We start from the raw sequence: 137,314 nt of genomic DNA, 5'->3' as shown, positions 1-137,314 counted from the left end.
TGATTTTGCCCCAAGCAAAATTAGGGTCACAGCCCCTCAGTTCTTGCTGCAGCTGTGTTGTCTGTGTAACCAATGCAGGCAGCAAGGATGGGCTTGGGAAAGTAAACACCACAGCAGACCAAAGTTTTAAGCTCAGATATTTAACTTTCATGAAACTTTCAGCAGAAGTGTCAGATATGATCAAATTGCTGTTTAAAATACCTCTAAACACTTGACTGACTTTCAAGATGAATGGCACTTTCAGGGATGTATTTTGAAAGGTAGCAAATACTTGGATTTCAGAGCGTAACTTGCCACCCAGTACTTACCTTAAAGCTTTAACACAAATACTTGGCAAACTGCTATCTTGAGTGGTTCTACTGTTTATGTTCCTAATTTAATGGTATTTATTATAGCCTCTGGCACTCTTGGTTGTCTAGGGCCTTTTTTATTATGTTTTACTTCTTGTCTGTAAGGGTCTTTTTCATTACATTGTTTTACTACTTGTCTGAATCCCAATTGTAATATGCTATCACAAATTGCCAAGGTTGTTCTTCCTCTGCTTTCCAACTGTGCTACTGCAGTTCCTGTGTCTGTACCAAAACCTGTTGAGAAACTCCCATGGATTTAATTCCATCAAGATTCTCACTTGTTATGAGTGAAATAAGTCTGATTTTGTAAAGTTATAGCTATTTAGATGTGCTGCTGTAAACTGTTCTAGTCTCATCATAACCTATTTTGCTATTCAGTTCTAATTTCTAGGAGCATTCCCATGTATAGGAACCTCTGCATAGTTTGACATGTTGAGATGGTGCTATTTCAAGCTTTCCTGGGGACTCCTATTTGTCCCTACCCATGGCAGGGAGGTTGGAACTACATGATCTTTACCATTCCTTCCAACCCAGCCCTTTCTGTGGTTGTCCTGCCTCTGTGTTGACCATGGCTCTACTATGAACTTTGGATGTGAAAGCTGGCAAAGCGTTTTAAGGTAAAATACCCTTTTCACCACCTAGCTCTTTGCTTTGATATCTACAGCTCATTGCTGTAATTTTCCACGCTTGCTGTAATTTAGGGAGAATACTTTGAACAATCTGCAATTGGTCTTTATATATTAGGTCCTATACTACCAAAATCTGTGACTGCTGAGAGCCATGTACTCTTGAAAGATGAAAGGCAGAGCAAACAGAAAATTGAGGAAAAGGCACCACTTAAGGTTGCCTCTGGATTTCTGGTCAAATCTAGCTATATAGAGCTCTCTACTATCACTTGCTTTCAAATGTAAAGCAGCTCTTAGCTATCAATTTGGTATAGGCTATAGGATGTTTATGAGCCTTTTCCCCACAAGATGAGTGGTTATGCCATGCAGCAGTGATGCTATGAAGTGTATGGAGGAGAACAATAGAGAGGGCACCTGGGAAACAGTATTGCAGCAGGACGGAGAGCAGTGAGTGCTGAGACCTGAGTGCCATAAAATCAGTTTTGGATGGGGAAGCTGGGCAGAGTATCAAGCCTGGAGAACAAAGATGTCACAGTCATCTGTGGTGGTGCTGTGGAATAGAGGGCCTGAAAGTTCCCTCTCTGATGGTGGGACGTGCTGCGCATGGCATCCCAGAAGCAAGAAGCCAGTTTGCACTGCATGAGCATCTCCTTTTAGATACTTACTGCTTTTTTACTGTTACTCTGTGGCCTGTCAGAGGACCACTGTGGGGAATGTGTCAGCAGGATGTTGTATTTGTTTTTCATTTCTAAGCAGCTGTGGCAACTTTTGAAGGCAAGGGTTCCTCCCCTTAAGGCATGGCAGACTACAGGTGTGGAAAACCAAATGCATTTGGCATAATTAATAATGAATATACATCCACAGCAAAGTCTCGTCTTTTAGACAAATCTTTTCAGATAACCTACTAATCATAACAACACAAGAGCATAGCTAAGAATATATTAATGATATAGTTTAGGCATATTTTTTCTCAATAATCCATATGTAGACAAATAACTTAGCAAAGTACTTTATGTCTGCAGATATGGATATGGATATATTTTTTTTTCTACTTGAATTATTTCTCCTTAATGGAACTTTTAAGCTGCAGATAACTATTTCTTAGGGATCCTCTGCACTGTAGTTTAATCATTATTCCAGCTTATCAAAAAAGGTCACAATGACCTTTTGTTGCTGCATTTTGTACCTCTGTTAGCTAAATTAATGTCTGCTTGGAACATAGAGTAAGATCAGAGAATTCGGGAAAGAATAACCTCTGTGTGTGGATTAATAAAGGACTACACTTGCAGTAAAATGAACAATTGTGTTCTTTCTGAGAATCACCCACTCAGTGGAGGCACTAAGGAAAAGGCAGTCCTCACAGCAGACCCAGGTGGTGTTTTGAAAGCTTCATGTCTTCAAAGTTACCCTCCAACAGGAACATTATCGACTTCCCAGAAGCATTTGTAGCATTTGAGGAAAAGTTCAAGTGATAAAGGCACTCAGCACAGACGTTGTCTTGCTCTTGTCAAAGCGACACTGCCCTACCCAAGGGCATGACATCTGCTCTGCTGTGCATCAAGTGACAGGTGGGGGCTCCTTGAGAAATGCCTTTTCTTTCTAGATTTCACAAATGGCTGCATCTTAGCTCACCATCCCCATTTCCAGCACCCAGCTCTTGCAGCTCAGTGGCTGGGATGACTGTGGGGCAGAAAATGTGATCGTTTGCTGATAACTTGTGTAAAACCTCTGAGTTCAGGAGAAATGGGGACTATTACTCAGAGATAGATAATTGAAAAAAATTAGAATAAAATAGAAATCAATATAAAAGATGAATTTTTGAGATTCTATTATTTTTTGAAACAAGATATTATAATAGAGATGCTGGTGCTTTTTCAGATCCAAAGCTCTGCCCACAGCTATGTGGTGACACCAGGCTCAGCCTTTGCTGAGTTTTTTTAGCCCTTACAATTTTGGAGGTACATTGAAAAAAGCAAACTGTATTTCAAAATCTGGGGGAACTAATAAATAGAGCTCTAAGCTTACTGATTTTAAGGCTCTCATACCCCTCCTCAATCAGTCTGACATAGCAAGGGAAGTGACTTAAAGGAGCAATTTTTGTTTGCTTTGTATTTATTTGAAGACTGTGACAGGCATTTAGACCTCTTCTTGGCTCACAAATGCTGTGTGATTGGGTTTTTCTTATGTTTTTTTTTGACATTGCTGCTGGAGCAGAAGATGACAACTGCTTCCTCCATGTCCTTTGACATTCATTCCTTGCTGTGCTGTTGCACATCTGCTCTCTTTTGGGAGAATTACTTAGTTCCAGTTCACCTTTGCATAGTGAGCCATTTATTTTAAATACATGGTGTGTTGTGAGGAAAAAAAAGTGGTTGCTCTTTTCCCAGCATCCTACCATAGCCTTTTGAACAAAAATGGCTGATTATTCAAAGTTAGCTTTAATATATGCTAGGCTGCAGTATGTGGTTGCTTACTGCTCTTTCTTGTGCAGAGGAAAGATTCAAAAAGTCTTGTAAGTAAACTGCAAACTCAGTGCTCTGCTTCCTCCTGGGCAGCTGAGGGGTTGGGGGTTGTGCTCTGCCAAATCAGCCTCTTTTTGACATCACTATTTCTCTGCAGGCTTGACTTGAACCCAAGTATAGGAGTGGGAGCCACTAACCCCAGGAAACTTGCAGGAAAATAAATCCAAGACAGCTCTTCCAAATGTCTTGCTGAAATGTGTGCAAAATTATTTCTGGTTTTTACTGTATTTTGCAGTATTGTACTGTTGCGTTTTTTACTTTGAAGATCCATTTTATGGCATGGCAGTCACATTTATGTTTAGACTGGAGCTCTCCCAGAGATAGGGAATTAAACTTCAGCTGTTAGGGGGTGACTTGTCACAAGCCCACCAAATGTCAGCTCAACCCTGCTGAAAAGTCTCCATGCAGAAGGGAAGTGGTTATATATTATGTCCTCTTTCTCTGCACTGAACACTTCTGAGCAACATCTCACTAAATCAAGCTTGAAAAGCAGCAAGTCCTTGGACTGCTTCCTCTTTCTCATTCTAGCAGGAGCCAAGCTCACCCCATGAATTGTATTTTTGTAAAAGACATTAAGGACTGTTAGTTAAGTGTCTGTTTGGTCTAGACTGTGCCCTGGTTATCTGTGCCTGAGTAGCTCCACTGGACACCACTATTTGCACAAACCAGCGGTTAGTCTGAGAGTAAATTAATCAGTTTTCTGCCAAAGCACTGACCTCCTGCCATTGATTGACCTGGCGAGCAGCCCTCAGCTGACAACAGGCCATAAAAAAGGGACTTCTGAGCAAAGGAGTGTCATTAGACTCTGAACCTCTTGGAGCCATGAGGGCAATACTGTTGGCTGTGGTTTACATCCCACTCATCGTGGCTGTGGAACGGTAAGAAAACATGTCTGGCTTCACTGGCACACATCTCAGCTGGCTTCATGGGGTGACCTGTGCTTGTTGCTACTTGAGGTCTCAAAAAAGAAACCCTTTTTTTAAAAAACAGAGTATATGACCGTTCTAGGAAGGACAATCAGGGTTTTTTTTGTGTGTTTATTTTATTTGCATAGAATCCCCTTGATTCGATTCAAATCTATCAAGAAACAGCTGAAGGAAAAGGGAGAATTAGAGGAATTTTGGAGGAATCACCACCCTGATGTTTTTGCCCGGAGGTATCTACATTGTTTCCCTGCAGATATTGCTTTATCAGTAGGAGCTGCTTCAGAAAGGCTGTATGATTACATGAATGTAAGTACAGTTTTGGTAATGCAATCATTAGGACTCACTAGTCATTAGGACTATTGAAGGCCAGTTTTTTTCCCAGCACATTTCAAATCGAGTCTGTCAATGAAATTATAGGGCTTATGGTGTCTTGTTGCTTTATGCTATAAATATTAGATCATAAAAAAACAGGTTGCAATCTGCAAAATAAAGCATGTCTAGATCTAGGATAATATGAGACCTGAGTAGAAAGCTGATGTAGAGCAGCAGTTTTACTTTTGTATAGATCTGTGTTGGACTCGGTTGGGTCCCCAAAGAAATATGGGAGGTTTGCCTGTATCAGTCTTGGCGAACTACAGGGTTTTTCACAGCAGAATCTGATTGCTTCATTTAGTCATATTCTATTTACCAGACACTTGGATGCTTCTGTGTCATAAAAAAATCCTCCAAATCTCATTTATTTAATCAGATGGAATCACAAATCAGTGATGATAAAGACTTAAGTAGAGTTTTTTTTATTTTTCTGCTTTTATCTCCGGAGTTTAATATGTATTAAATATTGGAGACTGACCTGGGAGGATTTACCATCTAAACTGAAAAAGGAAAAAATATTAATTTCTGTGGATCTCAGACAGGCAAGTCACCAAGTCTACCATTTTGTAATCTGTCTTTCCTGGTTTTAGAATTTTGTCCGGTTTTTTTGGTCTCTGTTTTCTGTTTTATTTGGTTTTTCTGCTATGCTTATCTCAAGGGAAACTAAGCTGCAGAAATGTTGTGAAGTCTTCACCTGAACAGGGAATGGAATCAAAGGAAAGGCCAAATTCATTCAGCAAGAACTTATTGACACTTGAGGGCCATAAATAAATAAGTATGTGAAGAAGAACAAAGGACACTAAAACACTTCAACCTGCTTTAAAGCTTATTTCAAAGAAGGATAAATGAAATTCTCAAAACAACAAAGCAAAACCCACTTCCCCAGCATATTCAGGTAGCATCAGGAACGGTTTTATTGCAGTGTGTATGTGGGTTCTCTGGTTGTATGTTTTTGTTTTTGTTTGATTTGTTTGTTTGTTTTTTAATGAAAATCCCTTAAGTTTGTTTAATGCAGGAAGAAATAGAATCCTACTGCATGGTTGGATATTCTCTTAAATGCATGCTTGCTTGCCTTTTCAAGATTATCTCATTCAGGCTGTATATTCTGGGGTCAGAAACGTCAGTTTATTAATTAACAAGTATGCACTTGAATGTACATATTCAAATACTTGTATTGCTGAAAAAGGTTTGGCACTAGCTATTGCTTTTCTATCTGTGATTGAATTCCAGAAATGCCTCTCCTAAAAATAGGTCTCTTAATGCTGAAGTGCTCTTCCAGGGCCAGATAGGAGCACTTAGAGACTTGTATACGGGATGTGGATAAGCACTTCAGTCCAGCATTCACGTGTTCACAGATTATCTCAGTCTCAATTGGTATCCAGGGATGGTCAGTGGTTTCTTCATCTGCTGGATGAACTTTGTCCAGTACATCAGAAACAGTTTGTGCAACACAATACTTTTTGACTTGCTATAGTAGCTGCTAATTACAAAGGAAAAAGGGCGGCCACATAAGACAGTGTTTGTGCCACTGGTCGGAGCCCTCTGAAGCTGGCAGAGGAAGGTCATCCTGACTTTCCTAATTGACATCAGTAAGGAACAGCCTGAAAGTCTGTGTGGTCATGTGAGAGTTTCATCTTGAGGATGACCTTACCACCCCTGAAGCCAGTGCAAGAGGGTTTGTTGACTCCATAGGGAACCCAACTGAATGTTTGCTTAAAAGGCTTTAAAAATGCCACACCATTGTTCATTCATCTGGAGTAAAACCTGCTGCTTGAAGCCACTTGTGGAACCAGACGCGTTTCGTGTGGAGTGCTTTCACGTTTAAATGGAATTGCACAGAAGCCCCTGAGGGAGCGCTGTGGGATGCTCCCAATCAGGGCTCTTCCCCAGAGCAGCTGCCTGGAGGCTGCCGGGGCTGAGCGGGTTGCTCTCCCGCAGGCGCAGTACTACGGGGTTGTGAGCGTGGGGACACCGCCCCAGAGGTTCACCGTCGTGTTTGACACCGGCTCCTCCAACTTCTGGGTCCCGTCCGCTTACTGCATCAGCGAGGCCTGCAGTAAGAAATGTTGTTCTCCTCGATGCTTCTCTTGTCTTGGGTCCAGAGACCTTGCCCAGTTCTCCTTTCCCGAGAAGCTTGCCTGCAGCAGGGATCTGCAGTGGGGGGGTTTTGGAGCATCCCTTACTCTCCTCTCCCCAGTTTGCTCCTCTCTCCCTCATGTCACTCTGCAGCCAGGGCAGGCACCGGCTGCAACTGTCCAGAGACCCTCTGCACCATGAGGTAAAGGCATGAAAATAGACCTGGAAGACCTACCAACAGAGGTGGAAATGCCCATTTCTGTTCTAATTTTTCTTCTAAAATGCAAAATTACCACTCTGTATCTCTGGTACAGAAAAACTGGGGTCTCCAGGGGAACTGAGGTGCCTGCAGTACTTCTTCAACACTTTTCTCCTGAGAAAAAATCTGGTTCTCCTACATCTCATCTCGTTCTGCATTGGGGAGTGGGTGGGTTGCCAGGACCTCCCCTCAGTGTAGAGATGTAATTTTTTTTGTGTAGGGGTGCACCAGAAATTTAAGTCCTTCAAGTCAGATTCATATGAGCACGGAGGGGAAGCCTTCTCCCTGCAGTACGGCTCAGGACAGCTTCTGGGCATTGCTGGCAAAGACACACTGCAGGTGAGTGTCCATCTTAAATGGCTGTCAGCCTCCACACCAACTGTTTGCAGGGCAGCTCAGATACTGGCCTTGCCCTGGAAAACTTTGTCTGGATTAGGAAAGGGCAGAGTGAGGTCCCACCAAGCTGAGTGCTGAGAGGTGTGGGTTCTGCCCCAGCTTTGTGCTACCAACACAAAAGCCTCACACTTTTTTTTTCATTTCTGCTTGTCTTCTTGGATCCTCTTATGGGCTTATGAAGAAGCAGCCATATAATTAAGGCATTCTAAGGAATCACTGCTGCCTACGTGCCAAATGGGCATGTGCTATGTTGATACAAGTGACACAAAGATAGCCAGGCTTTATAAACTGAATGAATCTACTGATATGGATCAGAAATATGGCTAATTTCTTGTTAGTGGTGGTGTCATTATTTCCAGTTGTGGTTATTCTTTGCTTGGTTTTTTGTTGCCTTTTTTTTTTTTACCAAACAGATAAGTAACATCTCCATCAAGGGACAGGACTTCGGCGAGTCAGTGTTTGAGCCAGGAACAACTTTTGTTCTTGCCCACTTTGATGGTGTACTGGGCTTAGGCTACCCCTCCTTAGCAGTGGGCAATGCTCTGCCTGTGTTTGACAGCATCATGAACCAGCACCTGGTAGAGGAGCCAATCTTCTCTTTCTATTTGAAAAGGTCTGTCTTTAAAATTGACACTGCTAAAACAGAAGTAAATCTATTTTAACTGTTGATAGAAACAACTGTGCATCTGTATAAAGCCAACCCAAGAAAGACATTTCCCCCATTTTTTGAGTCTTTGTGGGTGTTTTTTTGTGTTTTTTTTTTTTTTTTTTTTTTTCTTTTTGTTTTGTTTTGTTTTTTGTTTCTTTTTTCAATTTGACATTGAAGATTATGGCATGAAAAAAAAAATGTTATGGGGAGGACCATGGCTTTTTGAACAGAGATTTATTCTTGTTGGAGCTGGTCATAAATAAAAGTTCCCAGCTCAGACTTACCATGTCAGTCGCCAGAGGTTTCCCGCTGGCCCATGCAGATGAACAGAAGTGCTGTGCTACACCCAAATAGCCACATTTCAGAAAAATACTGTTCCCTAATCTGGACCTAGCTGCAACTCCACCTATTTCTCTAGTGTTTCTTCTGAGCTGAGAGTAGCAACTGGCTCGGCCTGCTCCCCATGCCTACCTTGGTGCCAACAGTAAGTCTTCTCAGAGCTTGTTTGGAGGGTCTGAGTTGGAACACATACAGTGATAGTTTAGTAATAATCCCTTTCAGCCATCCATATCTGAATTTAGAAAGGGCTGTGATTTGACTTTTGCTTTTTAAGTGTAATCTCATTGGTGCATACTGGCACACTCCCATGTCTGTGTTAAACTGTTTTCTGTTTTCAGAGGAGATGACACCGAGAATGGCGGTGAGTTGATTCTGGGGGGAATAGACCATTCTCTCTACAAAGGTTCAATCCACTGGGTCCCAGTCACTGAGAAAAGCTACTGGCAAATACACATGAACAAGTATGTATGTATGTATGTATAAAAACCCTGGTGAAATTCACCTCCCTAGGTAAACCCCCAGTGACAGAAACACCTGGTGACATGGTGCAGGAGGGCTCAGCTGCAGTGTTTTAGCCCTGTGCCCCTCAAAGAGGGGCTCACCAGGATGAGATCAGAGTTTGTTAGGTCTCTAAATCTGGTGTGATGTGGGCAGCTGGTGTCTGGAAGAGCATGTTGTATATTTTAATATGATACACCAGAGGTCAAGATGAGTCTTGGTGGACTGTTCAGTTAAGAGGTTAAGGCACCCAGGAATAGAATCTAGCTCTGGGTCCTGCTTTCATCTGACCTGCTAACTTTGGTCGAAATAGCCAGTGTTTCTTTGTCCCACCTCTAGCACACTGCCTAAATTGATGAGAGCAGATACCTGGGGGTGAGGATAAATTCATCAGCAGGAAGCACATGATTGGAGTTGTAGGAGTCTCGAGAGAGAAAAGTGGGTCCACAGACATTCTTGTCTTTAGCAAAGCTTGGCAGCTAGTTTTAATCATAGAAACACAGAATCATTAGGGTTGGAAAAGATCTTTAAGATCATTGAGTACAACTGTCAATCCAGCACCACTACCAAGTACACTAAACCATGTCTTCAAGAGCCACATTCACACATCTTTTGAACACTTCCAAGGAAGATGACCCTACCACTTCCTGGACAGCCTGTTCCAATGCTTTACAATACTTTCTGTGAAGAAATTTTTCCCAATATCCAATCAAAATCTACCCTGGTACAACTTGAGGCCGTTTCCTCTTGTCCTGTCACTTGTTGTCTGGAATTGACTTCAGTCAGTACTCTGGTACTTTAGCTAGCAATAATATAGTATATCAGTCACAGTGTATATGCCATTTGCTTAAAGCTGCATTTTTTTTTTTTTTTTTTTTTTTTTCATTTGCAGTATAAAGATCCAGGGCCGGGTGGCATTTTGCTCCCACGGCTGCGAAGCCATCGTTGACTCAGGCACTTCTCTTATCACCGGCCCCTCTTCACAAATCAGGCGATTGCAGGCATATATTGGGGCAAGTCCATCAAATACTGGAGAGGTAAAAACTGTACAGCCAGAAAACCGCTAGAGAGAAACTGGTATATGATGCAAAGAGTTGGAAAATAACAGAACTGATGGCTTAGACAGGTGCCAGTGATAAGCCTTGTCTCCAGGACAGCACTGAGCTCTGAACCAAACCGCTTTTGACCTATATGTCTTGTCTTAGTCTTTTTCCCAAATGTTCACTTCATCTTCTATACTGGTGTGTAAGGAAATAATGGGGACATCTATTTGAGGAATTGATCTGTACTCTGCATGAGAGATAATTTTCTTTTGGAAGCTCAGAGGGTATTCAAGGTCCCCAGCTCTAGCTGTTGGCTCTCCCAAGCCAGGAGGGATTTGGTACTGATGGCCAGCTATGTCAGCATCAGATGGAAAGGGAATGGTATTTTAATGGCAGCCCCACAGTGATTTCACTGACAGAGCCTCTCACTGTCATCTTGCAGTGGAGCAGTTGGTATGTCATGCCAGAGCTCCTGGGAGGGATGCATATCAGTGTCACTCACAATGCTGGCTCTTCGCAGGGCACAGGACAAGGCTTGCTGGCTCTTACGCTTCCTCCTGAACTTTACTCCACTGACCCTTTCCTGGTTTTCCTTTCTTCCCTGCTGCTGTCTCCTTCATCTCCCTTGCCGACACTCCTCACCACCCCTTTCTGTCCTGCCTCCAGGGAAAGAGCAGTTTATTTTACCATGCCTATTGCTGGCCCTTGGCTGACTCCCATAGGTCACCAGCACGTTGCCAAAGCTCAGTGCTCAAGCAAAGCTGCAGTGTGTTGCTTTTTTTAACATTGAATTTCACAGAATATTCTGAATTGGAAGGGACCCACAAGGATCACCAAGTCCAAATCTCAGGCAAATGGCCTATACAGGGATCAAACTCACAGCCTTGGTGTTACTAGCACCATGTTCTAACCAACTGAGCTAATCTCAATTTGTCTTGATCCTGACCCAAAGCTACTCTTGGAAGAAAATTAAGAGTATTGCAATTGTCCAGTGCACTGGACAAAGAGCAAAGACAAAAGTGGACTCTTCATTTACTGTCATTTGTAAGAGGAGGACTTGCAGTGACCTCTGTATAACTCCTGAGGCTCCTGATTCTTTTTCAATCAAACCTTTAATCTTGATTTTGTTCAAATTTTTAGATACATGCCAAAGAGTGCGCTCTGATAACAAGTTGATTTTATAATGGATTATGCTAATGAACATAGATAAAATACCTATTTCCAATGTACTTATACTAGCCTAATGTAAACAAGGAATGGGTCATTGCTGTGTAGGTTCGTATATACACCAGTATTGACTTAATAACATTCATCTGGCATCTCAGATTTCACAAAAAAAGCATCCTGGAAATAAGAGTTTCTGTGACTCATTTTTAGCAATCATAGACAGACTGCACATATTGGCTCAAATTTATCCCAGTAAAAATGAATGTATCCATCCCAGATTTTACCAGAACTTTCATCTCTTTTCAGCAAGGATTGATTTGTTCTGGATGTACTATTCTGTAATAGCTATGTAAAAGAATTATGTCTTGCTTCTAGTATCCTACAAATCATTTTACTGGCTTTTTGTGTCCTTTTCCTCTCTGTCCCATGATTTGTTTTGTTCTAATGGTATGACAGTTGGTAAGTGTACACGAGATGTAGGGTTATGTTTTCATAAAATAGATTGAAAAACAGCAAAAAGCAGATTTTTCTTTCTAGGAAGCCTCTAAAAAATGACTTAAAACACCACCATTTACAGCAAAGATTCCTCTGAGACTTGGAGCATTCTGCAGTTCTGTTTCCCACACTAGCTGTTTCATGAAATAACTAGAAAGGCCAGGAAATTACTGTAACTGAATATGTTATGTATGTACATTAATGATCATGCCAGAGTTTAGTCCTTCAACTCTTTAAATCCCATTCCAGGGCAAAGTTTAAGCATAAAGTGCTGTGTTCCTCACTAGCTTTTTTTTTTTTTCCCCTAAAGTGATGGTATTATGGGAGGACCTGGGGTGAACTGCAGCCATAGGGTGCTGCCTCTGTGGCTGGAGCAGCTCCCTCTGCCCTGTCAAGGCCAGAGCATTGGAGAACTTTTGCTCAGCAGACCTTGCTGATGTAGGCTGGCTGGGGCTAACATGCTTAGTTTTGCCTTTGAGTTGCACAGGGAGGATATCAGAGCCCCTTCACCTCCTTTCTTTTGGGACTTGCAAGGATTTTGATCAGCTCAGGGTCCCTAGGGTGCAGTGGTCTGGGCTGCTGGGCTGGTTTCACCGAGTACAGGAAAGCTGGAGGGCAGTATTAGGCTGTAAGTCAGCCTGATGCTGTTTCTCTGTAGTAAATTCACTATTAGCTACTCCAAAAGCCTTGAATTCAAAGAGCAGTACTTGAAGAAAGACAAAGAGATCTCAGTCAGTGCATTGTGTCCAGTTTCTTGTAGACTGCAGAAGACTGTCGAGCTTGCCTCACGTAAGCTTCACGATCGGACACCATGAATACAAGCTGGCAGCAGAGCAGTACATCATAAAGGTGAGTATCAGCAGCTTCCCTGCTCCCTGCTCCTCACTCCCTGACCTGGGGATGGAGCAGGCTGCTGCAAGGACACGTGATTTCCCTTCCAGGAGTCTATTGATGACCAAACCTTCTGCATGAGTGGCTTTCAGTCTCTCGACATCCCCACTCGCACTGGCTCGCTCTGGATTTTAGGAGATGTCTTCATGTCTGCATTTTACTGTATTTTTGATCGTGGGAATGACAGAGTGGGATTTGCAAAAGCTGTTCACAGAAAGGATTACTACTGAGTCATAATAGCATTTATTCTGTCTTAAGTTAATGTAATGATCTTCAACACATGTGTGAAGAAGAGCTTTTACGGAAACTCTGGACATAAATGCACATTGTGTTGTTCCTGTCCAAGTTTTAAGGACTTCGCAGTGATCCTTGTCCCAGATGATATAATTTGGTTAATTATCTATATGTTTACAATGAAGAAACAATTTTTCCTGAGTAACTCATGGACACTACAGCTCTCATGATAAAGCAGCAGAGCATCTCTGCATTGAGATTTGCAAAAGATCAGGAAGAATAAAAATGCTGAACTGTGCCAGGCTGAAAAGATAGCAGATGTGTATGGGGAAAACAAATTCTAATCCTGCCTGGTCTGGCTATCCTTTTTTTCTTCTTGTGTGTGTGTTCCCACCTAATTTCCTACAGCTTTCCTTTCCTTAATTATTTTCCATGTTTTGGGTTTTGTTCAACTTTATTTCCTGAGTGCCATGGAAATTATCTTTAAATTAGCTTGCTCCAAACAGCTTATATAAAAGGGAATTTGACTAATGCCTGTGTAGCCACTAATTTCAACTCCTTGCACGATTTCCTGCTCCTTACGCTACCTATCAAACCTGCTTTTTCCTTGGGATTCATTATACCTTGCTAATTCTCCTTTTTTGGGTCTTGACATTTGATGTCTGTGCCTTAGGTCAGATGCTGCTTTTCTGACTCCTCTCCCCCTCAGCAGTGTGAGCAGCTGGAGCAGCATCTATTCATGTTAGAAACCCAGACTGCAGCCCGTGTAAAGGGATACCAGTGTTCCTCCACCTCAGATGAGTTATGGGACCCATGCGCCAGCACTACACATCTATTGTCCCTTGCTCAGCCCCTTCTTGTCAGCAGCGGCAGGAGTTCCAGATGAAACAGCCGCAGGCAGCTGTGCTGATTTGGCAAAAGATTCACCTAAATTCTACCCATTGGATTATTTGTTTGGATTGCTAAAGCTCATACTGCTCCCATACACATGAATAAAACTTAACCAAATAAAATCTGCTTTATCTCAGTGCTGTTTCAGTTACATTTTATGTTTCTTTCCAGTGGTTCCAGTGCTGGGATGAAGGGGAGTTGAGGGTGGAACAACAATTAAAAATTCAGGTTGCTCTCTGTCCTGGAGGAAAAAAAAATGTCATGTGTTGGCATGTTGGGGCTGCTTGTATACTTCCTAAAGCCTGCAAATGTCTGCATTCCCAGCCATGTGCACTGGGCACCTCCTCAGCAGGGCAGAGCCATGGGGAGATGGAGACTGGCCCCATGGTGGCATTGCTGGAACAGAGGTTGGTGGCCCCCAGGCACTTGCTGCTACTGTCTGTCTGGATGTGCCTGACACAGACCAAAGGCAATGTCCATTGCTGGCCTTGGTGGTATCACAATCACAGCCCCTTAGATTTTAAGTTTTTTGTTGTAAGACTCAATATGTATTACAAAAACAGAGTGGTTTTCCTGTAGGTATCTCTAAATACTGATCTTGCCTTCCAATATGAAATAATCTTTCTCCCTGGTGCCTGTTTTCATGAGTCTCTATTTGTAGCCACATTGTGTTGCATGTTTGGCATCCAGGATATCAACCTCTAGCAAAAGAGACTCTGCTGCCAGCTGTCTCTTTCTGCAGATGAGACTGAGCTGTGTGAAGTTACTGTGTATTTCAGGCCAGTCTTGCCTTGATTCCTTTTTGTCCATGTCACTCTTAAAGAATGGATTGACCATGAGCTAACTTATTTGTCTAGAAAATGTCATATGTTTGGTCATGAGCCAAGACAAACAAACATCTATAAAGCTCCATCCCTCATTTAACAGCAGCAGGGTATTTTTGCTTTCTCTGCTATGCAGCATACTTAACACTCTGGTACATTTTCATTATATATACAATATGTGTATGTTCCTCAAATATGAGTTTGCAGTCAGAGATCTGTTATTTACAACAGTAGATTTTAAGGATGTTGGGACATGTCCCCACAGCACTGACATCTTGGCTCTATGAATTCCAGTGCAGAGTGTGAACACATCCTAGAAACAGGAGAAAAGTCAGGCAGCATGCACAGGGGCTAGCCTTCTCTTTTTTCTGATATATCTGATCTTGCTCAAGATTAACACCATCTGATGGGAGCAAACTGCTGCTCTGACCAACTTGTCTATCCTGGCCTTGTTCTATCCTTGTCCAACTTTGCTAACTTCTGTAAGTGCCTTGCTGTTCCTGGTGGACATCAAGTTGATTTGCATGATAGGTCAAACCCTTACCAGAAGTGCTTCTTGAGAGTTCAGTAAAACCAGGACGATGGTGTTTCTCAAAGTGCCTTTATTCATGCAATAATTCAACATTGCTTATACCTATGAACATGAATTGTAGACTGTTGGCTTTGCTAAAATACTCTATGGCAAATAGTTTACTGAGAGAAGTGCATCAGAGAGCACATAATCCCAAAAGATAATTTAATACAAATCAGACTACACTGTTGTTTGCCAAAGTGAGATAACAGGCTAAATGATGAAAGGAAATTTTTCTGGTAACTCATCCCAGCACTAGCTTCTTCAGAAGCAATGAACAGACTACTGTTGCTAACCTGGAGCTGGCCCACTGTGTGAAATGCTGGTTGTGTATTACAGATTGCACTGTGTGACTTCAGAGCTGTAATTCCTAATTTAGCATGCATCTACATGTGTAATAGACACCTCTGTGGGGCTTAACTGAAGCTCTTACTTGCCTAATGGCTGCTCTGTGGCCACCCTTAGCCTCCATCAAATAAGGAACACTGTTGCAGGGCCAGGGAGTGCTGGCTGAGTGAGCGGGAGAGGTAGCGATTAGATGTATAATGTCCTGGTGGAAAGCAGCAGTGTGCATCCTAGGCAGCAGCCAGGCTGAGAAGAAGATGAGCAGAGCTCAATGATGAGAAGCTGGGAAGGCTTTTTACACTTAGCAGTGCTGGGATGAAACAAGCTGATGTCTGGGTTGTGGACAAAGAGCATTTTGGTCCAATACCTTAAGCCCTGGTGGAAGCTGTGTGAAGGATTAGAGGGAGGAGGTATGGTGGGACAGGTCTCTCAGTGCAGATTTGTGGTGGACACTTGAGAGTCATCTCTAATTTCTGGTTTAAGTTCCCTTACAGCGTGAAGCACAGCTCCTCAAGCTGTGCTTATGTACTGTGAGGAGAGAGCTAGATTGTGGGCCAGGCTTCCTTCACAGCGCTGGAAACCCTTCCTATCACATGCCTACCTGGGAGGAGTATGGCCAAACTCCCCAGAAACTTGTACTGCTCTCCTGACAAAAGTGCTATAGAGGAGAGCAGAAATTACTTTTACTTTGTTTCTAGCTGTGTGACTGGAGCTGTCCTTAAAAGGTATTGCTTGTACTTAAAATTAGCCATTTATTTAAGTTAAGCGCATTGATAAATTAAGTTCCTTGACAGTTGCAGATGCAATTAGATTGAGAAACACTGAATTGAAGAGTGTGACTTCAGCTACAAGAAAGAGGGAATCAGGAGGAAAAAGGGAATGCTTCCAGAAGTTGCACAAGGACCATTCAGAAAACTGGACCTCTAGGCTAAGGCGCTGTTTATTTCTGTATAATTTCACTCCACAGAGTTTCTCATTTTGTTGGTCAAACCTAAACAGAGCAACCTGAATTGCCTGAAGACTTGCTGTGGAGTGGCAAGTGTGAGGTTGCACCAGAATGCCTGACTCCAAACTGTGATCAGATTTCAATAAGCTGCTGTCAGACACCAGTGTCACCTCATCTCATGATGTGAAGAAGTCCTTCCATAGGTGCCTGGCAAATTCATGCTTGGCTTTCCTGCATAATTGGAATTCACATAATATGAGTTTAAACAGTGCTTCCTTGGGCCAAGTGTCCTCTGCTTCCTAAAGTGACAGGATACGTGTTGTTGTCTAGTGTCTTTGGAGGATTTGAGAGCGTGGCTCTGCTCAGACCATGCCTAATATACAGCAGCAGGAGCCAGTTTCCAGGCTGAAATGAAGCTGGAAGAAGTACAAGTGGGGAGGGCAGTTGATTTTTGTACAAAGCCTACCCAGATGAGATAGGGTCCTGCTGTATGTGACACCAACCAGAAGGGCTCCTCACCTAAGTTGTTGGCTGTAGGACCAGGAGCAGGCAGGTCTGTTCATTCCCTTCCCAGGTTCAGGGAGTCCTAAATTCTCTCAGGAGCCACTGGTGTTACCAGTTACTATGGCAGAGAGGCTGGTTTGTTTTTTGAAGTCCAACCTTCTGAGCAAGAGAGCTGGGTGGACTTGCTGTCCATGCAGTCCATACAGTTTTTACTGGCTGTTGCAAACTCCTAACTTTCGGTCCCACCCCTCCCCCTGTTCTTTCAGTCCCTGAGCTACCTTGTCTCTCCCTTGTCTGTCTTCTACTTGGATACTCATAGATGGGAGAATGCTGGCAACATGCTCCAGACTGCACTTTTGTAAATGTGGGTGAGAGCTAAACCCCAGGAACTGTGGCTGCTTTCCTGGCCTACTTTGAGATTTCTTTTGCAGGAGTGATAGCTGAAAGGCCAGGCCACTATAAGCAGGTTTAGGGAGTTGGCTTGGTCATCCCTGGAGCAGCAGGAGCCACCTAATGCTGACTCAGGTTTGGGTTAATTAAGAATGTATGTGGTATATCTGGGAAGCATGGGAATGGGGGAGAAGTTTAGGAAGTGGAGAACAGTTTTGGTAGGAGTCATGGGCCACTTCGTTGTCTGCCTGGGATGACTACAGCCTGTGCTCTTCCAGCTGAAGGTCTCCACAAGAGCGGAACCCTAGGCTTAGTTGCACCTGCAGTTCCATCACCTCTTGAGAGAGTGCTGCAGTCCTGTCATCCCTAGGGAGGCCACCTGGGAGCCTCATTTTACAATAAACTGTCACTGGGTATGCCACATATGTGCTCCAAGGCTCAGACATACCATGCCCAGCTCATCAGCTGTTTTGCACCTTCCATTATTTAAAACAGAATTAAACATTTAATCCTTTTATTTTTTTCTACTCTTTAGTGGCATAGCCTCATCAGGAGTGGGGCAGAATACTGTCCTACACAAATGACAGGCCTGATTTTTCAAGTGTTCCTCCAGGCAGTGAGAGATGGTGGGCTGAATCTCTCCAGACTGAGAAAGGAATTGAGCCCACATCTTGCCTTTGAGCCACCTGAGTAGAAACCACAACTGTTGGTAGGTCTTACAGGAATGTCATGGACCTTAAGCTGATGGAGCAGACAAAGGCAGCAGAGTTCAGTGTATATCCAAAGTAGAGAGAATCATACCCACTCTTCTGATAACCTTAGTGTTTCCTCTAGTTATGTCTACACAGCTCACTGCCATACACATCCTGAGGCTCCTAGTACGCCCTGTAAATGTTTTTCCCACAGGGTCACACATTTCAAGCCAGTGACCAAGTGGCTTAAAATATGTCACCACAGTGCCTCCTATTTAGGTGCCCAAATCCTCTATTGGATATTGTTCATGACTTGTCTGAGTACTGAGTCTGCCCTTCTGCACTTTCAGCAAATTTGTGTTAGAACCACGTTCAAGAGAAGACAAGAAGTTCAGTCAAACCCAGAGGAAGAATGTTCAAAGTTTTCTTTCACTCTCCTCATTAGAAAATTCTACTATGGCTGTTTCTTGACTGTCCAGGTTTTCCCATAAGTCCTGCATCTCAAATGTTTGTGGAGCACAAGCAGAAGTACCATTTTTTCCATCACTTAATGTCCTTTGCTCTGAAGTAGTCCCAGAACCTGTTGAAGGTGGTGCAGCATCAGCATTTGATGCTGTGCTAGGACTATGGAAGCTCGGTAAACTCCATCGCTGAAGGTTTCTCTCATGATCTGTTATGAGACCAGCTATGTTACTAACCTGGGGCTCATGTTTGGGCTCTCCTATGACACTAGGAAGTGACTGATGCACCTCTGAACTTGAGAGGTATGGAGTAATTTCTGGGGGGAAAAAGTGTTGGTTCAGAAGAGCCACATTTGCCTCAGCTAGGATCCTTTGGAGCTTCTCTTCTGGCACGCTTGTGGAGCGTTCTGTTGGCAGGTCTGGTTTGTCCAGCACATCAGGTTCAATCTCCTGGGCTTCAGAAACGATGACCTCAGGAACTGGCCTAGTTGTCTCAGATGAGGTGTCACTGTCACCAAACTGTGCCTCGTTCCTTGAGGTTTCTGTTATGGGTCCTAGCTCTCGGCTACCATGAAGTCTGTTACTTCTGGTAACTCCTTCATGTTTCTTCTTGAAGCTTAAGGTAGAGTGCCTCCCTCTTGTGTGCATTTCCTGCAGCCGTCTGATGTGCCCCTTTTCATCTGCTGGGAAAAAGACTGAATTCTCACTTGTCTGCCGACTGTAGCGCTGGTGAGTTGGGTATGAAGGACCCTCATGGACACTGAGAAACCTCTTGACTCTTCTCAACACTGAATACTGTCTCTGGTGTTTCTCCTCTTCCCAAGGCCACTCTTCCCCATAGAGAAATTCAGTATCAGCCAGCCTGCCAAGTAAAGCCAGGTAGCAGATGTCACTTAAATATAGGAAACATCTATGCACATTTATCCCTCTGTCTCAGACACAGGACCCAAGACATAGGAACCAAAGCCCTAGTGTGTCCCTAAAGAGAAGGAAGCAAAGGATAAGGGTGCCAGGAAAGAGTGTCTGTGCCTTTGAATCAGCCAGATCACACAAACTCTCCACATCCAGAAGTCTCTTTTCCTATGGACCAGGCTTGGAGGGCATCCAGTCAGGCATCTGGCACCTTTTCATATTTGAGCTGCAGCCTTCTGAGGCAACTCCACATGGTCAGGCTTGTGCTCAGGGTGAGGGAAAGGGGAGAAAGGAACCCTAGTCAGTGCTGTAGTTACTTTTTCAGGAAAATCCTTCAGGCAAAAATAGCAACAGTGAAAAAGCTACTGCGGGAAATAGAAGACAACAGTTTCAAAAAATGTTGAAATTTCTCATATGGCCAAATCTCACTTACTTCTGGGGCATGACAGTGTGTCTGAAGGTCTCACCTGAACCTAGTACTCTTCTCCTGCAGCACAGCCTTGTTGCTTCATGAGAACAACTATTGCGACACATGCCAGTGAATTCAGTACACATCACTGACTCAGTGCAGTCTGGACAAGCCAAACTGGCCCAGTTACCTGTCCTAAGGATAAGAATGGCAAAAGGGGCTTGGGCCAAATCTGAGGCAAGGAGCACAGGTAGGCAAGACTAACATGGAGGGACAGAGGAACTTCATCCAACATTTATGAAGATCATAGAATAGTTTATGTTGGAAGGAACCTTTAAAGGCATCTAATCAAACCTCCCTGTGATGAGCAGGGACACCTTCAACTAGATCAGGTTGCTCAGTGCCCCATCCAATCTGGCCTTGAATATTTACAGGGATGGGACACCTAACACCTCTTTAGGCAACTTGTTCCAGATATTAGCTTGAGGAGACTGGAGAAGACTTTGGGTTTGGGCTCAAGTTTTATATATTTGCTCTGGACTTGGGAGAATTTTAGAACTTGTTTTTGAAGTTTGCGTAAGAGCTATCCATAATTTTTAGAGATATGAACAGAGAAACATTTCACATGAGAAGATAATTAATAAAAAGTCAACACATAAGAGTTGTTTGCATTCCACAGGAGCTATCAGGGAGCTACTTCTCAATCTCTCCTTCCTTAATTTTTTTTGTGAAGTACTTTTTATTAAAAAATTGTTTGCAGACTTAATGATGTTTCTTCTTTGCCACCTTTCCCCCCTAGAAATTACCTTAAAATAAATTATGTTCTATGAATTTTTCTTCTTTACTTTTTTGACTTCCTTCTTTACTTTTCTTTTTGCCATTTTATAGTTTTTTCCAGAAGGAAAAAAAAACCTTCTGAAAAGGCTGTGTGTGATAAACCATTGTCCTTTGTAGTAGAATGAAAAATGAAAATGAAAAAATAAGAGGAACAAAAATGAGAAAGCCACAATTTTGAGGCCAAATGAAACAAAAAATTAAAGACACTTTATTTTGATAAAGGTGGGAAATGATGGGAAAATTGTAAATATCTTGAGATAATTTTTAAAGTTAAAAAAATATCTTCTGTAAAGTTTTTGAAAAGGTTTTCAGATGAGAACATCTACTTGTCTGGTATTTTCTCAGACATGATGGTATTTACACTTATTGATCTGTCTGTATTACAGCATGTCACAAGTATGTAAACTAGCATCTTCTAAGCTAGCTGGCCTGTCACTGATTCCTCATATAGATCCTGACAACAGGGATACCCTCTATCCCATACCCTCTATTCTTTGTAACCATTGTTCTTTGCTCATCTCTGCAAATAAGTCCTCTTCATACCTTCACAAAATCTAGCCATTTCAACTTCCATGCCAGGATTATTAGTCAATGAAAAGTCATAAAACATTTAAGATGATTCCTTGTTGAGCTTCACAAAAATCTGGACTGATTTCAACTGTCATCTGCTAACTAAATGAACAAAGGAATAGCTGTTTTGCTAATTGGGGATGCATGAAGAAGCTGTAGCAAAGCAAGTATCATTAAGATAAGTCAGTCACTGTCTTCAGGTATCATCCTGTGCTCAGAGACTACCAACAAATGTGTTCAGAGACTATCAACAAACCCTCCCTGCAAACATGCTCTATTTATTCATTATACAATTTAAGATCTGCATGCACAACTTGGATGAACACATGGACCACTGGAGACATCCTCCCACCAACATCAGCCTGTCCATTCCCTCCTAATTTCTTTTCCCATTTCCATCTTCTCCACTTGAAGTATTGTCAGAGCCCGCATCCCTGCGCTGTCTGCCAATCAGTGCAGACTGTCGGGGTGGTGACCTTTCTGATAGCATTGAGGACCCTTAGTGTCACTCACCCCATTTCAATAGTCGATCCAAGAAAGGAAGGAATACAGTAATCAGCAGCTGCTTTTGTGTAGGGTGGGCGGGCAGAGGTATCATTCCAGTAAATATCTTTCTCCATCCTTGGCAAGTTCATGTGCATCTCATCCACAGCCAGAAGTGAAACCTTAATTTTTTTTTGCATAAATCATGTCACTTTCAACATAGTGGAGTATATGAAATAGTCTACTTTATACTCCCTGGGTCAACATTTCTTTCACAAACCCTTTAATGTAAGCCGTGTATGATGGCCTGGGCATTAGGAAGAGACTCAGTATTACAAAATAAACCTCCTATATCTGCCTGTACTCATGAAAGCATACATTTGATCATAACTTGAATCTTCTGTACTGCAAAGGTATTTGTGCCAGATTGAAGTCCTTCCCACACATAAACAAATTAAATGTGATCCTTCATGTGCTATGGAAAATCTGTATAAAGTATTACACATGTGCTCCTTAAAATGTGTAGAGGTCAAGAATCTTTCTGATAGGCTTCATTGCCATTTTGACATTCTGAATCAAGTATGTAAACATCCTTCTAATAAATTTTATGCAAGGAGCTCTAAGGCACAGTAGCATAAGTATCCTGACATGGTGCTAAGCCAGAGAGCATCTTTGTCCATGTGAAGTCCTTTCCCATTCTTGCACATACCTACGAGGCTTACTCTGGTTACTTTGCTTAATTTGGTGGTTTATTTGCTTCCCCTAACTCCTGAGCTCTGCTTTCCTGCAGTGAAGTCTGACAACAGCTCAGCCAGCCCTGTGCTTGGCTCTATGCAAGGAGAGCAGCAGGTGTCTCTGAGCTCCTTGACAGCACAACAGTTAGGGCTCTTTGGGAATCAGGGGTAACTGGAATAAAACTGTACCCTTGCCATCTCACAGCCCATGTGACTGGGGACATTGGCTCCTGGGCTGGCCACAGATACTGCCATGGGTGACAGCATCCCGACATGAGTCAGGGTGCTGGCCCTGCTTATTAGTTCAGGGCCCTGTGTAGTGTTTTTACTGGTTTTGCTGCCTTTCTTTTTAAAGGAATGTTCATATGCAATATTTTAATCTCGAGACATCCAAATTAGCAAAATGTGTTCTTATTTATGTGGGAATGATTTTTGGATTTTGCAGGATTGACCTACATTACATGTTTTTCCAGGCATAGAGTGGTTTTATAATTTAAGGTCAGCTGTTTGCACATTTAGTCAGGCATTGTAAATGCCAAATACCAAAATCAAGATGAATTAGCTTGTAAAAACAAACTCTGTGGATCACAGCCACAGGTTTTCCTTCAGGGAAAGAATATGTTTTGCTAGCACTTGTTGCCCTGATTTATTCTTCAATTTAAGACATAGTATTAGATGTAATGATAATCTATGGTAGAGTAAAGCTGGAAGTAGAAATAACAACAGCAACCTGTAAATTTCTATCGATGCACCAGTTAGTTTCAAAATCATCATCATCTTCTCCAAACGGATTAATGAGTTGTTCAGCGACCTGGAAAGAAAATGAGACAGTGAAGAGATGTTGGCATGCCATGTCAGGACTAGTGCTGCAGAGAAAGTAGGATTGGATTTTTCTCTGTCTCCCTGCCTGTCACTTACAATCATAACTTGAGCTCCTGTGTGATTGTTCTGCCAGCCTAGCGAAGGAACAGCTTGCTTTCACTATAGATTCATATCTTTGTGCCTCACTGGTGCTGTCAATCATAATTGTCAGTGCTGGCCTACTGGGAACTGTGACATGTCTGGGCCAAGGTAATTGTCACATCCAATAGTCATTACCTTTCCTTACTGTTGTCTTTGGCTCATTTCAATCAATGGTTTAGCAGCTAGAGGCTCTGTTATTGCACTGTCTGCAATAGTCCATCAGCCCATGGGGTCAGTATTCTCAAGCCTTGCAGCTGGAGTCTGCTGGAGGGAGTAGAGCTCATCTCTCCACTTCAGCCCCCAGCCCCTACTTCTTCATCAGCATTAACCCCAATGGCAACCTTGCAAGGTTTCTGAGGAAAAGCAGCGTACAAAAAAAAAAAAAACTTGACTTGAGTCAACTCTGCATCATGCTAGCCAAATCCCAGAGATAGAACTGGAGTCTGGTTCTTTAATTCGGCCTGCTGGCTTGGGTTTCTGTACTTAAACTGGCTGAAACTGTAAGGCAGAAGCTCATCCTGTGGAGGACACAATCAAACAGTGAGCTCAGACACATTTGTGGTGAGGTACCTTAGTCTGGGAACTAGTCTGGAAAGGTACCCTCTCTGGGTCCCCATATCCAGTGAAAAAACCCACAGAGACTGCCCCCCACCCCCGTGATCACTAAAGTACATTGTGTGGAGAGTAAACACATAGCTGCTGATGGAGTAAAAAAAAAAAAAAAATTAAAAGATTAAATAGAAAAAAAAAATTAGGAAATTTCAGACTGCTTATCTATTTCCTAGTTTCTTGGTATGCTGACATTAAATTTCCTCTCCCCTACATTATTTTCTCCTTCTGTTTATCTTTTTAAGCCCTGTTTTTGAAGGTGATCATATTCTTGATAACCCTTCCAAACCTTCCTTGTGATTACCAGGGCCATACACAGGAGCAGCAGTCAGGTCCTTCATTTATTGTGGATATGGGTAAAGCAACTGTATGATTAAACAATCCTGTTTATTAACATCACTATGACAGCTATGATCTAAATAACTTATAGCTGCAAGGCGGTTGCTCCCTGGATATTTTTCCTATGTGCCTCTAGGTTGTACCTGTGGATAACTTGCTGACTCTCTGAGGCCATCACCTCCCAGGTCAGCATTGGCACAGAGCAAAAGAAGTGCTGAGTAGATTAACACTACAGAAACCCCTGTAAGGTGGGAGCAATGAAAGGAGACAGGGTCACCTCTGCTCACAGTCATTCACATGGTATTAAATTCTGAGTACAGCTACGAAAGTGCTGCAAAAGGGAGGAACCAGAACACAGTCTGTGTTGTGGCTCTCCAGGGAAGACATGGATCAGCTTCATGTAAGCCAGCAGACCACCACCCAAAAGTCCACCATAAAACCTGTCACATATGCTTAAAAAAGTCAGGACTGGGACAGAGCAAACAGTGGTGATGGCTTTTTTTTGGCTGACCTGGTCCTTGCATGTGAGACATGACTTTATTCTCCAGAAAGGAATGTAGTGCTGGACAACTAAACTCTCTATTTGGACAGTTCATCTGTCCCTGTAAGGAAAATGGGGATTTAGAAGTGTCTCATGTAATGGGAAATTTTGGCCCTGTATTATAGGTATAACAGACCAGGCTTGAGGCCAAGGAATGAGCTCAGTTTATCCATTATTTCTGAGGAATTGCCAAGTTACTGGAAGTCAATACCTAGGGCCCTTTTTGCTGCCTGGCAGCCAAAGTCCAACACACTCAGCAGGAAACTGGCTGTAACCTTCAAGACAAAAATATCCCAACTCGGGGCACTGAAGGTTCGGATGAACCCCCAGTCTGAGGAAACTCTGCTGATATAAAATTAACTTTTAAAAACTTCTTCTCTTTTTCATTTCCTTATGCAGAAGATTTTTCAGTAACAATGGCATCTCATACCTGCCACAGCCAGTAGTTGGCTGGAAGCTCTGAGCTTAACTATAGGAGGAGATGCTATAAACATCCTTGGGTGCTGAAGAAGGAAAACCCATTTTCCCTCAGGGGCACCAGCAGGGTGGTCAAGAGGAACAACTTACAATTTTTTAACCCTCTAGTATAATGGGAAGACACTGCCTACAGATAAAGCCTCACTTTTCTCCAGAATTTGCTACCTTCACTGTACTCCCATCTCCCTACCTTCTCCCACTCCCATCCAGATCCCTATGCAGCAAAATCCTTTCCCCCCTCATTTCTTAGGACACAACACTAGAGGAGCTTGTCCTGCACGCATTTTACTTTTCTTCACAATCTGCCAGCTTGGTGTGCTGCCTTCTTTACTCTGCCCTTCAGAGTTGGCTGTGGAAAGGCATGTCTACAGCCAACCACGTTCAATTTATATTCTAACAGAAAAGTTATATTCTAACAGAAAAGTTAGCTCTATATTTCCATCCATGATTAATAAACACAAAAGGAAATCTAATGTACATGGACCCCTATGAAACTTTTTTCCAGCAAGTCTGTTGCAGAGGAGAGAACCACCTTGAGGTATGTGGCATAATTACTCAACTATCAGATTGATTGTGATACGTTAGCCAGCAGTCATCAACAGGCGGATGGGCAGCATCCAATTCCTCTACAACTCTTTAATGAACACTTTTATGCAATGGAGTTCTAGCCAATATTGTCTGTCACTCTTTCATAGCCCTCTAGAACTGGGGACCTTTAATTGCCTGCATCTGATGCGGTTAACAGCAGATACCTCTAGCTTTGATCATAAGAAGAAAGTATAATTTGGTCCCTTTCAGCTGATGCCAGGTCTGCAGCCATAGCTCCCTGTTGTAGAATGGAGTGGGAGAACGGTTTTTTTAATCCCTTTTCTGTCACTCTATAGTTGAAGTCCTGAGAACTTGTGGGAGTAATACTCCCTTGGGGAGTTGTCCTGCATTGGTGCTACTAAAATTGGCTCTTTCAGATTCACGACCATTTCTTACCATACGGTCTGTCATGTGGAAGTAAAAATGTATTGCCTGATATTTCTATATGAGCACAGAACACTTCAGTCTGAATTCACCTCTGGTATAACTTCAGTATTCATTGGAGATTTTACATGTGTGTCACAGATCTGACACCTTGACCAGCCCCCCAGGGAGGGTTCCCCCATCACCTATCCAGAAAGCCAGTTTACCTTGAGCCATCCTGCATAGAAGAAGAACTGCAGCAGTGTGAAGATTGGAATGTAAATATCTAAGTCATGTCCCTGATACCCTTGGTCAGTATCCAAAAATTGACGCCCTATCAGGCAGGCAAAGAAAAAGGTATAGACTGCAAGAGTAACAACCTGCAAAGAACAGAACTTCATTGAAATAATGAACCAAGATAATGTTATGCATAAGGCAACCCATACCCAAAGGCCTTTGTCTGCCTTTTGCCATACAATTCATAAATCTGCAGGAGTTATTGCAAATACAGAGGCCACAGGAATAATTACGGCCAGGAAGAACACTCAGGAAACAGAAAAACATTTCAGTGCTTCCCTCCCCTCTTCCAAATTAGGCAAGATATTCAAAATATCTCTGCATTAAATATGCCTTAAGTAGTTAGCCAGGCCTCCATGATCTGGTGCAAGTGAACCAGTGTTCAGTATCTCAGAGACTCAGATTAGGACTATGAATGTTTTATACCATGAATGTTGGGTACCAACCCCCCTTTTATGGAAATTGTGTTTTGAACTTTCTACAGGATAATAGCTCAGTACCTGGGTATAGACCAGTGGAATTCCAACCCAGTCATAACCAAACAAAAGGCTACACCAAGACCGGTACTTATTCATCTCCTAAAAGGGGAATAAAAACACCAGCCAGCAAGAAACCACAACAAAATAAACTTACATGGGATACAATTCTGAATCATAAATATTTTGTTGCAGTTCATTTTTGCACATATAAAAGGACAGGGAGAAAAGAAAGCATAGTATATATAAATTGATACTATAGCTGTACCCAGCACCCCATTTGAATATTGACTTGGTTTATGGAGTTGGAGTACTTAGCAAACTTTGTATTTCTTCACAATTCATCTTCTGTTTCTATCTTATTCACAGTCTAGTGATACATGAAAGAGAATATATTACATTGTAAAAAGGATGTTATACCACTTGATGAAATATTCTCGGAGATTATCTTCTCTGAAGCTGATAATAAAATCTTCAAAATGCCAAATTATTCTCATTTCTCATATTTTTAGCAATGGAACAAGTATGAATTTAGAGTGATGTTACAATAATTTTTTACTCATCTTTTTTTTTGTTTCTTTCAGTACCTTCTTAGTCATATTAAAAAGAATCCCAGAGAATGCTGCTGTGTGTTTAAGTGTGCATTGGTACACAAAGTAGGATAAATCCTGAGTAAGGTCATTTAAATGACATAGGAGATCTGTGTATACTAAATAAAAACAATTATGTAAGTGAAAAGCAACATAGCAATTTCAGATTAGTTTTTTGTAGATTTCCTTTTTCTACTTACATTCATCAGTGTCTGCAGATCCACACTGTCTCGAATTCTTCCCTCTTTTCGTGCCTTTGATGCCAAATTTCCGAACCAGACAAATGGGACCCAATATTTCAGGTGTGGAGACTTAAGGTCATCAAAAAGTTTTCTTTCATATTTTGTCATAAAACCTGTTTACAAAAAAATCAAGACAACCTTCATTTATTCTGTGCTTTCAGTACTACTGATACTATATGTTTGGAATATGTTTCTGTTTATGTAAGATTTGCATAGAACTCTGCTAAACACAATTTATAATTCCAACTAGTAACCTCCTCTTAAAAAAAAGAACTTCCTTTTGCATTTATTACCTATGCTAAATTCCTCTTTACCAATATAGGCAATAATTTGCTATTACTGTGTTGTTATATCTAACAGCTGACATATGGTAGATACATAGAATACTAAGAATGGTACAAATTACTCTCTAGTTTCATATTCTACTTTCAGAAAAATAAGGAACTGGATATATCAGTCAAGAAACATTTTTCACCAATGATGGCTTTCAGAAGCATTTTGACATATTGTAAGGGCAGTTATATGACCTTCTGATTCTGATAATTTTCTGTTATATCTGCAAAGCAGTGAGCAAGCAACAGAGGATACAAGTGCATGCATGAAACAAAGCCTGCGTGCCTTCTGCCAGTAAAACACTTCCCTGACAGATTGTTTGGTATTTTCTTTGGTGTTATGAAGGCATGCAAAGAGATGAAGAGGGAATCATGCACAGACATCCTGCTGCTATGTGGACACTGGGCCAGATGACATGCTGTGGGGCTACAGGCTGAAGATGCTCTCTGCCTGGCAATTTGCCTTGCTGGGATGCTGGGAAGGTATTAGGTTTCCTGAAGAGTTCCCCTGCCTCGTGAAGCCCTGCTTCCCCCTGCTGCAAGGTCACATAACTGGGGAGCCAGGGCTGTGTGTGACAAATCCTGCACCAGAGCCAATCTCTGCCTGGGATTGGCAAGGGAGCAGCTGGCTTTTGAAGCAACACCTCTACCCCTCTGGGGAAGAAAGCTCTGCTCTGCTGTCCTCCTTCCACCCAGGCTTTGACAAAAACAACCTCAGAAAATTCACATTTTCCTTTGTTCAAATCCTGGATTTTCTGGTATTGGAGCAATTGTCATATTTGGAGGATCTTAGTTTTTGCTCAGGTATGTGACATCTATCAGGGTAGGTATAAAGCTCCTTTTGTTGTATTGACATTAGCTCTGAAATAAGACAAAGTTAGTAACACGACAGCCCCAAAATAGAGGGCTCAGCCAACTAATTGCAAGTTAGAACGCTGAAAATTCAGTAAGGGAATTGACAGTAGACTCCAACAAGTAACTAAGTATTTGTCCATTATGGCTAACATTGCTAAAGACATATGACACAGCAAACAAATAAATATATAGAAACTCAGTTGTGTTGCACAGAAATGTGAATTAAATTAAAGGAGATTTGCTAAACAGAGTGATCTTAAATATTCTGTTGTTGAGGAAAATGTCACTTTTGTACAGTTGGAGCAAGCCTACACAGGAGGTATGAAATACTGCAACTACTGAGAAGGAAGGCAAAGACAGCACAGAAAACACTGTGGAAGAGGAAATATTCAGCAGCAAGAGACAGTACCACAGAATTTCAGAACTGTATAAGATAAAGCTTTTGAAAGTTCCCTGGGCATTTTGCAGCCACTTCTCATAATCAACTTCACAGAAATAATCAGGCAACCAGACAAATTAACCTGCTAGTTATGGCTCCCGACTCCTAAAAGTCAGTCTTTCAGGCTGCCTTTAGTTTTTGTCCAGCCAGCCTGCTTATTACAGGACAGGAAAAGATGCTTCTGTCAGGCTGAAAAAGACAGACAGAAAACCAAAAAATTGAGTCTGGGGTAAACACTGGATGCAAGTCACTTGGAGGCTCTGGAAAGACACAGCCTGAAGGGGTCACAAAGAATAGCAAGGATCAGTTCAGCTTTCCACTGAAATAGGGCACCTTCTGTTCAGAAAGCTCAACAAAGTCTGATTTTTTTTAATGATAAATTTCAAATTGGCATTGAAGTGTTTGGGTTAATATTGATTAAATAGTCTCTTTGATTAATATTAATAATGCCTAGTATTCTTATTGCAGAAAATACTAATTCTGGACTGCTCTTACTGCTGGCAATACAGACAACATACAGTTCAGAATAGCGCACTGTTATTGCAGTGGTACAGAAACACTTTATATTCCATCAGATATAGGGGAGGATATAAGATTTCAGTTATTAAAATTACATGGTTTCTAAATATGGTCATGCTATTTTTATTTAAGAGTATTCAAAGAATTAACCAAGAAACTCTATAAACAAGAGTACTGGTTTTGACAAGCACTGGGAGACTGGAGCAGCTCCAGAAGATGGGAAATATTTGTCAAATATTGTGCCAAGATCAGGAAAAAGGATGATCTAAGGAATTTCAGGACACTGAATCCTTGTGAAAGCATCAGAATAGTGACATGGAGTGCAATAAATAATCAAAGAACACCAATGTGGACGGTGTCAGCCAAAGAGATCTTACAGGAAAATTATTGATGAGAACACAAGCCTGGCTGGGACAAAATCACTCATGCTCTCCCATGAGTGATTCAAAGAGTATTCAGTTGTCCTGTCAAAACTCAATGGCTTGAGACAAGACTGGTTCAGGTTATTCACATGAAATATTTTTAATACTAGTGGTTAGAAAAGAAGGAACATGATCAAGCAGATAAAAGTTTCATTTTCTGCTTCTGTGTTATGTGGGAAAAGGTTAATTTAGGTGCTTCCTTCCAGTAGAGGATTTGGGACTACAGTCTTCAGCCATCCATAGATATTCATGTTGCTGAGCTCACACCTCATATTTCTCTTCAGTGTTTCCCATCAGCTCTTTTGGGGTACTCTCTGCTCAGCTGCTCATTCATTACTCTGTTTTTTAACAGTTGTGCCCTTGAGCATCCAACTTCCCTCTTGCACCTTGCAGCCAACAGGATTGCTGTGCTCAGGACAGCTATTAGGCATTTGACACTTACTGCAGTCAGCATCATAAAGGAGTGAATCCACATGGATCTACTGTCAACAGTTCCATAGAGTGTTAAAACATGAAAAAGAGTCAGAAGGAAGGTCCAGCACTCAAAACTGTATCCTATAGGAAGAGTCTACTGTTGGTGAAACTCCTGCGTTTCATTCAAGCCTTTATGCAGTGTGCTAACATGTAACTCTTGAGGGAAAATGTATGTTTTCTTTTAATTAAAAAAAGAAGAACCCAAACCTACTACAAAATCCAGTGAATAGAAGATAACACTGTGCAAGTTCAGACTGAGAATAAGATGTTACTCTTCAACAGCAAGTTTACTGTTGTGAATGTCTGTTCACCTAGGACGTGGTATAGTCTCCAGTATGTCCATCTGAATTTTAAATCTGGGCTGATTATATTCCTAGAAGATATTACAGCTCAGTCAGAAATTGCAGCATGTTAAAGGATGATGCTAGCAAGCTTTTGTGCCTTGTGTTATGGATGAGTCAGACTAGATCATTGTGGCACTGTTCTCAAATTTTAAATCTATGAATTTAAGCAGTTCATTTGCTGAAAAGAGAAGTGTGTAGCAATAGTTATGTCATGGCAGTTCTCAGTTTGACGGCAAAATGCAAAATTGTCACAAATTGTTTCAATGATGACTGTGCTGTAACTATCAGATTTGTGCTGTTCACATTCATAGTCAGTGCCTCCCTCCCGTGCAGTCTGATATGCAACGCCACAGGGAGCTAGGGAGGGGATGGTTGCAGAGTATTGTCTAAGTCATTGGATGTTAGTAGGAACAAAATATACCCTGAAAAGCTCGGTACTGCATCAATAAAAACTCTGCAGCACAATATGCATTAAAACCTACAAAAAAAGTACTGAAATCCAGAGCTGACTACACTGTCTATACTTACATACACAGTTTATAGTAGAAGATTTTTCACTGTTAAAAAAACCCAACAATCAAAACTTGCTTTCCAGCCTACAATTTTGGTACAATGCTGTGACATTCTGTCTCTTTGGAACAGATTGTTTTTAGCAATAGGGAGGCAGAGCTGGATTAGCTGCCTGGAAATGTTGTAATTTTCCAGTGCATAGTAGAAGCAGATTGCTGGGGACAGTGACAGAAGCTTCCTTGACCTCTCACAGGCTCAGGTAAACAGTTTTGTTGTACAGCACAAGGAAGAGAGATTTAAAATTCAATGAATCCAACATAAATGGTTTGTTTGTTTGTTTGTTTTTTCCCAGTAAGATTGGTTCATTCTGCCTGGCATTTTAAAAAAAATATCCAAAGCTTCTCACGCATATTTGAAATGTGTATATGTATATTACACTGCATATTTTAACTTGCTACAACTTTGCTTACTAATCTCTGCCAAAGAAATAATTTTAAGAAATTCAAGACATTCAGTAGAGAACATGACTTCGTATTGCTGTTCTACCTCTGACACTGACCATGTCAGTCAGAAGGCACAGGGCTACACCTTGCCTTTAAATACTGAGCAGTCAGTCCTTGATAGATAATCAAAGTGTTGCACGACTGAACTCTCTTCACCGTCATAACACTCACTGTGTTATTGAAAGAAACAGAAAACAGAAACATGTTTAATACTTAGTTTAGTTATCCTTGAAAAACTAAGTTTAAAGTAAGTTTTTCAATATAAAGAAAAAACCCTTGGGGCTGAGGGGTTTTTTTTTGAGTAAATCACAACACTTAAAATGTGCAATCTATTAAAAATGCAGTCTACTTAAATAAAAATTGAGATAAAGCTGTACTTGTGAAGCACCTGCAGAGATCAGTCTCTGATACACCAGACCAAGTTATATCCCAAACATTGAGGCAATGCCATATAACAAGTCATCATTCCTACTGCATCATACTACATTGCAACTTTGTTTTTTTTTGTGCTTTAGAGAATGTTGTACCTGCTCCATATACCTGAGTGTTTGAGGCAGGCCTACTGCCTCCATGGGCTCTGAAAGCAGATTCACATAAGACTGTCAAACTCATTTTATTTCTGTAGTGTTGCTAAAGACTATAAGAATATTAGAGATGCACTCTTAAGGTTATGTCATTTAAGTCACTAACAAAAAGATGATTGCTTTGACGTGGGCTAGTATGAGGCACACATGGGACCACAGGAAAGAAAAAATGAGGCTGGCTCCTTCCCTCCCTGAGCCCCCATCCCTGAGAGAAAGGAAAGCAATTTTGGGGAGGCAAAGTGCAGTACCTGCTCCAACCACATGGTCCATGGTGGGGAACCTTTTGTACACAGCTGTGCTGACAGAGCGAAAGATCAGCAGAGATGTTAAATTCACATAACGCATGAGAGTCCTCCTTAACAAGCGCCCATACTCATCCCTGCCTTGCACACAGCTGGAGATGAGCAACATCAGACGATCTGGCCAAGGCAAGTTCACAAACTGGTTCCACCAGCGATTCACCACCAAAGTAACATAAAAACCTGAGGGTTAGAAGGAAAAAAAAAATTCAGTGCCTATCAGGATTTCAGTTGCTTTAATTTTAGTTTGCAGAATGTTGTTCATATCGCTAAGCTGTTATATTTCCCAGAATAAAGGCAATAAGCCATGTTAAAACCCAGGATACAATAAAAACTAATTATTTAATGGACATTGCAATGTAACAGCACATTCCAGCTGAGTATCTCATACCCACAAATTTCCAAATTTCCTCTCTGTAGTAAAACTTAGGGTGAATTTATTTCATTGGAAGATCAGGTATAAGGAATCAGTGCTAGTGAGCATGATCTAGACATAGATATATGGAAACCTTTCCTGTTAGTATATTAAAAATATGAGCATAAATGTTGATGTGACAAAAGCAACTTGAACTTGAGAAGGCCTGTTGGAGGCGGATGATTTATTGCGAACCTCTAACCTCCCACATTCCCCTCAGCTCTGAAATGCTTCCATGCACCAACATTCACAAAATGCCTTAACAAAGACATAGTTGAAGAATAATTTCACATTTAACCAGTACTTACCAAGCACAAAAGTTACTGGGATTTGTTCAGCATATTTGTCACAGTAAATTGATAATTTTTCAAAGAATCGTTTTTGGCTACCTGTAAGAAAAAATCTGCAGCAAAAATAAAATGTATCTGTCCTTTAATAATATTCTGGCACTAGCTACTAAGTGCAAACACGTATAAATAATCAGATATGTACACTGGGGAGCAACCTTGGCTAATGCCTTCAAGCAAATTCTTACAGGTAAAGGTCTGAACACTTTTGGAAAGTATTAAAGAAGCTGGAGGAAACAACAGTATTATTACCTGTTTTTTGTAGTTTTCTCAGGACTAATTTGACTGGCACTAGTAATTGGATCAATATGTCTGGGGAATCAGTTTGCTGTCCCATACAGACCAAAGATGACATCAAGCTCTAAGTCTGCAAGTAGAGCTTAGCCTCCTTTTCCAGGGTGGTACTTAATGGAAATGCTCGGGTCTGCTTGAATTGTAAAAGGTTACCAATCAAATTCCTCTGATTTGAAAATGTTACATTGTTGCAACAGTTTTTTTATTCTTACTCCTATGAAATGTTTCTTTTCCACAAGATTAAAATACAACTGTATTTTGCAATCAGAAAAATATTCACCAAATGATAGCAAATGGGCCATGGTAGTAGCTTCTGCCCACGGGAAAAGGTATCTGATAAAATACAACAGTATAATTTTTTTTTATTTGTATAGGTGAGTATTACAGTTATTCTTTGTTTACTTATCAAAGGAACATATAACAAATATTTGGTGGATTTCGCTTACAATTGTGCAATAAACTGGAGCACATATAGAAAGCTTTCTGTGGTGTATTTACCATGGTCTTCAATTGCCTGACATTTCAATAAAACTAGATTAATTTAAATAACCTTGGTGTTCCTTTACATATTAATGCTATAATTTTCTTTCTTTGTTTACAGGTATAGATTACTGAACAAAAAATAGTGATTAATCAGAGAAAAACTGAAGCTCATTTTCTACTTGCTTCCAGTAAAAAGCAGAGATCTATTTAGAGATCACGGTAAGAACTGAACCATAATTTTGATACTTCTATGTTATGTACTTCATCAATTAAAAGTTTCACTGTATTAATTGATGCATTGCATCTGTCATATGGTGTTTAATTCACACCTTGGTGGAAAAAGCAATTCTTCTTGTAATGTGTTCCTGCCAGGAGCTGGGTGGCACACAGATAATAGCCATGATGGGCTTCCATGCAGTTTTCCTTGGTTCTTTGCAAGCTTAAAAACCAAGTTTGCATGCCTTCCTAGCTTGAAGCAAAACTTTGCTTTTCCTGGCTATATAACTTCACTCTAAAATTATTACCTCTTAGTGTTGGTAAATTCCCAAAGCAACCAAAGACAGAGTTCTGCAGGGAGAACAAAAAGTCTATACCTTTGATCTAAAGCAGGGAGGCACTCTCACAACTGACAGCTCAATGTCAGAATGACAAAAGCTGTATAACCTAGGCTTGCTCTGAGGTTTTATTTAGTCTAACTTCAGTAGGATGGTTGCTCAATGCTAGGCTAAAAGTACAATCAGCTGAATATGATAAACTGTATTGACACTCTACATATTTTCTCTGGAACCTTAAAGTAAGCATGGAAAGGTAAGCACATTGGAAAATGTCCAAGGAAAAAACAATAAGTAAAGAGTAACCTCCCCCCATCGTTGATCAGCCTAACACTAGGAAGTCTGAAACTTCAGTATAACATTTAATGAGATGTGAATTGGAAAGAGTGTACCTGTATAATACACTTATCGCTGTGTAAAGAGTAGCAAAAACAATAAATTCTCTGTACAGCAATTTGTAGATGCTGCCTTTCCACCTTAGGAGTAATCTGTGAAATCCAAAGAAAGTGGCATTTGCTACTTTGCTGGAATAAGTGACTGTCATCGTCGTGGTAGGCTGGGCCTAGAAACAGTAGAAGAGAAGCAGGACACCAACAATATTTTAGACAGCGTATCCTAACCTAAATGTACCCCTGTATAGACAGATACATGGGTATACATGTAAATTTAAACATATAAAATATATGTACATAAATACATGGTGTTTGTATTCATGTATATAGAGAGAGGGAAAAATAAAAATCTTGCAGTTCCAAGCCCTGTTGAGACCTGCAGACTGACTGATGCAAGGCTGTATTTGGACTTCAGGTCAATGACCACCCAAACCCAGCAGTTAGCACTGAATGTGGCCACCTTTCTAGGTGGCAGTGGCAGGGACAATTGCACCTCTGCAGTCTCTGCTTACTCTCAGTTTGCTCCACTCTAGTGTGAGCAAAGAATAGGAAACAAATTTCCTTGACATTTTTTTCAAAGCTTTTCATCTTCTTGGTAAGAGAGGTAAAGCTAAATTCCACAAATGCATGTACATCCCCAGCCAGTATTTTTAATTGTCGTGGTAATTATAAACATTGAAAAACCAAATGAGATTTGGAGACTGCCTCTTTCATTAACAGTTAGAACAGCAGCTGAAATCAGCAGGGGAATGCTGTTATTTCTCTCCTTGGCAGCTAGACTTACTCGTCAAAACTTCAGCATTGCATGGTCATGCAAAACAGCCCTAGGGCTGCTCAGGTAGGTAGTGTGAGACACAGTGTAATTAAAGTACAACTGAAAGTACACAGGTAAATACTTTGTGCTGGGTTTGGTACTTGCTTACCCAGTGCAGGCAGATGCTGCAGGAACTTTCAGGTGCTTACAAAACAAATCCTAGCTCCAAATGTGAATGAAAGCAGTTTTATACAGCATGCAAGAAAGAGAGTAATTAAGACAAGCACAAAAATCTCAAGAAAGTTACTGTGTATCACAAATATTATTCTTGTCTATAATTTTGTGATGCCACTGTAGCAAAGTTATTGGGAGGTGGGTGAGAAAAATCTGAACTCCTAGTTAATAGATGACAAATATTTTGTGCATCTTGACTGTGTCTCTGATTTAGAGCATAATGTAAGCCATTAAAATTCACCTGTAAAAGTGCCAGTTTTTATTTTAGTCACCAAGGGAATCAGCAGGGAAAAGACACCATAAGCCTTGTATTGCTGACATGCTGTCTCTTTTGCTCTGCAGAATGACTGCTCAATATTTGCCAGCATGGGTCTGCAGATTATTTTTTGTGTTGCTTTTTTTTTCTTTCTTAAAAAAAAAAAAATAAAAAAAAATAAAGCATGGGTTTCGCTCCTGAGAATCCAAATGACAGCTTTTCTTTTCCTGAGCCTTGGCACAGACCTTTAAATTTTTTGTTGTCATTGTTGTACTCCAAGAAGTTCAATGCAAGAGCCAACTTGTCTGACTGGCATGGAGATGTAGTCCTGTCTGCTAAAAATCTTGTTTTCAGGATGCAATGCTTAAGAAAATGGAGACAAAGATGTCCATTCTCCAGTGAAAGTACGGCTTTATGAACAATGAAAGAAATCTGTGGCTGGGCTATAGGAGAGGAATGGGGTAAAAAAAAAAAGCTTAAAAATATACTGTGTTTCCTGGAACTGTCGTAGGAGCCCTTAGATCTTGCCCATTGATGCTGTGGAGCATGTGTTTAAGCCATGCCACCAACAAGTGTGTCTCTGTCTCCCCATTAATATCCACTTTGTAATGGAAATCTCCAGTAGGGACTTAGATCTAGAAAAGATGTCTGATAATGGGAAGGCTTGTAGCTTGGCAAGAGCCCAGACCCTCAGCACAACACAGGGCCACAATGAGAGGATGAAGTTAGACAAATGCAGGATTAAACAAAACATAAATTGCTAACTGTGGGGGCAGCCAAATATCAGAACAGGGGACTGGATAGTCACCCTCTTGTTTAGGATTTTTAAGCTGAGGGCAAATTGTGGGACAGAAGATGACCTTCAGGAAGAATTCACATAACTGAGACAGGGTAGGGGCTGAGGTGTTCTGCTGGTCTCTCCTGGAATCTGGGCATCTGTTGTGGGCCACAGAGGAAAAAATATTGCTTGCAGCACCCTTGCAGCTTCTGCAGCTCTGCAGAAGGCAGGCATTAGTGTTAAAAACATGACTCTCAGTTTCTGCATTGGAGGTTCAGGAAGGATTCCTTCCTCCTAGATATCAGAAAGTGAAAAGTGCCAGAAACTGGTCAGTAGCTAAGCTGGACAAAGTGGGTCTACCTTCTCTACAGACCTGAAACAAATCTGGTCTTGCAAGGCCTAGTAGATGGGCTTTGGCTACAAATGCAGAATTATCAGGAATCAGGATTAAGACTATTTCCCCATGCATTAGATTGGGAAAAGAGTTTTATTCACTAAATGCAATTTGTCTGCTTGATTCTAGCAACTATATTTCATTTAATCACATTTCAGCCATCTCTTAGCACCTTACTCAACGCCCTTGACTCTGAATAGAAACTCTTGGAAGACACTGGATGCACCTGTTTTTTCTTTCTACCTCTGAAATAGGGCAAAGAAAAGTGGGACTGTTACAGCAATTTTAGTCTTGATGCCTTGGTTTCATTGCCTTTCCTTGCCTGTGGTACAATCTGTTTTATTCTCTGGCTAAGTAAATGCTTTGCTTGACATTTATCATTGGATTCATATAGGGACTTCAGGATAATATAATTCAATGTCTTAAAATATACATTAGGTCAGATTAGGTGATTACAGAACAGTTTAGACTATACAAAGCTATGAAAGACAGCTATGTGTTTGTCTGGTTAGATTTCTCAACACAGCAAACACAAATTTAAATCTGCTTTTGTATTTTTTTTTTCTCTGAGAACAACTACAACCATTTAGGTATGGCCTCTCCTTGCAATGGGGAGTTTTGGCGTACTTTGTGCTGACTTTGGCTCTTGCACAGTGGTCCCAAGTCCTTGGTTCATGGGCAGCATGTTGGCAGAGAGTCCTTCCTACATTACTTATGGCCACAGGAAATTAAAAAGCTAAAACTGAGATGGACAGGAAGAGCAAAGCATAACGATGCCCCGCAGCACATTCCTTCCTGAGCACTCTTTTGGCCAGGGCTGAAGAAGGGCAGAGTACACTCGATCAGATACCGCAGGCACCAGTCTCATGAAAAACATTCCTAATTATCATTTCGCCCTTAAATTCAGCAGCAGATATAGGGCTAGGCTTTTTGCTGGTATGGATTTGTGAGTTTTGAGGACATAACACAAGTTATGCCCCTTTGATGCCTGTAGAGACCTTGACTCATATCTAGGCTGCTTTTTCTTTTACTCAGTGTTTATTTCCTTTCTGAAACTTTCTCAAGCACAGACTGAAATGTGAGTTATATATTATTCCACTTTTGTGAAGATCATCAGAAGACCTTAGGCATAAACAGCTAAAAATATAAGTGTATCCTCTCCATTAACACTGAACCCAATTGTAAATGGGATTCTTGCCTGGCTGAGAATTTCAGGATGCATTAGGATTCAGAGGGAAACCACATTACAAAATAACAGCCATCAGTGTTTCCTAACTGACCATGAAAGGCTCTTTACAGAACGTATAAATAAATAGTACCTCTATGCAGACCTACCCCTTGTCGTTGTTCACCTTATTTTTTAATTTACGGCATAGAAGAGAAAGTGAGTGAGAGAGATTTGAGTTAAGCCAACTATAAAAACATATTAAGCTTACGCTGTATCCACTGACCTGCTATTTTGATTCAGCAATCCAAGCCCGTAAGCAAATCCTGGACCCTTCCTCTTTCTCAGACGTCCTAAACCAAGTCTCCTTCAGATCTGCAAAAATCACCTTGCTCTTCACTTAACCTGAAGCAAGGGGTTGCTGCTGCTGAGCCCTAAGAGGAGTGGACTGACAAGAACAGGGGTTAAAATGTCTTTCCACTTCTGGAAGTCTGTTTTTGCCAAGTACTCTGTCCTGTCAGTTACACGGGGAACAAACGCAAGCAGCAGCAGCAGCAGCAGCTGCTGATCTTGCTCTTTTCTAGTCTATAATTATAACGCCACTTGCCATCGGAAGGACCTCTTTCATTTGAATAAAGAATCTTGCAATGGTTTTGGCTGGCACATAAAGGTTTTTTTTTGCATTTTATTTCCTCCAAAATGGGATGGACAAGAAGGGAGCATTTTTTTCTGAGACTAGTCTTGAAAAGTGATAGGTCTCTAACACGGTCCTGTGAAGACAAATCAATGAATTGCACTGATTAGCTACATCTAAATAGGAAGACCAGAGACAACCCCACGAAACCTGAAAATGTTCCCCAGCTGCACCTTGGTCCCACCCTGGAGCACAGCATTTGCTGCATTTCTGCTTTGCTGATTTGATTTGGGAAATCAGGTCTCTGGGGCATGCTGTAGAAATCACTCATCCCTCAAAACAGGCAGAGCTGCTGCTACCAAAAACCTCAGTGGACCTATTCACAACTGTACATTTCACCATGTGAAAATCCTTCTGCAACTGGAGGTTTTACATAGGACTTCTTTCCCTCTTCCCCTTTGTAAAATGAGATGAACTCTGTCTTTTATGACCCATGGCATTAAGAGCGAGCTGTAGAAGGTGATAGACTGTGAAAGCCCACGAAATATCATATAATGTTGTCATAAACTTCAGCAGAGAATGAAATAATGTGACTGTGAAGTAAATTAAAAAAAATGCAGGGGAAGAGAATAAGCAAGATTTATAGATTTAATTCATTTTATGATGAAAGATTTTTCCCCCTGCCTTTGTTGCATTAAGCTATTTGAGGCCTTTTATTTAATTAAAACTTTCCCAGAAAGAATGGAAGTTTCTGCCATTGTTTACCTTTCTTCTTGTTGTTAATGGCCGAAGAAAGACACTCTGATGTCAAAGCAGGCGAGATATTAGACTGTGGCATGTGTGTGTCAGGCAGTGGCCTGTGGCAAAAGATGACAAATCATTTTAGCATTCAGTGACTTGGCATGAAGAAACATACTGCCTGATCCTAGTACAGAGACTGCCCTGTGCAAGGAAAATTCTTAACAACAGGGATATTTTAAGGTCACTGGGAAAATAATTACTTAGACCTAAAATATTTTTCTCTGCTGAACATAATAGTTTGCTGGTCTTATTGAGTAGTAAATAATAGCACCTCTACATGTCAGTGGGTATCAGGTGGTTTTCCTGGCAGCTCTTCAGTATTCCTGCAGATTGAAGTGCCTGAGATTGCTCTACTGGCTCTGAGCTGTTTTGCAGATGACATGAGATTTAGAGCTCCTATGTTTTCAGAGGCAGAAATAAATACAGGTTTCCATCTGTGTAGCTCCATTGGGATTGGTTCTGTAGGAAGTACTCCTTTTTTATCTCTAAGGTGTCCCTATTTCCTTGTCGGATATTTCCAAAGATAGGCAACGTTTTTACCTCTCTTCCTCTGTTTCTCTCTAGGGAAATGTAGTTTCATCTACAAAAATAGTTTTCAGAAGTTCCTTTCTATATGCAGTTCTACTAATGATCACTGATAATGGTGTATTTTGCATTCATTTTCTCTTGATGTACTTTGAACACATACAAGAGACAAAAACATTTTAGCACCGTGTAACTAGACAGGTTTCTGCTAGTATCATCCATGGATGTTTAACAAGACAGCTGAATGCAACAGATAGAAATCTATGAAATAAAAGTTATTTAATATATTTATGCTTTTGACTTCTCTTTCCTCTTTATTTTTGAGCCCATTTATACTGGAAGATTTCTGGAAGAGACGTTAATATGTATCACGTGCTAGTGAAGCTTCAAGCAAGCACTTCAGTATCTGTAACAACATCACATAATGCCAATATCCAAAGAAATGCCATAAAAATACGCTAAAATGTGGTCTGAAAAGCATGAAAGAATTTTCTTATTAAAAGGAAGTGAATAATTTAAGTATTGGGAAAAGAACAGTATTAAAGAACCCGCTGTCAGATTTTCTCAAATGAGAATATATTGAGTTTTGCTATACTTTTCTACTTACTGTCACTTGCTGCTGGAATTCCTGTCTTAAATAAATCAGTAAATTAACATCAAATGTCCTCTGCCATAGAATAACTGTGTAGAGACTTGCTCTGCTATCTTACAGTCTCTTTCATGAGAGAAATTGCAATAATTAAAAGTTAATCTAGTGGGAGAGATACCACTGTACTTAGGATCACTCAGTGTGGGTTATGGAAATATACTTTAAAGGAGGCTCTTTCATCTCCTGAAGTCACATGGTAGAATACTTGAGAGGATTAAAAATGAATTTGTCTGCAGGATAAAGCCTGCTGTCCTGATAGATTAATTCTCTGAGTAGTGTAAACTGCAATCAAAAATACTGTGCTTTGCAACATCCTTGTAATGAAATAAATATAATTTGTTATGCAGCAGTGCTGAGTTTGCTATTAGAAATATTATTACTGTGACTCTTATTAGCCTCAACAATCCTTTTATTGGCAAAAGGCACAGACACACAATGTCACCATGGGACTTATCAGACAGAAGATGAGATCAACAATGCATCCAGGAATAAGGTGTCCAGGACCTGGATTCAAAAGCCAGTGCCTGGATTGACTGGGAGAGCTTTCTCACGACTTAAGACTTAGGTCTCCAAAGTGCTCCATATCATGTTCATCTGAAACAATCTGGGTAGGTTATTTAATACATCCTAGCACAGTTTAAGTGAAAGCTAAATAGTTAAAAGGCAATCACAGAAGGAGAGGTGCTTGATCTTGCTCTATGAATTGGCTTTTCTGAAGTGTCAGTGTACTTTGCAATATGACCAGGGTTTCAAAACTTCTTGCACATTATCAAATGTTAGATATTAGACAATTTCTTTACTTACCTAAAAATGCAGCTGATTGCACAGCCATTTGCATAATCATTCTTTTTTTTACATGCTGATGCTGCAAAACTGTAATTTCTTTTTAATGAAGAAGTTATGTTAACAAAAATTTGTATTGTTCTGGACACAGAAGAGTACTGATAGTTGATAGTCTGTGCTTCATAATATATACTTACATCTCTTGCATTTCTCAGGGAGTTAAATTAGAGAAAGAGAAATATTTTCCCCCATTTAAATGTTTATTTTACACCACAAATATTTACCTAATATATTAATATTAGAGTTTATAATGAATCGTTGTTTGCACAATAGGCATTTTTGTGCTTTTAGTCAAGATTTTTGAGGTATCACTGGAAGCCGCACAAACTCATGCTCTTTATCGCTTAATGGCCTAGGTTTTCAGTGAGAGATGTTACATCTCAGAATAGCAAATGATGACCCATGTGCCCTGCATGGAAATATAATAACAACAACAACAACAACAATAATAAAAATAATATGTAAAAATGGACAATACACATAACACTACAACTGAGCCATTCTGTTTCTCCCATTTTACAAGGACAGCTTTGCATATTTGGAGAAATTCTTCATAGGATTATATTTTGGTTTGTGTTTATGAAAAATCCACCTACAAGAATGATGATCCTGATTAGTGCACTATTTAAGATAATAACACCATGCAGTGATGAGTGATACAAAACTGTGGAGCAATTCACCCTATAAAACACTGCTAAAGGTATGATTAAACCATGTGGCAACTGATTGGAGAAAGTACGCTCTCTATTCAAATTAAAGGGGACCTTAACCCAAAATTTAGAGTCATGGTACTGGCAAATGCAAATAGGACTTGTAAGGATGGAGGATTTTCTTGAGCTGTCTCTTGAGGATTTTCTTGAGCTGTCCCTTGGGCAGAGAGATTTGTTGGAGTATCTGCTTGTATGAGAGACAAAGGGAAAGGTAAGACAGAAGAGATTCCAAGAACAAGAAAGCAACTAAGAAAAGAAAAGCATTTCCAGGGAAATGTGTCTAGAAAAGGTGAGTTCTTTTGTGTTACTTATTGTCTGGAAAGAATTTGGAATTGTTATTGTTGCTGTATTTGTGAGACTAGGACGATTGGTATTTGTGATAAAAAAGGATTACATTGAGATGGCTAACCATCATTAATTTCTTTTTGTAAAGGGAACAACTCACATGAGTTTTATCTTATTTAACTTGTTTTATTTCAAATAAACCTAATAATACATTCTGGTGTTCAAAGCAGCAGAAAAGGATATGAAAAGGATAAAACTGAGGACTTTACTCCATTAGCCAGGTGGTCCTGCCAGTCCTGTATTAAAGCGAACTCTGGCTTTCCTCTCTCGCATAGTTCAATACTACACATTTCCCTCAGAACTTCATTTGTTCACTTTTTAGATATTGCTTAAGAGGGGAAAAAACAGAAAGAGATTAAAAAGGTTAAGTAGCGTGCAGGAAAAAGAATAGCATGTTTCGTGAACCAACAGAGATAAACAACTAACCTTTTTCTATGGACAAGTCTGATTATTTCCACCTGAATTTCAACAAATCCTCTCATTCTCTGCTCTCTGCAACTTTTCACTTAGAAAAAATGCCTGAATACCACCTAAAGCCTCATTGTTTCCCCAGACATGGGGTTCAATCAGTTTGCCAAGAGCAGATGAAACAAACCCTCTGCTGCTGTGCTGCTGTTGAGCCAGTGCCTGGCCCAGAACATGCACGGGCATTGAATGGTGCTAGCTGGGGAATTTATCCTTCACTCTCCTCTGGGTAAATCCATGCTTTGACTATTTTAATGAGGTGACAGAAAAAGTTTCCTACCACAGTGAGTGTGAGAGAACATTTCCAATCAAGGTAACAGAGATGTATATGATACTGGAGATTAGACTCCTGGGAGGCCTAGCACTTTTAAGGTCACTTTGGGAAGTGTAACAGTAATCACTTTCTTTTGTGCAACTGAAACTTCTCTGGTTTCAATACTACTTAAGCATTTTTTAGCATCTACTGAATAACGAATTCAGATTACTTTTCAGAAATGCCTCTCTGCTGCAGAGAACTTGCAGAGTCCTGGCATCATGAGTGTGTTGAGCTCCAGAAGACAGAAGAAGACAAGGAGAAGAAAGGCCACTCTAAATTGGGACACATTCCTATGCCCAGTGGATGGATGCCCGTACCAACTAGTTAATTCTAAACAGAAGGTGAATAAAACGGTACTTCTATCACACAGGGAAATGGTTGGTACCTGTAGAAACTTCTCTGTAAGATCAGCTTCACCTCATAGAGCAGAACTCAACCATAAGTGGCAGGCTTGACTGAAGTCTGATTTTAAATCTCTGTGTTGTTTAGACAAAATAAAGAAAAATCAGCCCATTAAAGCCACATATTCCATTTTCATAGCAACTTCAGTCTGAAAGATTGAAGACCTTTTGAAAAATTATTTAAACTTTAGCACGTGAGTATGTGTTATGTGGAAGGAGAAAGAAGTCTCATTAATTTCATTTAGAGATGAAAAAATTAAGGCACAGAGAAGGTACCAAGGTCCAAAGCAGGCTTGTGAATAAAACACAGGATTCCTGAATTCTCCCCTGGTACCTTTCACTGGTTTTATTTTCAGTATTGGTGGAGCTGTTTTCAGTCTCATCAAGTAAAAGATTTCTTCAGTTTTAACAACAGGTTTGTTGGGGCTACAAAGTTTGTTTGGGTTTTCGGAAAGGTAACTTTCATGTGAAAATGTATTTTGTATTTTTCTTTTCTGATTTCTGAGTTGAGGTTTGGTGTCTCTGCTGTCTTCCAACTAGGGATGAACACATTGTACTATTTTTAATCACACTCTGGATCCGTCCCTGGCTTGCTTCTAAAGATAAACGAAGCCACATGTCAGTCCTTACATAAGTTGGTAAGCCCATTTCAGTTGTCATGTTTCTTCCATTTAGTATTGCTAAGTTTATAAGCACCTTCCAAAAAATGTAGAGGCATTATTATTTCATATTCAACAGCAGAATCTGTCTAGTTGGGCAGCTTGTTTGCAGAATCAATCTTATGGTCAAAGTGGACAATTGTAATCTAACGTGATTGAAGGGGAAATTTCTTTTTAATCTTTGTCATCTTAACAGTAATGAAGGATTTATATTTTTATTAATTTGTACATTTCTTTGTTAGGCTGTGTTCTGTGCATTCCCTTAACAGTGTTTTGCTGTTTTTTTTAAATCAGTAAAGAATGTGCCATTGTTTTAATACTGTGTCAGTGAGTTCTGCCAGTTGTGTACAGATATATGCTGTGTATAAAAGAATTTATATGCCAAGTTTATATTTTTTAGTATTCAAGCCTTGACTTTCAATTAATGAATACAGGGCTTTAATGAGTATTTATTTCCTTTTTAGACATCATTTTAATCTCTTGTTTCTGACATTAATTTAGTGCACAGACAACAGACGTGATAACATTGGTAACAGAGGTGAAGACTATAAAGCAGTTTGAGGTTTTGATGCTGGAACATATTTGTTGCATGATTTGAGCACATCATTTGAAGACAAATAGGAAAGAATCAATATATGTGATACAGATAGAGTTTGCTACGGCTTTTGAAATTCCCTCCTGTGACATCTCATAAGAAAGGGAGGGGCATGCTGTCCAGCATAAACTACTGTAAAAACAATACAAGATGGGTATGAAAACCCCGCTCAAACCATGTTTTTAGAAGGTCAATTTTTTAAGAGGAACATCTCAGCTCAGAGGATCATTCTGGATCTGATAACATGCAGTATTTTAATTAAGGACTTGGCCGATGGAATAGACAGTGCACTTACCAAATCTGCTAGATGTGAAGGGTCTTAAACATTTTTCAAAACAAGATTAGAATTCAGAAATAGAAGAAAATTCACAAGTAAGGTCATACACAAGCTGGAGAAGGACTGGTTAAGCAGCGTTCTACTGCCATAAGAGAAAAAGCAAAGGATCTTTGGTGGGATGTATAAGCAGATGTGTGATATCTTTAAAGCCTGTGCTGGTCAGACCTCAGCTGGAGTGCTGTGCTTGGAATTGAGCACCGTTCTGGCAAGGACTCACAGGAAAAAACCCAGCAAGAACAATAAAAACAATTGGAGGTCTAAAAAACAGCACCTTTGAGGAAATATTAAAAGAATTGTTTATACTTTGATGAAGTTGAGGGTATAGATGATGCTATCAAATGCCCTGAAGATTGCTGCTTCCTGTATTCACTCATTACCTCTTCCACACTGCAGCACAGGAGATGAGGTTAGACTTTGGAAGATATTTGTAACTCCAAGGTTAGTTCAGCACTGGAATGCACTGCTTAGGGAGGCTGTTCTGTCTTTCACCATTGGAAGTTTTGAGAAAGAGCTTCAGGAGCAGTTAATATCAATCCTGCTTATTTCCTGTTATTCTCGGCCTTGTTTTAGTGGGTAGATTTGAAAAATAACACAGACCTCACCAGTTTTAACATTCTATTAGTTGGACAGGCAGGGCAGCATAGAGATAAGTTTTTGGGCTCAAATCAGCTAGAAGCTTATTTATGCCAAAGTACCAATTGGATTTGCTTTCAAAATGCTTAGCTAAACACTGAAGAAATATGCCTGAGTGGGGAACTATAGTTCCCAGTGCTGCTAGCACTGGCTCAACTGAGCTAGTAGAAAAGTGTGGGGGAAAATTTCTAAAATAGATAAGACTTACAGTCTCTGTACCTTTTTTTGTAATATAGTGGATCATTCTTTGGGTTTTTTTTTTCACTGTATTATGGGGTTTCAATGCATGTGTGACTACTATTAATAGATTTATTCTTTGGCTTTCTTGAGTTTATTGTTTTGCAATATCTTGACAAAAAGAGAGGTAATAAGTACAGTTCATTCAATATTTAAAAAATTAGTAAAATAAACAAATAAGGCAAAAGAAAAGCAAGTAGGAAGTGAGAAAATGAGTAGAAAGTGAGATTTCAAATTTTATTTGCTTTATTTATCCATGACATTGCTGGGACATCATCCCCTACTAAACACTTAAGCATCTTCTACAAAGAGAACAACCATCTCTTTCTTTAATTCTTCCCAACCTGTAGGGGGAAAAATTATATTAGCTGGCATTTGCGCTTCTGTGTAGAGATGAGAAACTTTAACTAAATTCAGATCAGAGAAAAACTACACGCTTGTTTTTTCTAAAGTACTGCAGCAATCCTTGCCTTCAACAGAGAGCCCTGCCATGGTCTGGGACTACCTTCAGGAAAACAGCTTTGTCTCTTCTGTTTTCTCCTCCCTAAAACAGGTTTCTTAGGTCAAGTGGACTGTAATTATTAGGAAAGGAAACAACCACATTTGAAGATACAGTCTCTCAGACAGATGGTTCACATGTGACACACGACATTGACAGACAGAGCTGCAGTTCAGGGGGACTCTGTGCAGTGCAGGAACTGTTTGCAGTGATTTTTATCACACCTTCCATCAGTATGACTTGGAGAGAAGCTACACAAGTCAAGACTCAGTTTTCAGTATATATATTGCTCCAGCCAAGTCTGTGCCAAGAAACCTATTCAGTGTTCTATCTAGCTGGAGAATGGGAATCTCTGATCTGGAGCATTTAACCACACTACAGAGCTCAAAACAAACAGACAAACCATACTCTGTCTTGTGTGAGTCTGTCTTGGATGATTCTTCCTTGGATAAACCTCAAACCTACATTGCAGGTGTGGGTCTGCACACAGGTCATACATGTCTCCAGTACCGCCTCCTGCTTTTCCTGACAAGACCTCCTGAATGGATCCTGGACTTGATTTGACATCTCACCTTGGGTGACGGTCACTGGTGTATGGCAAAGCTTGTTGCTATTGCCACCTGGCTCTGCTCTTGGTTGTGCCCTCATTGGTGACCTTGGCTCTCAGTTCAAGATGCCTGGAAGAGTAGCTCTGCCCTGACACTGATGTGCAGCTCAGGAAGGAGGAAAGGGCTGGATAAAAATACTCTTTTAAAATATCTTTTTCTTTTTCCCCAGCTCCACGCAAAAGACTCCTTCCCTTATTTACGACTCTGGATTTAATTCAATTTATTTATTCAATTTATTTTAGCTTTTAATTTTAACCATGTAAATTATGCTTTCTGTGGTTTATTGCTGCCTGACTCTTTAGAGTATTACACACAGCAAAATACAGGAGTACTTTGACAAAATAAATCTGCTGGTGATTAATTTTAGCAGTCAAATGTCTTTGGAACTGTATTGCTTTTGTTTCTTGAAATGCAAGATGTCTAATCTGGTTAAGACAGCAGACTGTCATGCCAAGCACAGTCATTGTACAGGATTAAGAACTATAGGATTACACATCCTAATTATAGACTCTTGTGGGTTTACTATGTCTTAATAGGTTGTTTTTAACTTTGGATTCCACTTGTCATCTCTTTTGCAATCATGTTTTTAATAAATTTCTGATGCATCTTCTAATTTGTCAAACCTGTATTGTATTCTGATAGCACTGCTTGGATTCTATTTCATGTCAATATTAGCAAATTAAATAATTTAAAGTTCAAGGTCCTTATACTGAACATCTCTGCTCCTTTGGGTTTTTTACAACAAACTTCAAATTATACTGCTGTTTGAATATTCTACTTGCACTTTGGTTTCTTGGTTTTCAGATTGCTTCCAGAAAAGTTATAGATGATGACTTTCTGTAGCCATTTTTCTGCCTGAGGCTCATTGTAGTGAATGTAGATTTGCATACTGGAAAGTAATTTAGAAGATAGTAGTGTTTATAGGTACTGTATTTACTTTATGAAGAATGGCATTGATACATTTGCCTTTTAACGTCATCGTTGTCATATTCTTTTGCTCTCAGTGACCTTTTGCTTGGTGGATGCCATGAGGAATGTGCCACAGAGAACATTATTTGTTTGTGGCTATGTCCTGCAGGACTGGACAAACAGGATTCTTTCACATTCAGTGGAAAGCTGTCAAGATAATTAAAGTTTTAATTATTGACTGGAATTTGGCCTAGATTCCTTAACTGATGAATGGGACAAGGTCTTGTTCACCTTAGTTTTTTGCTCAAGTTCTTCACCATGCAGCACACTATTCAGTTCAGCAGCACTAACAGCAAGGAAAGTACACGGTCCAGCTAATACTGCTGTCATTTGAAGCATATTTTTTGGCATGGTAATCAGACCAGTGGTGAAGTGGAGTCTTATTTATAGCAGCTTTATAATATTTTGTCTATTACCTTTAAGACATAGGACACGCAGAACAGTACAGACCAGGACTTCAAGTGCACTAAGTACCGTGCTTGTGTCAGGGTGGCAGCGGGGACGGCTTAGGGCAAGCCCAGATGAGACATAGTAGTAATTGCTCTTAATCAAACTACTGGAGCTGGATCAACACCTATCCATGATAAGCAAGTGAGGCCTTTTATAGCTCTATATGTGGCCTCATTTCAGAAATTTTGTGCGTACAGTTCAGTCTTTAATTATGAAATTATAAATACATTAGGGAGGCTTGGAAAATTATTTGGAGCAGTGCATGCCTCATGAATGAAAATTGCTGGATAACCACCTGGCATATTTCTCATTTTCTCATTTTTATTTGCGCAATCCTGTGCCTTTGTTACTGCATACAATAAACACAGAATTATTAACTTGTGTTTTTCACGGCGACAGAACACTCAGAGTTTAACAGCCCTGTGCTCGCCTGCCGCTGAAGAGAAGCAATGTTTCAGTGTTTTAACTCTCAGGCCCAGGACACGAGCGAACACTCGCAGGCCCGGGCCCTTCGTTCTCCCGCCCCCGCCCCGCTCCCCTCACGGAGGTCACCCCCGCCCCGCCGCTAGGGGGCGGCAGCGGGGCCGCGCACACCTGCCCCTCCGCCCCGCTGCGGGCGCCGCGCCGCCCCGCGCATGCGCGGCCCGGCCCCACAGGTCGGCTGAGGGGACGCGGCGGCGGCAGCGGTGGCCGCTCCTCTCTCGAGGCTCGGCAGGTACGTGCGGCGGGGGCTGCGCGGCCCCGGCCCCGGCCCCGGCCCCGGCCCCGCCAGTGGGAGCGTGGGGTGGCTCCCCGCTAGTGCTGCTGCACCTGCTCGCCGACGCGTCTCCGGAGCCTGTGCCTAGGCGGGCGGAGCAGGCGCTGCCGGGAAGCTCTGCCCCTAGCCGGGGCGCCGTGACCGGGCGCGGGCTGGCTGTGGCGGCTGTGGGACTCTGCCTGAAAGAACATAGGGACAGGTGACGGCCCAGGCAGTGCCGCCGTGCCCGTCTCCGGCGGGAGGGCATGCCCGGATCCGTCGGGGCTTGCGTGGGCACAGAAGGGGCAGTCGGCGGCAGGGCTTGTCCGCGACTCCGGCTGCGGTCGAAGGCAAAACTGGGCAAAAGTAGGGATTACCCCGGGAAGGGCCGGGAGCACCTGCCCCGGGGGTGGCAGCGGCGGCGGACAAAGAGCCATGGCATCGCCGGGGCCGGCGGGTCGGAGCAGCTGCCGTGCTCCCCAGGTAGTGCCTGTGCGGGGCCATAGGGGAAGGGCGGCCCGGCGGTGGTGACCGAGACGAGGAGAGGAGGGATGCGAGAAGAAGCTGAGCTAGTGCGGAACGCTTCGTCTCCGCTCGCAGAGCTCTCGGCCGGCGGGGCGTCAGGTGCGGATCGGGAGAGCGCCGAAAGCGGCAGAGAGAGAAGCGGGGGGAGGGCCGGGCAGGGCCCCTTGTGGGGTTCGCAGATTTCGCCTCCCTCGAGGGGAGCCCGAGCAGCGTGGGCAGGGACAGGAGTGGCGTTCTGCGCTGTGGGACTGTGGGGCTGCGCTCGCTTGTAGCTTTTGTGGTTGCTTTATGATCTGTCGAGCAGTATTGAGGGCCATACTTAGTCGCCGATAAGTGGTCTTGTAAGCTGAAGTAGTTAAGTAGCATATTTGGCTTAGCCTTAATTTCTAATGTAGTTATGTTGGACAGTAAGACTCAGAAAGTAAATTTTGGTACAAGTTGATTTCAAGCGAGGAGCTGTGCAGAAATTTGTGGTGCCAGAGTGCTGATGCTTCAGTCATTCCCCGAGGGTCTCAGGGCTTTGGAATTAGGAGAACAGTGACCAAAGCCTTAATGATACCCTCAGAATTTGTCTTGCTGACAAAAAGCTACAGTGTTTTTATGACTTTGAAAGTGTTGTCTGTTTTGTTTGCAGATCATATACTAAGTTTTATGTATCTTGCTTTGTTTGCTGCGTTCCTTTTAAAGCATATTGTTAGGAAGTCTCAAAACAGTTATCTAAATAGATAAAATAATCTTGTGTAGACTTGCTGTAACTGAAATCATCAGCTTCTCTTTTGAAGCAGATGTAAGGTTATTCAGACTAGAAGTATGTATTGGCAGCTACCATCTATTCAAATATTTGTATTCCTCACTGTAGGGCAAAACCTGAAATCTTCTTGCTTTAATATTTTTATTGTTGTTTCTATTATAGATCTGCTTAATAAGTTTTTGGAAGGGTTAAAGTTTGGCCTTCTGTATTTGTCTTTAGGCAGTCATTCATCCGTTGTGCTTGGTTAATGTTACCTAGTAAGCAAAGAAGGATAAATAATTTACTGTTCTCATTATGCTTTTAATAAATAACAAATGGGAGTGCACCTCACAGCTGTGACTGGAATATCCATCTTGTTATGCTATATTTAAAAGGGGATTTTTTTTTCCATAGGAGAACAGAACAGTCCTAAGAAGCATTTTGATTATAGACTGAAGCTTTCTTCATAGCTTTTATTGATTTGGTTTAAAAATTCATGTAAAATACCAAATGAGATGGTCACTCACTGTTTCACATAGGTTTATGGATCTTCTCAGAAAAGAGATGTGTACTTTGGATTTTTATTTTTAAGATCCTTTTTAATATGGCATATAAAATATTGTCTTACTGTAACCTGTCAAGACTTGTATTAGAGACATCATTAGCACTAATACTCTAACCATTTTTTAATAAGTTAAGAAAATACTACTTTAAATGCATTTTCATGGTAATTTTACTGAAGTTCAAGTTTACTTACTGAATATTTTCAGTGTTAAGAGAAAACGAGAGGGTCTTTAGGTCCAAGTCTTGGCAAGAACGACACTACAGTCATTGTGATCAGGTTTAAACCTGAGATGGGCTAGTGAAATTGTTTCCAAGATAAGGCAGAACAATGCTCTGCTTTAAAAAGAACAAGAAGTTCTGCAAAGAGAATAATATTTTCATTTTAATTAACTTGGTTTGAGAGTCTTTGTGAACAGAACGGCATTCTTTGAATGTTTGTTTACAATGAAAGTTCATTGTATTCTTTGCCTTTGCAAAGCACTGACTTTTCACTCTAGTAAGAGGTGTACTATATACCAGACTCTAAACCATGTTTATTTATAAGTTTCACAAGCACTTCATAAATATAGGTCATTGAATCTTGAGCGCTGCTTGTTTCTGTAAGAGAGAAAGCAGCTGCTTTCTCAACTATTAGTTCTTTCTCAACTAATAGTTCTTCAACTATTTTTCTGGTTGAAGATATACCTAAAATAAAGTTTATAAAAGAGATTTTTTTTTATCATCAGTTCATCAAAAATCCTTATAACTTCATACAATCCAAAATAGACTATGTTTATTTAAAAACAGTGCAAAATAGTGTTTTCAATGCATAAAGTGAGAGTAAAAACAGACCCACATCATAGTATTATATGACAACACTAGAGGGAATGCAGTAGAAAAATATTCTTATGTTAAACCAAGGGTGTTTCTGCTAGCTGTTAAATTCTGTAAACTTGCCAAACTTACACCTTACTGTCTTGCCTAATTTATTATTTGTTGGTAAATACATGGTGTGAGATCACTTGAAAATAAAAGTAGAATATGTAAAGACTGGAGTAGTCCAATGTTTTCTTTCCTCTCATATCTTCCTGGCTCAAAGAAAAAAAAAAATAAAGAAAAAAAATGTTTTGTTTTGGGTTCCTGGAGCAGAAATTTCTATTACAATTGCAAGATTTTGCAAGGACTGGGAATTATTTTTTGCAAACCTTAAAGGAATTCCTATGCCAAACCTTGAATTGTGTTCATGCAATCAACTGGCTTTGATAATGGTATTTAAACTTGCTTGAAATCTCTGGCAAAGCTTAAATATAAAACAGCTTAGGAAGAAAATCTACCACACTTTGTCCTGTGCCTACATCACTTGAATATCTTGTACTGGATAGATGTAATTGAATTCATTTTGAACTTGAAATTATTGCCCATATATGCCTTACAACAATTTAAATTTTAAACCACCTATTTGCATCTGATAGGTTTGAAGTAGCAGTACTTAACGTAACTGCTTCTTTAAAAGGTATTCATTAATCCACTATTCTTAATTCCCTACTGAGTTCTTTAGGGTTTAAAACATAAAACATTCCAGGCTCTAGAATGCCACATATTTCAAATTTTTTTTTTCCTAAGCTGACTGAGAAGAATGCAGGCCCAGTGGTGGGCTAATGGCAGTTGTTTTGAGGAAAAATCTGCTTTCCAGACCCCTCCCAAATCAGCTGAAGCAGATGTTGGAGTCTAATAAATGAAGTCTTTGAGACTCAGTTGCATATTAAAGGCCTGCTGCATGGAGGTTAAACCACAGTGGCTACTGGGCCACTGTATCTCTAGTTAGTATCTTTTGATAGATACTAACTAGAATTGGCACTTGGTGAAAATGTTCAGAGGTGTTAACTTTCTTCCTTAAGGGATTTTATTTTTCTTCCTACTCGAGCAGGTAGTCATTCTGTTATGATTGTACTCTTTTACTATTAAAGCTAAAAATGGGATTACTGATGTGTGAAATGTTTGCTGTTGGCATTGCTTTTAAATGCACTATAGCAGTCAGAAGATTGTTCAGAGTTATCTTTGAAGTGTCTGGTATTCAAAAGCAATCTGTGAAAGACAAACTCCAGAGTTTGTAGTAGGTGGTTTTCAACATCTTTTTTTTTTCAAAAGGAAGCAAACCTTAATAAATTGCTGCCTTTCAGGGAGCTTTTTAGTATTTAGTTATTGAATGCTTTGATTCAGACAAGTGGTTAAACCTCTCTTAGACTTAGAAAAATTAGGTTAAGCATTTTGGTTTGACTGTTGTTAAAAATGTTTGTGGTTCTCAATTTCTGTTAGAAGTTTTATGAAGTGTTAAACCAACTGTTGTTAAATTAGTTTCTTTGTAGTACATTTTAGTTTACTGTTAGACAAAATAGCAGATTTGAGCATAGTTTCCTCATGAAGTTGTGGTTAGTCAGCAATGCAAGTGTGGCAGCGAAGAGGTAATAAAAAGTGGCATTTCGTAAGCTCCCTTCAAATTTGCATTATTTCCAGATAATAGCATAAGGAAATGAATTATTTTGTTGTTTCATCGTGATTTATTACAGTATTTGACATTTTTTTATGTGAGGCTAATTGCATAGCATCAACTAAGGAAAAAAAAAACACGTTTAGTAGGCGCTAATGTGATTCCAAGCCTTCACCTTATGTTAATGTGGTAGAAGAAATACTAAGAACATTAATTATTTTATTTAACATCTGAGCTGCCCTGAAATGTCAGAATATCAGCTTTTGTTCACAGTAGCAGAATTACTACTACAGAGTGCTGTGTCAACAGTGTGTGGTTTTTTTGCACACAGTCAGCTTGGCTCCTAGTGAAGCTCTCAGCTTACCATTTACTTCATGTTCCTTCACAGCAAGGCTGTTCGCTGCTGCCTTAGTCAATAATATGAATCCTTCCTGCAAGCCTTAAGGAAGCCTCTAATCTTTAATGACACTGAAATTTAATGTGCATTTTTAGTCCTTCTCCTTTTGGTTACCACTACTTTCCCAAGAGAGAGCTTTTAATTTTACAACCACCTGGCTTTTTCCGTGTATGTTTGGTTTCATTAATGTGTAATGTGTCTTCAAAACAGTGTTGGTGGGTCTTGAAACTGAGATGCTTAATATGGGCTCTTTTGTCTTGTCTGGGTGGTGTACCCAGCTTCTGCCTGCTCGCTGCCTAAGGAGAAGTAATCTTGGGAAAGAAAAAAGTTGTGAATGAAAAGAGTTTTACACAGATGGTTTACTTATGAGTGCCCATTTGACTATGGGAAAAATATAGCTGAGGGACTTTATTTTCAGCTCTTGTGTAACTTTAAAAACTTTTTTACTTCTTGTATCAAAAATAACTTGTTTTTGGATAGCTGAGAAATTATGCATGGATTTATTTACTGTTTAGGCTGAGGTCAATATTTAATGTATAAGCATTATACATTATATATATACAGAGTGATAGTCTTGTAAATATCCTAATCTTTTTGGTTTGGACATTTTTTTTTTTCTTTTTCTTTTTTTTTTTTTTTTTACTGTTAAAAATACTGCAGGATGTAGGCAGATTAGGTGGAAAAGCTGTAGAAAAGAGTTAAGTGGAACATTTCTCAGAGGAGTTGGACCATGTAGGTAGGATAGATTCCTCTCATCCATCCCCTGAACATACTATTTTGCTAGGGTAAATTGATATGATGGTCCAGGGGGACAGCTAGAAGTGCATTTGAATATTTGAAAGATAAAAGTAGGCTTTCAATTGTTTTTTCTCTGTGTGAGCCAGCATGGCCTTCTGGGCTTCAGAATGTAGACAAACTTGTGTCTGTTATCACAGATACATGGAATGGTGCATCTTTTAACCTGTTGCTTACTTTGTGTACTTAAAGTATTTGCTCCAGCCAGCCCTAAGATTTGTACAGAAATAGTAAAATAAATGAAAAAACAACTGAGAAGCTTTTCTTGAACCTTTTTTTTTCTATTCTTGGAAAAGGCTAAGTAGTATTTAAAAAAAACCCAGTTTTTTTGAAAAAAAAACCTTGCATAGCAAAGTTCAGGCAGTGATACTGGTGATATGAAATTCCATAATATCTCTACTGAATATCAAGGTAGAGTGTGAGTTTTAAGAGTGACTAACAATGACTAGCGTCTTTCAGAATTCAAATAGAAACAAGTCAACAGCAGGGAGTGTGTGGCAGAAGTGTGTTCCTGTTTTGGTCTCAGGTGGGTCTCAATTTCTGCTTCTGTTGTGTGGATTTGAGTGCACTTTCCTAGGTGCTGTAGAAAAGGCAAGGTATCCAGGCAGCCCTTCTGCATCCATGTTCAGAGCCTGTGTCTTTTGTTAGTTGTGAAGACTGGAATCCAAAGAACTGGGAATTTTAAGTGGCAGGTTGGTATTGTTGCCAGTATAATGGTGCTGGGTATGGTTGGCTTGGTGGTCAAAGAAGAGGAAAGTGGTGGGAACAAAGAAAGGGAAACTCTGTAGATGTAGCCCTGACTTTGAGATCTGCGACATGGATATTTTTCCACTGGTGTGTGATGAACTATAAAGATGGCAGTATTTTAGCTTATTAAATGTAAAACAATTATGTAATAATTGCATTGTAGAGCTGAAAGCATTCTTGAAATTAAACTTTGAAGAAATGTCCTGTAGCTGGGTCAGTTCCTTAATTTTAATTTGTCTACTTAACAGGCTTTATCATCATGTAGAGCATGTAATTATAAGACTTCTAATAGTTAAGGACTATAGGGAAAACAAACAACAATATTTGCCAAAGTTACTTAAACTCAAAAATAAGCTTTTCACATGTGTTATAGGAAAGCTTCAAAGCCCAAAGCTGTGGCAGTGTTTTTCTGTGTTAATCATATTTGTGCAACTGCTCTTGATAGTTCAAAATAAACCAAATTTCTGCATAAAATTTTCTGCAGGAAAGGAAGCCAAAACAAAAATGTTCCTTGTTGTTTCTTAGAGGGGGGTGATTTTTTTCTTTTTTTTTTTCCCTTTCCTTTTTTTTTTTTTTTTTAGCAATTAACATATTCTTGCTGTCTGAATGGTTGAATTTCTCCCACATGTACCTGCTGATGTGTCTAAGCTCCTGTTTCACACTGGTGTATACACACCACAAACCTTGAGATGCAGAACAGTTTTGAATAGTGTTCTTTGAATTTAAGGTGACTAGAAAGTCTTAATTTAACTAAAACATTACTGCATATGTAATTTTGGGATTCTGTTCTTGATGTCTTCCTGTGTGTTTTGTGAAGTAGCTAATGAAGTGGATGTATGTGTAAGTTGATGGCATCCTCTCTTCATGTTTATGACCATCATCTTTCCATCTTTCTAGATCTTCTCCCTGCCTTGTCTTTTCAAGTGTAGGATCCGAGCAACTTTCTCTATAAAATACAATGTATTATTTTATTTAGATTTTGTTTTTGCACATTAGGTAACTTTTTGAGCACTTTCTCTCTTCTGTATTTATGTAACGTGGAAAAGGTTTTTTTTTGGTTTCTTTTTTTTTTTTTTTTTTTTTTTTTTTGTTGTTTTTTTTTTTTTTTGCAGTGAATAAGTTTAGTCAGTGCTAAGTAATTCCTTCACAAATTTCTTCATACTCCTTCTAAAATACAGTTTTGAATTATGCAAAAATTTTTGTCATCTCTGAGAAGTTGCTGGAAAGTAGGACTTGTAAAAATCATGTATTGTACATGTTTTCTGTTGATTTTATGAAAAGCATATGTAATTAAAAAATAAATTGAAAGATTCTCAGTGGAATTGCCAATTCATAGTACTTTTTACCTACAATATATTTTTTGTATACTTGTTCACAATTGTCATGTTCACTTGATCATGTGATGTATTAAATATACTCCATAATACTTCATGATAAATCTTATTGGCGAAGTCTGTCATTTCAGTTAACTGTTAAACGATCAGATGAGTAATTGAGCCAAAACCACTGTGGACTGTAATTATTTAAAGGTTCACTGATTTCTGTCTGTGATTATTTGCTTCATTGAGATGAAAAGTGAAAGTTTTAGCTTTAGAAATTTTTTTTTCTTCACTGATTCCCAGGTCTACTCCTCTTTCATGAATGAAATATATTTGTTTTGATATGAAACAGCTCTAGATTATATTAAGAATGACATTGTTTTATGATACAGAGTATGGTCTTCATCATCCCATTTAGATGCAGAGTCTGCTGTTAGATCTTCTGGACTCAGCAGTAAAATGGGTGGGAAAAAACATTTTTGGTGGTTGAAGTTGGTACTTTTGCTGGAGTAGTCCACAGTTTCTATTCTATCACAAAGTCTTCTGAATATATTTGAGTGGTTTTAAAATTCAAATAGCTGTCAGATGTATTTAAGTATTTCCTGTTTACTTTCTGATAATGTGATTATTTCCTTTAGGGATTCATATAATGAGGCTTTTATTATGGCCAGTGACCCTTTGGAAGGCTTTCATGAAGTGAACCTCGCTTCACCTACTACACCAGATCTTCTTGGAGTAAATGAGCCAGGGACTCAGGAACAAACTACCTCACCCAGTGTAATCTACCGACCACATCCTTCTGTTGTGTCCACACCAATCCAACCCAATGCATTAAATGTTTCTCACCTTCCTACCCAACCCGTTTATTCATCTCCCAGACAACTGAATTGTGGAGAAGTATCAGGTGTCAGGTAAATGCCAAGTGTATTTTTATTTAAATTGTTGTTGTTTGTTGCATATAAACTATTTGCTTCATTAAAGATACAATTTTAATATTATTTACAATGTTGCAATATTAAATTGTGTCCATAACGATCTATTCAATATCATTACTGCCATTTCTAAACTCTTAATGTATTATATAAATAAAATTTATATTGCTTTCTTTCCAGCATCAATGTTACCGACGCAGTACTTTGTTCTACCTCTGGACCCCAGAGTGGGTCATTCAATCACAATAATGCCAGGAAGGAGAGCAATAACGTAGAGAGAGAGCTTTTGCAGGGTACTACAGTAGCAGATGTTGCTGAAGGAAATGAAGATATTTTTGGGTTGAGTACAGACAGTTTATCTCACTTACGGAGCCCATCTGTACTGGAAGTAAGAGAAAAGGGCTATGAGCGATTGAAAGAAGAACTTGCAAAAGCTCAGAGGGTAAGGTTCGTTGTCTTGTTTCCTCCCTCTTTTTCTCTCTTCAAAGAGTTTTTAATATTGCAGAATGATAGATAGGCCAGAGGTGCACTTGAAGTCTGCTCATTTCTTATCGATTTATTATGATGTAATTATTTTATGTAAAATTTTCCAAGTGCAGTGCTGATGTCTTAGAATTGTTCTTTGATAATTTTTTTTTTTCCTAGTGGTATTGCTGCTAATTAACCATGGAAGCTTTTGCTGCAATATCTGGTTAAACACACTCTCTTTTTGAAATGTAGGCTTTCCTTCATTCTGACATTTGAGAATAGGAGTAATTTTCTGTCATTCTGTTGTTACTGAATAAGTATTTATGGACACTGGTTATATACCTTTTGAGTCTTCTTTCCTCTAGAGTTTAGAAGTGTAGCATGTGTCATGGAATTTATAAATGCTTTAGAAACAGAAGTGTTTCATAGGGGAATGCTTGCATAGGAAAGAAGCAGTAAAAATGCCTCTGATGTTCTTTAGAGTACTGTTACACTACACTTCAAATTGAATATGGATACCTTTGAAGACACTGTGTCTCAATTCATTAATATTTGTAAAGCGCTTTGTCTTGTTTAGATGGATGGTGCTATATAAATGCAAAGCCATTATTTGTCATTTTAACATTTCTCTGTGCTTAAGTTTTTGAGTAGATTTTGTGCTATTTGTATCTGTGCCCTTTCTTCTCCTCTAGTGATTCCATTCTTGTTTAGGTTTAAGCTCATCTTGTGTTTGAAATTGCTACCCTCTGTTTGTTACCTTATCTTGTTGGATGCAGTCATCATTACTGTCATAGTGAACCTTAACTATGAATTTCTAACATTGCTTTTTCTGTTGTTGTATTGCTGAGTAGTGGCTTTCTTTGCTAATGTGTGTTTGCTTAGCTTTTGACCACTGAAAGAAAACATTAACCTGAGCTAAACTTGAGGACCTTGCATGTGAATATATAATCCTAGCAGTTAAACTTGGAACCCTAGAAAATAAGAACAAATTAACATCCAAACTTTAGAAAAGCTCTTCTTTACAGTATATGAAATTACAGCTCATGTACTTGAAAACCACAACTTGGATGTGCTACTGATAGCTTGGAATGATATAAAAATCTTATTCCACTGTATGCCACATTGTCTCTTAAGATGAAAATGTTTCCTATTTCACTCTAAAATTTGTTAAGACTGTTCTTAAGGAAGTGGCATGAAGGCTGCTAGGACATACTTAACTGCATGTTATATGTTTTCAAGCTCTTTGTGTGGTCTTAACAGAAGCAATTTAGCACTAACTTGAAACTGTTGATGTCAGAGTTCTTGCTAATTCTCAACGCTTCATGTGATTCTTATCAGTGTTATACTGGAGAGGTTACTTGCTTTGCTTGTCTTTCTAAACTTGCACTGTTTCAGAATTGTGTAGTCACAGAGGGATCTGTACAGACTGTACAACCGTAAACTCTATTCCTTCCATTATACCCACTTTCTTCCTCTTCCTGCATGAGGACTACTTTTTCCTATCCCTAACTCATCTCTGGTATCTTTCCTCCAAAACTCATGGCTGTTCATAGTGCTGTATATCCTCTCTGTGATATTCATATGTCATGCAATCTTTAAACTTCTGTTTCCAAGCACACTTCTGTTGATGAGTACTCGGTTCAAACCCTCTAGGGATGTAATGAATAGGTGGTGTCTTTGGTTGTCTTTTGTGTAATGGCTTTAAATTCTCTGTAATTCTCTGTGCTGTTTACTAGTGAGAAAAATGAGAATTAGAATTTGCACTTGAAGCTTATTGAGCCTGGAAGCTTTACAGGCTACAGAGAGTGAACAAAGTAAATGCAAATTTGCTATTTTGCATTTTTCATTTGTTCCAAATTTCCTGCTCAAACTGTGTGCTATCGTACTACACATTAAAGATTGTTTTGAATTTATTGCAGTTGTGATCACAAAGGGAACTAGAAAGGAAAATGAAACTTTAAAGTTTAGGGATACACTGATTTTTTTTTTTCCACTTTACTTGGAGTGAAACATTTTTCTTAAAGTGCTGTCAGTTTTTTTATATTAGATAATGTATGTATGCCATGTAGTTGTTAGACATTTCAATATGGTTCCTGAATAAATTATTCAGTGATAGAATAAGTATTATATTTTTGATGCTTGTGTGTAAAAAGAAAAAAAAAAGTATTTCAAAAGTTTGTGTCTTGATGAGAGAAAAATACAGTTTCTACTTCAGTCTAAATCAGTTGCAGCATCAGATCCTGTCATAAGATTGGCAGGAAGGTTGGGTCAGAGGTTAACAGCAGTGCTGCATTCTGTACTAATGGGGCATTTACAATTTTACGTTTGCCTTAAAATGCTCCCTTAATTAAAATGACAGATTTTTTTTCAATCTTTGAGATCATTCAGATAATTTTTTGCTTATTTTTTCACTGAAGTCATAATTTTCAGGTATATTCTAAAGGTGGAGATGACTGGTGTTTGCTTTAGATCATCTGAACCCTTCTTGTTTCACTAATCTTCTAAAGCAGCATCAGGGAAATTGAGTAGATATTAAAAAGCTTAGTGATTGTAATGCCTAGGACCCCATGTCCTCATGTCTCTATGCATTTGTATTTTCTCTGCCATGTTTGCATTGAGCTCTTTCACTGTGGTTATTGGCCATATGTCAACTACATGTGGATAGCTTCCCAGAGAATAGTGATGGTATTTTGATACATGGTATTTCTTGACACACAAATTTAGTGGAGTCCGTGGGAGGGAATACTTTTGCTTGTCATCTGAGTTAACCAGCATACTGCATGTGTTTTGGATAGCTTACCTGTAGTTTCTGAGCTTTAGCATTTCGTAGTCATGCTTTTCTTGAATTTCTGTGTGATTTGACCCAAACCTGTTTCTTGGTCAAACAAACTCATGTTTTAACCCTCTTTGATGAGGAAGGAGCAGTCTGCCAGAGATGATGGTAACAACATGTTTGGTTTCCATGATTCCCATGATCTGTTAGAGTAAGATCTGTACAATTAGTAACAAGTAAAACCATGTTTGACTTTCTATGATAAAATGTGAATAAATTATATTTTCCTAGTAGAGTAAAATTGATTTGTTTTCCTGTGATACAGTAATTCTTGTGAAAGAGGTGATAGTATAGAATGTACTGTCAATTTCAACATAGTTTGAGAGCCTGATTCTCAGATTTGGAATTTTCTTTCAAAGGCTTTAATTTCTGTTTACATTTTTCATCTCAGAAACAAACTGAGTGTTACAATTTGATCTTATGACATCAGATCTGTAGTAAAACATAATGTTTTAAAACTGCATGGATTAATCAATAAACAGGTTCACAATAACTACCCAGGAATTCCAGTGGTACTATATAGTCCTATTCAGCATTTAAAAATTTCTGTTTTCTTATAAGTTAAGTATAAAAATGAGGGTGCATTGGAACTGTACTGAAATGTGTGCTTTAAACCTTTAATAAAATCAAGTTGCAGTTGAATTGTAAGGTCACAGGCTTGTGATGGTTAAAGATGTATTGGTACTCTGAAGGTGTTCTAGCAGTTCCTGACTGTCTTTGATGAAAGTTTCCACACCTTATATGCCATTGCAGTGCATTGTAGGCAGAGAAATTTTCTCAGGCGAGTAGAAAGAAAACTACATGAAAGCAAAATAGAAACATCTTCACCCACACCATAAGATAATTCAATAGTTTGTGAAATGATAAGTTCGAAGGGAGATTCTGGATCTTCTGTCACATTATATCACTCCCTTGTGAATCTGGTTGCAAAGGACTGATTTTTATGTAGCTTTTTAAACTTGTGTGCCGAGTGAAGACCTGTCAAATAGGAGTGCATTTAATAGAAGTACTTCTTTGACAACTTCAGAATTCAACAGTATCCCACAGTTCAGAATTTAGGTGAAACCTGTAGAAAATGTTCTTTCCTTGGTATTATGCGTCTAGTTCTGACTTGGTTAAATTGCTGAATTAGATGTAGGATGATTTTCTTCCTAAAAGGTAAAGTGTGAATGGTTTTGAAACAGTAATTTGCAATTCTTATCTCATGGGTTTTTTTTAAATACCCCCCCCATAGTCTGAGAAGATCAAAGAGAAATAAACAACAATATGACCCTTTGATACAGGCTTTTTTTTAACTGTAAGATTTTTTTTTTCCATGCAAGGTAATTTTTTTTCTTGCCTTCTGTAAGTGTGTTCTTCGCGTGCTTTAAAATAGTTCCTCATCTTCATGTAGTTACTTTTTCAGAACAGTAATGTGTAAAGGACTGCAGCATGAATGGTTAGTCTAGCACACAGCGTTGTCTTTTCTGCTTCTTTATTTGGTATGTCTGGGAAGTCTGTAGTAATGCCTTTAAGACACAGGCAGTAGTAATGTTTCTGATAACTGCTAAGCTTTTTGCTTTGGGCACTCTTTATTTCTGCCCTGCTTAAAAAACCTGAGCTTAAATTTGCTTGACAAAAATAATGTCTTACATTATGCTTCTCCTGATCCATGTCATGGAAACTTGCCTAGTGTTTGACAAATCCAGCTAAGCAGCCATGTGTAGTAGACTGCCTGGTGTTGTCTTTTTGTTTTTGTTAATAAACTTTACTCATCTGCCTAAATTTTAATCTAATCTCTCCTAATCTTTCCAGTTGCAGGCAAAATGTAATTATTGAAAGCAAGTAGTTTATCAGTAGTGGTAGGTGAACCTGGGGTTGTTTTACTTGCATTGCTAGTTTGACAGCTCTTGACTGAATATTGACACAAGCTGCTTTTAAGACATACGTAGCATTATCCTTATAAATCAGGAAAGTAAGCAAAAGGAAATGTTGATGTTTCCCCTGCATTTATAGGAAAAGTTCCAACTTTTTTTGAGCTTTAAGCATTTTGCATCAGAATATTCTGTTTCCTCATTAAGAACCATACTTTATATGGGAAATGCTTTAAACCAACACAAAATAATTAAATTTCAGCCCCCCCCCCTTTTTTTATAAACCTCTTTCTTTTTCCTTTTTTTCTTTTTTTTTGTGATTAGCTTTTTGTATTCATTTCTACTTCTCATGCCTCATTAGTAGCTATTTTCCTGCTGCCTTTGCAGGGTTTTTTTTGGAGAAAGAGATAGGTCACTATGTGCAGAGTAGTAGCTAACAAGTAAGATTTGAATAGAATTTGAGAAATACCATGTTTGGAAAAATCCCCATCATTTAAGTGGTACCTCACAAAATAGCTGCATATTGAAACAAAAAAATCCAAATGACAAACAAGCTAGACTAAAAATCAATCAAAATGTTCAAAATTAAAATCAAATAAAAGAAGGATAGAATAATGTCTTTGTTACTAAATGATTCTAGAAGAGTCCCTAAACTCTTGTCCAGTCTAGGACCTGAAGTCAAACAGGACCCTTCACCTTACATAAAAATCTATTGCCAATTTTGCTGCCGAAATTGAGAGCAAGACCTAATACCAGCATGCTACAAGGCAAAATGCTGTTTCCCACATAGTTGTATGCAACATTACTTCAGTCATGAAGACTTTAGAGGAAATACTAACCACCTTCCAAAAACACAAGAGAAGCTGCCATTTGGGCCTTTTTTTATGACTCTCTTGTGACTGGCCTCCCACAGTTTTCTGAAGGCAGTTATTTTTCACTGGCTTGTGGAGGTTTTCAGAGCAAATCACTGCTAGATTGTATTTGAAATCTTTAACCTACTAGTGACAGTCTTTGGTCTTGCATTTCAGGAACGATGGCAGTGTAATACCTTTCTTGTCAGGGAAAAGTGAAAAAAGAGGAGATGGATGGGGATGAGAAGGGAGCTAGGGCCAAAAAGAGTTTGAAAGGTCAGAATTGACTACTTTTCTTTCATTTACTTTAGCTCTACATTCTTCTCTTTCTGCAAGTGATTCCAGGGTTTAATGGATACTGAAGGGGAGAAGTCCTTTCTTTCAAATTTCTTGTCAGCCTTTTTATACTCTGCAGAGTACCCCATTATACCCTCAGTACCAATGAGATTGGGCGTATGTGACCAATATACTGCCAAATCTCTGTTAAAATCTTACCGTTAGACATGGTTAGACATTCACTCAAATTTTAGTGGGGTGGACACTAACATTTTCAATTTCATCAAGTTGCTTTAATTTTATTTATGAATCTGAATAAACAAGGGCAAGGATATAATTAAAGGATAATTAATTTTAGAAACATTGTAAGTAGATATTTGGGAGACAGTCTTTATAGTAAAATATGTTTTAAGATTTGTTTAGAATTGCAGATTGTCCTGAACCATTGCTTTTAATTTTTTTAATAAATTAATTTTTTTTAAAAAAATGATTTAACATATTTTAAGGAATGGGCAGATGAACTGGTGTTCTGTCTGCCCCAGTAATTAATTTGATCTATATTTTATGTGAATACAGATTTTTATAATTCCAGGGGGAAAAAAAAAAAGATTTTTTTACTTCAGAGTATTTTGGAAGTGTTGGTGTTTAGCTTAGGTATACATTAGATTGCCCTGGTATAATTCTGTACAGTAGGAAGAAGCAGCTATATATGCATAGCATTAATTTAATTGCTTGTAGTGTTACGATTACTATTTTGAAAGTCTTTGTTTAGCAAAGGTTTTATGCTCCTCTGATTATTTGCTTTTATTTTTTCCCCCCATCTCTTGTGGTATTAGCTTTAAAAGGCCAAATTACTACTCTAAGTCAGAATAAATAACTTTCAATTTTCCATAGGAGCTGAAGTTAAAAGATGAAGAATGTGAAAGGCTTTCTAAAGTGCGAGATCAACTTGGACAGGAATTGGAAGAACTTACAGCTAGTCTGTTTGAGGTTTGTTGGAGTCTTCGATGTGATATACTTAAGGGAAGCTGAGCCAGATGTTTTATGTAGAACCAATATATTGTATGCTGAATTTTTCTCCAATAAGTGCATAAAAGGATTTGTGTCCTGAAGACTTGGATGTGTTGAAGTAGAGGCTTAAGAGAAAGCAGCAGACTTTTCATGTAGATGCGAGACACCGTATTGAGCTTGTCAATCTGCCTAGACACAAAATGAAGAAAATAAGGGAAATAAATCAGCTTATTTTTTGGCATAACTATTTTGAGACAGCTTCTCTGTCTGACAACAAGGCTATCTAGATAAGAGCTAAATTTGGGGTTGCCATGGTGACTAAATAAAAAAAATAACGTAGTTCCAGATGAATGGAGGTGGCAAATACCTAACTTAACCATGCTTTCAGCTTCTGAATTTTGGCTCTGGCAGGATGTCACACCCACAGGTTTCAAAAGAAGTATTAGTGCTGAGTGATGCACCAGGGTGAAACCTGGTTACCAAGTGAGAAGCCTGAAATTTCAGTGGGACTTTTGCATTTGAGGAAAAGGCAGTAGTACTAGCAAAGATTGTGAGATTGTATTACACAGAAATAAAATGCTAAATCCAGGACTTGAAGTTGGATCAGTTCTGATTTTATCTTAGGAATATATATAGGAATGCTTTGGGCCTAAATTGTGGTATCTTTAACTGTCAGAATAAATTTCATAATCCATGGATGATTTATACATTTACTAAATTGTAAGTATAGGCTTTCAGTGTATGCATAAAGATACAACATTAGGTATGTTTTAGAAGCAGTGTTTAAGCCTATGACAGTGTATAAAAGTGCTTTTAAACATTCGAAAATCAAATTGCAAAGTACATCCTGGTAGAGCAAGGTTACTTAAAATATTAAGCAGTTCCTTTGTGTAAAAAAAATAAATAGAAGAGCGGAAGGGTATTTTATAGTATAAATACTTGTGTATGCTGGGGGGAGGGAAATGTCAGGCAGGTATTTTAACTGTGGAGGAATAAAAGAAAAATTATCAGTGAAATTTTTTATTTATGACATTGAATTGCTTAGAACAATGTGTCAGTTTGTTAAAAATGTCTTTGAAATACAGTTTATTAGTAATAATAGTTGGAGTTTGAATTGTCCAGACTGTTATAGGCATGTTACCCTAAATTTTCTTTTGTGGTTTGGTTTCACTTAGAGGCTCTAACAAGACCCAGTGGTGAGGTTTACTGATTTTTTGCACTGGGATCTGCAGCCCGTGAATTCATGTTTAATTTTGAATCCCACCAATTTCAGCAGCCATATAAATGGATATGCTAGGGCTTATATTGTTGCATCCCAGTGGAGGATTGAGACTTGTTTTGCACAGCTGGGTGCATATATTACATTATTACACTGTAATAGCACAGTAACATGCTTTGCTTTCAAAGATGCATCACTTAGCAGAAACTGCATGGTCAATGTTAAATGTATTTGTACACATTGTATAAATGTGTATGTTCCCATTCCTGCATGTGTCTTGTTACTTATGAGAATTTTACAAACCCATACTATACAGCTGTGTTGTATGCTAGTGGGAGCCAGATCTTTTGGTATGACAATGTATGAACTTTTTTGTTTTATTTATATAGTGTCCAGATGTGCTAGGCGCTTTACAGATATGAAAAGGATCCTATCCCAAGTAATTTGGTTGGTGGCTCTGATATTTCGATTTTGGTTGCCTTCAGTAAGTACCATGTGAGAATGGTAATTTGATCATAGGCACAAATTGCTGGATCAGAGCCTAAACAAATACATTATACAGACAAAAGGCTTAGAGTTATGAGGTAAAAGGATGTTGGAAAAACCCTCAGTCCTTTTATGCTTCCTCCTTCATTGGCTTAGCCTTGTTTCTTTACTTGGATTGTTTTATTAGTGCTTTTTCCATTCTACTTAAAAAATATTAATTAAATAATGAAGTGCTTTTATGCTGTTTTGTCTGTTTTATTGATGGCAAGAATTTAGACTTCACAGTTGTTTGACTGGTTCCTTCATGCCAAAATTTACAGTTGTCTAAAACTGGTTATTCTGGCTACAACAAGGGAGAAGTTCTTTTGAATGTGTTACTGTGTCTGTGTTGCTTTTGTTGCTATTGGTTGAGTCTTTCTCCTGGGGGTCAAGGAACTTGTCAGCCACCGAAGCGTGACTGGAGCCTCGTGTCCATGACAGGTATTGTTCCTGCTGGAGTGGGGTAGGTGGAGTTGCTGAATTTCTGAATTTGGGCTCAGGACCAAGGAGAACCTTAGTTGGCCACTGATGAATCAAAAACACAGATTTGTAGGGATTTTTTTTTTAACCTAGCTATTTCATTTCAGACTATTGCAAATGTTAATAGTCAACAAATAGTCTTCGTGAAGCAAAAGTTTGTCATTAGTTGTTGGATTTTTCATAAATTTGTGTGAAGCATTTACACTAGCTAAACATCTTTTATAGGAAGCACACAAAATGGTTAAAGAAGCAAATGTCAAACAAGCTGCAGCAGAAAAACAGTTAAAAGAAGCACAAGGAAAGGTGAGTTTTTTCCCAGCTTGTTTGCTTTGTATTTTTACATGGTTTTAAATCTGAAGTGTGAATCATAAAGATATAGGTAGAGGATTACCTGTATACATTTTTGGAGTATATACTCAGTTTTGTGTTGCTTGACATATTCTTAGCGAACACCCATGGGCACGGTGTTTCAGTGTCATGTCAGCCAGCAAGGTGCATAGGAAGCCAGTGCTACTACAATATGTAATTGCCTAGGCATCTGTGTGTTAGTACTGTTGGAAGATGAAGCTTGGATTTGCAATGAGATAGCTGGAGAGGTTTTTAATTGATTTAATGTATTTATAAACTAATATACGTTTTGTTTGTTAATGACTTTATTCCCCCCGCCCTGTGAAGATTGATGTCCTCCAGGCTGAAGTAGCAGCACTGAAAACACTAGTACTGTCTACTTCACCAACATCTCCAACTAAGGAATTTCAGTCTGGTGGAAGAACTCCTTTTAAGAAAGGCCATGCAAGAAACAAGAGTACAAGCAGTGCTATGGGTGGCAGTCATCAGGACCTTACAATGATGCAGCCAATTGTAAAAGACTGTAAAGAGGTAATGTACAAAGATTGTTCTCTTTTTGCTAATAAACTGGCTTTATTGTTTTTTTTTATTCACAATAAATAGAGTATATCTTAAATCTTCATTTAATGCTTACTATCTTCATTCATTTTTCATTAATGAAAGAACTTTCCTTACATACCAATAGGTGGTGATTTTTCCAAGTCTTATTTACCTTTAAATCATTAAGGGAAGATGAGATAAGATTTCAAATATTGAAATTGCATGTGGTGATGAAAAAACCCTAAACAATAAATTAAACAATATAACTGAATGATAGGTCCTGGTGGCCTTTTTATGAAGTCCATCACTGAAAGTTCATAAACTTTCATAAGCATTGTATAAGCTGTCATAGAAAAGAGGAAGAGTCATTTTATAGATCAGTAGTGGGTGAAAGAGGCCAGGGAAAAGATGAAATCAGTAATTTATTAGAGAACAGATGCTGAGTCACTGGAATCCTGAGGCCTGTGTGGGTTTTTTTTCTTTTTTTTTTTGTTTGTTTGTTTTTTGTTGTGTTTTTTTTTTTGGTTTTTTTTTTTTGTTTTGTTTTGTTTTTTTTTTTTGTTTGTTTGTTTTTTTTGTAGGTTGGGGTTTTTTTTTTTGTTTGGTTGGTTTGTTTGCTTGATTTTTAAATCTACTCATGTCACTGAAAATGGAGAAATAATGTGGCAAAGGGTTGGTACTTGAGTCCTTGCAATGGTAGTAGCAAAAAATGACCAAAGTGTTGAGAAGGAGCTTATTTTACTGGATGGTTAGTAAAACAGCAAATGAAATGCAAAAATCAATAAATGAGAAATGAGGCATTTAGGAAAAAAATGCAACTGGCAAGCTTGCAGTTATGAACTTGGCAAGAGCTACATTGTGCTGGAAAAAAACCTAGTGTCCTTGTTGATCATTGTCTGAAAATCCCATCTCAGTGTTCAGTGATGGTCAAACACCTGCAGAGACTTCGGAGTTCTTAGGAAAGGAATAATTAACAAAAGAAGTAGTATTGTGCTGCTGTATACACATGCAGTAAGAGTGTTTCTGTACATGCAGCTATGATATATTCCTCCCAGAAAGGACACTGAAAATAGTAGGAAGGGTAACATAGGTGGTCAAACCTAATGGAAAGATTTCTGTGTAGAGATACTTGAGGTAGAAGAAAAATCTCTGCAATCTCAGGTGACATGGGGAAGATGAATGATGAACAACTATTAATGAATTAATGACAACTCTGGAAGCTAAAAGGAAAATAATTTATAGTCAGTACATAATGAACCATCGTCACAAGGAAGCAAGTTTGAAATACGTTCAAAAGTAAAGTCATGCCTCTGAAGATACGTAGAAGATAGATAATGACATTTGGCTTAGAAAGCTTCTTTAGCTACAGACTGCTAGAAGTTTTGAGGCTGTAAAAGAATACGCATCACTATTCTTGCCCTCAGATGTCTCTTCAGCCAGTTCTGTGGCTGCTGGCTATTGTCAGAGGGGTAATATGCTGACTGGATCTTTATACTTTACCAATATAGCTGTGTTTGTACTAGACACCATTTTACTATAAACCTAGGAAATTAAGGCATCTTCTACTTGGTGTTTCATACTCAAAAAAATTCAGATTATTTACAACCTACTTGCCCACTTTCAGTGGTATCCACGATTTTTCCTTACTAAAATGGAATCCTTGTTGCCCTTCAGAAAAGGGAAGAACTGGAATGGAATCCAATTACTTTGTAAGCATCACATCAAGGTCATGACTCAATGAAATTTTTAAGTGTTGGGCAAGAGTGAGAGACCAGAGAAATCTGTTTTGTCTCAGTTTCTCATGGAGAGAAGGCAGTGATTGTGGAGAACATGCTGCAGGAGAACCAGTCTGCCTGACACTTTTCTTTAGTTAATTCACCTTTTTGTTGGCTGCATTAGGAGACACTTCAAGGCTGCTCAAACTGGTGACTTTTTCTTCCAGTGACGGCCAGGGAATCACTAAGAAACACATGGGTTTTCCACCCACTGGGACTTGAGTATTTTTATTTCTCTTCTGAGTGGGAGTATTCAATGGAATGTAGAATGGGGTGAAGAAAGCAAGAGTACCTTTGGCATGGTAGCTAGGACATTGTTTTAAGCAGAGGATGCATGCCTTCCCAGCTGTTCCTGTTATCTAGTGCTTTGTCATTTTGTTTACTGGCTTTATTTGTAGCTGCTCTAAGGTAAATTTTTTTGCATTTCTGGGAGCTTGGGTCTGAAACCCTAGTTCAATCCCCTTCTTGCTAGTTGTTCGTGACACTGAGTTGTTATTCTTTGGATCTTATTCTTCTGATTTTGAGTGACTTGACTTCTAAGGGGGGTCAAGAGTACCCTTGGTCAGGGCTGTGTATTGGCCCTGAGCCAATAGATTTGGGCCCTTTAGCAGAGTCTACCACCTGGAGCTTTGTGTTGTGGGATGGAGCTGGGTGTAAATACAGGTCAGCTCTCAGATTTCTTTGTGGAATGTAGACAGAGTCACAAGGCTGTCCACCCTAAATTGCAGTGGACTGCAAAAAAAAAGCTGCCAACATCCCAGAGAAATATTTCCTAGTATGTGCTAGTAACCTCTAGGATAAATCAACATGTCTAATGAATTCAGATATTAAAAAGATTAAGATAAGCTGCCCAGATCTCAAGCAGACAGGTGTCATTCAGGTGTCAACCAGAAATGTTGATAAATGCATCAGTGTTGTTCAAAGAGCTGAGATATTTTGCTGATGTCATATTTACTGTAATGAAAGCATGAAAAATTTAACTGGAATTGTTATTACATTTAACTTTATATTTAATTTCAGGTAATCAAAACTTGGATCTAGTGAAAGCATATGTAAAGGCAGGGAGGACATACACACATATCACACATTGTAGATTGACAAGATCATCAAGCTATGGTCACTGAACAATTTTTCTCAAGGCAGCTTCTTTATAAATTGTAGGTTTAGGTAAAATTGAGTAAGTATAGAAAATAACCAAGTTAATAAGAAATGCATCTTGATTTCTAGAATTCTAGAGTACAAATAAAAAAATTGATGTTTTTCTGCTGGTATCTCTTGATTGTATTAATTTTAAAGCCAGATCTGAGATGGGTTTAAATTATGGGAAATGTTCCTTTAAGGGAGCAAGTTACACCTATTGAATTCCACTTGTGCAATGAAGTTGGTGGCTTAGCAACCAGAACACTTATGGATTAGCTTAATTAAGATAGTTGTTCCTGATTGTACCTGAGCGTAATGCAAGTGGCTCTAATGAAAAACAAATTTTCCAGTCTAATTTTTGTAAGTTACTTTTCAAGGAAAAAAAAAGAAAAGAATAAATTTGAAACAAAACCCGCTGAAAATGATGAAAGAACTCCCTATAGCATGTATGTAAAAGAATGGCAAAGTACTGAGAACTCAGAAGGGGTGATGCATGGGGAATGAAAAAGAGACTGAGGGTGGTTCAAAGCAGCATACTGATCTTTTAAATAGGATTAAAAATCAACTTTTAGTATGTGCTATTTCTCCATTTCAATATCTTATTTGTATTGTTTTTTCTTTAATTGTACAAAATTTTAAATTCACATCCTGGCTTATCTTTCTCCTGCAGTGTACATCCTTTCTATAGTTTTAGTTTTAGGAGTATAGGCCTGCTGTAGTTCAGCAGACTGGAGGTGCTGAAGCAGAATGTCAAAACCAGTCTGGGACTGGTGCTGCATATCCCATTGGGTCTGGAGTTAGTTTTATATGTTGGATTAGGAGCATGTGTCAGAAGCACTCACCCCCACTCTGCTTGGAGCCCATGAAAAGTCTTTCTCAAGTAACCCTAAAGCAGGTGATGTGCTCTGGGAGCACCTCAGTGTGCTCTAGCTGTTAGTGGGTAGCAAGCCCGTGGGACAGACTGCCCCATAATGCAAATAGATTTTTAATAACAACCTAGTACCCATCTCTGGACCACCACACTGGGTAGATACCATCCTGTTGCTAACTGATCTCAGCCTGGAGATGACAGAACACGGTGTTTTCAAAGCAGGTACAATTACTTTTCCTAACACAGAACATAGTTCTTCCGAGCATGATTTAATAGGTAATTTTAGCATTTCCTCTTTGCCTAGAGGAGCTGTTGGGGGAGCAGGCTTATAAATCATTCCTAGTGACCATCATTGCCTTTCTGTTGTAGGGAGGTGTAGGAGAGAGTTTTGGCATAAAGATGAAAAGTGAAGAATAACTGAGTTGTACATTGACTTCCTGTTTTCTTTTCTTAGGATATTCAGTGTGTTAGTCTTTTTTCTTTTAGTGTTTGGATAGCAGCATATTGGAGTCAGATGCAGCATGAACACGTAAGATGTCTAGGATTGCAATTGCTTTCTTTGAATTTCTCTGCTTTTCTTAACTTACATAAATGGAGGTGAACTAAAATACTTTAAGGAAGATGCATGAAGATAGAAACTGTTTTCTGGCTCTTCCTAAGTATTTCAAAGCTATCTGTAAGCTTACGAAATGGGGGAAAGGTCATTAGCTTGTAGTGGTAGTGTGCAATGGTAATTAGTAGATGCACTATCTCTGTGTATTGAAAATCATATGTTTTGATTTGCTTGAATTTACAAGCTTAGGAAAGTGGATTTAAGAAGGTATTTGTAGTTGAACCATGATAGCATTCTTTAAATTTACAAGTTACATTCTTTCAATTTTTACATTACAATAGAATTTTAATGCTTATTATTTACCTGTGGATATTTGCAAATGATAGACACTAGTGTGATAATTATATTACTAAAATATGTGAATTTTTGTGTATTTTAGGCTGACTTGTCTCTGTACAATGACTTCAGGTCTTGGAAGGATGAGCCTACTATGGACAGAACATGTCCTTTCTTGGACAAAATTTATCGGGAAGATATTTTTCCATGTTTAACTTTCTCCAAAAGTGAGGTAATGGAAATGGTCTAAATGTGCTCACTGATATCTTCCCCTTAAATATGTTACATGGAGCCAAAAGACTACTATATTGTTTTCAGTATGAAGTTTAACCATTTTTGTTTCATTAGTATGTGACAATTTTCAGTGAAGTCCTAAAGTTTGGTCTGGAGTATTGAAATGACCATCTTTTTTCTTCACTATTCTATTCCATTTATACTCTTCCAGATATGGCCTTTTTTATGTCTACTTCTTCAAATGTTACTCCTGTCTGTTAGAATCTGATCTTTGTTGGAATCCTGATACTTCAAATACAGTGTATTTGATTTGAAAATCGTATTCTGTGTCTTGTTTATATAGGGGGCAGTAGAGACCAATATATTTAATTTTGTGGACTGATTTTCTCTCATATCAGTCAAAGCAGTCTGCAAGTGTAGTCTGGGCCTTTTCTTGAAGAGAGGTTTGAGTTACAAGAATAAGATTTTGGGATTTAAGATTCAACAGGGGCAGTTGGTCAATATGGTTTTAGAGGAATCAAATTAGGAAACTTTTTTCCTTGTGTTATTCCCACACACTCCCATACAGAGGAAAGACTGGAGTCTCACCTATCCTGGGAATAACATGGAACTGATTGCAGATCCAACTCCTTTACTTAGTTTTTGTTCTTAAGCACCATTTATAGGCTTTACTTGTAGTATCCACCAGTAGAGAAAAGGGAGCATATTTTTAGATCTTTATCAAAATCAGAACAAGAAATTTTAAAGTCCTAAGTATTGATATTCTTTCCCAATAAAATTAAACACCTCACATAGAAAACCCTACATTTTCTTCATAATGTTCATGTGTTGTTTTCAGGAGGTGTTATGTTCTTTTCCCATGCTTTTCATCTACTGTTACTTGCTGGCCATAAGCACACGCAGTCTTTTAGTCAATCGTATACCAGTTTGTTATGGTTGGTGCACAGCATCATATGAACCTCTCCCACTAAAAATTTGCTTGGTTACTATGGGAATTAAATTGCTTCTGCAGTATATGTAAGTAGGCCATCCTGTTGTTTTTTGCAGCAACTTAATTTCGGATTTTGTTCTTCATTGGTAATATAAATACTGTAGATTTATATTGCCTTTTAAGGGAAGAATGAAGCTTCTAGCACTTGTCAGTTACACCATTATTGTTTCCAAATGCTGTGTGTAGTGACCAACTTCTGTTTTACTTAGCTCTCTATGCTAGTGTGCATTTAAACCAAACAATAGATTACACATGTATTGTGTTTTTGAATAAGTGAAAGTGCAGTTAAGTGAATGGTTGAAGTATTACATTAACTCTCAGTAGCCTCTTGTGTGTATGTGTAGTGTTCTGCTTTTGGGAGATGGCAGAGAGAGTATTTCATATGAACTACTTCAATAGTAACATTCTGGTCTTAAAATAATTGTAGTACAATAGAAAAAATACCTTTATTACTTAGTAGAAAAGAACCTTGGCACCAAATTTCATTAGTAATGTAAGTTGCACCTTTTTAAAAATCAAGTAATGGCTGTTACTTGAAGCAGTGGTCTTGGACAAATGTTCCGTCCAATCAAGCAAAATGGTCACATTTCCAGTGTCTTTTGATTGTTTATAAGGAGTGAACATAAAGAACCTAAACAAAGTTGCACTTTAAGTCGGCTAGTGTTTGAAAGTTGCATCTGGCTTTTTTATATATTGTTCAGTCTTTCTTGTTGAACACCTTGCTAGAGCTATCTTCAGCTGAAAACAGTGACATAACACTTGTTTTATTCAAGATAAAGATGTATGCAGTATAATTTTGTAATTTTCATAGTACACAATAAAATTGAACCATTTTTTAAAATGAAGTTTGTGCCATATTCAGTCTCTGACAAGAGCATAGCATGTACCAATACACATGCTATTTGGGTGTATGAGGAAAGGCTGAGAATACAGTTAGTGTTTTAAACATGCTTCACTACATTCCTGGCTGTAAAGGAAGTTAGGTTGCCTCAGGGAAGGCAGGGTTATTTGTAGGGCAGAATTTAAACAGGAGCTTGGAAATGGGACCTCTTGCTTGTCATAAAAGTGAAATCTTATTTGTAATAGAATTTTTGTTTGGTGGGTTGATTCCCCCCCACCTCCCCCTCATGTTCTTAATTTTCCAGAAGAAGAAATATATTACTGCTTTGAGACAGTGGATGAAGCAGAGCTGTTTTTAACTGCTTTCTAAATTTCTCTTGCAGTTGGCCTCAGCTGTTCTGGAAGCTGTTGAAAACAACACTCTGAGCATTGAACCTGTTGGCTTGCAACCTGTTCGATTTGTGAAAGCTTCTGCAGTTGAATGTGGGGGACCAAAGTATGTTGAACTGACACCGGGGGATACTCTTGACTCATTTGAGTTCTCTTGGCTTGAGAAAACTGCTATCAGCTGATTACCTCAGTCAGATTTTTGTATCTTAAATTTAATTTCCTTAAAATCTAAGACTTCAAAATGGTTGATACAAATTTGTGGGAAAGTAGCAACTAATAAATTAAACTTAAAAAAAAAAAACCTAATATGGAACAAACCTTATCATTTAGGGAGAGCTTGACTTTTGCTTGTTTTGATGCATTGACCCTGAAAGTAACATTCACTTCTTTGGAGAAGAGTATTCTGATACTTCAACCAGATGGTTTTGAACTGGGGGCTCTCAGCTAGAAAGCATCATGAAAGAAATAGGTACTGAAATAGTACAGGCTGAGTTTATGATATCTGGAGTACTTGTGGCATAAGAAATTCAGGACATATGTAGGGCACTGATAAAGGTAGCTGAAATATTTGAGTAATAGAGAGTTAATCCTCTGAATTTGAGCAGGAGGAATGTAAATGGGAATGAAGTTGAATGAGAGTTGGAACCTAAAGTAGAAAGTATGCTTTCTAGGAAGGTTATTTTAGAAATTATGGAATGGTCCTAGAGTAATGTGAAGCACAAGACTTGTTGTCTGATACAAACATTGAAGTTGGGTGGGAGGGACTTGCTTGAGGCACTGAGGCTTTGATTATGTGGATGGAGAAGGAAAGGGATTGTAGGATGCCTTAGTGGATGTTGGAGTAAGAAGGCAAGGTCAGTCTGGATATTAATCTGAAGCCTTCCAAATCTTGAGAAAGACTTGGGCTTTCTGTTGGAAGTATTTTGGACAAGCTGACAATTTACTCTGTTATATTTGATTTGAGAGAGCTCAAATTTACAATAGAAAACTTTCATAAAAATGTTTTCATCTGACTTTGAGATTTTTTTTCTTTCTTATGGCCATGGCTTTTTATTCTGTTTTTCCTCTCTTGAGTGGAAGAGAAACTACAACTGCCACATCTCAAAATTCTTTATTTTCTCTTTAAAGAAGCTGTATAAAATGAAAATTTGTTTTGTGTGTTTTATGACTTAGCCTTTGATCCTTTCAAGCCTGCAAAGTTCAAGTATTCAAATTTTTTTCAACTTCCTCCTGTCATTAGAACAGAGGCTTTGAGCTGTAGCAGCCTCTCATCAGAAGGGCCCACACCAGTAATGGAGCTAGTCAAGGAGTAGGGAATTCCTATCCAAGGTCTGCCACTGTAATCTGTGTTCCGTGAAAGCAGTAGAGAATCTGGACAGTCAGAAACCACTGAAACAAATCATGTGTCATCAAAAAACAACTAATAAATGGATTTGAAGTCATTGTGATTCAAGCAACTTTGCTACATCTTGATGTAGCAGAGAGGAGACCCAACTGCATAATTCAGAAATTTCTGGAGATTTTTAACCTGTTTTCTCCAGTGTAGGATAACATTTAAATCAGAACTTAGAAAATCCTTAAATATTTGGGAAGATAGAGATTCATGTTTTGAGATGACAATGTGCAAGTTGTAATTTAGTTATTTTAGATATACCAAAAGGTCAGGCAAATTCTTTTCTCCCTTTTCCAACTCTTCTGTACCAACAAAATCTTCTGTGCTGCTACTTGTAGATAAGTAATAGGTAAGGAATCTGCAGTATTTAAGTGTAATTTGACAGTAGTTGTGCTTTGCCTTATGTATTATTACTGGCACTGAATGGGAAACAGGTGTTGCAGTTTTCACTGAATCAGTGTAGCAGTTTTGTGATTTTATTTTTATACAGTGCAAAATGCTTTTTTTATTGAAACTATCTTCTTAAATGGGTAACCTAATATAGACAAACTGAAAATAAACAATAACAAAAGCTAGAGTAATGTTTTCAAAGAAGTACTTTTGTTGTACATTCATGTGGGGGTAAAAAGATGAATAAAATAGTGGGTAACAGCCCAAATAGCATAGTGAGGAATGGAGGACAGAAAGCTGTGATAGTAGTACAGAAAGGTTCTGAATATACAGAAGTTACTGAATGGTAACTGTAATGGTGTGCAGGGAGTGCTGCCTTAACAGAAGACAGCTGGGTTTCCCCAAAGGATTCACATAATTGTCCCCAAGGGGAACAAAGCACTGAGCTGTGTGTGCTGTACAGCACGGAACTGAGTCACCAGCAGGAGCCCTCAGCATTTAACTGGTGTGATGGAAGACAACATAGAGAAGGCAGTTATGTAACCAGAAGAAAAAAAGGGTTTTATTTTCCTAGCATTGAAAGTTTGTCTTCTGACAAAAGCTAGACTGAATTGTGATCCAGCTTGCTTCGGCTACTTTAGGATTTCTTGTATCAATGAACTGCTGTCAGTCCTCATAAATTGCTATGGAAAATTGTATACACACTTCCATTTTCTCCTGTTTTACATGGTTCTGTGGACCAGCTGCAGGCAATTTAAAAGGGCCTATGAACCACTGTTCAGAACCACAGAAGCTTAGTAATTTTTGTTTCTTTGAAAGGCAGCTTGTTCTTAGACTCACCAATTTCACGAGGTAGAAATGGGAGAAAGAAGAGCCAGCAGCTTTTAAAATTAATGAAACAGTGGTTGCCATGACAACCCAATTCATCTGAGATGCTGTAATACAGACATTCTGAATAAATCAAATTCTTCTCATCTTTAAAAATTCATTGGTTTCCTAACTTGGTTTTTTTTTTGGGAACAGTTTGTGGTGACTAATGACCTTTCCTGAATACTGCATAGTTGCAATACACCAGAAGTAAATTTGATTATTTTACTCTCAGTTTTTGTAATGGTAACAGAAAGAATTACTGCCAGACGGTCCATTTTCCTTTGTCCCAGAAGATTTTATACTCTGAATGTAAAATATGATTTCAATTTGGGCATAAATGCAAAATTGGATTTAAAATGCATCTCAGAGAATTGACTGCTCTTCTGTGAGACTGATTTTTTTTTTTTAGGATGAAATACAATATCAAGCGTAACTTTAAAAAAAATCTGTTCAAATGTTGGCATCAACTGATAATTTAAAAAATGTTTATTTGACATATCAAGAGTTAATTAAAGAAATCCCACTGTGCCGGAGTTGTCAAGCCAATTTAAATTAGTGAATATGGAAGTGCATTCCCAGAGCTGAAGAAAGTTTTAGAATTCAAAAAAAGCATCGTAACGCACCACTATTGAAATTAAATTAGGCTTTGTGGAGCTAAAAAAAATGACAACATAATGTAATAATTGCAGCTTGTAAAATGAAGTAGAGACTCATCTATCTGTGCCAATATTGAAGTAGTTACATTAACACCATAAACACATGTGCGTGTTTAGACATAAATGTCAGATTGATTTATTGAATTATATGACCTTTATATTTGTAGGAAATGTGCTCTCAGTGGACAAAGTAAGTCATGCAAGCATAGAATCAAATTAGGAGATTCAAGCAGTTATTACTACATTTCTCCTTTCTGTCGTTACAGGGTAAGTAGATTTACTATTATTTAATTTTGTGTAGTAGTATTTAACAGTTTTTTTCCATACCTCTATACAAAATTACATTAACCACCATTATTCTTATGAGTTTAGATCACTTCTGTGTGTAACTTCTTTACATATATTCGCTACATCCAGCAAGGACTGTTGAAGCAGCAAGATGGTGAGTATAAACAAATTGTATTTGACCTATGTAAAGAGACAGTTACATAATACCTGTTCCTAAAAGTTGCTCTCTGTGCAATAAAGTTGCTATCTGTGACCTGAAATTACAGTTTATCAGTTAGTCATTGTTGTAATTTTGAGAATATATTGATATTTCACTCTCCAAAAAAGTTATTTTTTAAAACAACTAATTATAATGCATTGATTTTTCAGTCCATTTAAAAACCCCTTATACAGTAAGAAATGTTAAAATCTAACTAGGGGAGTTAGTCACAGTTTTTCCACACAGTGGTCAAAAATCAGATCTCTGTCACAGAATGTAGAGGCATTTTGGATGCAAAAAACTTCAGTTTGGTTTGGTCTGGGTCATTTTTTTCTTTAGCTTGGTGTTTTGGCATGTCTTCTTGTTTTGTGCAGTGGCAGTTGAGACAGCTGTTCTTGTTGGACTGTTTTTTCAGGGGAAACTGGCAAGAAACACAATATTTTGGGTTAAATTGCAAAATGTAAACAGGTAACCTTTTATATATACAGAAGACCTGTAATCATTCATCTGAGTGCAGCTGAGAAATGAGATCATCGCAGTGGCATGGCCAAATCTTGATTAGGGCTCTGGTTATAAATGTAAGGCTTGATCACCCTCCACCCCAAAATAGAAATGTGTTTTTTACTACCATTGCTTCAGGCTGTGGGCTGGGGGGGTTCCCTACCTTTGTTAGCCAGTTGCTTTGGTCATGTCAGAATATCATATCCAACAACTGCCTATTTAAACTGTGTCTGCATGGTAATTCAGAAATTTGCTTAGCTTAGCTATGTGGTTCTCATATGTCCATAGAAAAGATGTTTGTGAAAACATATTCTGGTATACCCAGTTACTTGATTCTGGAACTTAAAAATATATTGCATGTTGGAGGCGTAGCTTTGTCTTCATTTTCAAGACCATTTTACCTGTTTATCACTACAAAAGGAAAAGAAGATGATTTGATTGTGTTTAAACTGCACACAGTTGATTTAATTATATTTCCTGTCCAGATCAAAGAATATTGCCAAACAGCTTTCAGTTCAATTTTTTTTTTTGAAACAAGTCATATCACTCAGGCTTCCAGAAACACTGAACGCAGATAGTGGAAAAAGTATCATTAGTCCCATGCTAATAGGAAATTAAAATATTTGCTTTCACTGTGAAAATGTAATTTTTTTTTAGTTAGTTGCATTTTGAAAGTAAACCAGTTAACACTGTTATATTTATGGATGTCTGTGCATTTCATTATTCCAGTTTCCAAGTCTCTGTGGATTTGCTTCATCAAGAATTTGGCTAGAATTAGCCCTGCTTTGCTACCTCACCTATAGTCATCTCTTCCTGATGTTTCCAAATTTCAAGAGCTCAGGATTTTAGCTACACCCAAATATTTCTAACCTGAAGTACTTCTGAGGTGATAGATAGACTTAATTACAAAAAATAATGCTGTTAATTTCCAATGTTAAAGGGTCATGGAATTCACCAGAAATTCAGCTATTTCCTATACTTAATTATGTTTAATAAAACCTTCAGATGGTTGTAATTTTTACTGATTTACTAGCATCACTGAAGATCTTGAAAATGTGTTATTTAAGTTTTAATATGGTTTGTAGTTAAAAGGCTTTTGCTTTGACCAGAAGGACCTATGAAGTTTCAACTAAAAATTGTTTACTTTGCTATCGAGATATAAAAACTTAATTAATGGGTTTTTTTACATCATATAATGAAATATTTTCAACATTATCAGATTGATTTCTTCTTCCCCAGAAGTTTGTAAAAAAAATAGTTTGGTGTTTCAGCTCAGTTGTCATCTTTACCACTAGAACATAGAATTTGCATTTCTAGCTTTATATAAGGATTTCAACAATACATTCACAAGAATGTAGGCACTCATCATAATTGTCTGTATAATATGCTGCATGCGTTTCTACTAATGCACCATATAATTTTTAAGACAGAGGTCACTTTTACAAAAGTGGTTTTTGAACTATGGTAGGGAAGACCTTATACTTGTTGTTCAGGTTAATAATATTTGTAGACATTCTACATCAGGATCCTGAATGCATGGAAATTTTGTCTTGAATAATTATATACCCTGCGATTTTGATTTGTATTGCTGTGATGTCTAGAAGCTTAAGCCATGCATTAGACTTACCACATTGGAAAGATACAGATGAAATAAGAAAAAAGGGTTTTTTCTACCCGATTTATTGTTGCTAGTAGATTACTCTAGGAAAAAAGGGAGCAAGAAGGAGTATAAAAGGCAAAATTCTAACAAAATTGCAGATTCTTTGGTGAAACAATTCTTATTAAACAAGCTCTACTTTTTTCTTTTTGTAGACATTTAGTTTCACAGAAAATGAGTCATGGGGCAGGGAAGCTTAAATAAGAAGTTGCAATTAATTGAAGCTGACAAGAAGTACTGATATAGTTCTGTTCTCCATTTTAAAGAAATCTAAAATCTGACTAAATTTTTTATACGACTCTCATTTATAATGTTTAGAATATGTGCTTGAACAAATTTTGTCATAACCAAGAACAATTCACCCTTACACATACTAATGCTGGTTTTACCAGATGTTTGTTATGAAGTTCCTCTAAATTCATATAGAGTAAGGCAGCCTGAATACATCAGTTGAAATAAAATGTGAATTTGTTATATTTAATGATATTTCTGTCTTTTTTAGTGGATCAGATGTTCTGGGAAGTTATGCAGCTGAGACGAGAGATGTCACTAGCAAAACTTGGCTATTACAAGGAAGAGCTCTAAAATTTTTTACTCGTGCGCATGCATGAACTTCATTGAATATACATAACTAAAATTGCTGAACCTCTTTTTGTTACTTGATATTTATTTCCACAAAGTGGGTCCAAGATCTTTCTCCGTTTGCAGATGGGACTAAGAAGTACTGTGATTGTTTTAAACTGACCTATGCTGTATATGCGTACATATAATACTTAGTTGAACAAATGTGGTAAGCACTTGCAAATGTATTAGTGATTGTACTTTACATTTAAAAAAAAACCTTCTGATTAAAGTGTTAATCTGAAACAGTCTCTGTCTTTTGTTCTTTGTGATGCAGAATGTGAACCTCCCCAGTAGGACACTCCAAATTAGAAAACTGATTTTATGAAGAGTGAATAAATGCCTGGTATTTTCTTCATTGTAGTGTTTAGGTACGCTTATGTAGCTCTCTAAGCACTTATGCCAGTACAGTTAACAGACAGCTGGGAGAACTTGGAATTGTTTAAAGTGCTGCTTTCCTATACTTGTAATTTTTAAAAATATGTATGTAAGAAGAGAAACACATATTGTGAAAAGTCACAGCACAATAAACTTGAGTATCTTCTCTTTAAGGAAGGGTGCTTCTCAAATATGAAAGAACAATAAAATTATCTTATTTGCTTTTTGGTTAGAAATCTATTTTGACCCATATATGACTGCTAAAAACTTTCTCTTTCCCTCTCATTTTCTTTCACTAGAATTTTTTCATTCCTTTAAATTAGTTTTTTTTTTCCCCAGTCTTCTGGGATTTCCAGTTTTCAATGTCTTATACATCATTTTCCCCATAGTTGTTCTTGAAACTCAGAAATTTCCATTATGTGGTTTCTTTAACATGCTGATGGTAATTTCCATATAATGTTACAATTTGTGTGTATGAAAAAAATGGTGTCACAGAACCCCAAAAAAAGGATCCTGGCCTCTTAAGAGATGCTTTTTCTGTTGGAAGTGTTTCTTTGGCACTTGTTTTTTTCTGGGCATTGTCTCAGCTACAGCAGACAGTTGATGATGTTACAAGGAACATGGTTGTGGGTATGTACTAGACTTGCCTTTCTTGAAAAACATTGGATCTGTCTTGACAACTATTTATCAGTTGCACACAAGATTAAAACTTTGACAGGTAAACTGACTAGAAGGTGAGCTTATGCAGCTGTTTTTCTAACAAGAAGCATCTCAGTGGTTCTCTTTGATGCTGAACAAAACCAACAATATTCATCATTGTCTTTCTGCAATGTTCTCTGTTTTCATAAAAGTCAATAGAATGGGTTGTGAAATTTAATGCTATGCTTGTGATGCTTGTATATATGTGAAAACACTTTGCAAGTGTTGGCTTTGACCAGACATTTCAATGTTAAAGTAAAAACAAACAACTGAACCTAGATATTATTAGTAATATGGAGTATGTAGGTCCAACTTGGGCAATTTTAGTTCTGAGGGAATACTTTTTTCAATCTCCCATCACTGGGTACTACTTGCTGTTGTAGAAACCTAGAATAATTCTACCAGCAGTTGTTAAAGGATTGTTTATCCATTCAGTAATGCTAAGGAAGTCTGGCTTTACTCAGTCTTAGAAAACAAGCTGTGTTTATTGGTATTAATGTTTTATGTTAGGTTCATAAGTGCTTCCTAAATGCTTGTTAATCCTTACTTTAGATAATGAGATAGAACTGTTTCCATGATTAGCTAACAGTAGGCAAATGGTAGCCAGTAGCTGGTGCTATTCTGACTTAATATCCTTTAAAACAAAATCACGTCGCTCATTTAAGCAGAGAGAATGGTCCTTTTTGTACATGGTAGTATCTAAAATGTACTATGCTGAGGTGATTTCTTGTACAAAGGTGTACCCCATGTAGTGCATCTCAGTAGTAATGACTGGCTCAATTACATCAACACCTTGTAAACGCCGGCTGACTTCTTTCTTCATGTCCCTAATCCAAAATGCTTTTCTATATTTTTCATATGAGCTGTTTATCATGAGACACCTGTGTCACTGTGAGTGCCTGGGGCTTGTAAAAAAGTGAACAACTACTTGTCTGGTGAATATAATTACTTCCAAAAATGTCTTAATGCCAGACTTCATTGGAACTTTTGTTCATAACCAAATGCCTTTTTTAGATGTCTACTCAAATTACTTGAGTATTTCTCTCCTGTTTGCTTAGTGATGACAGAATGGCCAGTTTTCATTGTTTAAAGATGAACTAAGAGAAAGTGTAATAGAGTTTGCTGCTAGCCTTAAAAGAATTTTGTTCCATATTCTGCTTTCCCATATGTCTTCCAATGTTACCTTAGACAAACAGGCTAATGTATGATTTAGTTTTGTTAATAATAGTAACAACATAGAAGTTCTACTCCCTATCAGTGATGGCTTTACTCTTGCATTTTTGATTACTATTGCTTTCATTGGTAATACTAATTACATGACCTGTGTGAAAGTACAAAGACAAGATAAGTAATTTTTATTGCTACATTTTTTTGCGCATGTGTAATTAGTACTGGGACCAAAGGTCCTTGAAACGAGAACATTAGACTTACTGACTGGCTAGAACCCACATCATCTTGCCTCAAATGCCTTGTTAGAGTCTCCTTTATGTGTAGCTTAAGTCCTTTACATGAGGCCTAGGTATAACCCTGACTCTAGTTAGAGAGGAATGAGATCAGCTGGGACAATCATTGAAACCTCTGACAAAAACATGATGTGTTCCATGGCATGTTCATAATCATCTGGAAGAGAGTGCATTTGTCCCAGAAGGAGCTCTTCAAGCAGTAGGACAGTAAAACACTTCAACTGGCTTTTCATGGATGTGGTGGGAGAAAATGAGGCCTTGCAGCAGTTCTTTGAAGGTAAGACTAGTTTCAAGAGATGCCTTAATAATTTTTAGTGGCAGCAAAACCAGTAATTGTTCGGGGGTAATTGAGGAAGAAAGGAGGAAGAAAAAGTGCTCTGAAACCCAAAGCTGTGTTTACACTAAGTTATTGTAGAAGACAATACTGGAATGCTTACAGAGAGTACAGATGTGCTGCAGTGCCTTTTTCTTTGTGCTCTGGCCAGAATACCAAAGGGAAGGTGCACCCAGCAAAGCCTGCAGTGTGGGCAAGGTAATTGCCTTGAAGAAAAACTGGGAAGTGATTGAGGACTCATTACTGTGTAACACTTCTGAAATCTTAGTGATTTTCATGTGGTTAATCTCACTTCCTTCTCAGTTTTAGCATGTCAGGTAAAGAGGGTTTTCCTTCCACTAACTGAAATGGCCTGACTGTAATTGGTAAAATGTTAATTGTGTCAGTATCCTTAGGATCCTTCTGAGGAGTTAAACTTGGATATTTTTGTCTTTTGGCTGAGATCATCTGTCCTACCTTTTTCTCCAAGACATTTTCTATTCAAGCTGGTCCAGTTAGTTTCATCACTTTCTCTTACTACATGATTCACTTCCTAATAGATTCCATAATAAAACTGCATTTTTAGACTGTCTGATAATGTGTCCAAAGGCCTACTATTTTTATATTTTTTTACTATTTTTTTCTCTCCCTCCAGTTTGCACTTTGCTTTTTGTTTTTAATATGTTAACTGTTCTATTCTAAGCTGCTTTTCTTGTATTTGTTTTCAAATGCAGGTATTCACTGATCTCAAAGTAACTTGGGAAACTACCAAGTTATGTACTTGGGAAAATCACTCTTGGGATTTTCTTTCTGTGTTATTCTTTCCCCTGCCCCTCTGTTAGCCTGGGTGAGAGGTGGCAACTGTATCTTTTAAATTTTAATTTCAAGCTAAGACATTAAAAAATTGATCAAGCCAAGAAATTTAAAATGGCCCTACAATCTAGGGCTGCTAGCAAACAAATGTGTTGTTTATAGATGGTAGGAAATTCCTGCCATATTCCTTAAGTTCAGTTTACACCATGGAGTTGAAAGGCTAACAAACTTTTTTGGCTTTGCTTTCAGCAGCATAATACTTGTTTTTATCAGGCTTTTTTATTTTTTCAACTGCTGCATTGCCTAGCTGTTAAATATCAAAATAGTGTTGAATACAGATTATATTACAAAAAGGCACATTTTTTTAGGAATCCTCTTGTCATGGAAAACATGACTTTCTAGGGAAGTATAGGTTAGATTCTGTTGACTTTTGTGACAATGATACTTTAATGGTAGAAGGTGTAGCAGGGATTTTAGCTGTATGAGCTCTTTAATGAGAATTACTATTTTTAATTATATAATTATTACTTCAACTCCTTTTAGAAGGTCTTTTGGTAGTGTATGCCTGTGTAAGGATAGAGAAGCCCTGTTGATTCCTTTTAATTACAGGAAAAATGAAACATTTTAGGATGTCATGTCCCTTCCGTGATGTGTGGTTCTGCTGTGTTCCATTAGAATGTGACATAGACTGGCCATACAGCATGCAGTGATGCTGTTAGATGGCTGAATTTCATTATCTGGACATGGGTATGTGTCAAGACTGCAAGAGCTAATCATTCATTCAGCATGGAGTAGGCTCTCTTGCTTTTATAAACCATAGGTAAGTCTGAAAAGGGAGCAAGCTGAAGTAAATATGTGGTTAGCCCTCTATTCAAGCAGGGGTTACGTTTACTGAGCACAAAGCAAGTTTTAAGTAGTGGCATCTCTGCAGCTTAGCACTACAGCTTGTGGACTGGCTTTGTAACACAGCAATGAGGCAGAACCTCATGAAGCAAGAGTCATAAATTGTTAGTGTTGATTTGGTGGTCTCTGTGATTAATCATAACAGTGTTAGAACATTGTTTTTCAAGGCTATGAAAAAACTGGAACTTGCAATATCAAGTGGAGAATGGTGCTACTGAGTGGTTCCTCAGTGGTTCAGTTTTGGCTTAACAACGCATCAGCTGGCAGTTAATGAATCTACAGATCTGCTTGATAAAATTATTTTAAATTCATGAACAAAAAGAGTCCCCTCTGTCTTGTGCTTTAGCTCCTTACAGTGTATATTTGTTTTGACACTCACTAGTAGGGTGAAATTGCATCTGCAATAATGAGAGGGGACAGTCTGAAACATTTTTTTTTTGTCCCCAAGGAAAGTGAGATACTGTTTGTTTTCCTGGCAATCACTTATTTGAATAGTTGATAGACCTTTTAGATTAGATATGACTCTGGGATTTGACCATGGCTTTTTCTTATTCAAGTAAATGGCTTTTGTCTAGTGTTGCTGGGAAGTTCTAAATTTTTTCTGTTTCATTTCACTTGCATATTAGAGATTTCATCTTTGATGCAGGTTTTTTTCCTATTATTCTTGTTGAAATAAGTATTTATAATTAAAACATTCTGCATTTTAGCGTCTGTATGTTCCTATTTGTCAAGGGAAGGTCAGAGCTCCTGGTTAGCTCTTCCACCTGTATGTGGCAGAACAATCTGTTCTTGCTGATGTTATCAATGAGAGAGACCTGGTAGAAGGTCAGCCTAGTTACACTGTTGAACTTGGTCTTTTCTGTTGTAAGGTACTTTGAGGTGTCTGAAATGCATGTGTTTTGTCTGTGCTGTGATCTAAAGAAATATTTTCCTTAGTGGAATCATCACCTCTCTGTGCACTCCTGCATGGGTAGCATTGAATGTAGATTAGTTTGTGGTAAATAATGAAGCCACTGAAGAAACATGACCTTAAAATACAAAACACTTAAACCTCAGAGGTGCCACATACCATTTTAAGGATGACAGTTTGAAACAGGAATAAAAGATGAAATGAAAAATATAAAATATTGATGATAAGATTTGTTTCTATAGAAAATGTTACTTTGGGTGAAAAAAGTCTATCTTAATACAAACTCGCTCCTTAAAATTTGGACTAACCAAATTTACTGAAGTTGAATAACCTAGGCTGTGATACCTCCTGGCTGGCTACAGCTGGTTTATACTTACAACCCTGTAGCTCTGCAGCTTGTGTCAATGACAGCAGGTCTGTTCCAGTCAAATTGAGCCGGATTTTTGTACACAATTTAAATGGTAACCAGTCTTGGAGTCCATTACCATGAAAGAAGGGCCTAAGTAATACTTAGCTTTGTGTAAGTCAATGAGGTTCAGCTGGACCATTGAGCCTGTATAGTGGAGCTCATAAAGTGCTGAAGCCTCTTTTTGTAAAAAAATTACTGATTTTCATGGTAAAGTGTCTTTAGGTAGAAAGCAGTTATTAATTCTTAAGTAGAAACATATCCCTCAAATTGAAAGGCTTTGTAGCAAACATGAATTGTTCTGTTCAGCAAGCATTACTGAACACTGACCATGTTCTCTGTACTGTGTTTACACCTTGAGCTGTATATGAGGATTGTTTCCTGTGTAAAGTAGCTGATATTTTACCACTGATCTTACTACAGATAGCTGGACTTGGCTGGGAGCTTCCTGGCATCCTCTTCTAATGTTAGGAAATTATTAGTTTAGTATTGATTTTTAGTCAATATTATTTCTCTGTCCCCCATCCTTCACTTTCCATTTAGATATCACTGAAAATGAGGCAGCTGATTTAAATGCAGATAGACATAAGGCTACATGAAAATGTTGGGAGAATTGATTGAGGTAGGTTTTTCAGTGATTGAGACTTGGTCACAGGACCATAGAGTCAAGCTGAGGTGCCAGGTGATGAGAGCTGGATGTCTGCCAAAGAGTAACTGCCAAATTAATAGGCTGGAGTTCATATGTTTCCTTGGGGGCCTGTGGCCAGGTATTAGGGACAGGCTAAGTGAGAATGGACAGGAAACAGAAGACAGTGGTAGTACTGACAGGTTTTAGACTTGGGGACAAAACAACAGAAATATCAAGCTTAAGAAGACATGAGAAAAATATATAATCATATGCAGCCTGTGACTGCAGTGTGTGTTCTGCAAATATCTGTGTGTGAGCCCCCTGCCATGGTACCACCCTGTGCTTTCATCTTCATCGGTTTGTTGGGTAGCTGGTAGTCCTCTGCACAGTGACACCAAACTTGAATGTGTCACTCAGTGCAGACTCTTCCAGAGACATCTGGGCACATTGCAACATAAACTGTGAACTGCAAGCAGAGCACAAGCTGATGATTGAGGCTGCTGATTCCACATATCCTCCAGCAGCTCTTAGCCAGGCACATGGTTCTGTGCTTCACAGAGGCCTCACCGCAGGGCTTGTCCTGCCATGTACACGCAGTTAGAGAACAGCTAGTTCTCTGCTCTTACAAGCATGTAACATCCAGGTGAGTGACTGTCTTGCTTGGTGCCCATATCTGTTAAGTACTTACTGTGATCAAATGCCTGTGAAATGGATGCCACCAATTAAAATAAATTTGCATATGATCCAACAGGTCCTCCTTTGCTGAAACAAATGTATAAGCACATGATGCCACTCACCTGGAAAGTACATTAACAGAGTTCTACAGGGCAGCAAAATGTGCCCACTCTTCCGTGTTCCTGCGTCACAAACATTCATTAGTGGTGGCCTGTCTTCCTGGTTAGTTCCTTCCTCTCCCAGCACTGCTTATTCTTTCATTCTTCTCCTTGCCATTTAGCTGTTCATGCAAAGTGGAGAGATTAAGCAGAAATGATATATATTTCTGTTATCATCACTTAGCAACAGAGCTGATCTCTGAACTGTGGGATGTCCACTTGAAAGACCTTGTCCATGTTTGATTTAAAGCTATATTCTTTGATTCAAAGAGTCTGTCTCTGATCTTGGTCAAAATAAAGGATTCTTGGTTGTGTGGTACAGGAAAAATATTTTGCATTTGACTTCTGGCCTCAAGGTAGTAATGAAAGTATATCATTCTTTGTGAGGGTTTGGAGGTTTGAACAGGAAGAACAGGTGGGGTGAAAGAAGGAGAAGGTGATAGAATTGTTTTCCTGCGGACTACATTAGTAAAAGGAGAAGGGTTTGTAATTCAAAGCAGGGGGACCCTACATTCAGACATTAAGAAAGAGAAGATGAGAATCCAACAGTTTGAGGGCTTCTAAGGAAAGTCAGGCTCTTTTGCACTCTCTAGCTGGTTTTGCAGAGTGATCTGCTGCTGCTTCCAGAATTTGTATGTTGCAGTTTTGCTGAGACAAGCTAGTGGGCTGCACCTATTGAATCTGTTCTCTGGTGTGCGTGGGACAGTTCTGTATACAACATCAGTAAATTGAGATCTATCAGTAGCACATCTCCAAGTTGCTATCCCCCAGTGAAAGGCAGCCAAAATTAAGCCTGCAGCACCAACAATAAACAATATCTAGATTAATCTATGATCACAAAGAAATTTGGGAAATGATTATTAGCAGTGTGGATTTATGTATTGAGGGAATCCTGTGCAAGGTGGTAGATTTTTAGATTCTGCTTGCACAAATGTCCTTTCTAAACACTGGATCAAGAAGGAACAGTATCAGACAAAGACATCAGAAAAGGAACTGAAGATATAGTAGGGTAAGTGTCCTATGCAAGGTAGTACAGTGAGAAGACAGCAAATGCACCAAAGGCAGTGACTACTCCTTGGCTCAGAGGCAGAGATTAACCTTTTGTGTTCTCACGCGCTGCTGCCGCCGAGCTGGGGGGACATGGTTGGTGTCAGACTCTAGGGCTGAGCCTCACATCTCTGGCTGTGTGGGCTGGTCCATTTCACCATGTGTGAAGTGGGACAGAGTCACTTGCAGCTCAAGCAGGAATGTCAAGGTCCTTATCTTGTTTGCATTCTGACTGGCCACACCTGTATTTATGGAAGGCCTGCTGCAGAGGTGGAGAGCCTACAGAGTAGGGCTGCTTGGCTGGGTTTTTTAATGAGCGCCCGTTGACTTTCTACAAAAGTTGTCATGAATTCCGGAAACTTTATAATCATAAAATCTGTTTACAGCCTTCAGTTACTAAGCAACAAAGGACAAAGTACTGAACCTTTCTATTTGCTAATACATTTAACATGTTAGTGGGCTGGTTTTTTTAGGCAGAATAAAAGGAAGCCACCAATCAAGCATTTTTTAAGCTTTATTTGGGCTTTATTTAAACTCAGATGGTGGATTTTTAAATGGAGTTTTATTTCAGAAACTCACTTGCAGTACGTGTGAGCACTAATGCACCATGTGGATCTGTGTAAGACAATGTCTGAGCTTAACCCAAAAAACCTTTAGACCTCAATGTAAAAGAGTTTCAAAATCCTTTTTCTCAGTTGCAGATTGGGGTCCGTCATCTTTCTGCTGTAGTAATTCCCTGAAGCCTTAATACCATGCATTCAATGATGTTTGCCTGGTACTGCACTGTCATCTGCAGTGCCCCTGCACATTGTTAATTACTCTGCATTTCTCATCATCCTTTTTCCCAGAGTGACTAAACCAGAAGCATAATCCTTTTTTTACACATGAGGCAGGACAGATTTGGTTTTCCTTTGTGTAGGACCATCAGCAGCATCACTTATTCTGAAACACTGACAATTCCCTCTGAATTTCTGTCTTTTTTACTTTTAACCTTAGGGCAAGATGTCCATGGAGCCTTGGAAAATCCCATGGTGGATACAAGCCTGTTGGAAGAATTCATTAGTAGTGACATAGAGTTTGGAACTTTGTAAGTATTATAGCAACATTTACTTCCTCTCCTTAGCCGCAGGTCTTGAATTGTTTTATTAGTGCCGTGATAAATCTGAGTTTCAAGAGGATTGTAGCTCTCTTGACATTGTTTCTTGAAGCTGCATAGGAGGATTTAGAAAAAATGAACTACAGCCAGTAATGGAAATATGGTTGTCTTCTTGTTCAACAGAACAAATGATAATAAAGTCTGAATTGATTCACAACTGTTGAACTAATTGTGACTTTAAATAGAGAACTGTTACTTTAACATTCCTCTAAGTGCTAATTTACTGTTTATGTATAGAATAAGTGATAAAAGTGAGACTACTGTATAATAAATTGAGAGAATAACAGAAGTCTCCCAGTTTGAAGGAAGCAGAGCTACTGTTTTCCCCCTAATAGTTAGAACAGAAACATCCATCAGTCTCTTTTGAGACTAACTTTAAAACAGTGCAAAAGCTTATGGTCAAGGGTGGAAAATTATGTAGTATAGATCTATCAAAGACTTAAACCCCAAATCTTCATCTAGACAACTGTCAGATGATTGTTGTTCAAGGCAAAATATTATTAATAGGCTGACACTTGCACTTGCCAAGAAGCAGAGCAAGAAGGGCTATTTTAAAAATAATTAAGCATGGAATTTTTCATTCTAGACAGACTCAGCAGCACATTTACTTAAAGTGGCCCAAATAGGCCCCTACCTGCTCTAAATCATGAATAATTAATTGATTCTCTTTGCCCACACTATAAAAGTAAAGAAGAATGAAGAGAAGGTTGTATATAAATATCCATAACCTTTATTTTTAGAGTGACTAAATGTGTTTTAGGTTAACAAGATTATTGAACTCCTGTATGACTGTGGGAAAAGTGACGGGAGACAAGTTCATCCGATGATGATCAACAAGTCTCGTTTATTCAAAGCATGCGAGTACATTTATAACTATAATAATAAGGCTCATGCATATTGCAAAAGCTAAGCTCCTTATTGGTTTGTACAATGAAGATCACTCCCGCCTCTCGGTACTTTCCATGGTGGCATGCTCCTCATGCCTATGGTTACTGCCTTTTGATTTTCTGTCTGCAGACCTTGGTTACGCATCTTGTTATCGTATCACACCTGCCCTCAAGGGCACAATGACCTTGAGGCCTGAGGCCCACTTAACTAGCTGAACTGAATCATGTCCTTTATCCCTTAACCAATCCTCTACAAAACTCTCCACATATGACAACTTAAAAATGTTATTATTTTTCTTTTATGCATAAAGCATAGCAAAAATGTAAATGTGTATATGTATGCTATTATGTAGCTTAAGTAAGTTAGATATTATTAAAGTTCCAGTGCTACAGAGTACTTACATGCAAGAAAACCATCTGTAAAACTATTATGGGTTTGGAGGCTGAACAGGATTTTACACTAAAACTAGAGTTCTAGTTTGTTCTTTATGGGATTAAGAACATTTACAGAATCATTAGATCTGTACAGGTCAAATTATTAAGCATTTTTCTGTAGTGCAGAAAATTTGTGCCTAAACAGAATAGAATATCATAAATAGAATAGAATATCATAAAGGAAAATATCAAAATACTTGAAAGGAGAAAAGTATTAAAAGCCTCCATTTATACATATAAAATGCAGAACTCCATAATGTCATGTGCAATGAAAAGAGTGCTGTTCCCACCAAGATCTTGGGTGTATCTTGAAATTTCCATTAAAGATCATCTTTCATCAGAAAGGCCATCAGCATTACATTTGTTCTTCTCTTACAATACATGTGAAGCACCATGTGATTTCCTCATCTTTTCCCACAGTAATACCTTCCACATTACCAGTGAAAGGAGAAAAAGGGTTGCCATGTCCTTTACTAAGTAGGCATTTCATTGATTAACTAGGTTTGTAATGTAGAATCATTTAAACTACAGATTATTTTCATTTCCTTCAAAAAGCAGAGTATCAGTTTCAGTAAAGTTCTAATTTGGAGATATATCCCTACTACCTCTTTACTTCATAAATACTTTATCCTAGAAAGTGTCTGTCTCTCTATTTTACTGAAATAATCTACATTAAAGCAGAAATCAAGTACCCAAGGCAACATTTGAAGCCAGAATATGAACTGAATGTGCAGAAGGGAAGTTTCAGACTTTTATGTATGTATCTTTTAAAATTTTGCAAAGGACAATTGGAATTCAGTATATATGGATCAAGTATCCCATAGGAAAAAGAAAAATTAAAATGAAATATTTACTAAGTATTCAAAGTTGAAAACAAGGTTTTGAGTGTAGTCATGGCATTTAAAAGCACCAGAGAATCTATACTAAAGGAAATTAAAGACTATTATAATGTGTAATTTTAAAATTTATTTTTTAAAGAGGAGTCGTGTCGTTGAAGCTAACCCAAAATGCAGGGTTGTGGACATAGCATGTTGGAAGACCAGTTGCAATGCCATTAAGAAATGCATAAGCACATGTCAAAAGTAATAGGCAGTAACCAAAAATGAAACTGCTCTCTTTAATGCTATCCAAACTCAGAAATATAAAACCTGCAGTGGAAACAATAGAGTCAAAATTTTCTATTGATGCTTGAAAATATTTGCTCTGTGTGTGTGAACATGTCTTTTATATATATGAGGGTGTCTCTTTAAGGAATTTTATTTTATTCAGCTTCTGAGGTGAGGTGTATCTCATTAGATTTCTGTCATCCTTCCTCTGCTGCAGCATTTTTAGCCTAACATGTGCCTTAAGATTTGTGTTTCAGATTAGGCTTCAGAGCAGTGTTTGAGCTGACAATTCATAGGAATACCTGAAAGGATTGATCCATTTCTTGAACCTCCATCTATTCCTAATGTAACAGAGGAAGCCTCTGTAGCGCCTTTGAATGGCAACAAGATGGCATAGGATTTTCTCTTCCTTAAGAGAGATGAAGATGCCACAGATTTTAACCTTTAATTTAGAGAGCATGGGGCTTAAATCCCTCATGAGTGCTGTATGTTGGGAGTCACTGGTGTGTCTGGAGGTAACTGAGGAACCACTCATGGGAAGGAGGACTGAAGTCAGCTGGCTGTGAAGGGGGGATTTGGGTGAGGGCCTTCCTTCACAGTAGAGAGGCAGAGGTCCATAGGAGATGGTCTGATGAAGTGTAGGTGACATTGCTCCTGTGAGAAGGGGCAGCAAACATGGTAAGCAATGCTTCCTGAAGACCCTTGTCAGTAGCCTGGTGGTCCCCCTCCACTTGCTTTCAGCGTTCATTGTTGTTGTCCTTCGTGTCGTGTTCCAGAAGAAATTAAAATCTCTTTTTCATCCCTAGGCAAAGCCAGCTGCCAGACTCCCCACCAGACTCTGGTTCAGAACCGTGCTCCCCACCACAGCTACAAAGTAGGTGACATGAATTTGGCCTCTCCCAAGCCTGTAGGAAGATCTCCAGCTCCTCTTCCTTGGTCTTATGTTCTTATCTGTTTATTTCTCTCAGCCCCATGGTGTGATGCTGTGTGGCCCAGTGGGCTGCAGCCTCCGGTCCCATGCCCATCTGTCGGGGCACCCAGCAAGCTTCCCTGCGGGTTCATGGAGACTTACTCTGACCCCAGTGCCACAGGATATCCTTGCACCATCTCCCAAGGCTGCTGCCTGAAGACAGAAAGTGCTGTGACTCCATGGAATCATTCTACATCCTCCAGCTGTTTGGGTTTTAATTATCCATACTTCCAGCCTAATGCATTTCAGATTTCTGGGTAAATGATAAAGCTTTTATGCAAAGGGTGAGACATGCAAAACCAGTAAAACTGTTTTAAGACTGGTTGTAAATCCCTGTGGGTGTAGGATTTTCCACAGGATGGCAGTGTTTAGACATTTTTTGAGACACTTGTGGTTGAGGGTTCTTTAAAATACCCTGATTGAGGTTTAGATCTGAAGTAGTAATGCATTTCAATTTTTAAAACAATAGAAGGCTAATGAGAAATCAACAGGTTTCTCATAACTGGATTATAAAAATATTGAGGTGTTTTGCAATACCTGTTGTAGAAACTTGTGCACGAGGATCTTGTAAGTGTTCTTGCAAATGACATAAGAGAAAAGGAATTGTCATATCTATGTAAGCAAGTGAAGCAGTAATCATATACTCTCTGCCATATTAACCCACCAATGTGTTCTGGATGCTCAATTATTTAAAATGTTCTGGTATTTTAACATTAACTGGTAAAAAGGAAAATTATTCAAGATAAAAACTGTGATTTTAATGCAAATGTCAGGAAACTAAACCCCTGCCACTCACGCACTGTATAAATTTTTCAATGGAATCAACTTCTTTATTCATGTGAAATAAAAAAAAGAAGACATTTTGGAAGGAAAAAATTGGATAACTCAGTTTTAAAAACCCACCAACAGTCTTCTCTCTCAGCAAATCAGAATTTGGATGACAGTGCAGTTAAAATGAGATAAGAGGTACCTGGGTGTTCTTTTGTTATGATTCTGTAATATCTATGTTTAAATTTATAAAGGATTAACACAACATGTATTTTTATGAAAGTATTTCTGCAGCATCAAGCAAAAAAAGGAAGCTCTCCCAGTTACTAGGAGATGGGATTGATTCTCCAGTGCGGTCTCAGGATTCCAGACAAGGTGAGCAAGTGTGTGAAGAGGAAATTTAGTGTTTTATGCCATAGACAAGTGAATACTTGGGGAGCTGAACTCCTGCTGGCTCAGAAAAGGTAATAGTATTAGTGGTCTATACTCTATTACCCAGTTTGGAGGAATTTACCTTTTTGGAAAACCAGGATTTATTTCTATTTGGAAAATAGAAAAGAGTATTAGAGGTTCATTATTTCCTGAGGCTTTTATTGATAGAATATTCAGCCCTTTTCCATATGTGAACCTCCACTACAGAGATGATATTTTGCTTACTTTGCTTGGCACTAACTTGACTGGACAAAGAAACAATTTTGGGTCAGCTGAACAGGGAATTAATGGGGTGGATGAGCAAAGAGATTGCCACTTCCTATTAACTCTTCCACTCCATGCTTTCTTTCTACGAAATGTATGCATAAGCAAGCTGTATGTTCTTTCCTGCCCCTTCCCCATATTAGTTTGGTTCATTGTTTTATCAAGATAAAAATAATAAGCTCATACCAATTGATACAAAAAACCTTATCAGGCATGTACAGAAATTAATCAGTTTCTGTGAAGTGTGAGGCCCTCTCTGAATGAACAATTTGTAATGACGGTTCACCTAAGCAATTCTACCCACGTCTGTTAGTGAAGAATCTGAGTTGCTTGTTATTTCTTCAGAATAAGTTATTTGTCAGCATCAAATCAATCTTTTAGAAGTTGTTTAATGGTAGCAACTGGATTTAGTAAGTTGCTTTTTCTTTGATATCTTTTGTTTAATCAGTGTTTCTTGATTGTGACTAGTCCTCTAAGTCAGCCACTGCTGAAAAGCGAAGACAAGCAGACACTTTTATATCTGAAATTGCTCTTAGTGCTTTTAATACTGAAAGATATAGCTTTGAAACAAGCTTTCTTTGGGTGTCATTCTTAATAGCATCTCACTGACACATGTATTGGAAAAAGAACAGAGACATGGGTGAAAATGGCATGGGGATAATTTAGAAGTGAGGTGTGAATTTCTTTACTGTGGTGTTTTTCTTTCTATCTATCTATCTATCTATCTATCTATCTATCTATCTATCTATCTATCTATCTATCTTTGCTGTGTGTCAGAAGTGGAGACTTGCAAATGAAGCTTGGGCCTGAAATGATTCTGAAGGCTCTGTTTTACTGTGCTGTCACTGGCTGTAGATGGATCTTAGTTATATGCTCAATGACAGATTTTCTCCTATCCTTATTGCACTGTATTTATCTGTCTCTCTTATCACATTCTCCTCTGTCTTCATAAAATGTATAATATCTCAGAGAATTGGGGTTGACCCTGTCTGTCAAAGAATTCTCTAATGTATAGGCAGAAAGCAGTAAGGAGATCAACCAGATGTAGTGGTGAATGTGCTTGCTATTGGAAAACTGCACCTCCTGTAGTATATTCTTCAATTCAAACTTGTGGTAGAGGGAATGGGAAACAAATACAATTATTTTGCTTAATTGCTTTTTGTAGTGTTGCAGAGGTACAGTAGAATTCTTAGCTTTCCTTCTCTTCCCCCGCCCAAAGGAAACTATTCATCCTTTTGGAGAGAATAAAAAATAGAAAGTGCTACTTGTCATGTCAATCAAACATTTGTTTTGCAAATCAGGAAAGCTGAAAATTTTATTTTGTAGAACAAAAGAATATAACACAAGCTTGTGGAATAACTGCAAAGGTTAATCACATTTAAATATATATGCAATGCATTTGTGACTTATATGCATGTGCATTTATGTAAATATTGTAAAAATGACTATGCAGGATTTTTTTGCAAGTCCCAAAAGAAATAACTGCATTATCACTATCTCTCTACAGCAACTGTAAAGGACTGTGCTGTTGAAGTGCAAGAATATGACAGTGATGGACAGAATGCAGCTTTGGAAAAATACTGTCAAGCTCTTACATGGCAACCATATCAAACTTCTCAGTGGAACAGCTTATTTGACTCTAATTATGAAAAATTGTAAGCAGTGATGTTTGCACTTGAAAAAAATTGGTTTCTTCTGGTTTTTTTTTCTTTTTTATCTGTTGTTGAAGTTTTGTAGGAATAAATGATACATTTGGCATCCCTATTTCTTATTGGAAATAAGAACAGAGAAGGATGTATAACAGGTATGATGAAATATGAACTTGCAGGTGTATCAGATAAGAAATACTGGTTGAAATTAATGCCAGGTTTTCTGATTTCCCTTCAGGGACTTAGGGGCAAAAGAAAAGTGAGTTAAGACACCTGGTAACTTTTGTTTTTTTTTTGTCAAATGCATTGGGACAAGTAATTACTAAGCATATGGCACCTTTCCCTCTAGTGGTCTAAAACATTAAAGGAAAACATTAGAAGTTACCAGTATTGCTTCTGGGCTCATACGACTTAAGTCTTAATAATTATAGATATGTGGGTGACATGTAACTGTTTAGTCAAAGATTTAGATTTTTCCTGTGTTAATCAAGCTGTAAATAATTTTTTGGCACATGATCTGGAAAAGGTCATTCCAAATTCAGTTACATCCCTGATTTTCTGTATTCTAATATTTAGGCTATGAACCCTTTTAACAAATTAACCCCTTTATACAGCATCTAGTTAGTTCTTCAGGATTGGTGCAAAAAATTTGTCACTGTCTACACAGGACTTATATAGCACAGGAAATTTTAATGCTCCTCTGCCCAACCTGCTAAAATGTTTCATGGGATCTGGGTGCATATCAGTGTCATTGCTGGATGCTGATGTTCCCTGTTTGCACAGAGGATAGTGGCATTACACATCTTACTATGCCCCACACAACCTTTCTCCTCAGGTATTGATTGACATGACAAGAGAGCAGACCTTTACACTCCTTTGGGAGCTGGATGGACCCAAAAACTTCCAGCTGAATTTGTGATATGAGTATTCAGTCTAAATGAAGGCTTCCAACTCCTGGTTGCACTTTCAGTCAATGACTACATGAGGGCTGTGTGCTGATGGTGGGAGATTGCTCTCCTGCCACTACCCAGTTACTTGTTGCTTTCCATACACCTAAAATTAAGAATCTAGACACGTTTGTTTGTGAACAAAGACTATGTGATGCTTAGCTATAAAGTATCCCAATACACACTCTGTTGCCATTACTGAGGGAGGGGATTGAGGTGTTATTTGCAGAGGAAGTCAGTATTACTTTTAAGTGAGGTCAGTGGCAATGCTGTTCTTCCAAGATGCACTGTAATTACAGCACATTGCACAGATTTTCTGAGTAGGGATCCTGTATTCTGTTGGCCTCACTCACATGCTTCTCATTGCTTAGTGTAGATGAATTAATTCCATGCCTTCAAATTGCTGCACCCATTTGAGGGGTATTTCTCAGGGTAATTATTATTTTCCATTTTATTCATACCGTACTTGAACATCTTAGTTATTTCATTTTTCACAGCAAAAATGCTGTTAGCTGAGGTAGATTAATTAGAAAAATTTACTCGACCATTAATTCTGCCCTTCATTGTGTCTGCTTGGCACATTCTTGGCCCTTGGCTGATATTGGTGGTGCTCTGTCCCAAATATATCTGAAGATTTAAATTCTGAATAGAAAGAGGAATTTGAAGCATATTTCTAGTAGGGATGCTTGTGTGACAGGGATATCTATTAAAACCTAAAAGTTATCCCAAATTTTGCTGTACTGCTTGGTATGACTTATCATTCTTTGTGGGCTAAGAACAATATATGTTTACTCTTATTTACTATAAATTACATACTCACAAAGTTATAATATGAAATTGCTCTTTGGGAGCCATTGTTCCAAATACTGGAACTTGGAGACGTGGACATTTGTAATTTTGCTTCTCAAGCTGCTTGACTGTGTGTAGGAAAATAGTCTGTAATTATGCTATGAGGAGATGGTAGAATCTTCATTATAATTTTAAAGTTTTGTAGTAGTTACAAAGTAGTTTTCTCTTTATTCCCTGTCCCAGGTAATCAATAGTTGTTTGAAAGGGGACTTGTGTTCATAATTTATAAAACAATATTAAGGTCTGTATATTTCCTGTATTTCCTATGTATATTTTGATTTTTCCAAACAATAATGGAAGAGTAATAAAAATCCATCTTCCATAATTATGTTAATGAGAGATTCTCAGTAGCATCATACAAGATTATCATTATCAAACTTTCATTAACAAGAAAAGCCAATGTCTGTATAAGAGAACCTTACCATGTAGTTATTTCAGAATTATCCATCACTTAAATCAGAGGACTGGAAACATTGTTGGGATGGTGAGTTCGAACGTCTCTAATAGAAAGACTTTTTGATACCTTTCCTTGTTTACTGTGAATCATAGAGACAGAATACTCTTGCTCTTTGGGTGACAAATTGCCCTTTGAAGAAATAAAATTGCCAGAGTAGGATGGACAACTTAAAGTCAGGTTGGAGGGCTGGTACCTGTAGCTTTTCTTTTAGCTTAAGTAAAGCCTTACTGGAATCCCAGTAGCTTCTGCAGAAGCACTTGCTGTGAGAATTTGTGAACAAACTGGGGAGTCTTGCTGGCTCATTATCTCGTTGTCTGCATCACTAGCTGCAGACTGTGGTTTGTAGCACTGTCGTAATGAATTATTGAATACACTAAAAGGTTCGTTTGTGCTCTTAGGTGCACAGAGTTCCTTTATATCAGATTTGTGAGAATTATGTAAGCCTCTCAACCTCTGGTTTCCAAACATTTTATTTTCAGACTAGAATTAGAGGACATTTTATATGTGTTTTCATTTTTACACCTTTGACAGTCTAAGAAGAAAATACTGGTAGAGCTGGTGATTGTAATGATGCATTTTTAGTCCAGGTTTGTCACTAAAAATCAGATGGATTTTTGAAACACTTTAAAAAAAAAGAGCTCAAGATGTCACTTAAGTATGTCAGTACTTAAAGTTGCCATTCCTTCTCCTTGTTTTTGTAGACCTGCTATAGGATATCACATTGCCACAGATAAAGGATTTAATTTTTCAACAGCAGATGATGCCTTTGTGTGCCAAAAGAAGAATCATTTCCAAATCACAGTTCATATTAGAATCACTGGACATCCAAAATATATCAAAACTCAGCAGGGGAGGAAACCAATAGAAAAGTTTTACTTAAAAGCTTATGGAATTAAGGCAAGTGTGTCTCCTCTTTGAGATTATTACTTTTAATTACCCATGTAATGAGATAAATAATTGAAGTGAACTCTTTTCTTAGTAATTTTTTGACCAAGAGCATGTAACTACCTTATGTAGGTTCTGTTCTCACACTGAATATCTACACTTATGCTTGGGCATGGAGAGAGCTAATAACAGTCTGGATTCAGAAAGCATTTTTTCTTTTGTAAATTAATGCACTTACTTTCCTTTCTGGTTTTTTTTTGTCTTTCAAATTACATCTGCAGAAAGACAGGCCTTCAGATTAGATGTCAATTATCAACTGATCATCAGTCAGTTCCTCTATTAATTTCTATGTTGTTCCATTAGATATGAGTGCATTTTCACTGTTTTAGGCACAATTTGCCTATTAATGTCTATTTCAATTTTTATGTGTTTGAAAATTTTATATTCTTGTCATTTTTGAAAATTATTTTTGTTTTATAGGTGGAATCTCCAAATGAAATAATTGCTATTGAACAGTCTCAATCAGATCGAAGCAAAAAAACTTTTCATCCTGTTAAGTAAGGTTTTTGAGAAAATTATTCCATTTTGTTTCAATATGTTCAATATTCAATATTGATTGGTTTGAAATATGAAGTAGTTGTTTCTCTAAATCTTACAGTAACTCTATGCCAGTTTTCTGATTTTTATCCAGATTTCATTGTGGTTGCACACATAGAATCACAGTAGTAATATATACCTGGTCACACTTCATTAAGAGAAATTTTCAACAGCTTTACAGATATGTTACTTATGGCTACCCAAAATATTTATATTCAGCTAGAAACACTATTTTATGCTGCTTAGAGCTGTATGACAGATGCATTTCCAATCTTAAAAAAATGTCAGAATGTTCCTGTCCTATATGAATGTGAGATATATTTACAGTGCTTTTTAAGGGGGAGTGCCTTTGCTGGAAACACTCATGCAACATTTTTCTGGAGCTCTGCCACGCTTGAGCATTTAACTCACTGGCAGAATCAATGTTTATTCTTCTGGCCTAAGTTTCCTATGTTGGAGCTGCTCTGTTCTCTATAAATAATTAAATTATTTCACAATACAAAGAGGGAAGACAGTGTCAAGTTAGACAGGACAGTGCTGGGATAAAGGGTGCACTATATTATTACCTAAACTGAACTTTGAGCTTGGAAGAGCCTGATTTTCACAAAATTGTCTTTCTCATGACATTTTTCTTCCTTTTGTGTACTGACAAATAGATTCTGCGTGTATGTAAATTATTTTATGTATGGCTGTTTGGTGACCTGTAATTTTATCTATACGGACTCTTTATTTGTATTATTTATCACTTATTGGAGGACTACCACTATGTATTTGAGACATAGGTGTCTACTGTGTACTTCCAGACATGTAAATTAGGTGCAGACGAAAAGAAGGGCAAGCAGTAAGATCTATTAATTTTACTGTGGAAATTCAGGCCCAATAATAAGAAAATAGTTATTAATCCTGTCAAGCAGAAAATAGGCATCATATGGAACACATACAGTTTTATTATATTCAAGACTGCATACAGACCAAGAAACATAAGTCTCCTATTACTAAGAACAGTCTCTTACTGCTGGTAGTTTATCCTCTTTATCTCCTTGCTGTAGTCACTGTTTTAAATACATTTTTAGAAACCAGGGTTACTGCATTTTTACTGCGGTTCCTCTGTTTTATTGATTTTTCAATTTTTTTCAGAACTGTTTTAATGAGTTTGTGGACACCTGGTTTGAGCAGATACATCTCCGAATATTTACTTCCCTAATCTTGTTTTCTTTTCTGTTTTAGAGTTGATCTGCCAGGGGACCAGATAACTAAAGTAACACTGGGACGGCTGCATTTCAGTGAAACAACAGCAAATAATATGAGAAAAAAGGGGAAACCTAATCCTGATCAGAGGTATTGCGATAGCTAGTTGGCCTGTGTGTTAGAAGTAGAAAAGAGAAGGTCTACTTTAGAATGGAGCCAATGTTTGTGAAAAATCTCTGCTATCAAATCTTTGTTTTTTTTCAAATTCTGTGATACTTCTGTAATACTTGGTATGTTCTTAAAAGCCTCTTTCTCTGCAGTCACAGAATGATATGATAATAAAACACCCCAAACTTCATCCTCATGGTTAGAGATAGTTTCAAGAAATCAGCCAGAATAATGGCTGACAAAGTCAGGAAGAAAAAAAACCCCAAATTATTACCATTTTCTTCAGAGGTGGGAAAGGTTTTCATCTTTGAAGCTTCATTACTTGAATTTCTGAAAACTATTGTATTCTTTGCTAATTTTTCAGTGATTGTGGGGTTTGTAAGAGCATATTTCTTAAGAGTGAAGGAAATACTTTTTCTTTTATATTCTAAGAAATACATTTAAAAACATTGTCTGTCTTTTTATGTATCAATAATAACAGCTGTATTTAAAACTTTTTTTTTTTCTGTGAGAAAGAATTACTTCAATTATTGTCTTGATTAAATCAATTTTAAATTAGATACTTCATGCTGGTGGTTGGACTGTATGCTGTCTCTCAGGACCAGTTCTACTTACTATCTGCAAATGTCTCAGAAAAGATCATTGTGAGGGTAGGTATACATTTATATTGCTTTCATGTAAAAGTATTTACTGTTTTGATATTCACAGGAGATTGAGGGGTTGTGATTCTTGGGGATAAAAATTACCACTGAGTCAAAAAGATTGAGGAAAAAAATTACAGTTGCATGTTGTATGAGGATGTTACCTTTTAATTATCAGAAATTAAAAATGTTTTAAGTAGAGCTACAGAAGGATTTTAAAATAAAGCTTGTTATGAGTTCCAATACAAAATATATTGATTTTTCCAGACTTTTTTATTTGCAGTGAAACAATTTACTTCACTTGCCAGGAATTTTGTAAAAGCTTTCATTAGCTAGAGTCTTCAGTTTCCAGGAGGATGAGAAGGAAAAAAAAGTACAGAAAGAAGGTCAAGCAGCTCTAGGAAGTTTAAGACCTATAGCTTTGCTTTTCCAGTATTTTTCCAGAGTGTCCCACCTCTTGATTTGATGGTAGTAATATGGGTTTCAAATTAACAAAAGGAAGAATAATCTCTTTTCCTCTTAACTGTTACTTTTCAGTTGCTTGGTTCACAGAACATTTTTCTTTTAGTACTCAGCTTTAGCCTACAGTTAGACTCAGAAAAGAGAAAAACCCCAGATCTGCAGTGTTACAAGAGCTATGGAGAATTGGGGCTAGGAGAGGGAGAAAACAGAGTCCCAGAATGAGTGGGATTGCAAGGGGACTGCCAAGGGAAGGTGGGGGCTGCTAAAAGCTTTCAATCCTAGCCCCTTTTTCTTGTGATCAGTAGGTGGTGGTTAATGTTTGAACTGGGTATAGTCTGGAGTTATAGTTATTTCTAGGGTGAATATTATGTTTAGGGCTTAGAAAGATGGGAAATATGTAAGGTGTCATGTAGTGGGGCTGCAAAAGATGGAGAGGGCCTCTGGAAGATTGCAGTCCACTGAACTTTTTCATGTGGGTCAGTTGAAGAGCTGCTTCTTGTTTGTGTGGACTCTTTCTAGCCTTTGGCTTATGAAGAGGAATAGGCTTAGCATTTTAGCTTGTAGTCAAGCAAGACCAAAAGCTCCTGTGTATTAAGTGGACCTGGGAAGGGGCTTCTAAAGAAAGTCAGGGTTTGTCAAAAGCTTTTAGTCCTGGCATTGTTTTGTGCAGGCCATTGCTTGCATCCTTTTTGGCAGTCCATCATCTGCCTAGGCTTACGACTATGGTCTGGTTTAGCATTTGGGTTTGGAGACAGCTAAAGGGCAAATCTCCAGCATGTGGGGTGTTGCTCAGGGTTTTCCAAAGGAAGATGGGGGCTTTCAGATGGTTTTAGTCCTGGCTCCTTTTTCATTTGAGCATCCTCTTGTGCCATAAACCCTCTTTCAGTAGTTATAGTTAGGTTTTTGGGGGGTATTATGGCCTGGAACTCCTTTTTGGGCAGAGCTGTGAAAAGACCTTGAAAGCAATGTGTAGACTTCAGCAGTTTTCTGCACGACTGAGAAGTTTTATCATCCTGACTGGTCCTGTGGTTTTTTGCTTCAGGATGCTGAAGCAGTGTATTTGCATCATTCCTGCATATATAGTTATTTTCCTTAATTTGTCCATTAATTTCCACAATCCTGTTTTCATCTGAATTTGTCTGTCTGGATCTGACAGTGTTACAGATCTCACATCATTAATAATTTGGGGAAGCTGTTGAATTTTCACAATTGTCTCATATTTGTTATGTCACAAGATATATATTTTTATGTAAGATTTAGAAATTTACATTTTCCCACTATTTTTAATATTAGATTCTCTTGAAATTTCAATGAAGAGGGCACCTTCAATGCATGTGAGACAGTTTTTGAACAGGAATTCATGGAATGAGATTTTTCAAACCTAACCACTATTTCAGACAGAGGAAAAAGAGGGCAGATCAAGAGGCTCTGGTCTGACAAGGTGAAAATATCAACAGGAAAGAGAGTAGGAAAAAAAAGAAATTTTCTAGCTGTCTAACAGGGCTTCAGTGGCAGGGTAAAGCAAGTCAGCCACTGGCTACCTTAAAGTGGCAAAGCCATGCAAATGCACTGTGAGAAAAAAGCAGCTCATCTTCTGGCCCTTTATAACACAACAAAGCTACCAGCTGAGTGGTGCTTGTCAGGCTTATCAGATCATGCTCTAATTGTGACAAACAGTGGTGAGTACACAGTGCCAGGCCTTGTAGCTGGTAAAGCCTTGTGAAAGCCTTGCTTCTTTTTATCATGATTGTGTTTTGGCCTGAATTCAAATTAAAAAAACAACAAAAAAAAAAAAAAAAAAAAAAAAAAAAAAAAAACCAAAACAACAAACAACCCAAAATGAACTATTGAAATAAAATGCCTTTTCTCATTATACACATTTTGTTGTTCTATTGGTGTTCTTTAAAAGACCCTGTTTCCTTGACATGAAATTTTCAATATGAGTTAATTTAAAACCTTACAGAGGATTTTATGAATCACATGTGTTTAATCTCTGCCTTGCTTTCTCTTTTCTGATTTCCAGTCTCAGCTAAAATTTAGTGGTAGATAAAGAATGGTTATGTGGTATAATGTCAAAGTTAAAATTTGGAAAGCTTTGGACATTGTCAATTTAGCTTAAGGTGCTAATAAAATAGAATTCAAGGGAAATAAGCACAAGGCCAATGCAGTGTGAGCAGAAACCCTTAGAAATAACTCCACTCTGTTTTTTTTCTGTTAGTGTGTTAAAAAGTTCTTGAATACAATCTCACTATTTAAAATTTGGCTTTTCATTTTCCCTGAATTTCTAATAGAATAAACAATAGTGCATCTATGCTGTACTGTATCTTTAAGCAAAAAATTTCCTTCCAGGCATCTAACCCAGGGCAGTTTGAGAATGACAGTGATGTACTGTGGCAGCGAGGACACGTTCCAGAGACGATAGCCTATCATGGTCGCGTAGGAATTAACACAGATGCACCAGATGAAGCGCTGGTTGTCTGCGGAAATGCCAAAGTTATGGGCAGAGTCATGCACCCCTCTGACAGCAGAGCAAAACAGAACATCCGGGAGGTGAGGCCCTGTGCAGCGTTCAGGGCATTCATGTTTGCACTGCAGCACGTGGGGACCATTGTTCCGACACATGAAGCAGCTCCTGTATCTTGTCTGTGCTGAAAAGCTGGCTTAAAGAAAGTAGATGTACCATTGTGCTCTGAGAAGCATCACCTACAGACTTTGGAGAAGGCTCTCTGTGGAAGCCGGGAGTTGTCAAACAGAAGTGTAACTGGCAATACAAATACAAATAGCGCTCTGGTAATGGGGAATGGGAAGATTGGCTGTATTTTTCTATGTGATGATTGGCCAAATGACTGTATCAGGCTAGGTGCTCTCTCAGTGGTGTCCTAGATGCCATGCTTAATGTTTCAACATGTAAATCTTGGTATTTTTCCAACTAGGTCGACACAAATGAGCAGTTGAGAAGAATAACACAAATGAGGCTGGTGGAATATGACTACAAGCCTGAATTTGCATCTGTTATGGGAATAAAAGATACCCATGAAACAGGTATAAAGTCAGCTCTGTTCCCATTTTTCATTAACATCTACTGGTATTTAATGTGCTATAGTGTCTTTTAATATCCTGCTATTTCATCTTCATTTTTAGGTTACCGCAATTGCACACTTTGCAGTATATCTCTTGTGGTATAAAAATGCCAAAATTAGGCATTGCTTGTAATTTTACAACTTCTGTTTCAATTTTTAAAGATGGGGAGTTTATTTCAAGAAGTTTAATGAGAATGAAGTATGTGCTTACAAACTATTTTGTTCTTTCTGCAGAAAAAGGAGAATTCTAAAGGTTCCTTGGTTTTTTTTGTGGAACGGAGAAAAAACCCTGAAATCCTGGATTTTCCTACCACAGAGAAATTCTAGATAATTTTTTGCTTTGCCCGTAGTTTTTAGAATGGTCAGCAGGTATGCCAGTATGTTTCCTGACATTAGTTTTTGTGACCTCCTGAACAGGAATAATAGCCCAGGAAGTGAAGAGGCTTTTACCTGAAGCTGTTAGGGAAGTTGGAGATGTTGCTTGTAATGATGGAGAAAAAATAGAAAACTTCCTCATGGTTGACAAGGTATGGTCTTGAGGGAGAAAGTGGGGATGTGTATTTAGACTGTTCTTTCATGTGGAGAGCTATGAACATGCACTGTGCCACCTAAAATGCTGTAGCCCCCCACATGTGTTACAGAAATGGTGTTTGGTCAGTCATCAAGAAAAACTGAACCACCAGCTGCTAGTAAAAGGCTGAATCTTTTAATGATAAAATTATCTATATTAAAAGCTGATTACAATACTACATGCACATACAGTTAAAAAGAAAAAGCCCTAACTTTTCTGAATAGAAGTGGATAGTGATTTCATAGCATTGGTTCAACAAGTGGTACTCCAAAACATTATTTTGTGCTTAAGTGTTTCAGTTAATTAAGTGTTCCACAAGTGACTTAAGCAATGATGGCATTCAATTTGTTAAATAAAAACTTCCTTAGTCTAATCCTGGTATAACCTCTACATATCAAATCCAAGTGCTAGCTCTGTGTGTAGGGGTTTTTTTTGTTTTTTTTCTTTTTGGCAATCTGAAATGCTTTTTATAGGTTCTAAATCATATGTTATGAAATGGCACACAAAATAGTTACCACGCTCATAGGTTGGAAACACTGACGAGGTATTGTCCTGTGCTCTCTTCTCCTTTTCCTGTGGAAATACGACTGCAAGGGACTGTCAGTCACAGAGTCCAGTCGCACAAGGCTGCAGACAGAACTTGTCTCAAAGCAGCCCCTCTGCTAAGTGCTGATTCACTGCATGCTAAAGACCACTTCCCAGCTTTTTCCCACTTACAGCTGATAATGAGAAGAGGGAGGTTTTAGAGAAAGGTGACCTTATCTTGTCTGGATATCATGAACACAATCCTGCATTCATTATCATAATGCATTCTTTCATTTTTCTATAGAAAACACAAGTTTACACCACCAATCTTGGAGAAAATATCTACAAAAAGATTGCATTTCACTTGTCATCTTTTGATAAGCTATAAATAATTTAAATTAAGTCTTCTAGGTTGTATTCCATATAAAAGAAGTATGAATTAGATGCCGTGAATAAAGCTGTGGAAAGAGCACTTCTGGAGATACTGTTGAAAAGGAGACTTTTAGAAAATTTGCTCTATTTGGTCAGGGTTCCAGCCTGTAGCTGATTTCTAGATGTTAGTAGAAGAGCAGTGGTGGTAGGTGACTCCAAGTTAATTTTGCCCTTTAGGCCTTCCAATTATATAGTATGACACCTGTAGCATCATTTGCATTTTTGAATGCCTCCAACATTTCTTTGGGGTAGTTGAGTTTTTCGTCTGACAGAAGTTTATGTTGGAGAACAGAGCTTTTGATTCCTATCTCTTCCTTGCTGAAATATCACACAAAATACCATCTCTAACAGTGCCTCACAGCACTGCCATTTGGGCTCATCATGTTCCCTTTCTTCTCTGTACCTTGGGTCTCTGGAGAGTGCTTGCCAGGGTGTCTTCCAGGAATGTGACCTACAAATGGAGAATGCCTGTTTTTTGTTCATCCCTGTAGGGTGTGATTCTGCTGTGTATGTGGCCCAAGCAGGAGTGGATTGTTACAGCAATGGCTTATTTGCTGCTTATAATTTTCTTGACTACTTGTCTAGATATGGATCTGGGATTTCTTCACAGGCACATTGGTGTTTTAATATGGTTGCATAAATCTGTGCTTTCTCTTCTTTCTCCTAACACTTGTGGCAGAGCATATGAATGTCAATTCCATGACCTTTGCGGTGACAGGATCCGGAGAGATCTGTGTCTAAGAGTTTAAGATGTATATTAAATTCAGAGATTTTGAACATGTCTTGTTCAGGTGGAACATCTGATTTAAATTTCTGGAGCTCCCAGCTCCAAATAGCTCAGCAGCTTGAATAGTAAATGGACAGTGCTTCATTTTCTTTTCTTTCAGTTTGGCAGGTGATGAGACCTTGAACTTTGTTATCTCATATTCCAAGTTTATATCCAGATAAGTAGGGTGTTGGCTGGCATTGTGTCTCTTTGTCAGTTTGGAGCTGTTGAACTCTGTAAAACAAATTGATTACATTACATTTGAACCAGGGTCTGCTACTTTCTAGAGAAATATCTCAACTATATGCAATTTGTTTTTTTCAGACATAATCTCTTCTCAGTCACACTGTGCTCAGTACTTTGTCACTAGAGGGGCAGTAAAACTCTGATCAGTTTTTTTTTCCCTCAAATAGAGTGTTCCTTCATTTTGTGAGAAGAGCAATTTTCTCAGCTAGTTGAAGCCACCTAGAAGCAATTCATGCTTGATTTGAAGAAAATGGAAAGGGCAGCTGCTACATATCATTGATACAAGGGCAAGTGTCTGTATAAGTGATTTCACAGTTCTAGGTACAGGACATTATTTTGAAGTCACTTTTTATTTAAATAGACTCTTGGTATTCTGGCAGTAGGGAAGCTTGTGGCTTGCCACTGATAGTGTGCTCTGATTCTGATTACATGAAATGCTGTCTGGTTTTGTGTAATGCAGTCACCTTTAAAAGAAAGGTGTGCATGGCTTTTACAATGTGAAAGGCAAAACCTTATTTCTGCATAACTTGACTAGAACACAGCAACATTAACTGCAGTAACAGCTTCGTCCAATGGCACCAGTCTGGTTGGACCTTAGGCTGAGAAAGCCATTCTTTCACACACAGCAAGCAAAGTACTCTTCTACTATGCTCCTGCAGTGGATCAGTAACCATTTTTTACTCAGAAATGGATAAAATTCTACCCAGATGATTATACTGAGGCTTTCTCCAGCAGCAGGTTGATACCTAGATGATAAACAGAGGTAGGAGAATAGGAGGCTTTTCCTGGGTAAAATATCCAGAAGGAGTAAATGGAGGGTGTCTAAACTGTTTTAAGTTGCAGAGATGATCATGTTATTAGAACCTACAAGACTCCTGTAAGAGACTGGAGAGGCTGAAGGGGACAGCAAAATATTATACAATCACAGCTTGACATCTGGTTTGGTTTTTAATCTGTCTCACTTATCTCTGTGTGATTAATATAATGCGTACAACATGGATAGAAACTCTGGTTTGTCTGAGCCTACCTAATGACTGTAGGAAGATGGTTGGATGTATATTTTGCTAAGGGATTCTAAAATCTATGTTCAGCTAAAGCACTGAAAATCAAGTAGTAGATGCCTGTTGGAACAGGGTTAAGATTTCAATACAGTATGAAGGTAAAATGCAGTTTAAATTCTTGGTGTAAAAGGCCCTTTAGCTTCAATTTTTTCTTCAAGTCCTCATTTTCAATTTACTGCAAATTAAATGTCTAGAAAAAGGGTTTTATGGCATCTACAGTGACCAGTCATCTACATCTACAGTCATCTACATCTACCTGTGTTTATATCGGTGAATTCTGCACTAATTCCTGCTTGTTACATCTGGTTGATGAATATACTAAGTATCTACTATGTACCTACTTTTGTCATTGTTTTCTTCTCAGGATCAGATCTTCATGGAGAATGTTGGTGCTGTAAAGCAGCTTTGTAAACTAACAAACAATCTTGAAGTCAGAATAGAAGAATTGGAACAGTGGAACAGGAAACTGGCCAGGCTGAAACGGATCAACAGTTTAAAGTCAACAGTCAGTGAAGAGAGCAAAGTCAGGTACCTCTGGCTGGGATGTTTTCTAATAGTTGTCACACAAGTTGTTAAAGTGATCTTCAATCTCTGAAGTGATTGAAGTGAAAAACAATTTTGCTTGACAGTAGAGTTCAGCTATTTTCCAGTATTTAAATTGTGCAAAAGACCCCATATTTCTCAAATTTTTTTTAGTCACTGACAAAATTAAATTAAATTAATTTGAAATGTCTATTAAATTGCAGTAATTTTTGTAATTGTTTCTGTTGCATAAAGTAAAGGGTAGATTATGTCCAGTTACAGCTCTGGGACTTGGAAATTGCTTCTAAAGCAAATCTGTAGAGCTTTGTCTGCAAGAAAGAATCTTCACTGGTGCTGCAGTGGAAGTGATGAGTGTTTCCTGTTTTTAAGCCATTTCCTCAAGTTTTCTTCGAAATCACATGTAACATTTAAGAGCATTCACCTGAATGAGTTAACTGGAGACCTTTATCCTTGAAAACGAATCTGCTGACACTTCTGCCTTTCCCTTTGTAAATGTTAAAATTGCAAAAGCAAGTGACATTAACACATTAAAAATGTCTTTTCTTCATTAATTACTTGCTGAAGCATTTGAATTTTAAAGAGATCTTGTCTCTTACAGCAGGTATAGTCGAGCTAATAGTCTCTTGCCATCAATAAAATCAGTCCCACTAAAATCCAGGAAGGTGAGTGAAATGAAATCCTTGTCTGAGTCATTCATTGTGGTTTGCTTTCACTTTCTCTTGCCTATATCACTGTATGGGAAGTGGATGCCCTTTTTCAAAGGGATCATATGAGTGAAGAAATACATACATTGACCTTTTTCGAGATGGTCTTCCTAGGCTGGCAAGCCCTGTTCTTTAATATGAACCAATGCTCATTTGCCTACTTTGCTTTTGCCAGTGCCAAAGAGCAAGAGAAAATAATAGGTCAAATATGCTTTGTACCATAATGACAGTCAAATGCTCCATTACCTAAGATTATCCTACTTGGCTGGAAAGTGCCTTTCTTCTGTATTTCTACCAGTTCTGCCTTAGCACGATCTGAGCACATACTGAAAGCTGCTGAGCTTTTAGTTCTGGACACTTACTGATTGATTTTTAAATACTTCAAAAGTATGAAAAATGGCAGGAAGAAAGGACAAGGGGCTGTTATTTTTAGCTATCCTTTCTTCCTCTATAATGTTTGTGCTCCCAAACTGTCAACAATGTCTTAGAGGCCTTTTAATTTTTTCTTTGTAAATGTTGACCCCTATGATCATGAAAGAAACAAGGGTGATGTAAAGTCAACCTTGTGTAGTATTTCTTAATCTACTAGCAGCTGCTTAGATATGTGCCTCTTGAATTAACCAGACTTTTTTTTACCCTAGGTTTGTTTATCAAAGACCAAAGAATCTTGCTCCATGAAGATTTTCCGGGTGACTATAATAGCTTTGGTTGCTATTATGGCACTATGGTAAAAATTAATTAACAACAATTTGACTTGTTTATCCCTTTCCCCTTTCTACTTATCTGAAAGAATGTAACACTTCTTCTTCTTCCTTTCCCTTCCGACTTGAAGAACACGATGTATTAAAATTAACAATTAATATCCTTGGTAATATTGTAAAGTTGAAACCATTGTGTAAAAGTAAGGTACTCATGGGGTGGACACACAGCTGATCTCTCTCCATGTCACAATGCATGGTGCACCTTAAGTCTACCTCAATGATTCGTACTACAGGTGCAAAACTGGATTCTGCATGTTTTATCCAATCATTCTGTGCCTAAGTACAATTTCTGATATACAGAGTGAATCTGTTGTGTGAAATGAAGCTGAACTTGTTCCCACTGCAGTGGGCAATTATGTGACTGGAAGTTTAACTTGTGACCCTGGACTTATGGAAAGGAAAGTATGCCCTGGACTTCTGAGATTGCCATTTTCTGTCTCCAGTCCAAAAACCTGTGGCTTACAATCAATCTCTTTGTGACCTGAGTACTTTGAACTGGTGGTGTGATTTTATTTAGGTTGGAAAGTGGCCGTATTTTGTGTTGAATACAAGTATATGAACACAATACTGTATAAGAGTATCTGATCTAAACCCCATTAAATTCAGCTGATATTTTTCCCACTAAAGGGAAAGTGATCAGATAGTTAACACTTGCATGACTGCATTTTGACACAATGCTGTCAAGGTATTATTCATATTGTGTTGCATAAAAATGAATGCAAATCTACAGAACAATTCTCTTTCTACAGTGCTTTGACAATATGGAGCCTATATTTACTTAGCATTCATGACAGCCGTTTTAAAAAACATCCAGTTTACAGGCAAGTATTTAAATTACCATTAATGAATTCAAGTTAGTAGAATCAGTAATAGACTGTGGATCAATTTGTTTTGGTCCTCAACTCTAATGACCATTTCTTAATGAATTGTTTTTCTTCATCAGCAGTACCTCAAGTTCTGTTCCAGTCTCTCCCTCTACTACTACAGCAGGTACTGTGTCTCTGCTGGTCTGCATACACATAATTGGTTATTATAAAATGCCAGTACACAGCATTTGTGATAATTATATTTTGGTGTTTGTTTGTTTGTTTTTTGTTGTTGTTTTTTTGCTTTTTTTTAGCATTGCAGAGTGAAAGAACAGTTTCTCAGACCACACAGCTCATCAGCAGGATCCCTGAAGTGAATTTCTGTGACATTTTACCTTGTGACAAGGTCTATTGTTGTCCAATTCATCAACCAAAAGTCAAATCTCTAAGTTATGAAAAAAATATTGCAAAGGAAAAACGTAAGTTGGAAATGTAATTCTTTATCATTTGAGCAGAGACTGTATGGAAAGTGTGGGGAAAGGGGCAAGAATCTTTAAAGGTAGTTAGCTTTCTACAAAAGAGCTTAGTCCAGAGTATTTAAAAAATCTTGATATAACTAATCATCAGTCAATATGATTTTGAAGCAGTCAATATGTTTTTGAAAAATCCAGTCTGGTTACCCTTAAAAATTTGAGGCCCTAAGATGTCTTGTCTGGTGTCACTGTTCTTCCTGGCCATTCCTGGTAAATTATTTGATGTCAACTGGAAATTCACTAATCTCTTTAATTGACCTTTGGCTGCAGTTGGATGTGAGTTGATTAGGGGTAGTAGAGAATTAATTAACAGATGCAAAAAACCCAAAAAAACTGAATTGTGTCACAATGTGGTGGTACTACATCTTTCCTATGGGCAGAGACAGAATGCCAACTGCCTGAAAACATAAAACTTACACTTAAAACTCTGATTGTTAAGGCAGGGGTTTTGAGCAGTAGCATTTGAAGGCAGAGCTCTATAAAATAAAATACTTTTACTGGAATGAATTCTTTTACTGACTCTGTCTGCCAAGTGTTGTATGTGTAGTGTATGAGAAGAAGCGTTGTTTACAACTTCTATGATATTTATAAGAAAGGGTTAATGCATAAAGGTATGCATAAGTTGTGGGAATCTATATTTCTCTCTCCCAGTCCTTAACATATCAAGGAAGCAAGTGTTAATATTACTAAACCAGCATTCATAATCTTCCTGTCTTGGCCTTGGGAACAATTCTTGCAGCGCAATCGACAAACTGAAGTGAAAAGGGGGATGGATGCAGTTCAGCCTCTGAAGTACAAATGTCTGCCAGGGCAGGCATTACCAATTGCTGTGACACTCTCAGCGTGAGCTGTTTCAGTGGGACTCAGCCACTGGCCATTCTTTACTCTGCAGATAAGCTGTGTGTGAGTGGTCCTTGTGATTCTTGTGATCAGTGCTGCAGTAAGCCCTGTGGCAGATAGAGCTCAATACAGTACTTTCAGGAGGTCATACCTGAGTGATTTGTATTGCTTTGAAACCTGAGTGTTGATTAATTAAGAAGACATTAATCTCATTTATAAATTAGGGAATTGTAGATGGATGAAAATGAAATATGAAAACCTTCTATCCTCAGCTGACTGCTTCTGATATTAGGTGGACAGAGAAGATAAGAATTAACACAAAGCATTACCTTCTCAAGGTTTTATGCTCCAAATAGCATTAAGAGAGGATCCAAGAGTGAAAAATCAGCACAGTACACAAGCTACTGAAAGATTTCAGTTCTGCACAAGTTTAATGAACCTGAATATATCCCCAGATGGAAGGTAACAATGTCAATATGAAATCCAAACAGAAGGAAAACCAACAAGCTGTTTAATGTAGCTGTAGCCAAGATAAATGAAAAGGAAAATGTTTTCAGGAAAAAAAAGCTAAGCATTAAATATGGGGAATAATCAAGATAAAAAGTGGATACTTTAGAATCAGCTGATTATTCCTATTCCTGGAAAGGTAGAACTGTTTGAAATTGCAATTAAATTAAATACTAATTTAGGAGTTATTACAGACCTTTTGCTGCTCCACATGCAATACTTGAATTCTGTGGGTGCAGACTACTGCGGAGTGCATACATTGTAGCTCCTAATCCTTTGCATCCCAGAGCTGTTAATGAAAAGGCTGTTTGGAAAGTTCAAGTAGAAGCAAAAGCATTCATAAGCAAGAGAAAATTTATTAAACAAAAAATCAACACGTCTTTATGTCATCTAGCTTAATGTGACTTTTTTTTCTTATATTTTCTTTTAAATGATTTCTCTGGAGGATTTAGGCTTTTGAACTTCCATTGATTTTAGTGGAATTGAGGAATGTGAATACCCTTCAGCATTTGTGCCACTTCTGCTTTCTGCTCCCATGCCATTAGTGCTCACTGCTCTCCCCTTAATGTTAAGTGCCACCAATAACCAGGAGCTGTCCTTACTGTTGTTTCTCCCCAGCGTCTCTCCCCTCACAATAAAAGATTGGTGAGAGCTCCTGATGGATTTTGGTCAGCCTCAGGCATTCACATTTATTGCCTTCAGAGGGCAGTTAACAGATTCATAGTAAAGTACCATCACAATGAGAAATCATCAGCAGATTTTTCCCATGCTGCCTACAGAATATTACAACTTACTTGAATTAAAACCATAGAATATTTGAGGGAAAAAAAAAAAAGATACTACATTTATTGGATGAATTTTTCTTAATCTTATCTGAAGATGATGGTTTTTCTCATTACATTCTTGTCATGCTTGTAGTTCTTTATTTGTTATTTAATTGGATCTTCACACCCCACATGGGCCTTTGAGAAAGCCCTCAGTGTTACTATATGTGAAAGAGTGGAATTTTATTTGCAATTTATTGAAGGTTGCTGTGGTGCTTTGTGGTAGTTCTTGCTGATCTCAATTGGCACCTTGTATTCAAAATTTAGATTGCAATATCTGAAAGAAAATAAATTCATAATTCTATGATGAGTAAAAACCCAAGTGAAAATAAAGTTCTATGCTGGTTACTGATTCAGTTTAAATAGCTGAAATCTTAGTGAAGTAAATCTTTGTCCTGGTTTTTGTACAAATTCTGATACTGCTTAATGCTTTCTTCCACCACCTGCAAAAGAATCACAGTTTTAAGTGTTTACTAATTCCAAGTTTTTTATGAATATTCCTACCAACATTTGCATGGGCTGAACTATTTTATCTACATAGAGCAATCTTTTACCTCCACTAGGGGATATAGGCTTTCTACAGAATATCTCTCTGTTAATGAAAATAGAAAATTACAGTTTTAATGCATAGCTAGCATATCTAGACTATTAAGAGAAACCAGGAGAAAATGTGTGACAATTAGTTTGTGAATTAAAGGGAGGAATGAGAGAATGAACAGGTTTTTATTAGATCTGCCCCAAGATGAGTGTACGTGTATAAGTGATTGCATGTGTTCAGTAGCCATTTTACTAGGTGTGTGGAACTGTGTAATGAAATGGGACAGCAGATGACTACTAAATGCGGCAGTTACCACCAAATCTGGCAGAACCTTTAAATCTGTATAATGAACTAGTAAATAGGAAATGAATTCAAGGAATAGCTGGCAGCAGTATGAGAGTTTTATAAAAAAACACAAGACAGATTAAAATCCCAAAGATGATTTTGTATTACATTGCTTCTGGGCCCTTGGATTCCATTTGTTAATGTTGCTCCATGCTCTTGGTCACCTGCTAGCATGAGAAAAGTCTGGATTTTCTTATTTCCCAATACTGAAATGAAATCCAAATCTGGAATAAATAAGAAAACAATAAGGTCAATCCAGCTGTCTTGCTTCAATCTCAGTAATAATGAGATTTGATCCCTGCTTCCTTTCATGAAACAGTCATTCTGAGATCAGAAAGGTTCCTTTGGAAAACATGGTAATGGAGTATTTTGGTATTCTAGAAGTGATATTTGATGAAGCACATTAGTTTAGGCAAGATCAGCATTTCCAGTGCCAGTTTCCTGTTAACATGTCTCTGAACAGATTCTTAGCTGGCAATCTGTGTAGAAACACAGGAATAACATTAGACCATTTCCCACAGGCTTGAAGGGCCATTTACCTTCCTCCGGTTGTACTATATGATGATTATTCAAAAGACCTTTAAAGTTCCCTTTTCTAGGCAAGTATTGAGAAAATTAATAGAATAACAATTAAAAAAAAGAAGTCATCAGCTTATATATAAAAACTAAGTTGCTCCTTCAGCCTATATTTGCGTGCCAGATACCTATAATTCCTAATGTGATTGTCTCACTAATAAGAAAGATGTGGCTTTATGTTCAGATTTGTGCTGAAGTGCCTGACTGCATATTGAGTTTCAGCTTGGCTCTCTGTTATAGAAATTGGTGATGTTCTCTGTGTGTGATGAAGTCTTTTCTATTAGGCTATGTTTTGGAAATGTTTTTGATATTCTGTAGATTTCAAAAATTTGTTTCTTGTTATCTGCAAACTTCTTTTGACTGTTTATATCTTCTTCTGAATGGAGGTGCTTTGTATTTTAAAGATCTCTCTCATGGTTATGCATTTCTGTTCAAGAGATAATTAACAAAATATCTTCTGGTTTTGTGTTCATACTTTGCTGTTACAATTGTGCAAGGCTAACTTGGGCAGTGTTTGTACATTCATCCTTTCACAGGAAACAAAAGTGACATGTTACCCAAACAAGATCCCATCAAAAAACCTGGTGGAAGACCTGATCTTGGAAATGACTGTAAGTCCTATATTTAAATGAAATAAAAAATTAAAGTGTTTACTTGTATAACTTTCAAGATCTACTTATAGGCTTTGAATTCTGCTTCTGGAATTTAGGGAAGTTTCAGTTATAATTCATCATTATAGAGAATTACCACTTGCGAGTCTAGTTCCTGTGAACAACAGGAAACCTGTGATTCACTGTAATTTTCAGTTTATTCTTACATCTTCATTAGATTTTTATAGACATTCTGACTGCCCTCTCTAGAGAGTTCTTAGGCTTGACTTCAAATACAATAAAATGACAAGTGGCATTTTCCTTGACAGCGGCTAAAATCTTGTGCTTAAGGATATAAGCATGGTATTCGTGTGCAGGAAACTCATGATAGAGTGTGAAGGAAGTGTTTGGGGTTTGCCTCATCTCACCTAAGGGATTAAAATGTCAGCTGCTCAAAGGGGCCATCTCTACCTTCAGATCCTGACACTGCCTTCAGAGGAGATGAAATTAAGTTCCTTGACACAGGAAGTTTGGCTTGATTTCAGGTTCCCCTTTTAGTGACTGTGCACTGCTGTCAGAGCCAGCCTGGGCTGAAAATATTGATTCTTTTATGTAAAGATGAGTATCTGCTGACTACATATGTTATAACAGCATGCTCTGGCATTCATTCACTATGAGCAGGATTATGCCTTGTGTCTTTTTGGTTTATGTGGATCCCCTGTTTTAAGGCTTGGTTGTTTTTCTTCTTTTAATAAATATTTGATTAAAGACTAGGCAATATTTGGAAGATAAAACAAATAGACTTAGATGTCTAGACCACACACTTAAAGCAGGTGAGGAATAGAACACAGGTTCTGCTTGTTGCCTGGTTGTGTCCCAGTGGGATGATCTGAAAAAAATCATTCCTCTTCTGTTTTTTTTTGCATGGGTACACACACCTCAGGCATCACGAAGTTACGTCTTGTAATGAGTTGCTGTGTCATAGGGAAATGTTCTTCTGTGCTACTTCTGAGATGAACATGCTTGATTTCCCTCTGTCATTTGTAGATATTTGCATGCTGAAAATTAAGTATATACTACCACACAGGGATTTTATAATCAGAGAACAGGTCACCCTATACTCATCAAGTTTCTCTGCAAAGTAGGGAATGGTTGCTGTGGAACAGAGGAACAGAAACTCAAACCCAGTGTGCACAGCCTGATGTGAAGAGCTTGGGCCTGCTGAACCAAGTCCTCCTTGTGCTTTCTGCACCACATTGTAAGACCAGGTGAAGGGTCTGCAGAGGAAGCTGTATGAGGAGCAGCTGAGATCCCTTGGTTTGTTCAGCCTAGAGAAGAGGATATTGAGGGGAAACCTCCTGGTGGCCCACAGGTTCCTCATGAGGGGAAGAGAAGGGGCAGACACTGATCTCTTTGTTCTGGTGATCAGTGATAGGACCTGAGGGAACAGCATGAAGTTGTGTCAGGGGAGGTTTAGTCTGGATATTAGGAAAAGATTCTTCACCCTGAGGTTGGTCAGGCACTGAAACAAGCTCCTCAGATAAATGGTCATGACGCCAAGGCTGCCAGAGTTCAGGAAGGATTTGGACAGCACTCTCAGACACATGGTGTCTGCCTAAGGGAAAAACAGTGTTATCATGGTTAAACTCATCATCTATCTGTAGTATATTACAAAACTCTTGCAAAAACAAAAGTTCTTGCAAGTTCAAGGCAACATTATATGAAGAAATTATAATTTTCATTTAGGTTGGGTAGTTTTCTTCCACAGATAATTAGAAAAGGTTTTGTTGCATTCCATATTATTCCTCTCAACAAAGATGAGTTTTTTCAAGTTTTTGGTTACTTGAATGGGTATGGCTTCTAGTACATGAAAATGAATATTGACACATTTGAGTTTTACTTGGGCTGCTATTAAAGTAGCCTTCAACATCTGTGCAAAAGAAAATTGTGCAATGTTAGGTTCCCAGGATATTTGTCCTTGCAAACTGAACAAGGTTCTTATCTATCTCCAATGGCAGAATAAAGGTAATCAACCAGAGGCTTTTAACTGAGTGCTAATTTAGACCTGCAGCAAGTCCTGTAGTGGCAATCAAGGCAGTAGACTAACTGCAGTTTTATTATGCTCTTATCTAAGATTTCTGAAATAATCAAGAATAAACTATTATTCTTAATATTTTAGGGATTGATACAACAATCAGTTCCATACAGATTTTGGAAACTCAGCAAAGCATTGACAACCGCTATTGTAGCAAAAATCTTCAGTGCAGGTAGGTAAATTTTTAATAATTATTATTTTATTAATTAATAAATTAATAAAAATAATGGTTTTATTATACTGTGGGAGAACTAGACACCATTATTGTGGCCTGGCTGCCTGGCTGGCTCCTGCGCACAGTTGATTCATCTAGCATGCAGTAGTCCTTGATACCTTTTTATATTTTTTTCTGTTTAAATTTAAATGCAATTTCCATGTTTTGATGAAGATACTGTCTATCTCAAAATACCATGTGTATTAATGCAAACTTTTTCAGCTCTGGAAACTACAGCTATGTTATTCCTATTAACAAATACACACCCATGGATGTAGAAATCTCACTGGAAATAAAGTAAGTACAATTAAAAGGAATATATGCAAAAGACAACAGTGGTTCTTAATTTGATAGAAATTCTTGCCTGATGTCTATTGTTACACAAATTTGTCCTATTCAGAGGAGTGGGAAAAATCTATGCACAATGAAATTGTTAATGTAGACCTTTTGGTCTATGTAGGCCTATTGGGCCTATGATGTTGCATTGGCCCAATACCATTCTCAGCTCAAGGAAAATTTCACCCGATGTTGCAGGTATTGAAATCCAGAAGTCTTAAGCTTCAATCCTATCATTTGGGCAGACATGTATGTGTGTATTGGCAGATTGTGATCTCTGGCTTAGGGATCTGATTTTTCTTTTGTTGTAGAGAAACATTATGAGGAACATAACATGAGTAACTCCAGAGAGTACCTTCTTTGAGCCTGTTGTGCCAAGCCCTGTAAAGAGGGATTCTTGTGCAGGAACTTCTGGTGTTGCATAAAATTGTGACTTACAGCAGGGAAAAGCAGCAGACTTATTCCTTTCAGCAGGTATTTTCTCCACAAAAACCCACCTCCACCGTGTTCTCCCAGAGAGAACAAGTCATTTATTTTGGAGTTTTATTCTGAGAAAGGCCAGCAATAGCCAGAACAGCTGCCAAACAATCTGCTTGACAGCAGTTTGACTTCTGTCTCTGCAACAAAGGACTTGTCCAGTCTTTTGGTCTTCAATATTATCCCTGTAAACACCTGCATTTTTCAGATAAGATAAAATATAACAGTACCCCTGAAGTGTCTGCTTGTTTTCTACAGCCACTGAAAATTTGTCTTTTAAATGTATGCCATTATAATCCAATAGTATAGCCCTCCCATGTAGGGATTAATACATCATATTCAGAGTTTCACTGAGTATGACTGTATTTTAAATATTAGTTTGTGGTTTGGAGGCAACTGATTTTATTTTTAATAAAATAATTTATCCTTATTTTTCTTTGTTTCTTGAAGCACCACAGAACCATTAATTATATTTCTCTGCAAAGTCACATTTGGAAATTATTGCTCTCATTATTCTTTAAGCCAAAACACTAGGAAGAATTTCCAAGAAACCACACAGGTAAGATTTTTATAGCAATACTCTGGGTTTTGGGAATAATTTTTATGAAACTAATGGCTGCAAAATTCTGATCTTTGTTGAAGTACTAGAAATCCAGATGCTGGTACTTTGAGTCTGTCAGTCATGGCTGGCTTTGGCACGACCATAATGAGATGCCTCAACAAAAAAAAAGTCTTTTTGTTGGAGTCAGTTTTCTGCTGACTTTTATAAAAATCTATCCAATAATTCTCTGCAAGAACAGTTTTGATTCTGCTTCAGCCTAAGCCACGACTACAACTCATTATAACTCCAGAGATACTTAAGAAATGGGAATAACTTATCACTCAGAGCTTTAGGAGAGTCTTCCAAACTCTCATCTACTTTATGGTTTCCATTATTATCTTACGAGTAATGAATTCCAATTTTAAAGTCTAGAATTTGCTGGTAACAATGGTAATATTCTGCTTTATTTCTGTGTGAACAGGAGTTTACCAATAAATCCCTCTAGGGAAAAGTCTTCATTTTAAAAGCAAAATTGTTTATGTGTCATTCTCTGGATTGCCTCAATGGGGATAAAAGCTGGTGAAACAGGTTAGCTTTTCCCACTAAAAAATATTGAGTGACCAGGTCTTGCAAATCTTGAAGCATCTCCAGTAAATTGATGAAGGCTTAAACTTTCTTCAGGTTCCCTGGACATACAAGCCTCCTTCAAGGCCCCCATTTGTCAGTGTTTGGTCAGAAATGTTTATTCTGATTAAAACAGTAGGAAAGGCAGAAGCAATGATAGTAGGTAATAGCATTTCTGAACACATTGTAGGAGAAGCATCTCTAATTTGGAAGTAATTTCCAATTTCTTCTGGAGAAGAGTCTTCAGAATTCTGATGTATGATCCCATACACAACATGTTTTTAATTGATTTTTTTTGTTTGGTTGGTTTTTGGTTTTTTGTGCTTAGTCAGATTACAGCACTTGAGATACCTCCAGCTGACTTTTTGCTCAGATTTTTCAAATGTCCTTGCAAAAAGTTTCAGGCTTCTCTGTAACAGCGGCACAGTCATCAGAAAGCCAAAATTTTCCAAGTTTTGACCTGTCTATTGTAATTTCAACAGAATTGAAATTAAGTCAGACATAGAGAGTTTTACAATGCAGAAATGTCCTTGAAGCCTACTGACAAAACTAGTCAAAGAGATTTCCTGTGTCAACCTGAAATCCACATCAAAAGACTAAAGCTAACTAGCCTCCAGCAGCAGTGAGCTTTCAGATTTGATGTGACTCAGAATAGAAATGCCTAGCTGAAGAGGTTTCTTTTAAGAGGATTTTTCTAGGGATGGGAAGGCTTATTCTCTGCCAAAAGGCAGAACAGCAATCATTTGGACTCACCAGTCCCACGTAAGTTTTGTCTTGTGAACATATTGTCTCCAGCAGAGAGGATGTGTCAGAAAGTGAAGTGAGGAGAGAAAGATGAAGGAGTTGAGCCACTAGAAATATAAGTTACCGTGGCTCGTTAGGTGAAAGAGAGGTGAGGATTGAATTTTGTTTTGTTCATTGTAGCATAAACATTTCAGGTACAGAATATGTTTTTTCACTTTTGCATGGCAGAGCACTGTAATAAAAAATAGCCTGAAACCTTGCAGGTATCTGTTTTTGAAATACTGGATGAAGACACTACCCATATATTTAGAATACATGGAGGAAATTTTCTGTCTTCTGAGCACTGCTAAAGTTGCTGTCCCAAAATCAGCAGAACTGCCATTTGCTAGTATTACAAATTAAAGCTCACAGGCCACCTGGCATATCAGGAATAATCCCTATTTTTGGGGGGATTTGCTTAGAAAACGAGTGAAGAAATCCAGTTACTCAGAGCCAGCCGAGTGTCACTGGGAGTCAGATGCCTGCCAGTTCTCCTCCATGTCGAGCTGATCAGAGCAAACCCACATTTGCAGGGTTTAAAGTCAGCACTTGATCTTTAAATACATAATGACCTTGCACTGCATTTGTCAGTGAAGTATTTCCAGAGTCTATCCTTCTCTTCAGTTTCCCATGAAATGAGGTTATCTAATCTGTCTCTCATTTGTCACCTAGGGACGCCAGCACGTTTGGGCTCTCCCTGTAGCTAGGTTGTATGACAGCGCATACTCTTTCCGTGTAGCTGTACCGGTAAGCCTTTTCAAATGGCCACATAGCAAAAGACAAATAGCATTTGAACTGAAAGAAGTTCCTATATGAATCTCCTTTATTTTTCTTTTGCAGGGTTTTGCTAGCTGCTCAACAGACCGTTACTTTGCTGGAATGTTTTTTACTGATTACTACTTCTACTTTTATCGGCAGTGTAATTAAAATGTTGCCAAATATTCTGTTCTTTGGGGAAAAGATGAGGAAACACTTAATAAAAGAAAAAAAGAGACCTGCAAATAATCCTGGATTTTTTTTAAAACGTCTTTCTGGGTTGTATGAGACTTTCTTGGGTTTTTTCATTTTTAAATTAAAAAAAAATGCAGAAAAATAAAGTGTTTGACAACAACCATAGCTCTGCATTTCCAGAAAATTTTTCTAAAAAGACACGAGGTAATGGAGTATATGATGTTGTTGTGGGTGGAGTGGGAGCTTCAAAGTTTATTAGAGAAGCCTTCCCATTGAGTCACAAGGTGCAGAATGACCTCTGGCTTTCTAAACTCCTCAGAGAGGTGTCTGGGTGTGGTTGGATCCAATCTTAGCCCCAGACTTGGTCAACGGTTTAAGTCTAAGGAATTAAACACATGTGATCAAACCTTTGTACAATTTTGTCATGCAGAATTAAGGATGGCAAGCCAGATGTACAAAAATGAATGATTTATTATGATAAATTATTGGACAAAAAGATCTTAATCAGAATTACCTATTACATGGTATGGAAGTTAACACTGCTTGTATAGTATATGATAATGTACTATATTAGAACAATGATATTAAAGTTATCAAAAAAGAAACAATTATTGAGTCGAGATCAATGTTACTCACCCATACCAATGATTGTGGGCAAACATCCTTAGCTCACCTTAAGAGGTGTCCCACCCAAGGGAGGAATCTCCACACATGCTCCAAGAAGGAGTCTGCTAGAAATCCCTGCCATTTGGCACTTTTATAGTATATATATAAATGGTAAGTGGTTCACTGTCAGTCATATGTCTCCATATGCTTATGGAGGACTCAGCTGTGTCAGCTCAGCATCCTTAGATAAGGATACTTTACAATATCTGCCACACCTTCTCCTCACTATCAGGATGTTTAACTTCGGAGTTGATGAGTCAGATTTGGTTTTGTGTAATTCAGCACCAAAAGCAGCATGACACCTCCTCTCAGTTCCCATTAATAGCTTTGAAAAATTTGCATTGCTCAAGTCTTTACTGCATCCCAGACAGATATGTAAATAAAATGATTGTATGGATCATATAGAAGTTATATGATATTGTATGTATAGCAGACAAGAACAAATGGGTAGGAACACTGCTGAGCTGGGATACTCTTCAGTTTTCAAAAAATGGGAAGATGATTAAATGTTATTTAAAATAAGGAGACCTGCTTCTGTCCTACAGGCATACACATTCTTTAAGTATCTGCTGCCTTTTTTTAGATATAAATTGATTTCTTTTTTTGCTAACAGAACCAAAACCAACCAAAACTCTAAAATAGAAATGTAGCACTCTGGAAATGCCCTCTAAAATAAGTGTAAGTTAGGGAACAACAGGTCAATTCAATTGTCTGTGTAAGTGTTTCCATTTCAGAAAGCAAGTCCCATCATTGCCACTACAGCTGTGTGATTTAACAATGCTACTGCTATTTCAATGAGTTATATTTTAGCAACCTTTTTTTTTTCCCTCTGAAACTGTACACCAGGAATGAACTATTTAGTCCTAAATTCACATCATATTTTTTCTTGGTGTTTGTGCTTTGAGTTAGTATGATAAAAGAATAGAAACATTGAAAAGAAGAATATCTTGCCTTCATGGCTTTCTAAGTTGCATATGGATACACACCTGCATGGGAAAATTTTTTCTGTTTATATTTAGGAAAATACATTTTTAAGCATGAGCTATTCAAATGAAATTTTACATTAGTTACTCAGAAAGAAATCAGATATAATAATCAACTGAAGTGTAAATAGTGGTGTAGGATATGTTTAGATCAATCCTCTTTTTTGTGTAGAGAAGAGAAAGTAAATATAACAGCGAAACTGTAGGCTTTTAAAGATTCGTGATGTGAAAGCTACATTTGAACAACTGTCCTCTGAATGAAATTATTTAGCAGTGAAAGGGAAACATTAGGAAGAAAAATTAATGTTTAAAAACGACCTTGCCACAGTCTTTGTAAACACCAGTGTGCCTTAATTGTATATTTATTGTCTGCAAATGTGATGGGAGAGTTTAATTTGTTTCTGTGCCTTGATTTGTCATTTCTTTTGTTGCTATTTTGGGATTTCCTTTAAGAATCTCCTTCTCACTGATTTTTTTTTTTTTAGATGCATGTGCTTAGTTGGAGTCAATTGCAATGTCTGGCTTCTTTTTCTTAAATGGCTCATTTGTTTGACCTTACGTGTGTAAGGGTTTTTTTGTGGTGTAGGCTTTTTATTTTCCTGGGAAGTATTTGTCGTGTAAACCACTGTTCTATAATATTCCAGAGACTAACTGGTGTTGGAACTCTGTATACAAAATAATCAGAAATTTGTGCCTTTAATTTTTTGTAGTTTGTACTTGAGGGTAGAGTCAACCAGTCACAGATGATAATGCATGTGCACTTTGAACAAAAATTCTACCTTTTTAGGCCCACCTGGTTTTCATCACACTATTCTGGATTGTAATTCCCTTTCCAGTGGCACAGAGCACTGCAGCAGGAGAATATAAACTGTGTTTCCTGTCATCAGAAGGCTTTCTGTAATTAGAGTCTAGGTTGAGGTGCATGTGGGATAGCAACTATTTTCTTTCTTAAAAAGCTTGTGGTAATTTAATTACACATCAGTTTGCCCATTTAAAAATTTTCAACTCATTCTCTAGTCCTGTCATATGTTTGTCGTAAGATACTGTAGAAGATTTCATTCAGGTTTAAGGTGATGTGTAGCTGTATGAAGGCTATGTTCTAACATGTCTGAGATAACAAATATCAGTCTTGGCAAAAAGTAGGGAAGACCTAGCAGAAATTAAATACTTGGTGCTAAAAGAACTGTGGCTGGGTGCTGTTTACCTGCTTACTGGGGTTAAACTGTGACACAGCCCCACCAGAAACCCAGTGAGTGACTGACCTACATGAGCAGATTTTGATCCATTTCAGACTGGAAATATAGAAGCTCTAGGAATGATTCTCACCCCCCTAAATGCCAAGCCTTCACTTTATTGTGTTTGGGGAAGTGGAACTCATCTTGACAGCACTGGACTGGTGACATTCTTGGCCTCCTGTTGTCCTTCTCCCTTGTATGGCATTGAACTAGAACTACCAGAGAAAAGAATACCACAGGGAAAACATGGCCAGCAGCATTTTCCATCCTGTACAGCCAAAGGAAGTATGGATTGACATTTCCAAATTAATAGGTTTTAAAATGTTTAAGCATGTCTGTTGTTTTTTTGTTTGTTTTTTTTTTTTTTTTTTCCCCAATTCTGTGTCCTCAGTAACGAATTTACAACATTTTTTAATAGTGGTCATTCTAAGTTGAAAGAATTTTTGTGAAAACTGAATAATGAATGGTTTACATAAATTCTACTTGGAACAGGAGATTCTCTTTCCCTTATCTATTTTTACCACAATGTGGTTGTAAGAGACCTTCAGACATCCATCACTGGAATATTTCTGCCTAATTTAAGAGGGAGCTGAGGCAAAGGAAACTGCCAGGCTGTGTGAAAGTCACAGCTGTAAGTTGCAGAAGGCAAATACAGGGCTAGAATGGGGTGATCTGGGTTTCAAACCATGCTGTGCATATCAAGAACATGATGTGGCAATTCATGTTTTTACTTGACTGTAATACAAATTACTTTGCTGTGCTTTCTCTGAGTTTGATCTAGCAGTGGCAGCAGCATTTGAAGTAAGAGCCAGAGATCACTTCAAAGCCCAGTGCATTGAGCCGAGAGGCTGTAAAGGCAGAAAATCCTGCATGGCCACTTCATGGAAACCAAGGACAAGGCAGAAGAGCAGAATGAGCAGTTCTGAGGTGTGAGTCTGCAGCTGGAATTGCTGATAGCCTTTGGCACATCTGTGGACAGCTGTGAGCAAAAAGGCATTTTGGTCTCTTACTACAGCTCAGTTCAAGTGACTCTTTAGTTCAGAAGATGCCTGGTAGGTAGTGAGGAGGCTGCCTGGTGACATGATGTGAGCCCACCCTGAGAAGTTAGCAATCCCAAAACTGAGTTTGCAGTCCTGCATAGAACAGATCTGAAGGGAGACCTAGGGGTGAGCTTTTTATTAAGTCCTGATTATCTGCATTTTTCTAGGATTTTAGCTTGCTTTATAAAGTCAGAAAAATACTTTCATTAAGATTTTCATTAACTTTGGGTTAAATTCTGCTCACAGTACAAGAAGTTCCTTACTCACGAGTCACTGACTTTTTGAGCTACAAATCTGTTGCATAGAACCTGAGCCAATCCATCTGCAAAATGCAAACCTGATTTTATATCAGGTTTCTCTTTCTATTGATATGAGTGCTACAGTGTGTTTTAAATAAGCCAGTTCATTTTTGGTATAGAAACTACATTCAAAATACACTGAACATTAATAATAATTTTTCAGTTGCAGTGCTATAAGACTTTTATATGATATGTAGCTTTATATGAAGACATGGCTTTTATATGTGACATTATAGTAAACTCAAAAGCTTTGAACAACTGATGGAAACTCATGATAAGGAATCATTTACTGATATTGCCTTCATCTTGGAATAATTATATTAATGTCCCAGATAAATTGTGCTACAGAAAAACAACTTACTTCAGATTTGTATCCTCTATCACTGATAGTCTGTCACTGCAAAAATCCCAGCTGCTCTGCTGGTTTTTGTGGATTGATTCTCCACAAGATGTTTGCTTCTTCCGATGTTCCTTACATATTGGACAAGGCAAAAGGCAGGACTGGCTTTGATTTGAGCTTTTCTCATACTGATGGGGTATAACTGGATGCTCACACAGGATTTCTTCCCTCTCACACAGGGATTTCTTACTTGCCTTTGTAAATATTAAATTGTTCCTATCTGTTTCTTTCTGTGGGCACAAGTTTTGTATTTTTCAATTTCCTGGCTGCAGATTTTCTTGCATCTTAAAGAAACCTAATTTGGCTGAGCCTCCATCAAATTTGATTGTAACTGGTCAACACCTTAAAATTATTAGTCAGCAGAACAGTGTAGCTGATCATATCAGCTTGTGAATTTGATGTTGGGTTAAAAGCCAGGATTTAGTTCATTCCAGACAAAAAAATCTTGAGTAATGTCTCTCAGGTTTCTTGAGGGAGATGCTTCTTTTTGAAACAGGATATTTGGGAAGTTTTAGTTTGTAGTTCCAAAGCTTTGGATAACATCTGTGACACAAGGAGTCTGGGATGCAGTCCTGCTCCTCTGTAGACCTGGGACCACTTATGAAGCCTTCATGCCTCCATTGCTCACTAATAAAATTTGCTAATTGTGTTTTTACTTCACGAAGGGGAAGAGGATTTGGAAGTGGGTCAGTGTTGTAAGGGTAAATGAATTAGGTACACTGAGATGCTCAGATGTGTCAGGATTATGTATGTCTGGGACTAATCAAACAGGTCCTGTTTTAGTAAAACAATGTGCTCAGCATTTTAGAAAAATCAGGTCCAGTGAGTGTACTAGGTCTAGATTTAGCTTTTCAGCTTGAATGCTTTGATTCTGGCATGTTAACTCAATATCTTTCTTGAGCTACAGAAATATTTCTCCAGAAGAACTGTGAATTTTTTTTTTTCTGTACAGTGGGGATCAAGTAATTGAAAGAAACTATTTTCACTGTTACACTTCCAAACCCCCTTCCCTGCACTTACGCATGCATAGTATTTGTTAAATTCTTCTAATATGGACAGAATACTTTTAATTAACATCACATAATGCCTGGAGTAGCAGTTACTGGCTATGAGTCATGCATTTAGCTGAAAGAACTGTACTTTCTAAGGAAAGGCCAAGGCATAAGTATGTCCCAGTCCTAGATCACATACATTTGTCCAGTGACTTGCTTCCCCTCCTGCTTATCTTTGGGCCATGCTGGCAGGTGGTCAGGAGCAGCCTGGCTGATGCACCCAGGGCACTGTGGGTGTCGTCTGGAACCTCAGTGAAATTCAAGGTGTGTGACGGCACTTCGGTTAGTCCTAGTATGTCTTGTCCAGGTACAGCGCCAGTTAAAAAAGAAAAAATCATGCACTCACAGCACTTTGGGCACTGATTTCCTCATAAGCATAGTTTCCTCTCCCCTCTTCAGCTTCACCAAATAGCATGTTTTCTGTCAAAATAGTACATGAATGAACATTTTCAGTGCAAACCCTATATTCAAAATAACAGGTTTTGCACTGGAATCCTGACCCAATTTTAACTCTGGTTGCTATGGTGCTCTGTGGGCTGGGTGGCCAGCGGGGCAGGACGATGTGGGGATGGCACACAAGCCTTTTGTTGCTCCTTGGCCAGGGTCCAGCCAGCTTGTTTCCCCCCTTCTCCCTCCACCCCACAGCAGCTGGCAGCAGCCTACATCTGCTGATCAGGAGCAGTGGTCAGGCTGCAGCCTCTGATGCCTCTCTAGGTCTGTGTCCTGGAGGAGGCACCTTCTCCCAGGCACCCAAAGCTGTTCCACTGCAGACCAGAAGTCCCATCCTTTGGCTGCATGCTCCTTTATTGGATAAGCCTTCATCTTCCTGCCCCTGGGTTTTAAGCAGGCTCCCTCTCCTCATCCCTCAATTGTTGCTTTCCAGACATCCTGTGTCCTGCTTTACTCCCTCCAGAAAAGCAACTCATCACAATACTTTTAAAGGATGAGATCTCAAATAGGTCATCTTCTTAGTAATGGGTGGAAAGTGCCTTCTATGAACAAGATTTGAAACAAAACTCATTATTTTAAAGGCAGATTTTAAAATTTCTAGTTGATGTTAAATATATCACAATTGCCTACATGCAGTAATATAAGCACAGGATTTGCAAATATGAGTTTAATGTTAATTTAGCTGTAGGTAGTCTACAGAGTAATCAGTTCTTTGCATTTTTCATTCAATCTTAATGTTACACTTTGCCTTCCACAACATAATTCAAACCACAGACCAGCTGGCTGTGTTGATTAAAATCCTTTTCCTGCTTTTTATTAATCTTCATGGTTTTGCCCTAGAATTATGAAGTGGTCATGGTCTATCACGAAGGAAATCTGCTGGGTCAGAATGCAATATTTACAAGTTGAGATTTCTGCCTAAAGCATATTGCTGATTCCTAAAATAAGTTGTGTTCTGACTACTTTGTTATATCTGCAGAGCTTAATAGGAATTTGGAACAAAGCTCTTTGGTAAATTACTTACAAATAATTCGTTATGCATTTGGATGACACATTTTCTCACTGAAAACCTAGATTAAGAGAGTATCATTAGGGGGCGAAGGTGACAGAGGACTTTTTTTGTCAGTTGGCCTAATCCTGCATTTTGGAGGCACAGAGTCATGCAAGCTCTTCCTGTGGACCCTCATGACCTTTACCTTGATGGTAGAGGGAGAATGGTTGGGGTCAGGGTAGTGCTGCAAGGGGGAATATCAGAGGTTCCTCAGGATGCACAGAAAAGGGACATGAATAATTCTCAAACTGGAGGTGATGGAGTAGCAGGAATGATACTCTGATTCCCAAAATTAGCCCAAAAGCTGCTGGGACACAGTTTTGATTTTCCTTCCTCTGTAAAATTCCTTGCACAAAGGCTGTTTGTTCAGACTTGGTGAGATAGACCCCAAACAAGTAATGTGCTCTGTGTGTTGTTGCTTTTTGTAAATAACTATTTGATCATGGTGAATTGAATTTGTAACAAATTTGATGTGATGATTAGGCAATCACTTTAGCATGTATTTTTCAATTATCACTTGTTAACAAAATGAGACAGTAGCTAAGCGTGATCTATATTTCCTGACTTCTCACAGTGTTAATTAGAGACTGTGAATATTCTTGCTGATGTGTTTGGATATCTTTACATCCAGTGGTGCTTATAATGATTATGTCCTGTAGTTATGCCACCCATACATGGACCAAAACCCTACACTTAAGGGTGATACTCTGAAAATGTTGCACAGGGAGACAGATCTGCTTTCAGGGCTTTGCTGCACTCTTACCTTCCCTGCTCTGTGTTGTTCTTGGGGCAGAAAGAACACACTATGATGATGCTCATAAACAATGCCTACTAATACCTCAGGGTTTTGCTGCAGGGAGTTCAGTTTTGTCTTAGGCTTTACTCTTTTATTCCCATAGTTGCATTTAACTGCAAACACCCATTTTTACTACTCAGAGTAAATTTCCTTTTGGATTTCATACCATTGCTATCTGCTTTGAGCTTTAGCAAGGGGATGTGAGATGTGCAGGTTGAAGAGTCAAGGCCCCACATTTTTCTAGAAGGTTTTCTTTCACTCTGAGGGATTATATGCTTCAGCTCAGCATGTCTCTCACCAGTGCAGGGGTATCCACCCTACAGCAGAGTAAGACAGAGATGGGCCAGGAAGACATTAAATACCTGCAGCATTAAACCCATGGCCTGCCAGACACCAAGGAGAATGAAGTTTCCTCTGAGCCAGATCTGCTGTGACTTGGGCAGTGGAGCACAAGCTCTATCTGTGAATGGAGTTGTTCTCTAAATTATTGGAGGTGTTGTAAGCCTTTATTGGGCACCCTTTCTGCAAACTCATGATTCTCAGTTTCTAGGCTGCTTGGGAGTCTGCTGCAACCTTGTGATTTTGCAATTTTAAATTTTAGGAGGCAATTTCTTTTTCTTCCTTTGGAGGGTCTTGGCTGCAAAAAAAATTATTTCATGTCTTCCCAATTTACTTTGGTCAGTTTTTTTAGGAATTGTTAATAGTTTTCTGATTTCTTCAGACAAAAGAAAAGTTGCACTAGCAACTTGTTGAGGTAACCTCATTGCTTGGGTGGCTGCTGAAGGCGCATGGGCACTTTTTAAAAAAAAACAAACTATGAAAGCTACTGCGTGGGACAGGTTAATTGCCTTGTTTTTACCCTCATGACTGCACAGCTCATACTTTCACTGGACTTTAGCCCTCTCAGATATTCTCTTTACTAAAGTGCACATAACAGCTGGGCTCTGGCTGCTGAAGTGACTTCAGTGGTATTCAGTTCCTTCTCTCCCCACTGTGTTCCCAACTAGCTTCCCCCTATAGTATCATGGCTGAAGCAGTACTAATTATCCTCTTGCCAGTTGTTTTATCACTTTCCTAGGTGATCTGCTTGCTTTAAAGATCTGACTATTGCCTTGTCTCTTGGCAACTATAATCCCAAAGTTAAAATTCTTATCTTTATCTTCCAGAAATGTTCAATGGGCTTGGGATCTCTCTGCTAGCTTTTGTGTTTCTCCTTCCTTCTGGGCCATCACTTTTGTTCCTATACTTTCTCATGTAAATCCCTCTTTCGGGTCACTATTTCCTACAAATACTAACCTAAGTCATCAAATGCTCAGCCATGCCACCAATTATGTACTTTGTGAACTTTCATACCACAGTTTTGTTTTTTCAACATCATCTGTGCTTGTGATGATCTTACTGACTACAGCAAGTGCTCCAGGCAGCACTGAGGGACCTCCAGGTGCTTTATCTGCACCTGCTCCTGGGCACAGAGCACAAGCTGGACACTTCACAAGCAGAAAAAAAAAAAAAAAAAAAAAAAAAAAAAAAAAAAAAAAAAAAAAAAAAGAAGAGTAGAAGTGCTTAACAAAAAGAATGGAAGCTCTGTGGTTCTGGTTCACTTTATGGTCCCTTAAGGATTTATTTTTGTATGAAGTTGTGTGGTTATATGTGTTTTTCAAGACAACAAAGAGTGACATGAAGGATCTCATTTAATCCATCTGTCTTGGCAAGGTTTAGTTTCCTTGCTTCTGTTCAGACAGCTACCAAGAACTATATTCCCTGTGTTTACTTATTTAAACTGAATTAGGTGTGATGGTTATACAAATCTAAACAAAAATGGTCTGGGTATACAAGAAGCAACAATGTTTTGTTTCTGGAATAAGATATATGTAGAATTTTTTTTTCAAAGTAGAAATAATTTAAAAATTGGAATCTGTCAAAGTCAACCATATTAAAGCAGATGGCTGAAAGAAGACCATATGCTGTACATAGTATATGATTTTCTTTCTCTTCCATGTCTGCCCTCTGAGAGATGAAAAACTGCAAGGGCTGAAACTGAAAGCATCATTAAATGTTAATCTGTTGGGGCTTCCTTAGTGCTAGCGAGGTCAAGCTCTGCTGCAGAACACGGCGACAGATGGAGCATCCTCTGTGAAATCACTGCGTGCTGCCAAACGCCGCGGAGAGACGCGCCGGTCTGTGCCTGTGCCCGTGCTCTGCCCGCCCACCCCGGGAGCGCTCCCAGGGACCCGGCCCCTTGTGCAGGAAAACGGTGGCACGGGCATGTCATGGGGACACCGAGTCAGGGAGGACGGCCTTTAGATTAGGGCCGGTAATGAGCTTTCTGCCTCTGTGAGCATATTGTAACCTGCAGGCAGGAAAATGCGTTTTTTGAAAATGGTTTGCCCTGGTTTAGTGCTGAGCTGGGGATCTCTAAATCGCTCTGAAGGGCAATGTGCCTCCTGAGCCTGGTCCCTGTATTTTTCATCACCTTGTATTAAAAAGGCTCAAGCTTTGGAGACTTATCATGTTTGCAAAATTAAGTTGAAAGCTGAGTGACAGCCTTAAGGGCTTTTCACATAAACACATAAAGCTATGCACAGCTTTGGCAGAGGAATAGTGTTTTGCTTGGTCTCTAGATAAACCTGCTTGTGACCAGGCTCCCTGCATTGCTGCATCACCACTTTGTAACTCACTAGCTAATTTAGTCATGAAGCTGCTGACAGGAAAACAAACCAGCTGAGTTCCTCCCTAAAGCTTTGCCTCAGCAAAAATGGAAACAATATCCAAATCAATGCCTGCCCCAGCTGCTCATTGCCAAAGTCCTTTGCAGCGGAGGAGCTGAGACTGCTCCCCGGGGCTGCCAGAGCAGACACCGTGCATTAGGATCTGTCTGCTCTCGTTCAGGAGGGAGATAACATGAGCACAGGTTCAATGTCACCTCCCCCAGTGACACTGCACACAGTTGTCTGCGAGCCTCGTCCTCTGTTACACTCTGCTGCAGTGTAAACCTGTGCCATAAGAGTGAGTACTCAGCTACATGGTGCTTTCCAGGGAGAAGTGGGCAAGCTGGCTAGAAGCCCCTCCAAAAATATTAGCAAAGTGTCTACAAATATTGCTGATGAGTCCTGCAGCAGTGTAACTACAGAGCCCTCACAACTAGTAAAAACTCTCCTAACATTTCCATCAAGGATTAGGGAAAGAAGAACAGCTCTCTTGACTCCTTAGGAGAGGTCTTCTGACATGTGCTGCAGGGTAATGGTGGTCCTTATCACAGTTTCCCTAAGTATGAATTTCACTTTTGGGAATCTGGGCAGGACAGCTTATGTCAGCCCAAGTACTGAATGGAATCATGTATAATTTTCTGGGTGATCCAAGTTAAACATCAGTTCCCACACCACTAAGTTCATTGGAAGTTTTCTTCCTGCTTGCATTGCCTGCATCTGAGCTCTGAGCCACAGAGTGCATCAAGGTGACTTCTGTGGGGCACAAGGGCCACTGGGAGCCACCTGAATCCTCCATGAGAAAAACCATTCCCAATACTGACCATTAACCTTGCCTGTGATGAACAGGAATTATTTTCTATTTTCCATACTGTT

At 38.4% G+C, this 137,314-nt stretch overlaps 4 protein-coding genes across 7 annotated transcripts; 3 read left to right on the top strand and 1 right to left on the bottom strand.

Annotated features, from left to right (window-relative positions):
* Nucleotides 1-4,320: 4,320 nt before the first annotated feature.
* Nucleotides 4,321-13,765, top strand: LOC128788235 (cathepsin E-A-like). The gene is made up of 9 exons (XM_053943158.1): nt 4,321-4,376; nt 4,553-4,730; nt 6,735-6,852; nt 7,352-7,470; nt 7,941-8,140; nt 8,854-8,976; nt 9,906-10,050; nt 12,469-12,567; nt 12,660-13,765. The coding sequence occupies exons 1-9, from the start codon at nt 4,321-4,323 to the stop codon at nt 12,837-12,839; spliced, it is 1,218 nt and encodes a 405-aa protein (XP_053799133.1). The 3' UTR covers nt 12,840-13,765.
* A 4,657-nt stretch (nt 13,766-18,422) lies between these two features.
* BEST3 (bestrophin 3) lies at nt 18,423-35,812 on the bottom strand. The gene is made up of 9 exons (XM_053943247.1): nt 35,661-35,812; nt 33,902-33,996; nt 33,128-33,361; nt 27,856-28,010; nt 27,090-27,167; nt 26,520-26,672; nt 23,143-23,223; nt 21,709-21,860; nt 18,423-19,329 (listed from the first exon to the last, which is right to left on the bottom strand). The coding sequence occupies exons 1-9, from the start codon at nt 35,810-35,812 to the stop codon at nt 18,423-18,425; spliced, it is 2,007 nt and encodes a 668-aa protein (XP_053799222.1).
* A 14,756-nt stretch (nt 35,813-50,568) lies between these two features.
* Nucleotides 50,569-83,489, top strand: RAB3IP (RAB3A interacting protein). 4 transcript variants are annotated; one of them, XR_008431194.1, is made up of 12 exons: nt 50,569-50,632; nt 58,836-59,108; nt 59,310-59,571; nt 66,305-66,400; nt 68,871-68,948; nt 69,321-69,524; nt 74,312-74,440; nt 76,657-76,769; nt 80,140-80,239; nt 80,345-80,414; nt 81,690-81,846; nt 83,120-83,266. XR_008431194.1 is itself a non-coding variant. In XM_053944032.1 (11 exons), exons 2-11 carry the CDS (start codon nt 58,861-58,863, stop codon nt 83,200-83,202), a joined length of 1,383 nt encoding a protein of 460 aa, XP_053800007.1. In that variant the 5' UTR covers nt 50,569-50,632; nt 58,836-58,860; the 3' UTR covers nt 83,203-83,489. The 4 variants fall into 4 exon arrangements, 3 of the variants coding, with proteins under 3 accessions (XP_053800007.1, XP_053800008.1, XP_053800009.1); XM_053944032.1 differs by lacking the exon at nt 81,690-81,846 and having other exon boundaries at nt 83,120-83,489; XM_053944033.1 differs by lacking the exons at nt 81,690-81,846; nt 83,120-83,266 and adding an exon at nt 80,875-80,924.
* Nucleotides 83,490-92,515: 9,026 nt separating this feature from the next.
* Nucleotides 92,516-126,265, top strand: MYRFL (myelin regulatory factor like). Its single transcript, XM_053943251.1, has 24 exons — nt 92,516-92,718; nt 96,022-96,089; nt 96,184-96,442; nt 97,237-97,328; nt 99,157-99,304; nt 102,253-102,448; nt 102,917-102,993; nt 104,261-104,371; nt 104,949-105,039; nt 107,842-108,042; nt 108,426-108,534; nt 108,990-109,099; nt 112,538-112,701; nt 113,315-113,378; nt 114,062-114,147; nt 114,931-115,002; nt 115,125-115,171; nt 115,302-115,466; nt 119,687-119,761; nt 121,920-122,007; nt 122,272-122,346; nt 123,313-123,421; nt 125,483-125,557; nt 125,651-126,265. The coding sequence occupies exons 1-24, from the start codon at nt 92,516-92,518 to the stop codon at nt 125,735-125,737; spliced, it is 2,772 nt and encodes a 923-aa protein (XP_053799226.1). The 3' UTR covers nt 125,738-126,265.
* The last annotated feature ends 11,049 nt before the right edge of the window (nt 126,266-137,314 follow it).

The sequence above is a fragment of the Vidua chalybeata genome, chromosome 5 (assembly GCF_026979565.1).
Source record: "Vidua chalybeata isolate OUT-0048 chromosome 5, bVidCha1 merged haplotype, whole genome shotgun sequence".
In the NCBI taxonomy this organism is placed as follows: Eukaryota; Metazoa; Chordata; class Aves; order Passeriformes; family Viduidae; genus Vidua; species Vidua chalybeata.
The sequence above is the reverse complement of the archived record's forward strand: the minus strand, read 5'-3'. Positions and strand labels throughout refer to the sequence as shown.

Bases quoted from the DNA above. Each gene is read 5' to 3' on its own strand.
- MYRFL (XM_053943251.1), top strand. From the start codon at position 92,516: ATGAGGCAGGACAGATTTGGTTTTCCTTTGTGTAGGACCATCAGCAGC. The intron at 108,535-108,989 runs GTATAAAGTCAG...CCTCCTGAACAG, and splicing joins AAAAGATACCCATGAAACAG to GAATAATAGCCCAGGAAGTG. The intron at 109,100-112,537 runs GTATGGTCTTGA...TTTTCTTCTCAG, and splicing joins ACTTCCTCATGGTTGACAAG to GATCAGATCTTCATGGAGAA.
- LOC128788235 (XM_053943158.1), top strand. From the start codon at position 4,321: ATGAGGGCAATACTGTTGGCTGTGGTTTACATCCCACTCATCGTGGCT. The intron at 4,377-4,552 runs GTAAGAAAACAT...TTATTTGCATAG, and splicing joins CTCATCGTGGCTGTGGAACG to AATCCCCTTGATTCGATTCA. The intron at 8,977-9,905 runs GTATGTATGTAT...TTTCATTTGCAG, and splicing joins TGGCAAATACACATGAACAA to TATAAAGATCCAGGGCCGGG.
- BEST3 (XM_053943247.1), bottom strand. From the start codon at position 35,812: ATGACAGTCACTTATTCCAGCAAAGTAGCAAATGCCACTTTCTTTGGA. The intron at 28,011-33,127 runs GTACTGCACTTT...TTTTGTAAACAG, and splicing joins GGACCATGTGGTTGGAGCAG to GTTTTATGACAAAATATGAA. The intron at 23,224-26,519 runs GTAAACTGGCTT...TTTTCTTTCCAG, and splicing joins TCTATGCAGGATGGCTCAAG to GTCGCTGAACAACTCATTAA.
- RAB3IP (XM_053944032.1), top strand. From the start codon at position 58,861: ATGGCCAGTGACCCTTTGGAAGGCTTTCATGAAGTGAACCTCGCTTCA. The intron at 68,949-69,320 runs GTGAGTTTTTTC...CGCCCTGTGAAG, and splicing joins TAAAAGAAGCACAAGGAAAG to ATTGATGTCCTCCAGGCTGA. The intron at 76,770-80,139 runs GTATGTTGAACT...TTATATTTGTAG, and splicing joins GTTGAATGTGGGGGACCAAA to GAAATGTGCTCTCAGTGGAC.